The following is a 144,179-nucleotide window of genomic DNA, read 5'->3' as shown; positions in this document are numbered from 1 at the left end:
AAAAAGGTGAAACAAATCCACAGGTATTTCCTGCCCCTACACCAATGCCGCTATGCTCCTTACGGGCACACTCCCTTTTGGACTTCAAGGACAGTTTGCATGAACGGAGGGTCAAACCCGCTCTGTTGCAAACTCCAGCTGTTCACATGCACTGCTGTTGCTCCCACCCTCAGATTGTGGCACTGCCCAATATCCCTGGCTCACACGTGGAACCTGCCGTTCCCCACAACACCTCCACACATACTCCAAAGCCAGACAGCGAGAAAGTGCACGGAACTCTCTCCCCAGCTTGGGCTCCAGCAGATCCAGCTCTATATACACACAGCCTCTCCCAGCAGCATGGAGACAGCCCTGCTCTCACATTGGAGGGCAGCAACTGGGAAATTCCCAACCCTATCAGACTAATCTCTCTTAATAGCATAAATTTTGGGAAAAATGGAAAAAATATGCCTAAACTCACCTGTGACTCCACCTTCTGGTACACCCGCTGGGTGGGTGGCAAGGGGGTGGCTAGCAGGTTTCTGTGAGCACCATGGTGCTGAAAACTAGAGCCCTGCTTTTTCCTAGGAAAGGCTGGAAGAGGTTGTTCAGCCTGACATAGGTTGCCCTCTGCATACAAGAAACTATCATCTCATCACCTAGACAGCAAGTATAGCCTGCCCTGCCCCAGAGGCCTTTGCACAGCAAAGAAGCCAAATTCACCGGAGAACAAGTAGTTCTGCTGTAGTCACAGTGCTTATCTACTGCTATGCAGGCAGTATGGCTTCCCAAACAAAGCTGAAGAAACCCAGTTCACTGAAGCAGATCTGCTGCAGCTATCTGACCAAAAGGAGGAGCATGAGAAATAGATGCAAGGCAGCTATACAGCCCTAAAACTTTGCAATGGACTCTGGAAACTCCATTGCTGGGTGACAGCCGCCCCGGCTCTTCTGTCAAACTACTTTGTCTCGCTGTATCTTAAATGGGTTTGATCTACATTACTCAAAGAACCTCATTGTTTGAGTATTGCCCAGCCCACTGGTGTTTATTTGATGGCCTTCCCAAGGCATTTCCTGAAAGACACAAGAAAAATGAAGGCCAAGTTCAAACTGACATAAAAAATGTCACCAGCCTGCTTTATACCCACCGAGTTCCCCTAAGCCTGCTTATACCTGCTCTTGGAAAGGTAAAAGGGTACAAGTGGCTGCAACCTAATTATAAACCAGCCAGAAGGAGTTGCTTACAATTAGGTTAGGGCCATTCCAAGTGAATTGGCTTACAGCAAAACTAGAACATGTTGAGCTAAAACTGAAACATTGGGCTTCACACTTGAAGACACCAGTGGGTGTCACATGTTCTAGGTGGCCTTCAACACAGGGACAAAGAGTTCAAGAAACAGTTGCAGAGCAGCAATGTTCTCAGTTGCAGCAGACAGGTGTAAGACCTAAGGCCTTCCCCATCTGCAGAGGAGTTTTAAGAGACCATAAAGGCAGGTTAAGTAAGGATGGACACACCTTGCAATGGTGCAAGGCACTGAGATGGGCTGAAAGTCAAGCGGTACAATTGCAAATATGTTCAAATACAGTTTTCTCCAGGAAGTCCAGGAGAGAGAGATGCCATGTGGCATCTCTCCTGTGGAGGTCTTACTCATTCAACTCTCCTGGAAATGCACAAGTGAATTAACACTGATCTTCCCTGGCAGGGGGAAAACACTGGTACCAGGGACAATGGTATTCCCTAGAAAGCTTAGCTGTCCCAGCCTTTATTCCCTTAGCATGACTGGCCCTGGTCATCAATCAAATTGATGGGGTTCCCAAGACCAGAATTCTTCTTCCTCCTCAAGTAGTGATTTTGCTTATGATTTCCAATAGAAGAAAAATCCAGCTACTGGATATGACAGAAAATATTCTACCAGCTACAGCGTGTTTACCACACGCACAGAAAAATGAACAGAAGAAGAACGCATTTCCTCTGTTTGTCTCTCAGGTGCTGAATCACATTAACCTCATGCCAGCAAAAGTGCTAGGTGGATTTGAGAAGCATCAGCCAACACTGACTGCAATGACAATATATAGAAAATGTCAATAATAGTCAAAGAAATGCTCTTGGCAGTACAAAACTGGTTAATCAACCATACAGTAGATTTTAAACAACTTCCCATGTGTACTTGCAGCTGAATTACAGTATTTGGATCACTCTTGGGGTTTCCTAAACATCATGATTTAATACGCAGTACAGTCTCTGCACTTGTAATTGGAATAGAGGCATTGCTGAGCAATAATCTGCGCATTGGACTTCTACTGCTTTAACAAAGTGATCTGCCACACAACTTTGCTTACCAGTGTCAGCACAGCCACAGAACAAAGTAATTATGAAAAGCAGGTAATGTAAGCGTTACTAGTTGTTATTACTCCACATGCACTGTTCCATGCTGAATTGCCACCCATGCCAATCCTCAGAGTTTTAGATTCAATGCTTCAATACTTTGTGCCTGCATTGCAGCACAAAGAACTAAGTCACAAGATAAAGCTCTGTCCTGAGATTCCCATCACACATTCCCCTCATTTATATTTCTTTATAAGAGCCGTTCCTCATGGAAAAGAGGGACAAAAAGTTACTGGATCACATCTCACCACAGAGATATCCTCTCCCTTATCCAAGCACCTGTAATTCCCTAATATTTATGGTGATACAATGTTCTTGTGACAATTGCAGCAAAATTGCATCTGGCAAAATCGTGTGAGGACATGAGTGAAAATATCTGAAGTCTCTTTTAAGAGCACTTAGAGCTTGGAATCCCTGGGTCGGTAGCATGTGATTGCCCCACACTGCAGAAAGCACTCCAGGAACTGGGGTTTGTGAACCACCAAAACACATTGCAAGTTCAAGGATGTGCATTGTATTTGAATGGTGAAGTCTTAGTTGAGGACTGACAGGACTCTTTAGGTCAGATAGGCTGCCTAAAACTTTGATTGTTCATGCCAAATTCTGCAGATCTTGTGCACACCAGCAATCCTGTTGAAGCCCATTAAACTACTACCTATTTCGTATTTACGATGGAAGACCACAGGATCAGAATCTACCTCAGTGGTATGTTTTCATTAGACCGCATTTTCTGTTCAGGTAGAACAAGTGCAAATAGCTGCAGGAGTTAGTTAGTTAAATCATTTTACAGAGGAACACGGCAGACCTCTGCTTTCCTCTTTTCTTGGAGGTAAAAGAGTGCTAGATTTTGTTACACAGGCTCAGGCCAGTGGTTTCTCAAGCTCACCATCCTGGCCTCATCAATGTCTGAAATCTCAAAAGGCAGAAAACCCCAACCAACCTCATAATACATCTAGCTAGTTGAAGAGTGATGCATACCATGCTCTTCTCTGCTTGGACTTGCCAGTAGCTGCTCTACCTGCAAAGATATTCTGTGACCTATATTTTATGAAGCAAGAGATAGAGCAAGCATGTCTATAAATGTCATAGACACTCATAAAACTATTCATCTCTTCTTAAAAATCTATCTGCACCAACTGACTCAATACTTTCAAGCAGCACTGAATGCGATATGCTGACTAAATGCTGCATCTGGAAGTATTTATTTTTGTTGGTTCTAAATTTGTTTCCTGAAATAGATACCACAGATCTGGTCTTCAGCCAATATCAAGAGATATAGCTAAATTGAAGTCAACGAAGCTGAGCCATTACATTGCCAGCCAGAAATACGGCCCTTCCTAAGAGCATTCTTTGCTGCCACTACACAGTATTTTGTGCAATTGCCTCAAAGGTCAGCTTGTTAACAGGCTTCTACAGCAAAATTTGGGAGGCCAATCGACCATAGAAATGATTATGCTCAAAGTGCAATCAATCAGGGTCATAGCTGAGGCAACTCTTCCCTACGCACACACAAGTGCTTAGGATGTAACCAGAGCTATTAATTTAACACATTGGTAAATTGATTTTTAAATGTCACAGCATAGCTCCAAGATGTATTTATTCCTTGTAGTGAGCATTCTTTTGTTGGCAATTTAAAACTGTTAAAGTATAGACCCAATCTTATTTTAAATTTTCTTTTATAGAGATAATAATATATTTGCCCTCGTATTCAGACCTTTCACTAGTTTTATACAGCTGTGTCTCTACCGGCTTCAGTATTGATACTGTCTTTTGTGTTCATGTCAGGAAAACTAAAATAAGGCTGTTTCTCTCTAAATTAGATTGCAGCTGCTGCTACATCATTGGCTTATTACGACACTTTGATTTATATCTAACTAGCAAACTAACAAATAAGTCAAGTTACTAACTAGAGCCGCTTTGTTAAGCGCTTGTTTCGCATTGTCTAGATGGGATCAGGTACCAATGTAGGCGTATAAGCCAAGCCTGACATATCCCTTTCAAAGGCATACGTGATTAATGGGGCATTTCATTGCTGCAAGTGAACTCAGGCTTGTTCCACCCCTGAATACAAGTATTGAGAAGAAGTGCCATGACTTACAGAGATACTCTTTTCTCAGTTATCTTCCTTAGGCATAATTTTCCCCGCTATTCTGCGCAAGGTGGCTTTGCTAATGTACACTCATCAGATGTATGTGTGGAAATAGAGCTATACGGTCACTGTTTCATGCAGTCATTAACTTATTTAACCAAGCATGCACACGCACATGGGAGAAACTCACCACTTTTTCACTGGCATCTGTGGGGAATGCAGGTCTTCCCCAACTTTTTGCTGGATGGATTACTCAACGTGGAGGATGGGTTGAGAGCTGCTCAAGCCCAAAAGCCAGCAGAGGTAACAGGTACATTCACTGGGACACCTTGGCACACAGAGATCGAACACAGGGCGCCACCAGCTCAGGGAAAATCATCCGCAGATGCAGCAGGAAGGTGGCTTTGTTTTACAGAGGATACATAAACGTGAGGAAATCCCTCTTGTGCCAGGAGAGAGGGAGCGTCACAGGACAGTCTTTTCACTGGGTCATTTTTCTGCACCTTGGATTTTCACATTTTGGAAAAAAGCCTTTTCTTGCCCTGCCTGCAGAAAACTCACAGCACAAAGCTGTGGATTTGGGTTTTTTTGTAATTAGCCAGGGCTCTCAGCATGGCCCTGCAGCCCTGGAGGGTGCCCAGCCCCAGGGCATCCATGAGGTGGCACCAAGATGGCCGCCAGGGCAGTTACCACACAGCATCCTCAGCCCTCAGGGTCAGCCATCTTGGGTGCAACAGCCCAGGCGGGGCACGGGGAAGGCCAGCGCCTCCATCGCTGGTTGTACGGTGCGGGACCCTCCAGGGAAGGTGTCCATGAGGCAGGGGCTTCTCAAGGAAGACTCAATACCGCAAAAGAGCTCATTAGGTGCATTTCCACCACCCGCACGGGGAGCAGCCCGAGCTGGGCATCAAGCACAGCCATGTCACAAGCTAGCAGTGCGGTGGGGCAGCCGAGGAGCAGCACGGTCCCTTCAGCGGCCTTCGTGCTGCCTTTGCCCGTCCATCTGCCTGGAGGTGGACGCAGAAAGGGATTTGTGGTGGTGTCACAAAAACACAGACTGTGACCTACAAAGAACGGGAGGCGCCTCAGACTTCAGGGGGGATTTAGCAACTAAGCCCGGTGGGTATTTACGCTGCGAGGGCGCTGCCGTGCTCACCTCCCTGCACGGGGCTGCCTGGGGCGCTGAGGGACAGCTCTCCCCTGGCATGTGCACCAAAGGAGGGGACTGGAGATAGTTTCTCGAGTGCCACAAAGCAACAGCAGCTCCTCCTCCCAGGAGAAAATAGCTCTGTCCTTTCCTTCCTTATCTCCTTTCCAAGCAAACGGATGGGTTAGATTTGCCTGATCTTACCCACCTGCTTCCCATTGAGAGAAATGGATGAAAACAGCACATCCGTATATTCTGCTGCTACATCCATACACCTCTGGCAGCTTAAATTTTTACCTCCCCTGACCTTAACTTTTTTCTTTTTCCTTCTTTTTGTTCACTGAAGATCTTTTGGCTCCCCATCCAAAGAGCAGAGAAGACAAGGAAGGTAAAGGCAGAAGGAGTGGCGCACTTGAAGATGGGTCACACGTTCGATTTTTCTTGCTGCTAAGACTCCCAACAGAAGAAAAGATACCTGGCAAGAGACCATGGCACAACGCTGAGAAATGTCACCATGTAATTGTAGTCATAGTCCAGAGTCCTGAAGGAGATATAGTGAAAAGGGAACACATGCCAGCTTCTGTAGGAGGATTGATAACTATTTGTACTTCCAAGGCATTACGAGGAGACAGTAAATTTCATTATTATATTAGCATCTTCTGTATATGTAGGACTGCCTAATAAACAAAATGCTAAATATAATTGTTGTGGTTTCACCTGGCAGGCAGCTCAACACCACACAGCTGTTCGCTCACTCCCCCCAGTGGGATGGGGGAGAGAATCAGAAAAAAGGTAAAACTCGTGGGTTGAGATAAAGACAGTTTAATAGGACAGAAAAGGAAGGGAAAATAATAATAATAATGATAAAAGAATACACAAAACAAGTGATGCACAATGCAATTGCTCACCACCTGCTGACTGATGCCCAGCCAGTCCCCGAGCAGCGGGCCACCACCCCCTGGCCAACTGCCCCCTGTTTTATTGTTCAGCATGACATCATATGGTATGGAATATCCCTTTGGCCAGTTCGGGTCAGCTGTCTTGGCTGTGTCTCTTCCAAGCTTCTTGTGCACCCCCAGCCTACTCACTGGCAGGGCAGTATGAGAAGCTGAAAAGTCCTTGACTTACTGTAAGCACTGCTCAGCGACAACTAAAACATCAGTGTGTTATCAACATTATTCTCATCCTAAATCCAAAACACAGCACTGTACCAGCTACTAGGAAGAAAATTAACTTTATCCCAGCCGAAACCAGGACAATAATGGTAAATGCTAAATAGTAATAATGGTAATAATGATAAATACTAAATGCTAACTATACTTTCCTGCCTTGTTGGAGCTGGACTACTTTTCCACCAAACAACCACGAAACAGCTTTGATAGAAGCTGCAGTGAAAAGCTGGAGTGGGGAGAGAGCGCTTCCTTGTACTCTTGGAGGATGCCTCCTGCCTTCACTTTCAGGGCTGAGATATCTCTGTCCATCACGGAAACCACAGGAAAGGCTCTGAAGAGACAGAGGACAAACCTCAGCTGGTGCAAGATTGTAAAGCAACACCAGGCACAGCCCAGAGGACAGGGAAGGGCTGACGGTTTGCTCCCTCCTCAGCGACCTGCAGTCCCAGCCCACGTGCAGAGCCAGCTTTGGGTGTCTGGGTTATGTTAGTGGAGTTCTGGGTGGAAAGGTGTGTAGTTTGAGCTGTTCTTCATTTTCTTTCTCAGCAGAGCCTGTTGCTGTACGTGGGAGGGAAAGCCCTGCTCATGTTCAGAGCAGCCTGTCTCAGATGTGGCTGGAACCTGTGGACGCAGTTGGACCAGCCTTTGCAGTGTTTTTCAGGTGGCTTTGAGTTTACAGGGCAAAGAATTGTGGCTGCTGTAGAGCCAGAGATCTGCCTCACTAGCGCAGGGGGTGCCCAGGGCCACGTTTGGGCCCTGCTGCCGTTTAATCCTCTCTCTTTGTTTTGGCCTGCAGGCCCTGCTAATGTAGCATGGTCATCTCCTTCCCTGTTGCTTTGAACGTTGCTCAAGGAGGTGAACTTTTCCCTGCCTCCCTGGAAGCAGATTTGGAGTGAAAATCTGTCTGCATTCCCTGATCCACCAGCTTCTTTGCTTTCTGGGATCTCCCTGAGCAACTTCCCAGACCTCTGGACGGCGTCCCTCCGTGTTAGGCAGGACCAGGCTTGTCCAGATTGAATGCTTCAATCTGTGCCATGGATGCGCTGGTCCCATGGGGAGCAAAGAGCAGAAAGTTACTGGGATCCCAGTGCTGTCCAGAGTTGTGCAGCCCTGTGACACAGGTATGCCACAGGCACAAGAGGGATCACCCATGACCTGGGACAGAAGGACAGAAGGACAAAAGATGACAGGCAGAAGGACAGGGACAGCACGTTTGGGGCTGGGCTGAGTCACAACCAGCAAGGGAGAAGTCAGTTGTGGTGCATTAACACATCGCACCAGCGGCAGGGACGAGAAAGCAGTGACCGAAAGACATCCGAGGGCTTCACAAGCTCCTCAGCAACTGCTGGCCCTGCTCTCTGGTGCCGTTGCCCACCCCAGCTTGCATCCACAAGAGAGATGCTCTTTCCTCCCTTCCCAGGTGTGCACCTCTCCCCACCCTTGGGCTGCTCTACCAGCTCCCACCACACAGAGAGTTTCCAAGAGGAGTGGGAGAGCTCGGCAGCCTCTCGGTGAAACCAGAGCTGCTGAGTCGGGAAGGGGTCCCACCTCTGGCCCCTCGCCGCCCCCCTGCACCCCGGCCCTGGCAGCGCTGCAGGGACACTCGGGGGCGGCGGGCTGCCGAGGCGCGGCGAGGTCGGCGGTGCCCGGGGGTCAGAGCAACCCTGCGGGGCAGGCGGGGCCCTCTTCAATCCCTCGGGGGCCGGGGCGGTGGGTGCCCGCCCGCCGGACCCGGTGTGGAGGGGCAGGAGGGGTGACCCACGGCTGCGGGCGGGCTCCTTGCACGGCCGCCGTGCAACAAGTGCCGGCGCCGGGGAGCGGGGAGCCGGGAGCCGCCGGCCGCGGGGTTGAGCTCGGCGGTGCCGGCGGTGACCGCTGCCCGGCCGGCTGAGCGGGAGGCAGGCGGAGGCGACTCCGGCTCCGGGCACTGGGAGACGCGGAGTTTTTCCAGGCCGGGGCAGGGCAGAGCGCTCCCCGCTCCTCCCGGGGGCGAAAATAACCCTCCCGCCCTGCTCCCCCTGCACACCCCGCCGTGCGCCTCCAGGAGCCAGCCCGCCCCTGCTCCCCCCCCCCCCGCCAGCCTCCGGCTCCCGCGGCAGGAGGGAGGTCCGGCTGCCCGGCGGGCAGGCTGGCACCCCGGCCCGGCCCGGGCCCGCCAGGCTCGGCTCGGCACGGCTCGGCTCGGCTCGCAGCCGCGGCCCGCTCCCCGCCTGCCCCCGCCGGCCGCCAGCACAGCCGCTGCCCGGGCCGGGGCAAGGGCAAGGGCAGGAGCGAACTGCAGGCGGGCCCCACCTCGCCACGGGAAAATGCAAAAGAAACGGGATCTTGAACCGTTCTTTCTGCTTTTCTTTTGTCTCCTCTTTTTTCTTTTTTTTTTCTTTTCTTTTTTTTGTCTTCTTTTTTTTTGGGGGGGGTCCCTTTTTATGACAGCGAGGGCACAAGGCGAGTGAGGAGGCGGAATCATCTCGGCAGCCACTGCATTTTGTGTGGAAGCCGCTCGGGGGTTCATTAATATCATTAGCATTTAACCCCCTCCCTGCCCCCTCCCCTTCCCAGCGCAGGGTGACGTCACGCGGCGGCAGGAGTTGGGGGGAAAGCAAGGGAAGCTCAGTGGGCAAGGGGCGTCCCTCTCCCCTCCCCGCCGCTGCCTGTCACAGCCTCTCTGCCGATATTATAGGGGCCGAAGCCTGGAGCTCAAAGCGCAAAGTCAGCCAGTGTAATGAACTTCTGGAAACCTTTCCCTTTTTATACCATTCAGTTTCTGAGAGGCAGAGACAGCCTCCTCTGACGCCTTTTCCCCCCTTCCATTATTTTTCCAGGCTCTGATCTCCCTGCTCGCTGCACCGAGGCGCTCGGCGCAGAGCCCCGCTCCCCATCCTACCTTCTCCTTCGTCTCATTGTTGTCCTGGCTGCTGTGGCTCTCGCTTGCCTTCCAGGAGCGCGGTGGCGAGCCCACTCGCACCCCCCTGCACCCTCCCGGAGTCCCGAGAGCATCTGCTGGCAGGGGGACAGCGAGCGGCCGCCGACTTTGGGTCATTTCGTTTCTTTTTTTTTTTTTTTTCTTTTTTCTTTTTTTTTTCTTTTTGCTCCTTTTATTTTTTTTTTTTTCCCTCCCCCTTGCCGCGTCCCCGCAGTGTATCCCCGTCCCTCGGGAGGACATCGCCGGGGAGCGGGGCAGCGGCGAGGATGTGCCGGCCCCCGCGGCGGAGCCAGCAGTGAGCGCCCGAGGGAGGCACCTGCCCCGCGGAGCCGCCGCGCCGGCGGGGGGGGGGGTGGGGGGGCCGCACCGCCTCGCCCCGGCGCCGACACTTCGCCCCGAGTTTAACGACTCCCGGGGGCTTCGAGCATGAGCAAGCCGGCGGGATCAACAAGTGGGTAATAACGCGGTGGAGGCTTCGAGCAGCCTTTCCGAGACCGGCTGCAGCCTGGCCTGGGAGGCGGGAGGTGGAGGGGAGGGAGAGGAAGGGGAGGGGGGGGGGGTTGTGGTTTGGGTTTGCATCTCCCCCCCCCGAATTAAAAAAGAAGTGTATATTTCCATCTGGAGTGGCAACGAATATACAGGCTCGGAGTTGCCCCGATGGAGTTTGGGCCCGGGGCTTACAAAAAGCCGCTTTCCAGCTGCCCGCCCCGACTTTCCGCGCCGCGAACCGGGGCAGGAGCCCGGGGGCAGCGAGCCCCGGGAAAGGCAGCTCCGCCGGCGGCGGGGAGGGGGCTCCTCCCGCCGGGGCGCGGGCGGTTGTCTGCGGGTCTCCGGTACTGGGGCGGAGGGAGGAAGGTTTGGGTTTAAAGGGCATTGCGGAGTTGAAACGTGCTGCTTTTCTCGCGGACTTTATGCAATCTCCTGCGACATAATAATTTCTTTTTAAGAGTTTGAAACTCCGGTCACTCAATTACACGGAATCGCGTAAGCAACTCTGTTGAAGGAGGATTTAAATGCAATACTTTGCACAACATTTCCAGTTACAACAAATAGTCCTGCAACGAGGAAAGCAGAAACAACTTAAAAGTCACATTTTCCTTAATCCTAAATCCATGCACCTCATAACTGGGGAATTTAAAGCATGACTAACCGCTCTTACTGAATGGCTCAATCCGTATAATCCCAATGGGACTTTCGGAGTTTGTAATATGGATGGAGTCAGTAACAAAGGGGGGAAAAAATACCCAATCCAATTTAATGTCTGACAAGTGATGGATCGGACAGTTATTTCCTCTGCGCTCCGGCGGGCTCCCGGGGTTGCGGAGCGGCGGAAAAAGGGAGGCAGAGCCGGGAGGGACCCGCCGCGGTACCTGCCACCGGCCGGCCCCCGGCAGCCCCGCGGCCTTCTCCTTGCCGCTGCCCTCCATTATTTTGACCCGGGTCCGCCCTTTGTCCGCGGGGGCCGGGAAGCCGCGGGGGGGTGGGGGTGGGTTGGGGGGGGGGGAAGGCCGCGGTGGCGGGGCCCGGGGGCAGGCCGGGGCCGCGGCGTGGAAGTCGCGCGTGGAGGAGGCGGGCGGCGCGGAGCCCCGCGGGGGCCCGGCGCTGCGGCCGAGCTGCCGCCGCTTCGGCGTGTGTTGGTTTGCCGCCTTCCCCCGTGGGGCTGAGCGCGGCATTTTCCCTCGCCAGCCCCCCGAGGGGAAAAAAAAATAGTGGCGGGGCCGCGGTCGAGGTAATAACCGGCGGAGGGGAAGGGGGCAGCGGCAAAAAAAAGCTGCGCTGCCCAAACTGCCCGGTAAGTGCGAGGGGAGCCAAAGCGGGATCGGGCCCGTGGGCAGCCGCGCCGGGACGTTGTCGGGGCTCCTGGCAGATTTCTGAGTGTCGGGGAAGGGGCAGGAAGGGTCGAGGAGCTTCGTCCCCAAAGGACGGCAGAGCTTCTGCCGGAGACATTTTGCGGAGGAGAAAACCCGCAAGGCTGGACCGCTCCTCCGGCCGCACGGCGCTGGGCGACCCCCGGGCTCCGCCGCCGCTTTCGCTGCTGACTCCGGCCCCCCCAGACCCCTGGGGACCGCCCGAAAGGGACCCCCAGGCCCGACCCGGCTAGGCCCCGCGGAGATGGGGACACGCGGGGACTGCTCCGGGCCGGGCCCGAGCCCAGCCGGCCTCGGCAGCGCATGTGAAAGCCTGACCCGCTGTCCCGGGGCCTGCGCGCCCGTCCCAGGGGTCCCGGGGGGCTCCCGGCCAACGGGGCTCCGGCCTGGCTTTTCTGCCCGCCGGTGGGCGTCTAGCGATGTCAGCTGCGATGTCTGCCTGGGTGGTAACAAGACCCCATCCCGCCGTCCCCCGAGCCCAGACTAACTTCTTTCAACAGCCTCTGATGGTAATTACAGTAATCGGGGCTGCCATATATCCTTTAAGCAATTATGACACACAAAAAAAGCCCCCAAGGACCCCCTGTCGTGGGATGTTCAAAACGGTTTCCCAGCTGAAGAGAAATCCCATTTTCTTAGCGCTAAACTTCTGAGACGAAGCGGTACCTCGGGGAACCGGAGCGCTTTTAAACAGAGTTAATCAGTTATCTCATGACCCCGTGTCAAGCTTACATTTTTCTCTTCCCACCCCTCGCCCTGCCTCTTCCCCGTCTACTTATTTCATATTTTGCCCTGCACGAAAGTTTTCTCACAGCAGCCTCCGCGGGGCGGGGATGGCGGGGTTGGGGGGATGCAGACCGCGGCCGGGATTGCGGGCGGGCGGGCGGCGGGACGGGGCGGCCCCGCAGCCTCCCGGGGCGGGGGGCTCCAGCCGCTCCCTCCACCGTGTTCCCCCTCCCCGTCCTCCGCCTCGTCGGGGGCCGCGGAGCTGATGGGACCGGCCGCGCCGCTCCGACGGCTGGAAACGTTGTTATTTGGGTTTGGCGAGGTGCTCCAGGTTGCTCGGGTTTTATAGATGGAGTATGTGGACGGGTAAAGAATATGCGGAACATATGTTTACATGCATGGTGTGGATATGTACCGATATAATGCATATGATTTTTTTAAAGCGGTTCCCAAACTTAAAATCCGTTTGGGGAAAACTGTTTTGTAAAACTAGCCCAAGTTTCTTCCCTCTCCGCCGCCCGCTTTTAGCGCCGACGAAGCCGAGCCGGCTGCCCCGCGTCGCAGGCCGGCCGGGGAAGCGGGGACCCCCGCGGCTGCCCGGTGTCCCGGGCGGCGGTCCCACGGCGGGCCCGGGTGCACGGCCGCGGCTGGGGCCCGCTGCCGAGGGAAGGGGGAGCGGGGCGGGGGTCCCCGGCGCCGGGAGCGGCGGCGGGCCGGGGTGCGCGGGGGCAGCGCGGCGGTGCCGGGCTCTGCACCGGGATGCACCACCGCTGCACGTACCGCTTCAGTGTCTCTCCCCCCACCCCCAGCCTGCCCCTCCTCCTCCTCCTCCTTTGTGTGCGTGCGTGTGGACCCTCTCCCTCCCCGTGGATGCTGAGGGCTGGAGAGGGAAGTCGAGCGCTTTCCCCCGTTGGCATTGTGCGATATCCGAATTCCCATGCTACACTTTTTGACGGGTCACTGGTGCCCCAATAGGCAGGTGGCAAGGAGGGCTTGTAATTACACACTCCCAGAAACCGTGCCTTGGCCTCAGCCCTCCTCACGGGCGCCTACCTGCAGCTCCAAAGCCGCGGCTTGCTCGCAGGCAGTGGGGCGGGGGGGCTTCCTTTAGCTGCGCTCCTTATTAATTGCGCAAAAGTTTTCTATTCTTTAACCTCTCTCCCTCCCTCCCACCTTCCCTCCCTCCGCCAACCCCTCCCTCTCGCAGTCCCTAACCTAATCCCCGTCCCTCTCGCCGTGTTGTGTATAGCAGCTGTCGGGTTTCATTTAGGGGAGAAGCTGGCAGCTTGTGCTCATTGGAGGCAGTCAAACGAGTTTCAATGGGCAAAATCATTAAGTTAACACTTTATCTAATGTCCCTATTGTCTGCCAGCAGGCATTGTCTTAGAGCCTTAGCGTAGACATGTCTGAAAGTATCTCGGACTCCTAAATTCTCTAGGGAGCGAGAGGAGCCCCTGCGGCCTGTTTCCATTCCCTCCCCCCGCCCCCCCAGCAGCGCTCCGCTCCGCTCTGCTCCGCTCCGCTCCGCTCCGCACCGCACCGCACGCTGCCGCCTTCCCCCTTCCAGCCCTCGCCCGCACCCACCCGCAGCCGGGGCTTTCCCTGAACTGCTTCCAAAGATAGTGGCCCCGAGCGCTCTCCGTCGGAGTTTGGAGACCAAGGTTTGGTGAGAGGGACTGAATCTCCAGCTTAAGTTCTGGTAGGAGGGAAGAAGGCTGTTTGAGGCAGAGGGAAGAAAAGAAAAAGAAAAAGAAGAAAAAGAAAGAAGAAAAAGAACGAAGAAGAAAAAGAAAGAAGAAGAAGAAGAAGAAGAAGAAGAAGAAGAAGAAAAAGAAGAAGAAGAAGAAGAAAAAGAAGAAGAAGAAGAAGAAAAAGAAAAAGAAAAAGAAAAAGAAAAAGAAAAAGAAAAAGAAAAAGAAAAAGAAAAAGAAGAATAAAAAGAAGAAGAACAAGAAAAAGAAAAAGAAGAAGAAAAAGAAAAAGAAAAAGAAAAAGAAAAAGGAAAAGGAAAAGGAAAAGGAAAAGAAAAGGAAAAAGAAAAAGAAAAAAGGAAAAAGAGAAAGAAAAGGAAAAAGAAAAAGAAAAAAGAGAAAGAAAAGGAAAAAGAAAAAGAGAAAGAAAAAGAAAAAGAAAAAGGGGGGGGGGGGAAGGAAAAAGAGAAACGAAAGGAAAAAGATAAAGAAAAAGAAAAAAGAGAAAACAGAAGAGAGAAGCCGGAGAAAAGGCAGAAGCCGAGCGGGGTTTTGGCGGGTTTCTTGAACCGGACTGCAATGATCTCTGTACGAGTTTTTACATCACCCTCCGAGCATTTGCAGTTCTAGTCAAAGTCGGTGCGAAAGCAGCGCCCGGCGGAGCGGGGGCTGCGGGCGAGGCGGAGCGGAGCGGAGGGGGGCTGCCCGCCCGCCCGCCCGCCCGCCCCGCGCCCCAGCCCGCCCGCAGCCCGCAGCGGCCTCCGCGCACAAAGGCGAGGCGGAAAGTTTTGCTGCAGGTTTTGGGGTGAAGAAAACGGCACGCCTCGTCTGCGGCAGGAGCCAGCCCCCTTTCGCTGGGGTTGCTACGGGGGAGAGAAGGTTACTTGGCTTCCCGGTCATTTTATTTTGTTTTGATTTATTCTGTGCCTCGGTCTCCTGACTGCTCTCCTGCCCAGGGAAAGTGCCGTCCTCTGTTTGCCGAGCGCCAGAAAGCGAGGGAAACGCCCCCCCGCCCAAAGTCGTCGTGGTGTCTTTCCCCCCCCCCCCCCCCCCCCCCCCCCCCGCATCCCCACTTCTAGCAGGCAAGTCTGCTGCTCCCGCTGCTGTAATCTTCCCTTCCAAAATGGGTCTTGGCGATTATAGAAGATCCAAATAAACGTAGCGGGGCATGAATAATGCTCATTGTAGAAAACTGACACTTGCTCAAGGAAAAGAAAGTTGGCTATAAAATCACTTCATTATTTGCTTGTACTGCCGCTCTGGGGCTAATCCCTCCGGAGGTCAGATTGCTGAGCGCTCGCTCTCTCCCTCTCTCCCTTCTCTGCTTTCAGGTCGCATTTTAGACATCCCTTGCAAAGTGTGTGGGGACCGCAGCTCCGGGAAACACTATGGGGTTTACGCCTGCGATGGGTGCTCGGGATTTTTCAAGAGGAGCATCAGGAGGAATAGGACCTATGTTTGCAAATCGGGAAATCAGGTACCAGCCGCAGCGCAGGCCCCTCACCGCCTCCACCTCTTACCCTGCATCTCCCCAGGGCCCCGTATCGCCCCTCCCGCCAACAGAAACACCCGCAGCAGTAAGACCCAGCCGCCACGCAGCCTCACCCTCCCTTCCCAGGGGGTCCCGGGCCGAGGCCGGGCGCTGGGTGCCCCAGCCCGCCTCCCCCCGGCACGTCCCCCCACCCCGGGCCGTGCGGCCGCAGCCCACCGGGGAGGACGAGGGGGATGCGCAAGGAGGGAGCGGGGGTGACGGCGGGAGGAGGCGTGCAGCCAGCTCACCGGCTAATTACCCGAGGAAAGAGAGGGGCAGCCCCTCGGTAAGCCACAATCCACAGCCGGTCGATGGACAACCGACACGATTTCCACCCCGGCGGGTCGCGCCCGCTTCTTCCCCTTCCCGCTCCGGCCGCGCTCATTTCCACTCCCGGACCGTCCCCGCGGGGATGCGGGGCTGGGGACGCGGGTGGGGGGTGGGGTGGGGTGGGGGGGTTGGGGGGGGGGGGGGCACAGGGGACCGGGGCGCCCCGAGGGGGCGGCGCTGCCGTCGCTGTCTCGGGTGCTGAAGGCGGCCCGGCCCGGCCCGCCGCGGGGCCGAGCACCCCGGCACGGCACGGCCCGGCCCGGCCCGGCCCGGCCCGGCCCGCTCCGCAGGGGCCCGGCCCGGCCCGGCCCCCCCGGCGCACCCAGGGGAGGCCCCCTCCGTGCCTCCCGCCGCCGCGGGGAGGGCGCCGGGGGCCGGCGGGGTGAGCGCACTGCTCCCCCCGGCCCGACGGCTGGCTGTGTTGCAGGGAGGCTGCCCGGTGGACAAGACGCACAGGAACCAGTGCCGGGCCTGCCGGCTGAAGAAGTGCTTGGAGGTCAACATGAACAAAGACGGTACCTGCTTCCCCCTCTCCCGGGGCCGGGGCGGCGGGGCCGCATGAGGGAGCCGGGCCTTGCTCTGAACCGGGGAGCGGTGTGTCACTGCGGGGTCTTCCCCCCCGGGCCCCTAATGACCCCCCATCCCGCAGCAGCCTCACTCATTTCTCCCTAGACACCCCCCGGGCCAGGGGCGTGGGGCCATCCCCAAAAAATTGCAGGGAGGAGGGAAGCCCAGCTGAGCACCGCGGGGTACCCGGTGCGGGACCCCGCGGTGACCCCCTCGCCTCTCCTTGGTGCCCCGCAGCGGTGCAGCACGAGCGGGGCCCCCGGACGTCGACGATACGGAAGCAGGTGGCCCTCTACTTCCGCGGGCACAAGGAGGAGAGCGGCGGCGCCCCGCACTTCCCCGCCGCCGCCCTGCCGGCGCCCGCCTTCTTCACCGCCGTCTCCCAGCTGGAGCCCCACGGCCTGGAGCTGGCCGCCGTCGCCGGCACCCCCGAGAGGCAGGCTCTGGTGGGCCTGGCGCAGCCTACCCCAAAGGTCAGCCACTGCCCCAGCCCCCGGCGGGCCTGCACACCTCGCGGCTGGGGTACCCGCAACCCACCAGCTCCTCCCTGCCTCTGGGGTAGATGTGGCAAAGAGCAAGGCCTGAGGCCTTGCGGGTTGTGGTGGGGACTCTTTTGTTATGCCCCTAAACGCTCTGAAGATACGAGGCGCAAGGGGTAAGAGGCCCTCTGCAGAAGGGATATGCAGAAGGACTGACTGATAACCTGCTCTGTACAAACCCTGTCTCTCCTACATCCTTACACCCTCAGGGTTGCAGAGGTACTCCTCCTGCCTGGAGCCCATCCACAAGTCAATTTTAAACCTTGTTTCATGAGGATGAGCTGCAATCGCTGAGTTTTCTACAGCAGAATGCCCATCTCCATAGTGGTGTAGTCCAGAAAGTACTATTTGTACTGACCAAAGCCTGCAGCTTGTCCACACAGACACAAACGTGTTTAAGCTGGCTCTGCGCTTCTTGGCTGTGACATTTCCTAAGCAGCCCAGTAGAAGCACTGCTGTGGCCTCAGCTGCACAGGAATTAGCCATAAGGTGATGTTTTTCATTAACCCATTTGCAATGGCATTTTGCATATTTACAGCACCTGGAAAATCAAAGAAGAGACAACTTAAATAGTTCTCCATTTCCAGAGTTGGTGGCTTGTGAGAATGCATCATGAACATGATCACAACATATAGTTTTATATTATATTTTCGAAAATACTGAATCAGAAATTATTTAGCAAAAAAACATAGCACATGCTTGAAAATGTAACTCCATTCCAATCCTACACACCCTTTAGGTAGTTATGTTTAGCTCTACACATCTGCTTACAGCCTGTTGCAGTCAGGGAGCTAGACGAAGGTTAAGGCTAAACGAGTACTTACTGCTTTGCTGAGCAAGGCTGGAGTGCTGTTGTGGTTTAACCCCAGCTGGCAACTAAGCACCACACAGATGCTCGCTCACTCCCCCCCCAGTGGGATGGGGGAGAGAATCAGAAGAGTAAAAGTGAGAAAACTCGTGGATTGAGATAAAGACAGTTTAATAGGCAAAGCAAAATCCCCGCACGCAAGCAAAGCAAAACAAGGAATTCCTTCACTGCTTCCCATGGGCGGGCAGGTTTCAGCCATCTCCAGGAAAGCAGGGCTCCATTACGCGTAAAGGTTACTTGGAAAGACAAACGCCATCACTCCGAACGTCCCCCCCTTCCTTCTTCTTCTTCTCCCAGCTTTCTATGCTGAGCATGACATCATATGGTATGGAATATCCCTTTGGTCAGTTGGGGTCAGCTGTCCCGGCTGTGTCCCCTCCCAACTTGTTGTGCACCCCCAGCCTACTCGCTGGTGGGGTGGGGTGAGAAGCAGCAAAGGCCTTGACTCTGTGTAAGCACTGCTCAGCAGTAACTAAAACATCCCTGTGTTATCAACACTGTTTCCAGCACAGATCCAAAACATAGCCTCATACAAGCTACTATGAAGAAAATTAACTCTATCCCAGCCAAAACCAGCACAAGTGCTAAATCAGCTTCTGAAGCACAAGTTACAAACCACAAATTCTTAATCAAATTTGTATTCTTCTAACTCTGCTACCAGAGGTGTGCTATTGTGTAACAGGGCAAAGAATGACACCGCATTTTGGTCATTTTTTTCCCCTGATGTGATAATTTCATTCTCCCTTCAACCTCCTCCGGAGAACTGTTTCTGTAGTACAACAGTTCATCCATGCGGATGAGCAGCAGAGAGCAGCTCGGAGTGAGCCCACTGAAAGCAATGCCCTCTGCTTGCAGAATAAGAGAGTGCACGCTCGTATTGGGCATGAGCATGATGCACCGAATGGCAGCTGTAGGGGAGAGGAAGACGAGGCTGCCTTGATGACATTGTATGAAGTTGCTTTATTTTCTTTTTGACATTAGTACCCACATGAAGTCAACGGTACCCCTATGTATCTCTATGAAGTGGCCACCGAATCCGTTTGTGAGTCAGCAGCCAGACTTCTGTTCATGAGCATCAAGTGGGCCAAAAGTGTCCCAGCCTTCTCCACCTTGTCCTTACAAGACCAGGTAAGGCACCTGCAGTGGGAGTGGGGTCCTGAACCTTCAGCCCTAGACCTTTAAATTCGTAATGGACTTCAGCAGTTCTGAAGATCAGGGCAGAGTTTTGGTCTGTCCCTGAAAACCAGGCAGTGATTTAGAAACTGCTTTCCTCCAACTTTTATTTCATGAAGCAAGTAAAAATCAAGCCAGAAAAAAAATCTAATATAATGCGAATATTATGGGAGGATAAGTTCTAGAGGAAAAGTCACCAGGCGGCAGACCAAGCTCAGCGTGCCAAACTGCTTCTCTACTTGTGGGACAACTTTCCCCTCCATAAAATGGGGAACAGCATCTTACTTTGCTATTTTGGGATGAGAAGTGCTTAGTTAAGCATATGGCCTCAGGATATGACTGAGGTGATTTCTGAAGACCGTTCCTCCTCCTCTCCTCTCCTCTCCTCTCCTCTCCTCTCCTCTCCTCTCCTCTCCTCTCCTCTCCTCTCCTCTCCTCTCCTCTCCTCTCCTCTCCTCTCCTCTCCTCTCCTCTCCTCTCCTCTCCTCTCCTCTCCTCTCCTCTCCTCTCCTCTCCTCTCACACAGCCAACATTTTTTCCTTATTCATGTTGGCTTCAGTGAACTTACAATTACACCAATATGGTGGAAGCAGAATTTGGCCAGCCCCCAGTATTTTTCACCATTAATTAAAATCTTCCCTAATTTGTCTTGTTTTCCTCTATGACAATTTGCCTTTGCCTCAAGTAAATCATATGTGAACCATACGAGCTGAAGCAATTTCTTAATGACTTGATTCTTGATGAGGACTCAGTGTGCTTTGTATAATGCACTAATTTAAAAAAAAAGTAATCAGATAATTATAAAATGGAAGGGGGGGAATCTATGCAAAGCTCCAATCATAAAAGACATCTAATACTTTCATATGATTGAGCTGATTTCCCAAAACGGTAACTAGAAACGTTGTGCTTTAGATGTTACACAGCAGCCATCAGAGCAACTAGTTCCTTTCCATGGATGCATGTTGCAAATGTTGCAGCTGATACGCAAATAGTATTCTGAACTGAAAGAAAAGAGCTCCTTAGGAAACCAGTAGTGTTTTCTACCTAAAGGTAAATCATGATGGTCACAATGTCATATAAAGCTAAGATACATTGAAATGTTCATTTTCTAGCACCAGAACGATGTTTTGAAGTCCTTCTCATGAAATTAGACAAAGGGGGACGCTGCTCAGCTCTGGCTGCAGTACTGCTACATGGTGAGCACGAGGGGAGCAATGAGATAGGGTCTGGGAGGTTACACACGCCATTAGGAAGACAGCAGTCCCAGTGTGGCATGCTGCTCTCTAATGTTGTCTTCTGCTGCCGCTACTCCTGTGGAGCACCAGGTCTGTCATACCAAGCAACCAAAGAAACAGGCCCGAATATCAGGGACAAGCAGCAAGTATGCCGCTTCAACAGCAGCCTCAGTGCACAGGAAGAGGCTGGGTCCACCTCCGGAGCAGTGATGTCCACAGGAGGCTCCTTAGGCGAAGGCTTTATTTGACATAATATGGATGCATTTCCCATAAGGTCATCTCTGTTAGTGTGTGGAGGAGCGGGCAGCAGGATTTGGGAGCAAGGCAAGTCTCCATTGCACATGACCAACCATGCCTCAAACAGCAAGGCCTGCTTATCTACCATAGATACCAGAGTTCCTGTCATCTTTAAATAACCCCCTGCCTCTTTCACTTTCATATCAAGGACTAATGTTAGTGAATTACATATTAAAATCCCAGCCTTTCCTTAACATCACCTTGACTTGCTGTATCTCATTGCAAGCCAGCTTCCTCAAAACTCAGAACTGCTCAGCTCTAAAGCTTTGACCTGGGCCTCTTTCTGCATGATTCCCCTGTCATATTCAGGAGAGCTGGAGAAGAAATAACTCTGATTTTCATCACCTTATTTCATGAATAATCAGACATTTGATTTTTATAATAGTGCCATCGCATTGTTTAATTTGACAATGGCCCAGCTGTAAATGTCTGCATCTCTCTTTTTGTATCCCTGACATCTGCCCGAGGAGAGTCTAAAACCTTTTCCTAGATTTTGCTTTTGTTTGTGCTCTTCCGAAAAGGCAAGCGCATTGTGGTTGCAGGACTCTGGGACAGTTTCAACTCGAAGGCAAGGAAATAAGCAGAAACCAATTTGCTGACAAAACACAAGTCCAAGGATTGCTGTGTCACTCCGCTCGGTAAAACAGAGGCTGTGTCCCTTCCCCAGCTCCATACAGCTAATCCCATCATGGACTGGAAGCCACACAACAAAAATGTCATGCTTCAAGTTCTGCTGGCCTGCACACCTGCCCAGCTTGTCCATAAGACAGGTTGGCCCCATGCAGGTCACCAACAAAAGGTCATACTTACAGGATGGGGTTGATTAAGAAGCAAAAACCAGTCCTTCAGAAAGCCTAGTATTTCTTGTTTCTTTGAAGAAGGAGGGCTGAGTATGACTTCAGCATGAATTATTTTAATTGGTGGTTTTACAGACTTATGCATAGGCATGAAGAAAGCTTCAGCTATTGGAATAGTCTCTTATTTCTAAAGTCTTGTGACTTTAAAGACTTAGTGGGAAAGAACATATGAAATCGATATCTTCCAGGAACCACCATTCATTACCATTGTATCTGCATGAATGAATGACAAAAAAAGTTTTACAAAAGCAAATGAAAGGCTGGCGAATCATTTCCTATGTCATACAGAAACCTGCACATCCATCAGGCAGGATTATCCAGAGGAGGGGCTGGGTTCGCAGGCTGCAGCAGTTAGGAGACTTACGAGCAGGTTCAGCTGTTCTCAGAACAGAGCTGAGATGGGCACCACACTCTAGACACTGCCCCCCCCCCCCCATTTCATACAATAATCTGGGTAGCTTCCAGTACTGTAAAATCCAATGTAATTATTTCAAACAATAATTGTATGCAAACAGAGACAGAAATACTTTCCTGCCACAATTTCCTTAGTCAGGGTATGTAGAAGTTCTGCAAAGCACATAGCACAAAAAAGCACCAAATGGGCATAAACCTGCAGTGACAAGCTGAGAACAGAGACTCTGAGAGCTCTTCCTCCCATTCTGATCGCAACAGGGTGGTTGCAAACTCATAATACCGTTAAAAGTTAGCACACAGATAAAGGATTCACTTTTAGTGCATGCTTTCTGTATCATCTATTACTTTCACATATCTGATTCCAAGGAAATTGTCATTCATTTGGTACAACATACTTTGCTCTTCCTTACAGACTCTTTATAGACTTAAAATACCCTCCTTCCTATTTTCCTAAGAAGCTAAGCTGCTGATACTTGCAGGGACTATAGCAATATTAATGCTTGTGGTTTGGGTTTTTTTGCTGCATGAGTTTTGGGCAATCTGTTTTCACTGCGTGGAGCCACCAGGTGATACCTCCTGAGTCCACTACAGTTCTCACCCCTCCAAATCTCTCCCACCCTATTGAGAGACGTGAGGTCCCAGCAACATGTACGCATCACAGCATGTCCTTTAGGCCATGAACTTCAGCTGAACTGGAGGCCCTCCAAACCCCTCTTAAGAGTTGGTCTGGGCCAACAATCCATAGAAGCCCTCAAGACTAAACATGTCTGTTCTGGCTTTGCCAGTCTGCATTACCAGGAGTCTTGTCTCCTCTTGAGATGCACCACTGCCTCTCCACAGAAATCAAAGGCATTGCCTCCAAACAGAGAAAAAAACATCCTCCATACAACCAGGCAATGTACAAAAATTGCAGAGAACTAGCAATGCTGTCAGCATAGGTGCTTGGATACTCAGTTCTTAGGGCCTGGAATTTCTGAGTGATTTTAAGCAAAAAGCAGGAAAACAGGTGACACTGAGAAACCGTATGTGTGTCCAGATGCTGTGCCTGAAAGAGCTAAAGACTTGCTTAGTAAGGAAGGGGTTAAAGATACATATGTACTCTAAAGCAGTGCTCCCTACAGAGTGATGTAATCTCAGGACGTTGTCCAGGCTTTTCTTCACAAATCCGGCCTTCTTGAGGGAAAGGAGGGTAATCCCCAGAGAGCAATGGGAGAGCACTCGTCCAACTTGTCCTAGGACAGCTATATGTGCCAAGGGAGAGGAGGAGAGAGCCCACGCTGTGCTGAGAAACACAGGAGGCGAGTGTTCATGTTGTGAGCAAGCTCTCTGGGGCAGGAGTTCTCACCCTCCTTTCTCTTTCTCCTCCCTTTTCGTCTGCAACATGGTGCACAGTGAGCCAACCCTCAGTGTTTTTCTACAATGCATAGACTTATTTCTAGACACCTTCTCAAAAAGCTAAGAGAAGAGCTAATGAATGCTGTGGGGAAAATACCATGACAGGCATTTAAAGCAGTTTTTAAAATAACAGAAATTTACATATTTAAATTGTTTATAAATCTATAAATTATACACTATGTTATATTGTACATCTATTGTATGACAGCTGATGCTTTTGGAAGATGCTTGGAGAGAACTGTTTGTTCTAGGAATAGCACAATGGGCCATTCCAGTTGATGCTAACACTCTACTGGCTGTATCTGGTAAGAATTGCACAATTTAATGACTTTGTTACAAAAATTACCATAAAAATACATTACTGAAAAAAGAACAACATGTAAAGAATAACAAATTCCTACTGAACAATAGAGCATACCTGTCATTTATAAATCTATATTTAAATGCAAATAATGTTGTTTTGTTGTATTCATGACTGCTTGCATTGTCATTTAAATGCAAATTACTGTGTTTGTTATCATCCAAGAGAAGATTTTATATTAACTTTCATACAATATAGTCAGTTTACATGGAACCAGATAGACAAGTGTAACAATAGAGTGGATATTGATACAGAGGATTTTGTCAGAAATCAATATAAAATAAAGCAAATGCCTTTAATATTATTTATTTCATCTGTTTCTGTTTTAGGCATGAATGGTGACAATACAGATTCTCAGAAGTTGAATAAAATTATTTCAGAAATACAGGCTTTACAGGAGGTTGTGGCCAGATTTAGACAACTTCGGCTAGATGCTACCGAATTTGCCTGTCTCAAATGCATTGTCACTTTTAAAGCTGGTAAGCAGAAAGAATCTCTTGCTTGTCTGGTCTGGTAACTATGAGGTCACTACTTTAAAGCAAAAATGATGTTTTAAACGACACATAGCTTTATATCATCCAAGAGGTTTCCCAGTATCGAATTCCAATAGCCAGTGTTGCATTTTGAAAGGCTGACAGTGGAGTGCTGGGGAACTAATGGGAACATTTAATTTCCATTGATAGCACTAGCTGAACTGTTTTGACCCACCCAAGAGTCAAGCTGAACTAGTAACTGATCTGCTTTCCAGTGCCTACACACAGTGGTTCTGAACTGAGGAGTTTCCGAAACGCTGCCGCCATAGCAGCCCTTCAAGATGAAGCCCAGCTCACTCTGAACAGCTACATTCATACCAGGTGAGCGGTGTCTTCTCTCAATACTTCTTGCAGGTGTAAGGGTAAAATCCCGCCCTCACTGTAGTGAAGGTGACATTTCCACTGACTGAAATGGGGACCGGGCTGTTACAGCAAGTATATATTGGCTGTCAGCCTGCTGGGGTTTGGCATTTCCTGATGAAATAGAATCATAGAAAAGGTTGGAAAAGACCCTTAAAATCATGGGGTCCAACCCTTAACCTAACACTGCCAAGTCCACCACTAAACCATGTCCCTAAGTGCAACATCTACACATCTTTTAAATACCTTCAGGGATGGTGACTCAACCACTTCCCTGGGCAGCCTGTTCCAATCCTTGACAACCATTTCAGTGAAGAAATTTTTCTTAATATCCAATCTAAACTTCCCCTGGTGCAACTTGAGGCCATTTCCTCTTGTCCTATCACTTGCTACTTGGGAGAAGAGACCGACATCCACCTCACTACAACTTCCTTTCAAGTAGTTGTAGAAAGCGATAAGGTCTCCCCTCAGCCTCCTTTTCTCCAGACTAAACAACCCCAGTTCCCTCAGCTGTTCCTCACAGGACTTGTGCTCTAGACCCTTCACCAGCTTCGCTGCTCTTCTTTGGATGTGCTCCAGCACCTCAATTTATTCAAATAGAAAAGCGCTAGAAGGAGAGATCTTCCCCTGTGAAGTGATACCTGCTGTGGAACACTTTGCAGTTCAGAAGGCTACATTTTCCTCTACACTTTATTCAATTAAATACTGCTATTAGTGATGCTCAAAACATCACATCTCACAGCAGTATGAGCGCTTTTCGCCCAAGATCTCCAGTCCCCATATCATTTCCCCCATTTTGCAGACACAGAAATTGGACATAAGGAAGTTAAATGGCTTTTCCAAGATGATATCCTGAGTCTTTTCTCAGGTTGAAATGAAAAACCCAGAACTTGTGAATCCCATTTTGGTGCTGCAGCAGAGTGATGAGAATCATTGTTTGGGAAGAAAGTATTGCCCCTTGTCTCATTCAGGATAAGTCCCATGGGATACAGCAATCTTAAAACCTGCCGTAAAAGCTGTAGCTGTCATCCCACAAAGCGTACAAGGGTGAGCCCAGGAATGCACAAAATGGGCTATGCAAAGTACAACCCCATGCTCTAGAACAGCTGGCTGTGAACAGATCAGTCGCCTCCTCCTATGGACCACTTCAGAGTGGTGGGACAGGGGAGAAGCCTGAAGAGTGCACCTAACATCTTTTGCAACAGCTGCTCTGGTTGGTTCAGGACTTCTGGGGAGAGCTGCGACCGGTCTTGTAAAGTCCATGTCTAAGTCCTTCAGCTGCAGCGGAGGTCCATGAAACTAACACAGTGGTAAATGCAGCAGCCGAAGAGAAACTTTTATACCATTTTTTCATTCTGAAACTTTGATCTGCTCTCATAATAGCTCTGTCTAGCAGAAGTCCACTCAGTGTCAGAGACTAGACGGCAGCAGTCTCCGAAGCACTTCTATTTAGTCTAAAGGGACTGGCCTGCCCTGGGGATGGGAGTTAAAATGTGAATACCATCCGGTTATGGCTAGTTCAGAGCAAAAAGAATAACCGCTGCATAGCAACCTCTTGCTGTTCTTATGGAAGGCCTTTCCTGTGAAGATTGCTCCCTGGAGACTCTGAGTGAGACAGGGCCTGTTGGAGAGAGAAGCCAGGGAGGAATGGTTTTACATAGCCACAGTTTCCATTCCAGGCACGGTGACTTTTCCATTGCATTTCTGCGTTGCTGGAAATATTTAGCTACTGGGCTAAACAGTATCTGTTGTAAACGATATCCTTTTACAAGGAAAAAAGTGCAGTCCACTGACAGGACTGTCACATTGACTCCAGTGGGATAGGGCTTTCAGCTTGCATTTCATCCTCAGGCTTGAATTTACCTTCCTGCCAGTGTTACAGCAGTATCAGCCCTTTGATCTCAGTGGAGTCGCTCTCAACAGGACACAAGGGAGGGCACCCTGGAGAAGCAGAGTGTTTCTCCAAATGACCTACTCCTTCTTTTAGGGAGACCACTGGAAGCAGAGGTTTGAGAATCACTGGTGTAAAGTCAGCGTAAGCACGGCTTAAATACATATCCTATGTTGTGTTGGCTTCAAAAGCTGGGAGAAAGGATGGAAAATATCCTATTATACGATTACCTGGGGATAAAATGCAGTTTCTTTAACAAAAAATTTTTTTTCCAAATGTCAATTGATATTCAATGTATATGGCAACCAAAAGGCGGCAAAATTATTACCATGACAATCCAGCTAGGTTTAAATTGCACTTTAAATGACAGGGTATTTATTATAGGTCAAGCTCTTCCCTGAACTGCATCAAGAACATAGTTGTTGTATGAGGGACAAGTCAGAGCAGATCCTGTCTCTGTATTGCTACTGCTCTGAGGGAATAAACAAATGAGTTAATCAAAACTCAGAGACATTGGTCTATATTCTGCTAACCTCCCTTAAGAGTGTTTTCCTTGGGGTCAACCTTCTTGCTCACATGAGTACAAAACACAGGGTTTTAGCACAGGTAGCACTTATCTGTACAATTTGTTGAATATTGATCTTTTCTATAAAGTAAAAGACTTTCTTTGAAAAAATACTTAGAAACTTCAGTAACATTTTTTCTCTCTCTGTCTCCCAGGTATCCCACACAACCCTGTCGTTTTGGAAAACTTTTATTGCTTTTACCAGCTTTACGTTCGATTAGTCCATCTACAATAGAAGAAGTGTTTTTCAAAAAGACCATTGGGAATGTACCAATTACAAGACTGCTTTCAGATATGTACAAATCCAGTGACATATAAATTACCTTAAAATAAACAATCAGGATGAACAGTTTGAGAAGAACTTTTATCTATGGAGAATAAGCCTCAACTAACAAAATCTACAGGAAGCATAAGCCTGGGAATGTTTAGCCTTTAAACCCATTGACAAAAAATACCCCAGTAGATATGATTCTGCTGCTCTGAACAGAGTGATTTAGATCGTGGAGAGAATGCTTTGTTCTACAGAAAAAGTGAAAGTGGTTGGAATTTGGCTGCTATTCCTGTTACTACAGGATGGAGGCAATTCAGATGCCAGTCATAGTTAACAAAGACTCTGCTATTCTCTCATTTAACTGGCAGATCTGAGACAAAATGTGAAAGAAGGTACTTTAGTTTGTTCAGTATTTGGAACCGGGTGACCAAACTTGGCTTCTGTTGTAACATGAGATGTGGTGGCCTTCAGAACTGTTTTAAAAGTAGCTTATGTTGGGAAAATGTTTTTAACATCATAGGCAACATTTAAGACCAGGTTACCAAAACATTGCTTCTGCTATAATACATCATGAAGTGGCCTTCAGAACTGATTAAAAAGTAGCTTATGACAGCAGCTCCATTCTTCCTGCAAAATGAACTGGTGATCTTTGATGCGGATGTCACCACAATTTGTTCAGTTAACATCTCAAAGACAGAAGAGCTTTATACACTTCCTCCCCAACCTTTCCTCCTTCTTCTTACACACACTCACACAGACACACATTCACACACACACCTGAAAAGATACAAGTCAAGAAAGGAAGACTAAAACAGCAAAACCAAATACAATGGAGATGACCGCTTCAGTGACCTGCTGGCTGTCCCGTTGGCACAGTGCTGAAACCAAAGGCAACGGTGGCCAAACTCTTTGTCAATGAGATGTGCAGAGAAGTGAAATGACTATAAAAAAAAAACAATGGAAGGAATTTTATTTCAAAGAAATAAAGGTTGTTGACTGATACAATGCTAACAATTTCCAAAAGTCTCCGATGCCTTTTTAGAAAACTCCAGGTTCTAATTTTGAAGCCTTGTTCGCATACACCCTTTCACACACAAAAACGTTATAAGCTGCTTATTTGATGTATGAAAAATGTAGAAAAAACATTTAAAGATAGCTGCTGTACTTTTCAAAATTTGATTTGTTATTAGGAACTAGCACTGAGAAAAATCAGCACTTGGACTATCATAGAATGAGTAAAACTTTTCCTGTACAAAGTGGATTAACTGATTTGTGAAGTTAAAAAGTTGTACTCATTGTATTTACAAAGAATAAAAATATATTGAATTTAAATTACTTTCCACTGTTCTTTTAACACTTATCCTTCTATTTCTGGATTAGTTTCTTCCACTGTACCCTACTTATCGGGGAACAGAAATATTCTCTGCTAAAATGGATTGCCTTGGATGCTGTGGAGTCTCCATCATCAGAAGTTTTAAAAAACAGGTTAGACACACATTAAAGGAATAGTTTAAGTGATCCTGCCTTGGGGCAAAGGGACTTTGAGGTCCTGCATAGAGCTGTTTTCTGTAATTCAAATATACATTTGCTGCAAGGTCTCCTTCTCAAGGAGCTGACACAGAGCTTTTCCTAGGACACAATACTAAACGGATCATAGGTCTAATCTAGTATAAGTCTTCTGTTTCATGTTATTACAATTATTAATATCAGTGAATTGTGCAGCTAACAAAGGGTGATGAGTACAAAAACACTGCTTCAATTAAAAATATTCTGAGGTTTTATTAAGGTATCCAATCGTGTAATCACACCAAAGAAAGACATAAGCAACTCCCAATGCACAGAACAAGTTGGCAATAGGAGAAGGGAAATAAAACATACTGTTCATATGGCAATGAGTGACCAAAGAGCCATGCACACTAAAATGACAGGTGGAAATGTACAGTGTATATCAATGGCTCATTGGTTTTCAGTGTCAAGGAATACAGATCACAAGTGAAATCCTAGCTCCATTGACTCCAAGCACAAAAATCTGATGTGTTTCAGAGGTCAAAGTTTTCACCCCAACTCTCTTCCATTTGCACAGTCTGCTAGGTCTCACATTCTATCCTTTCCAAGACAGCCAGATGATAAAGTATACAAGACCAGTCTTTTGATGAGTCGGGTGAGACAAAGCATGGACTACAGGACTTCAAAACATCTTTTATACAAACCAGCATGGAGCACTTGAGAATGTGTTTACCACAGGGCATAGCACATTCTTAGAAAGAAACCAACAAACACTTTATGAAGCATTCTTCCTGCACCTGTAATAACCTTCAACCATTTTCTGCTCTCTACACTAAAAAGAACTGGACAGGGCAGAAAAATCCATTGTGGTTCTCCACTCTGTAACAATTCAGTTTATGAGCTAAAGAAGTTGAACCCAGTGCTGTGCAGAATCCCTTGACAGAACACTCATTTCAATACGATTCATGCTGTTGTCCCGGAGCAGCAATGAACATGAAGTGCATTCACGCTGCAAGGCAACCGCACTCTGCAGCGTGCTGCAGTCCCAGTCTCTAGATCACCCAGGCTAGAGGATGCAACAGAGTGTACTGGCTTTCTCCCAGTTGCAAAGCAGGCAGGGCAATGAGTGCACACCCGTATCTCATCCTCTTACCTGCAGGACCTAGCCCAGCTGCAGAGCAGACTCACAAACTGGGAACAATGCCCAGATCCCTGTGGTTTAGACACAGCTAATCTCAGACCATGTCTTCCTCCCAGTACTGCCGATTGCACAGAAGCAGAACCAATTATATGACACTAAAATCAGGGTCTCTAGTTAGCCTTAAAGGACTGAAGGCCAGCTAAAATCCCAGAGTCCGGTGCAGATGTCTTGTCAGCCTCAGAGGTTAACACTCCAAAGTCCTGACTTCGGAAACAGGGATACTTTGACATCAAGCATGCAGCTTTTCCCTCTTCAGCTGAATTCTTTTTTTTTTCCACAGCAGACAATACCAATTGTGTCATCATCTTTTAGGGATAAGATGGGGCATTTACTTGGATTTCTGAAAGAAGCTTCTCTCAGAAAAGAACTCTTGAGAAAATAAAAGGAACACCTTACTATGTATCTAAACCTAAATAGTAAAACTTCATATATATTTAGTCCTTCTTTCCCCATTTCCAAGAGTAACTCAACTTTTAAGTGTGATTCAATGAGCACAGGAAATTTTAGAATTGATTTTACATTATCAAAAACTTCTTGAAAAGCTAGACAGCTCTGGGCTGCAAGTGAGCCCTGTCAGTTTTGGTCCCTGGTTTCATAAATAGGACTGTTGGAGAGATTCAGCACAGTCTTTGTTAAGTATGAGGGGGAAAGCACAATTATTTGAGCATCTAACTATTCAGTGTAGCTAGTCACTAGTACTACATATAATCCAGTCAGCCACCGCTGTTTTGTCAGTTCAATCTTTTACATCCAGATTTCCATAAATGAGGTTAACAGTCTTAGTTAAAGGAAACTAATAACTTTGCCAGTAAGTTTGTAGGATGTTCTTGACAGCAGCAAGAAGTATTATAAAAAGGAAAAAGCAGCAGAACCAAGTCTAAGCCAACATGTACTGTTACCAAGTAGCACAAAACACTGGATCAGATTGCTACTAGAATGTTCTTGAATCTGTTTTCGAGAGCATCTGGATAGATAACTCCCATGTCACATTTGGAAGCACTAAGGAAGCTTCTCCAATCATAGAAGCATCTAGTGAGAAAGAAGACTTCAGCAGTGTTGCTTGTTCAGGCATCAACAACTTGCATTTCACCAGTGGTCATACAAGCACAATGCTACAGCTTCCCCTTCCTTTAACGTATGACTTCATGTCCCTAATTGCATTTGTAGAGCAGAGCTACTTTAATCTAGGACTGAAGTTATAATATATTATAGGTTATATCAACATTCCTTTCTCTGAAGGATGGTATAATTTTCACTTACTAGCTGAAGCTAGAGTGATGCTTCTCACACCAAGTAGAAAGGTACTCTTTTCCCAAACTTATTGAAGCCACAGATCTGTTGACTGCCTACCATGAATGGGGTTCCAGCTTTGGCTCCACAACACAGGAACAGCCTTCAATACCTTTATATGTTCTTTAACACTTGAGCAGTGAGTGCCAGCATCTAAGGGTATTTAGTGCTGGCTGTTAGTAACACAAGACTACATTGCAGAAGAGCATCACAGCAAGGCTGAAACATCAGTTCACTTAGTATAGTCTAGTCCCTGCTTCTCAGAAAGCATTAGACACCTCACACTCAAGGTCAAGAGTGACAAAACATTTGAAGTGCATTTTCACTTTTATTTCAAAACTTTAGACAAGTTACTTTAGTATATAAATTTGATTTTTTTTCTTCTTACAGAATATAAAGATAATTCCCTCATTACTTCAGTATAAAGTGTTTTACAAGCTTGAAGACATTGCATAAGTGTTTCTCACACAGGGTATCAGAAATAAAGCAGTCTTTCTACAGAAGTTCAGACAGATGACTACCTCAGAAATAGCATAGCAGTTTAGTCAAATACAAGTGAACACGTGACACTACAACTGTGCAAGTTCAAGTAAGGCCAAGTCAGTAAACATTGTTAAGTCATTGCAAATAAGAGTGGAAAGGTTTGTGAGACATTGCAAGGGGTGGATGGTCTCATAGTATAATACTCTTAAATCAAGGATTTGGAGGGATTTAGCTAGAAGACAAGTGAGTTCTTTAATGCTATAAAGCATATGCAAAGACCAAGCAGTGTACTGATGTTAGTGGAGACTTTGTGCCTGTTTATCCTCAGCATGCTAAGACAAACTACAACCTCTTAAAACCAAGCATAAGAACCACTACTTTTGAGAAGATGGTTTCAGAACTCAAGTATGTCTTATTTTGGATGGTGTGTAGTTTTTGTCTATTACTTCATCTTGTAAGAACATGTGAAGACAGCGCTCGTTCTGTGCCAGTGGGTGGCCTGCAACCCTGGAGAGGAAAAAACAAGCATTAGTGCTAACAAATCAAGTCTACTTGCAGCTAGCCAGCAGAGCAAGTTTTTATACCAATAACCTATGGTTCTGCACTTAGGCATAGATCCCACTTCCAGTTCACTCTTGGTGACTAGAATGATGTCTGGCAGCAAGATTTGTCAGTCCCCCAGATGAAGTTAGTCCACAGGAACCCTGAGCTACCTCTGATCATTTGGAAGCATGTTATGTCATCATTTGTCACCTGCAATTGAGGGGACTATCAAAGTGCCCATCCTAGCATTAAGAAATCTAGAGTTAAGCAAGCCAAGCAGATTTTTACAGGTCTTGATGCCTTTGACAGAGGACACCTTTCTAAAGGCTGCTTAACCCCTCAGTTCTCAGTCTAATTCAATAACTCTGCCTGGGCTAACTGCTAAAGACTTACTCCACCGGGGGGTGTGAAGGTCTGCGGAAGGCTCTGACACTGCTTAGAGCAGTGGCTTACCATGGTCACTATTCCTAGCATGTACAAGCAGCACTGATGCACAGCCAGAGGGTACTGGCCATTCTGTTAATTGCAGATGTCTTTAGATATGAAACATAGGAGAGACAGAGCTTGTCTGCTCTAGGAGAGACCAGCATCTCTACTGTAATTTAGTTTTGTTCCACATACAGACTGAGCCACCATGCTTTTAACAGTAAAGGAGCTGAAATTGAATTAGAAGACACTCCCAAGCTTGGAAGAAAACCACAAGCTATTGCATTTAAACCCTTAAAATACCATGCAGCCTTCTGCGCAGTTAAAAATCCAAGAGAATCAGAATCCTTGGAAGTTGATCACTTAGATATGAAAACCTAAAGCAGTTTGGTTTCAAAAAGTTACATCCATCAAGACAGGCTTCTTCCTTTAAGAGAGAAAGTCCCCCATCCTCCCTAGGACAGCTTGTGTCAGCCTTATGGCCTCCATATCTGTCAGAACATTTCTACTTTAAATGGAAGTTATCTAGTTGAACATGTGTAATAGACAGTCAACTCCAGTGGCTCAGCACCAGTACTTCCAAGCACTTTTGTGCATCTTCTCCAAATGTAGCTATTAGTGCTTATTTTACCACAGGACAGATTCTCTTGTCGCTACTCACTTGTCATTGAGGGTGTCCTTCAATGAGGAAGCTGAGCTCTCCTATTCAGCATTGATAGGTTATTTCAAGTGCAGTCATAAAACCTATCAATTTTGCCAGGCTCTAGTAAATGGGCAGCAGTCTGAAACACTAGTTCACAAGGAAGACAGTCTGGAATAACTAGTTTGAGTTTCTTACCCCCATCAGACTGAAGTTGCTGACCTTGAACATCAAGAGAAAGATATATAGGAGAAGATGACAAGTTAGCAGCATATTCCTTCTCCCTTTCAAGAAGGCTTGCAAACTGGTGGCTGAATTGCAAGACTAGATCTGATCTCTCAGATTCAGCTCTTGGTTTCACATGAATACCTCACTCTGCATTGGCCTTTCCTCAGTATTCTTCACTAAAGTGACCCTTACACATAGCAGCTGCTACTTCAAGAATTTTCATGTATCCTAAAGTCAGGTTCAGGCAGACAAGAGTGTTGCAACATAGCCAGCCCTGTGAAAGTCATTCTAGGTAGTATTGATGGTGGTGCCAGCAAGCTGGCCCAAGAGAGCTGACTCAAGTAAGCTGCACTGCTGTGATTTAGTCCCTCTAGATTTTACACCTAGAAGGACAAAGCTTCTCAACAACATCCATCTTAACACTCCTGGATATCAACAAGTGGCATTGGTGCACGTAGATCTTTTTTGGATACAGTGATATTGGTTATCTGAGGAACTCTTCGCTAGTTCTAGAAGCGAAGACCAGCTTTGAGAATGCAATAATGTGAATTATGCACATTACCTTCAGGTCTAAGTTCACTAGTACCCAGAGTACTTGGTAGAAGCCTTAAAGCTTCCACATGTTTCAAAACTTTAATTAGTAATATTTGCTTGATGAGTTGGTCATACCATTAGAATAAATTGATGAGGTTGAATAGCTAGGAGTTGTGCCTGAAGAGCCTTGTTCCAGCTGTACTCAAGTCTGCCACTACATCAATATCTACATTAACAGCCTGCTTTCATGTTTCAAAGGAGGAAAAATTGACCAAGAAGTTTTACACTTCCACAAGATCAACGTATTACTTGCCGTAGGACTGAACAAGTGATACCAGTAAACTGGCCACTCCGTTTCTGTCAGCTATACTAAGTTTTTCAGAAATTCCAGTTAAGAGGACTGTTTCACTATCAGCTGCCTCAGATCATAAACAGTCCTCTTCCCCCACTTATTGCTAAACTCAGCATACAAAACTTTCAGTAAGTGTACTTCTTCCGCATTTCATGTAGAGTCCCAAGCCTGCATGCATAAATGTTGTATGTCATGACTGCCTTGATTGTACAGCCTTAAAAAACCACATTCCATCTTACTATAAGCACATCTGCCTTCATGTAGTGTAAATGCAAAACTAGATGCCTTGGAAATTCATTCCACTTGTCTCTGAACAGAGGAAAGTGCAGTCTGAAGCATTTTACCTGCTCAGAACCATTAGCAATACCTCTAAATTGAGTTAACAAGCAACCATGTGAAGAAAAACTTAAGATTTCATACAGTCACACTTACTTGCACAGGACAGAGTTTTAGTAAACTAGTCACTTGCAACTCGAAGCCACATGCCTGAACTGACTAACAGTAACTGACAAGCAGATTCTCCTAAGTTCTAGCTTAACTCACAGACATACTCTGTCCCTGTTAAACAGCACTACTATTGAACAAGATTAGAACACTAGTAGAACTGACAAGCTTGAACTTTTAAAGGGAGCAGTCCCAAATCCAGTTGGTCTGAACAGTCTTGGCTCTAGAGACCAGAAGAACTGGTTAACTGACAGTATTCCTTCCTACCCACTGTTTGGATCCACATTGTTAAAAAGATTAAAGTAGCTCTTCAGGTTAATATACAGACAGTGGTTAGTAGTGTCAGACAGTAGAAAAAGAATAAGACTTTGTTACTACAATTTCTGCTCATCCTTTGAAAGGCAGTGACAAAACCCAAAGCATCTATTTCAAACTATATATGTGCATACCTCAGGTAGTGTTTTTACATCTTCAGAAAGATTCTCATGATCATTAGAGAAAATATGCATCATTACACAAGCTGATAATACCTCACATCTGCAATCAAAGTAAACTGCTGTAAGCCCATTGTAAGCTCCATTGTTCACCCAGTGGAGGATACCTTTTCAGAAATGAAAAAGTAGAACTATTTTGAATGCTATAATTTTAGTAGTAATTTGCATAAATTAACAACACTAACACTCATTTCAGCTGTTCAGGTAAGCATTAAGATATCCAAACTAAACACTGGATGAGCAATGTTAGTATGTCCTACTGCAAGATTATGTGAAAATTATTATTCTGAACCTAGTGCAGCTACCATAGTTAAAGGATTAGCAGCTTGAATTCAATTTTCTGGAGCCGAGTTGTGGGTTTGTCTCCAGATAACTAGACCCAACACTTACTTGTTTATGAATTGTTCAAGAGCCTGCTTCCTTTCCTCTATAAAGGAATCATCAAATATGCCATCATCTCCTCGGAAGGGGAGCTGACGGAGAAGAGCTTTTCCTGGTAGAGGTGGTACCACAACCTGAAAGATTTAGGAAAGTGTCCTTAAGTGCAGCCTGTAAGCAAGTTTATACACCTCCTGTGCCACCTCTTCCTCCTAGGGGACCCAACTCATCAACCACATCCCTAGAGAAGTAATAAAACATGACCAGAGAACAACAGTATCTGCCCATAAAGGTAAGCTGAATTCAAGTAGTTTAACTCTGAATTAACTCAAAACCATTAAACAGCCTCTAACATTGTATAACTGAGGTTTGCTGAAAGGCTAACAGTGTTTTAGTTCTAGACATTTTCAAGCACAATATCTGCTCTATAAGATATATACGCTTTATAACATAAAGATAACATTTCAGCATCACTACTCTTTGTATGTCTATGAAGACTTGTATTTACCTTTCATTTTACCCACCTTGCTTTCTCTTTCTAGTTCATTCCTTAGCCATTCAAAGTCACTGTATCTTCTTCTGACTGTAGATTCTTTCAATTTGAAGATAGGTAGATTTGTCTGAAAACAAGAACATAAGCTATTGATTAGACAAATTAGAAGTTTTGATAAGCAGAAGCAAGAAACAAGCTGTTAAGTTACAAATTAGTTCCACTTAAGCAACAACAGTATTGAGAAGCACTGAAGATACAGAAATACAGATAAAGCTCTGTAAGCTACATGAATAAGCTGTGCTTCAAACTGCTTAACTGTGGCGCTCATGTATATGGCATCCAAATCACTGGTATTTTGCCACCATATCACCCAGCAGAACAGGAGATTTGCTGGCCACTTGAGATGTTCCTAAGGTTGCACAAGCATCTGCTATTCTTACTGTCTCAGGAGCTGGATTCCCAATGCCAATATATGTACAAGATTGGAGTGGGGGGAGGAAATGGTGAGGAAAAAGACTTCTTAATCCACACAGGCTCCTCTTATTGCATTCAAGGGAGTGTTTCAGGTATCAGCATAGGACATTAACCAAGCTTCCTATACTTTTCTGCTACCTGATACAATGTGGCCTCCAACATCTTTAAAAGCAAAAACCAGTAAGTCCTACAGTGAATCTATTCAGGACAGAAAGCTGAAGATTTGATAGTATAAGCTGCCAAGTTTGGATAGCTCCAAAGAAGCCAACAAGGCTGAGATGCAACACAACATTGAGTGCTGATGAGATCAGACTGTTTTGCTACAAAGTTAAACCAAGCAGAGCTTGATTAGACAGAACTTTCCTGAAGAAGGCTAGGAGTCAGCACCCAACTCACACCCTTGAAAGAGAGATCAAATAGGAGCCAGCCTATAATGCTGCACAAGACCATGTTAAATACACGAGCACCCTAATACGTGTCCTTACGCTAACTTGTGTGAGAGCCTATATTACTTCTGTTCATTCTTGGGGTGCAGTGTTATCCCATTGTTGTAATCCAACTTGCATGTTATTTGAAGAGTAGACATTGAGAGAGCACTCCCCTAACGACATCCCCAGAATAGAAAGCTCCAAGACCACAATCTGAAGCTTAAATGTCATTGAGATGGCAAATTGGCCAGAGCATTACAAAAATGTTTGTAGGAGTTGAAACCTACTAAAAGCAAGACCAAAAGTCTGTAATTGCCATGCATAACCAGCAGTAACAGGATAAAGCTTACTGTTGTCAGACTGTGTATTCACTAACTGTCTTAATACACCTTTAAAGAAGACTCTTGAGGAGTACCCTAGGAAGCTGATATTCACATGGGAGTACAGTTATCCCCAGTTTTCCTGTTGGCAGAAGCACAACAGTCATTCTCACCTAGTGCCTTTTATTTTTTGTTCTTTTATAAGTTGTAAGCCATCTCACTCAGCTTCTGATCGCAGTTTGAGTGGATATCCTTCTATGGTATCATTTGCAGGATGTTATACTTAACCCATCATTGAGTGATACTTTTGGCTGCCCAAAACAGGTTTAATTGCAGAGATACTTTCCTGCACTAGGCAGGCCTATGACTATGGGCCATTGTATTACTGCCAGCCAATAGCAAGTTTTTGGCTGTCACAGTTCAACAGTACTTGAGAAGTTAGTTGTGTACTTTCACATTATGCTATTTAGTCCATAATTTACAAATGACAAAGTACAGACCACTATTTTGTTATGAAATCTCTTATTGCTAAATGTTAAAAAGTATTCAAGCTCTGCTTCCCAGGTAAAACATTGTTGATTGTACTAGTGACTAATAATAAAATTGCACTTAAGACTCTTTATAAAGCCTGACTTATGACATAATAAACGCTCTTATCTTGAGGATAAGAATACTCTACTCAAGAGTGAATAAAGCTAGGTCCCCCAGAGTGCATGAAGGAGATTCCCAGAAGTTAAGTACTGGATTATTTTTCTCTGATTTCAGCTATTGGCTTTTTAACCAAGTTCAGCCTTCCACATTACAACATCAACTCTTTGTCAGTGTCTTGGGTAGAAAGTCCTTTACAATATTTAACATATAGGCTCTCACCTGCAGAAAATATTCCATTCTCCTCTCAAGTTACTTACAAGAAGGATTAGAACTGAATAAAAGTGGCTGAAAAACAATGAGTTCCCAGGTCTTCAGGAACTCTTTTCATGCTTCTGGGCATGAAGTCTATAAAGTTAATCTCTAAACAACATATCAGGCTTACAGGTACAATGTGGGGGTAGAAGTGCCAATTGAGCTCATTTTACCTTCTACATTCCCTTTTGAACTTTTGACATGCTAGCCCAGCTAGCAAGTTGGAGAAAAGGACAGTTAGAGTACTTGTTTTCCCTTAGAGTTGAAAAATCTTCTCCAATTTTGATCATAAGCACTGGAAATGTTCAAACTGAAGAGTATACTAGAAGGCTCCCATTAAATTAAGTGGCTTACAAGTCACAACTTGACAGCTACATGCTAAAGGAAAGTGCGTCCCCTGTCCTTTGGTCTGCATATGAATTAGAACTGTTGAGATCAACTTCTAAACCTCATGTTTCTTAAAACCCAGAAACTGCAGCAATTCTCCTTCCTCTAGAAATCAGTACTGATAGAGCAGCATTCTTCAGATATGCAGCTATTAGAAAGGATCTATTTAAAAAAAAGCAATTTGAGAGTCCTGTTTTATACTGCTTAACGTATTTACATCTTAAGTCCCTATTTTTAACTCAGGATATATTCACATAAGAAGTTACTGTATGTGCCCTTTTCATTAAGGATTATTACCCTGTTTGAGGAGATCACTTTTTCCTTCAGCAGGAAGGGTTTCTGCACATCCTACTGCCTCCATCTACCATGGATAGATGGTTTTCATTAAGCAAAGCAGACAGCTGCTGAAGCATGGGCTATTACTGGGCAAGAATTTGGTAGAAGGAGACAACCCTAAGGTGTCAACAGAAACTTTCTATTTCCACTGAAGTGTCACTTCAAGACCATACAGGATATCAAAAAAGTTATTCTCAGCTTCACAGTTTATGTTGAGAGTTATCCTTGTTTAGTCACTGAGGTGCCAGCAGCTATTCTGAACACTGTTAGTGCATTGTTTGCCTGCTAGAACAGAGATAAGAGTAAGGCACAAAACTTGAAGTCAGGCTAGTTCCATTTTTACAAACATTTCTCCCCATGCTCATTCAGCATTTAGTGTCGGCTTTCTGGCCTGCTGATCTGCAAAGTCTACTGTCATGAAACTCATGACCCAGTTTGGCACAGCCCCTGGAGCATAGCTCATTCCTCTGATAAAGTCAGCATAATTACTGCAGCAATTGTTTCTTCTACAGTATAATAATTAGTCTCATTTTCATCAAAAACATTTTCAACAACTTCCTAGTCCAAAATCTTGCCTCTTGGCAGTTTGAATGCAAGCCCTCAACCTGAAAGGATTATGCATTACCTAAGACATTAGACAACCAAAAGTCACTAGTCAGAATTGCAGATAAAGCATTATTCCAGAAGGACCAATAAACCAGCTCTGCAGAAGTCCCACATAGGCCAAAATCCTAAGCACAGAAAGATGCTAAGACAAGACAGATTCTGTCTAGCACCGTTTCTGTGTCAGACTACATGTAGACACTCATTAGGCTTTCTGACTACTGTCAAACTAACAGTCTGTATTCTGCTGGGTGATTTAATGGCCAAGCCAGTACACTGGAATAAACAGTGTCAGAACTGGTGCCAAGTTAAATTACATAGTTAAACAGCAGATGACAAACCCAGACCCTTAAGTCACTCCTGCATTCCTCCACTCAGATGCCAAATCAGTTTCTACAGTCATTTGGCTAGTGTTCAAACTGGTAATGGGAAAGAGTGGAAGTGGTTGCCTGCTAATAGATTTCAGGGCAAAACCTGTATTCACAGTAAGCATGTTTCTTCAGCTACATTTATGTTATTATAACATATTCAAACTACAAGTCCAACTCCAAGCTCCAGAAGTTTGCCAATTCACCTCAGAAGCAAATGACAGTCCTAAGACAGTAGCTTGGATAACCAGATAACAGTCTTCTAGCTGTTACTACAGTAAATCCCCAAGCTATGCCCAGTTAGAAGTCTGAAAACTGTTTATGTATACAAGTGAGGAGATTTTCACAGGCAGAACACAAGTAGTTTGAGTACTAGTCAATACTGTCCATTCACTACTGTCCGTTCACCTTCAGATACACAGCTCTCCAATGCAGCCATTCTGGTGTACAAGTTGCCTTAAATGCAGGAGGAAAACTAGAGTACTCTATTTTAAATACATTAATTTATAAGTTATTTTAAGTATTCTGTTATCTAGTCTAGATTAATTTATCCAATGAGTGGAAAAAGCCTTGCAAATAGCCAGACTTGCTCCTACAAATTTGTTTCCAGACAAACTGAATGCAAATAGCATTTGGCTTCCTTCAAAGAGCATGCTGACACTCCACAAGATTGACTCTGAATGTCACTGCAGCCCAGTCCACCCCCACAACTGCAGAAACTCCACAGCTGTACTTGTCTAGGATAGTTTGAGGTAAGTTTGATTCATTTCCTCATCTGCCAATGTAACACTCATCAGCAGCACTGCATTGCCTGTCTCCCACTCCTAACAGACTGAGAATAAAGCTGCACTGTTGCCATAGCACCTACTTTGATGTTGTCTTTAAGTAGGTTATGGTAGCCTTGATACAACTCTATTTCCATTAAAATAGAGTGAAAGAAAGCACTCAGCTCACTTTTGATAGAAGTTTGTGGCCTTGATTCCCAGAAGCTAAATTCAAGCTTCTTACTATCTCTTCATACAAGCTGTAATCTTTGTCAAGAGACTACACCCTTTGGCTACATTGACAGCCAGCCAATGGGAGCTCTGGGGTATAACAGTAAGTAGCATTCAAGGTGGATAAAAAAGTATATGGTTTTCTTAATGCAAGAGCCTGCTGTCCTTTAGTACAAGAAACTGGCTCCAGCAGTCCACTGTTATTGCAGAAACCTCACCAATGATTTGTTTCCTTCCTGACTTAAGTAGCTACCTCCCCATTTCCTACAATTATAAAAGCAAGAAAGAAAGCAAACATGCTCTAAACTTCAGCTGCTAGAAGTTTAGATTTTTGCTGTGTACTTTACGGAAGGAAAACCTCTTTCTCCACTGCAAAAGGTCAGATAAGAGGTTGTTATTTTTCTAAGTTTCAGTCCTTTTGATCAAAGCAGAGTTCTACCTTCCCTTTTACACACTTGGTGTCCAGGTCTACTGAAGATACATTACATGCAAAAAATCTAAAGTTAATAGAACACTGAAAAATCTGACCATGTATATACACCCAAGTTTTAAATGATGCTGACTTAAGCTATACCAAGAACCATAGAGCTTCCCACTCCACAGTACTGAGACATGGAGCTAGGATGTTTTCCATCTTAAAGCCTAAGGCAGTGAAATCCTAATAGCAACACAACGACAAAGACTATCAGTCTTTAGACAAAAGTTAACCTTTGCCAAGTCCAATGCCTTGAGCCCAGAGCTGCTCTATGAAAGTTAGCATAGGGGTGCCTGGGTTTTTGCCCAAGCAGCATCTATCATCACCTGATCAAGTTCACCAACATCATGAACACCTGAATTATGGTGTGCCATGGTCAGAAGTCTCAAAGCACTGTAAGTCTAGAAAAAACAGATTGTTTAGTGATTCTTTATTCAGGTTCCATGCTCAGAAGCCAAAGGTAAAGGAGCCCACTTTAAGAAGGACACATTCAGGCAAAGGCTTTTACAACACTCAGACAGAATTAGTTAACTCTAGATAATTATTTCAGGGTTAGCAAGCCAAAGCCTCCTTTGAAATACCAAATATTCCTTTTAAACAGAAGGGATCAGTACTTTTACACAATTACAATGTATAACTGCCATATGCTCTGGTTTGGCCTACTGTAATGTTACCATTCATTCCTGATTGAGAATGACTGAAGAGGGATCACATTAAGTTGATGCTTTAGCATCATTAGGTGACATCTACCAGCTACGGTCAAATGGGGCCGACAAAATTGCAGTGAATTGCTGCAATTGATAGTTTTTATCAGGAACAAAAGTTTTAATGTGCTTTGCGAGCTAGAGACAGTCCAGTATCCCTACACTTCACAAACACACAAGAAACAAGAGAGAAGTAACTAGTATAGAAGTAGGTATACTAAGTGGCAAAAAATTCTCTTCGTATTTCCAGGTTTTTTGGAGCAGCAACTTTCACATTCTTAAGTGGCCACCTAACAACTACAGAAGGGCTGGTAGCTCCTGTTCATTAATTTGTAGCATATCTTAACACTTCGGGGGTGCTGCAGCTTAGGCCCATAGAAATAGTCTCTGAAGCTTTATTTCCAGGTATAGAGGTGGCTTTAAGCCACTTAAGATATAGCTTCATTTTCTTCTGGATTTTAGAGTAAAGCTGCTATACACTAGCTTATAGTTATACTTTTGTCATGGTTTAACCCCAGCCAGCAACCAAGCACCACACAGCTGCTTCCCCCTCCCAGTGGGATGGGGAGGAGGAAAAAAAAAAAAAAAGGTAAAACTCGTGGGTTGGGACAAGAACAGTTCAATAACTAAATAAAATACACTACTAACTAAGAATAATAATAATATTATAATAATAGTAATGAAAAGGAATACAACAAAAAAAGAAATAACACCCAAGAAAAGACAAGTGATGCACAATGCAATTGCTCACCACCCACTGACTGATGCCCAAGCAGTGATCCACCCCTCCCAGCCAACTCCCCCCTGCTTATATACTGGGCATGATGTTCCATGGTATGGAATATCTCTTTGGCTAGTTCAGGTCAGCTGTCCTGGCTATGCTCCATCCCAGCTTCTTGCACACCTGCTTGCTGGCAGACCATGGGAAACTGAAAAGTCCTTGGCTTAAGATAAGCGCTACTTAGCAACAACTAAAACATCAGCATGGTATCAATGTTATTCTCACACTAAATCCAAAACACAGCACTGTACCAGCTACTAAGAAGAAAATTAACTCTATCCCAGCCAAAACCAGGACAACTTTCAAGACTGGCTTTGTGGCCAACACAAACTATACTGTCAGGCGCCCCAGAAGATCCTCCCATGACAGAAGTTTTAAGCTGGGTTCTCAAGAAATAGCCACAGAAGGAATATGTTCATGGACCTGTCTTCAGTTGGTAAAATATTTGTGTTTATACCTTGACCAGAAGGTTAGGCCTTCTCCATTCTTCTCATATCAAAAAAGTTACAGCAGCAACAGCAACTTCAGACCCTTCACTCAGATTATGTACTTGCTAAACAGCCTCCAGTAGTGCAACTGGCATTGCATTACCAAGTAAAAAAACTTCAAAGAAAATATGTCCCCTACAGTTAGAAGCTCATAAATCTACACTGCATTATTTATCTCCCCAGATGATAAACAGTAGAGACCTGACTGCTCTAAAGTTCAAGCTGACACTTTTTTGGCAAGCCATCTAGAAATAAAGATGTATCAAAATACTCTGGCATCACATGCCTACCTGGATCACAGCCATCTGTCCTACAAAGATTAGTCATTGTTCTGTTTGATTTGGTCTGTTCAGCACTGTACTAGAGTGTGCTCTTAATACATGACAATCAAGGCCCACGCTGTATGCGCAGAAATAAAAAGAGTCCAAGTCACCAGTTAAACTAATATACTAATAAGAAACACTATTCAGAGACTTGGTTATTTTATTTACACAGTAACAGACATCAACACCAAACTAGTTCAGTACCTTTGGAGTAGGCTCTTGAACCTAGTTTAATCAAAAACCTCTACAAAAAAATCAGCTGCTCAAAGCAAATACATGCAATAGACTTGTAAATCCACTCTCCTTGCTTCAGAAGTTTCCTTCATCCAAGCCATTCCACTTCCGTCTCCCTAGTCAGTGTCCTGGGAAGTTCTTCACCTTCCAGCTATCCTTTTCTGAATTATTGCTCAATGGAACAGTTAATGTTTGTAAAGGTGCAGTACCTGGACTGTAGAACAGAAAAATGAAGTCACCTGAAACAGTGCATTTTTATTCTTTGAAGAGGAGTCTAAAAATACCTAACTGGTAGCAGTGTCTAGAATAGGGTATTAAAAGAGTAATTAACTACAGTTAGAGCAGACTTGCAGTGTGATGCAAGATTTGCAGTAGTAGAGAAATAGAGAATTAGTGCTGATTATGCATCCCTAAACACATCCACACTGAGTCAGTGTTTAGTCATTACTCCACCACAAGCTTCACTGACTATGAAACTGAACAATGCTGAAGTCAACTATGCGTACCAGCAGATTTGATTCTTCTCATGGTGGGAGAAGAGTCTGCAACTTCAAACTCTGCCAAACACATGAAGGACAGGAAATTTGGTACCGTTCAAGGACAGAACATTTCAAAGACACATTCACCAGATCAAGAGTGCCGCTTTGCAAAACCATGGCATAGGACAAGTGCTTTCTGAGCAAGTTATACTTTCAGTTCATTTACCATCTTACTCTGACTTGATTTGGTCACAGAAGTCAGACTCAAATCAGTCAGTCACTCAAGTCAGACTACTATAAATATGCTGAAATGCAAATATTGTATCCAAGCTAGGTCTTGAAAAAACGGGTTAAGATGAGAACAGAGTTCCAGAAGCAGCTCAAGTTTAGCAGTACTTTGATATACTTCCCCAATCCTTTGAGACCAATACTATTCTTAACACTGCAGGCACTTCACAGCCTGTGTGTTCATTTCCCTCCCCACACTGGGCCTATGTAGGGCCCACACTGGGCCATACTGTACCTCTGCAGGTCTACAGAAGTCTTTCTGCAGAAGATACAGGAAAGGTGACTGCTGCCTTAAAGAGCATTGGCACCACCCAAGCGATGCATTTCACAACATCTGGAAGCACAGCAGCAAGGCGTTACCTTTCTACACCTCAAGACAAGCCACTGAGCTGTTGAACCTCGAGAAGCTAAGGTGTGCCTTAGTGCTGAGTTTGATCATACTGATTAGAGGCAACAGGCCATTCAACATTAAAAAACAGAATTAAGATGACAAAGGCTTTTTGTTTAACTTTGGTTTGACTAAAAAGAATTAACTACTTGGACTAGTAGCTCCTGTAACAGGTATTTTATTTTAGTTCTAACTGTCAGTTTGATTATTAATGACTTCTCTGCAAGTTCTCACTAACTATAAACAGATAAATTAACCTTTTAGTCTAGATGATGAACCCAACTAAAATGGGCAGCACAGAAGTCACTTTTACTTCTACAGAAACAATAACAGACAAAATAGTATTAACGAAGGGATATTTTCCTGAATATCCATGTGCTTTGTTGACAGTATTCTAACCAACATGCTTATCTCCTATGGCACTGCTTTTACAGTGGGTGTATGGCTCTGAAGTGTCACCAGTTGCTGGGATTGGAGTTAGCTTGTAAAACTTAAGTCTTGTCTCCTTAAAGGATTTAGCAACTGAAGCTGTTGCACACAATCTGTTTGAGCAAAGATGTTCCTCTTGATCCACTTACCAGGAAAAGTATTTGTCTCAACTACAGTAGAAGTCAAATGATACCTGGAACTGGATTGAGGACTGCAGACATGCTGTAGGATGACACTATGACAACTGTCATTTGTTCTACATTTGCTTCCCGGAATTCAGAGAGAGACTGGCTTACAGCCCATACATAGTAACAGGCATTCACATGCCCTTGTTGAAGAGTGTTGCCATGTACAAGCCCATCGTGAAAAGGTGTAACAAGTAGAAGGGAACTACCACCCCTCTGGTCGTGGCTCCTGAGTGAACAGCTAGTAAGACTCATGAGAAACAGCACATGGCTTGCAAGGGTATTTACACTGAGAACTTAACTGTTGGTTCACACTTTTCCTCAAGAGGTAAGGGCAGTTGTCCTGGTTTCGGCTGGGACAGAGTTAACTCTCTTCTTAGTAGCTGGGACAGTGCTGGGTTTTGGATTTAGTGTGAGAATGATGTTGATAACACTCTGATGGTTTAGTTGTTGCTAAGTAGCGCTTATCTTAAGCCAAGGACTTTTCAGTTTCCCATGCTCTGCCAGCAAGCAGGTGTGCAAGAAGCTGGGAGGGAGCATAGCCGGGGCAGCTGACCTGAACTAGCCAAAGAGATATTCCATGCCATGGAACATCATGCCCAGTATATAAACAGCGGGGTAGTTGGCCAGGGCGGGGGGGTGGATTGCGGCTCTGGCATCGGTCAGCAGGTGGTGAGCAATTCCATTGTGCATCACTTGTCTTTTCTTATTTCTTTTTTTTTGTTGTATTCTTTTTCATTACAATTATTATTATTATTCTTAGTTAGCAGTGTATTTTTATTTTTACTTTAGTTATTAAACTGTTCTTATCTCAACCCACGAGTTTCACTTTTTCCCCACCTCACTGGGGGAGGGGGAAGCAGCTGTGTGGTGCTTAGTTGCTGGCTGGGGTTAAACCATGACAGCAGTGAAGTAGTTTGTTGTATTACTTTAGCAGGCAGTCTAGCTGATGATGTTAATTTTAACCACTGCAGTCACCATACTGTGATCATCTAGATACCTTTAGATGACATGACTACCTTATCAAGTTTTATTTCACTAGAAAAAGCACTTGGAGCTTTATACCCTGCTGCATTGTTCTCCTTTTTAGATCACCCTAAGCCTTCATGCAAAGGATACCTTAGAATGGTACAAACTCACTGCCTAATGCTGCTGACAGAAAGCAAATTCTCAAGTACCCTGTCAAGAACATGACCCACTCATTTGCCATTTTAGCACTGCAAGATGGCATTTTCTATCATTTACCATTACTGAACAAGTCATTTGATTTTCTTTGCCAAGCTGCACTGTAGTGGCATACCACCACATTGTGTGCCTTATATTGGTTGCTACAGTGGAAAGCTTTCTGTCATCACCTTGTCCGGTTTGACAAGAACAGAATGTTATTTAATGCAAGTTCAGGCTCAGAAAGTCAATACTTTGGCCAACTGACCATCTGTGAAGTAAGCTGCCCCACCAGAAGTGCTGTATAGATTCTACCTGCAGCACTCTAAGAGAGTTTAACTGCTTGTGAAGGTACCATGCATTTACCACAATGCACAGCCGTCCTACTAGCCTGCACAGAGACACATGCTATGAAAAGCTTTCCTAAGTACTGAAATACAATTGACTTGCTTATCCAGTAGTATACTGCTGAGCAGTCTACCCAAAACTTTTGAGTTCCCCATTAGGCTTTCCAACTTCCACCAGAAGTTGATGAGTACAGCAACACAAGAACTAAAGCATGAGGTTGTTCCACTTGTTGCTTTCCAAGCAATAGATATGCTTCAGCTGCAATACCAGTAGAAAGCTTGCCAATAAAAGCTTTGGGGGAACTCTGCAGTATTTCACACAAGTACTTTTTGTAAGATGTTAGTTATCAGACATCAGTTCAAGAGTCTGCTAGCAAGCTCAGTCTTCCCCAAAAAGAGTTCAGCTTTGAGATTCAGACAAAGCAATAAAGATAGAACTACCCTTGGACCGAGTTTGTAAACACCATGACAATGGTACAAGTCTAATTGCTTCAACGCAAACTTGAATCTCAGTGCCCTCTCTGCCAATGTTTCTGGCTTAGCATGATCTCCAGCCATAACATGAGGCTGTCCAATAGCTTTTACGAGAACTTTGCAGCAGTTAAGCCATCCATTTCTGCATCACTTAACATTTTAATGTTGGTGTTAGTTGAAGACATAGCTTTCCAGATATAACACAGATATGACACTCCATCTTCTCAGGTTTGTTCTGCTGCCACTACTAGCACTGCTGAGGGAAACTGCAAATGTCAGCTGCTACTTTCTGTGACCACAAGCAGTTGTCAAACCACAGAGGCTATCTGGTGGCAATTGTCTGCTACACTCCAACAAGCAGCTTATAGTACAAGGCCTACCTTTTAGAAATACAATACTAAAGCAATTCAAGTTCGAACTCTTCTCCCATGCTGAAACTTGCATATTAGCAACATGGTCTGTGTTCTGCTGAGAAGCAGTTAATTGATACAAGTTTAGACAGTGAACGTAATTCTGCATGACTTGTATTACCTGCTCTGTAGCCTTCCAGCATACAGAGACAAAAAACTCAATTTTACAGTTCATGATAGCTATGAATGTATACAGCATGGATGCACCATGTGTACAGTAGTGCACAACTGGAAAGAGAATGATCATATATTATAAGAGATAGTCCTGTGTACAGGCATGCACAGATGCAAGTAAGGAGGATGGAGGAAGCAATGTTTATGTAGTAGTCAGACTGGGAGGAAGAACAGAGGAAGGTCACAGTACTATCACAGTGTATGTTTGTTCAAGTTACTTCTAGGTCTTCATTACAACAGGAATCCAGAATTTTCTACCCCAAACAGCACGTGGGCTAGGAGTAACCTGTCTCAAAACCTGTTTTTCTGCTTTACTTTCTGCTGAAGAACTTAAGTTGGGGATTTTAAAAAAAAAATTATTTTTTAATCCCAGCAAATTTGGTCTCATTCCCAAGGCCATATCATGGCTAAGTCCCTTTTGTATCATCTTCCCTGGATCCAGCAACTCCAAATGCTCATGGAAGGAAGAGTTATCAGGAACTTAATGCACAAATACTTCCCAGCAAGGCAGAGTTACATCTTTCTGCTAAGTGGACAGCTAGGGTCCTGGTAAGGGCAGTGCACTGCAACACAAGTCAGCAAGTTCTAGTTTGTCCTCACAGAACCCAGACACAGGCTACAATTGTTTGGATACATCCTGAAACATGATAATAGCTACTAGACAGGACAATTTAGGAACATCAGAGTTACAGAAGCATCCTCTGTAGTAGCTTTAGACCTCAGTTGATTTTCCCTTTTAAAGTAAAGTTACACTAAGCTGAGAACTCAGACCTTTAATACCAGAAACTCCACACAGGGTTTTAGTCTTGTCTGAAGAATTTTAGCAACCAAGGCAGCAGCCCTTAGCTGAAGCCTTCCCTGCCATGAAGGCATGTGCACTCCATGGTGACCAGTGAAAGAAGTACTCATATTGCAGAGAATGTGTGCAGGGGGTCAGTGAGGCTTCTTCCCCCTCTATTACTGCCTGTAATAGCTGACCAGGTTCAATCAGCTGTGACACAAAAAAGCTATTCAAGGTAGTAGACTCAACTACAAGCTACAAAAAAAGATAAAATTGTAAGAGGTCATCTTTCTCAGCCCAACTTATCCCTGTCAGCGTAGGCTAAAAGGGTGCCCTGCCTCAAGTCCCTACCAGCCACAGGCAAGGACCATGCCATAGAGATGGCATTTTTCTGTCCACTCCTTCAGACCCTGTTTATGAAACTAGAAAGACCAGGGAACATAGTAACGACTTCACATAGCTTTTTTCAAGCTCAAGACTACTAGCCTTTGGGGCAAATCAGTGAACTCCTTCCAGCTAGGAAGCTGTCTAGTGCTACTAAGAAAAAGTATTTGACAGCACATGGTGAGAAACAGCCCTATTTATTAGGCACTCAATTTATATTTCAGGTACAAAAGAAAACAGGAAGCCCCCCCATGTACACTCACCGTATCACTTCAGCTAGCTTTGATCTAGCACATGTGCCCACTAGACTTATTTACACATTCTCTATGGGTTTTTGAGGCTGCTGGAATCCTGAACTTGACCTCCTTCTCAGGACAGATCCACCCATATTACTACACCTCAGACAGCTGAGAGTTTGCCCTCCTCTATTTACTTAGAAACAGACAAGCAATTGCTCACAGTACAGCAACATTTCAGTCTAATGGCAGTTGTGCACAGCAGTGCCAAAAGAGCATTTGTCCTTTGGTTATCTTAACCAAGATATGTTGTCTTCACTACCACTAGACCGTCAGAGTTATCAGCTCCCATCGCTTGCAGAAGCTGGGGCCTGCTCTCACACCGAGGATGAAGTCCACTGCTGCTCAGCCGTCACCTCCCCAGCGGTACTCACTGCATTGGCTCTGAAATGGGCCCTGAAGGACACGGCGGCGGCAGCCCGCCACTGCCACCCCGGCCCCGGCGGCACCCCTCCCAGTTACATAAGAGCCGGCCGGAGCCCGCGGCGGAGCCCAACACCGACACACGGGCTCCGCATTCGCTTTCTCTCGCCTTATATTTGCTGCCGAGGCGCCGGGCCGGGCCCCGCCGCGGGAAGGGCAGACACGTATCCCGCGGAGCTGCCCGCTGGGCGCCTTCGGCCACCCGCCTGGGCCAGGGCGGGGGTGGCGGGGCCAGCCCCTCAGCGAGCAGGAGCGGGGCCGGCTCCAGCGGCCCCCGCCGCCAGGCCGGGCCGTGCCCTCACCTTGACGCGGATCTCGTAGGTGGTGAAGCGGCCGCGGCCCACCCCCACCGTCTGCGGGTTGCCCACGTCGATCTCCAGGAAGTTGCTGGGCGGCCCGTAGGCGTCGTTCAGGTTTTGCGGTTTGCTGATCAGCCGCCGGGTGTCCGCGATCGTCTCGGCCATGGCGGAGCGGGCACCTTCCCCCCCTGAGCGCGGCAGGACGCGAGCGAGCACCAAGCACCGCCGCCCCACGCCGCCCGCCCTCTTATCGCCCCGCGGCCAGCTGACTGCCCGGCAACGCGCACCCACGCCGCCGCCGCGAGCGGATGCGCCCACCGCCCGCGCGCAAGGCAGGCTGGGCTTTGTAGTCCTCAGGGGGCCGCCCCGCTCGCTAGGCCCGGCGCGGCCGCCCGCCTTCCGAACTACAGGTCCCGGCGTGCGCGGGAGGTGTGGCGGGGAGGCTGTGAGAGCTGGTTTCTGGGGCCCGCCCGCAAGACGGGCCGGGCGCAGGCTGCGGAGCTCGGTCCGGCTCTAGCCGGCGGCGCGGGGGCTTTGCGGGGGGCGGGAGGGAGCGGCTCGGGTCTTCTCGCTGATCCCCACCCTCCCCGCCTTGGGGCCCGCAGTGAGTCCCCTTCTCCTGTCCAGGGAAGGAGCTCCTGGGCGGGGTCGTGTTTTGGTGGGGGGAGGATTGTACGGTGCGCGCGGCCCCGGGAGGCCGCGCCGTGAGGAGACCCCGGGGCGGCTCGGCTGGGCCCGGCCCCCGGTGAGGCCGAGGCGGGGGCCTCTGTTAATGCGGTAGCACGGATCAGGAACGTAGACGGATTCAGTCAGCGCAGCAGCAACCTAACCGATTTTTTTTTTAAACCAAAGAAGGTTTTAACAACAGCTGGCAATAATAGTACATAACTGCTGGCTGCGACTTTTCACCTGCAGCCCTTAAAGAGTGTGGAAAGGAAGGATTGCTGTTCATTTTAGGTAGGGAATACCAGGTAGGTTAGGTTGGTGTATTAGCCAGAAACATACCCTAGGTCTCGGTGTAAGAGAATAATAAATGATTTTTGCAACGGCATTGTCAGTGGACATGAACAAAACTGTACGTATCAGGATCAGGGAAAAAGGCAATGCTGTAACCAAGATACGAAATGGTGAGAGCTAGGATGAAAGGACTGGATAGGAAATGCTGTATATGCAAGGTGTTAGGCAAAAGGAGTGAGCCAGGTATAAACGTAGGCTGGAGGAGATGCCTACCAAAAGCTCTGCGTTGAAAACAAAGTCTAGTTTATTGACCCAACCTGCAAGCAAGGTGGCAATGTTGTCTGTAGCAGCCTTAAAGCTTTTAAAAAATAGCAAGTTCTTGAATTTTCACAAGTAGATATGCATTTAATAGCAGTATAACCAACTGGCCCAGATTTTGTATTCTCATAGCTTACAAAAGTAAGAGTTTGTTCACATTTGTTTTATAAAGAATGGGAAAGGAAAATTGTGTTTCCAGAAGGGAGAAAAGAAAAAAAAAAAAGGTGGTTTAGGACATTGAAGAAAGAAAGAAAGAAAAAAGAATGAGAGGAAGGGAAAAGGGGGGCTGATGGTATTGTTCCCTCCCAAGACATGAGGTCTTTGATTCTTCTGTACCTGACTCAAGTACATAGTGTGCTACGATAAAAGAAATGTTGCCAAAAGAAGTGGAATGCTTGCCTTTTTGGTGTACCTAAGACATCAGTGAATAGAAATTACATTAACCCATGGCTAATATTTCTAAATGACTCTATTATCTTAGAGGTCTTCCAGAATTTTTTTATATCTGATAACAGTACCCCTCCAATGGTTAAAAGCATATATCATTTTCTTTCCTTGTGAAAGTGTTCTGGTGACACTACATTCTATGTCTATATGACATTCTATCCAGGTAGAATGAGACTGTAGGAAAGCTAGTTAATTATTTTTCTAAAAATCTGTGTCTAGGCAGTAGGCAAAATAGCACGCTGCCCACAAATCACATCTGAGATATTCAAAGTTAACATCTGGCAAGTTTGGTTAGCCGTTGTCTATGTTAAGAAAAAGATAATCAGAAAGCAGAGATGAACCCAAGGCACAAAAATAGCCCATCCACATAACCAGTATGCCATAGGTGGTTTACTTGGTAACTTCTCTGTGAGCTCCCTGCTCATCACTCCTCCGGTATTATTTCTCCCCCTTACTAGTGCACCTTCCTTACATCCTTTCTTTCTGCTAATAGCTGCCAACTATTCACTTTATAATTATAAACAGAAATTAAGCTGACAGAGTTTTACAAAGAGGGAGTGAAAGGGAGCCTTACCTGAATTATACTAGTTATTGAACTGGTCTTGCAGCAAGGCAAAAAAACCCTCATTAATTCTGCTGAGATTACATATGCATGCATCTGGATAAGCTTTTGTTTGTTACACAACCTGTGCTACCACATCTGACTGCAAATGTGAAAATATGGCAGAGCACTGATATTGTCTTAAGTATAATGTATTGTCTGCCTCCTGGCTAAGCCTGGTTCCATTGTCTATTCCAAAGAAACAAAAAAAGTGCCTAATACTGTACATTTGGGAAGTTGGTGAGCCTATGATGAATCAAGAATATAATTTGTTCTCATGCTGGGTAAATACTAAGAGTGAGGCTTAAGTTGTATGCTTTTCTCACGGCATAGCATCTTAGCGCCATTGTTCTATCTGCTTTTCCTAACAGATAACTGGTGGTGGAGAGCTGTATGGAGGCAAGCTACAGGGAGTGAATGTTCTAGTGCCTGTGTGTCAATAGCATTGGTAAGTAAGGAGGTTACAGTGATTTGGTGAGGTCTCCCATCTCTGTTTTTTTCATTGAGGTCAGATACAAATCCTCTGACCTGGGAGACAAAGGGGAAGATGCCCTGCTTCATGACTAGCCCCGCCTTACATCACGTGAAAGCACGCATGCCACGCTGGCTAATGAGGCAAACAGAAGGAATGAAGGTGAGGGAAAATCAGAGTCCTGTGAGCCTCCTTGTTTCCTTCCAACCCTCAGAAAATACATTTATTTTGAATTGCATTTTGGATGTTTCTTGCCATCCATGAGACTGGAGTTACGCTATCTGTAGTTGTTTCTGCTTGCTAGAAAGGTTCTTCTCTCAGGATGAAGGTGAGCATAAATTCAGAAAAGAAAGTTTTAATTCTATTTCTGACATGAACTTTGGGCCAAATTGCTGGAGGGAGAGAGGTCAGCTGTGTTTTTAGGTCCAAAGTTTAGATGCAAGAAATCAAGCGTTTAGAGTAACAACCAAGAGATTAGGTACTCATGGATTTGTTACTACACATTATTTATTCAACTATGACACAAAGATTTTCTGGCATAACTTCAAGTGGCAATATGAATACCAGAGTCTCATAGCACATACCCACAGAAGCAGGTGTTAACAGATTATTAATTCTTAAATTTGGTATTGTAATACCTCTCAAGTAGTTTTTTGTTTGTTTCTTTGTTTTTAAAAGAGAAAGTCACATTTAACTGGAAAGGAAACCAAATCTCTCCATTATCTGGTTAGGATTCTCCAGCTATCTGACAAGTGCTCAGGTTAACACATTTTAGTCATCACAGGCATATTTTGTCAAAACTTGTGGGGAATGCCGACCTAGGATATGGCAAAACCCACAAGGCATTGAACTAATTGTGCAATGCTTTATGTGGAAAAATTACTTCCTTATTCCTGCATTAGCTGCCAGTGCTTTGAAGCATGGTATTTGAATGTCTACATTGTATACTTATCCAGATAAAAATATTAAGCATATAAATATAATTTGTAATACCCACATATTTTATATATTTATATTCAGATTTAACTATTGTATTCAATTCCTCTTCCCCTTTTTTACACAATATTATCCCTTTCAACAAGGGATGATTCTCATACATACTTCTAGATTCCTTAATGTTTAAAATGTCATCCACCACCTCACAGCATTCATTTCTACTGTTAACTCCTTGTTCTGAGAGAAGCTAAGTAGTGTCCATGTAACTGGAAAACTGTTATATTCATAAAAATGAATTTCTAGCACATTGAGCTGTTTGAGCTGACTGAAATGCAAGCTGTAAACAGGTAGTGAAAGCGGCTGTAAGTCCGTAAGTTTGGGAACATTTCTGCAGCTTTATTAATCTGAGGCTTTATAAGCAACCTAGGCTATTAATAGCATACTTGATTGTCTTGAAATAGATGAGGTTAATATCAAGTTTACTCCAGAGTGTTTTGACATAATCCCAGGAAAATGGCTTTTGATGGAAACTGTGTTGATGAAAACTAGCCACAAAATCCATTTGCACAGAGTAGGCTGAATGGTCAGTCCTAGAGCAAAAGTACGTTTATGTTTGGGAGGCAAAGTTGTTTCCCATGGTGGGAATATCTTGGAGCCTTGCAGGCAGGTAAACCCTGCCCTCCTTCTGCAGAAACTCAGAGAGGGTCTGGCAGAGACCCAAAGACCCTTGGACACATACATCTCCATAGGGTTCAGCACATCAGGATTTCGAAAAGGAGTGCAGTTTATACCACCAGAGGCCAGAGGGGACCTCTAGTTGGGTTTTATTATACCCCTGATTTTTATTCCTGTTAAAGACCACCTATACTTTTGGCTAGCTGGCAGACTAATAATGCGGCTGGGTTGAACAAGTGTCAATTTAATTTCTACACAGTTGCAATGTCACATTTTTGGAGGTGAGGAAAGGACAGGTACAGGGAATGAATTATACAAACATACCACAGAATGGATCTGTATCTGTTACAGGACATTAACCATGCTAAGCTACAGAAGTATACTTGAAAGTCCTGTTCGTTTAGGTTAACACCAAAATGTGGTTTTGCCAAGTGCTTACAGCCAATGCAGATTCAGTTCCTCAGGTGTGCAATACAGTGTATGGTGGCATTTCAGAGTTTGCCAGTGTATACAAGGCTCGTAGCATTGCAGAGGGTTTATTCACTTAGGTAGAAGACGTCAGAATAGACCCAAATGGGAAGTTTTTCTATGCTGCCTTGGATAACAAGGTTAAGAAAAAAACAGTGACAATTTAAATAAATCAGATGTTTTTGCTGAAGATTATGCTGTCATTTTCTCCAATTATTCTTGACATTTCACCCATTCGTATTGTGATCTGAGTTAATAATGGAAGAAAAAACGGCTCTTGTTGCCTTGTTTATCCTTTGTTCTCAAGGAGATAAGCTGTTTATAAAGATAAGTTATTTGTTATTTAAATCACTTTTACTGAAGTTGTTTGTTTCCTTGTTTGAGTTTCTAAAAATATTGCAACAATTGTGATGCATCTTTGAGACGTCTATTTAATTCACTATGATTTGTACTGGAATTCATTCCTAAATGGGCACAGGTGTTGATAGCTGTAACATGCTAGAATGAGTCAAAACCAATAAATGCTCAGTAAAGGAAAGATGAAAGAAAATGCACTGAAAACAGCTCTTTTAAGATGTGATAAATTGGCACTTTAGTTCATACTTAATTAGTTATATAGCACTGAAGATGTGTCTGGAGTAACTACATATTTTAAAACAGCTGAACATGTTAGAACGTAACTTTAATCACTTAATATTTTCAAGATCAAAAACATTATTTTAAAAATTAGCAATGCTATTTAGGATATAATCAACTTTTGTTTGCAAGCAGTTCTATAGTGCTCTGATGCAACATTTTGCTGTACTTGTTATAAAGAAAAAAGGTTGAATAATAGTCTGTGAAAATTACTTGTTCACTTTCTCATGTTGAACAGAAATTTAACTCTAGAATAAGATATAGGAATTATGATGTTGCAAACCCAAAAGTCAGTTAAAGCATTTCCTTTGCACTTTAACCATGAGCAGACATTTTGTTATCTATCTCTTGCACAATGCACTCTGTAGGCAACATCTTCTGAAGCCCCATCCTGACCTTTGGGTGCATTTCTGAGGGGAATGGAGGGCCAGCCAGCGAACAGGCGAGTAGTATGGTTGGCGATGCCCGAGTGCCATCGCCTTTCCCTTGGAGCATAGGCTTTTTGCATTGTGCCTTTCTGTCGAAAGGGCCTCGTCGTCACAGTGGAGGTGGTTGGGTAAGACGGTCAGGTACCTACCGAACGAGGCAGGCGGTCGGTGTTCTCCCGAGGAGCTCTCAGGAGCCCCACGTGGGTATCTGAACTGATACCGCCAAGGACAAGGCTTACTGTGTGCTGAGCACACACTGGCTGTACGGGACTGAATCAGCCTCTCGGTTTTGCATTATCTTCAGGGAAATCTGCTTTTATGTTAACATATCTTGCTGTTGCGGTTTAAATATATGTTCATGGGCATAAAAGTGGTTGTAGGGCTAGTGTGCAGATACGCTGTAACTCTGGGCAGGAATATGTGTCCTTAATATTTTATGGTCCATGCTTTTAAAGATAAACAAACAACACAAGCTAGAAACCATCGACAAATGCAAATTCAGTTGCCAGAACTCCTCGGTGACAGCCAAACTGGCCTGAAAGCTGCTGCATCGGATACAGCCACGGTGCAGCACGGTACACATCACAGGCGACAAGCAAGTTGTTTGGAAAATTTGAGTGTGTGGATACGGCAGTAAGGTACTATAAATGGCACCGGGGTGGCACTTGGTGGGTCTGTAAAGTACGATTTGTGCCGAGCGGCCGGAGCGGCTGCGCGGGGAGCGTGGCTCTGCCTCCTCTGCTCGCCGCCCGGCTTGCCAGGGGCTGCCCCACAGCCTGCGGCTCGGTTTGGGGGGGCAAAGGGAGGGAGAGGAGCTGGGGACCCCCGCTGGAACCGCCGCCCAGCACCGACCGAGGCCCGGCTCTGCCGAAGGACCGCGACCGTTGCCGCGGGGGGCGGCGGGACTCCATTTCCCAGCGCGCCCCGCGCCCCCGCCGCAGAGGTCGGGCCGGGAAGATGGCGGCGCCCGTGTCGCCCTTGGTTACTGCGCGCTGCCTGCTGCGGGCTTCGGCGCGGCGCGCCGCCCGCCTGCTACCGGCGCGGGCCGCCGCCCTGCGGAGAGGTCAGTACCGCCGCGGGAGGGGGCCCGCCGGCCCTGCGCCCTGCCCTGTCCGCAGCCGGTCGAAGGGCGGGCGAGCGACAGGCTGCTGGGGCACCGCGTAGGGAGGGCACCGTGGAGCGGCCGCGGGAGCCGGTGCATCCCTCCCCGCCGCGCCGCGGGTCTCCCCTCCGGCGGAGGGGGGGGGGCCGGGCCGAGGGGAGGGGGTTTGCCGGTGCCGGGCGGGCGGTGCAGGCGGCAGCCGCCGGGACGCGCACCGGCCCCGCCGCGCTGGCGTGCCCTCATGTTCCCCCGCCTGGGCAGGCTGGGGCGGCCTGTCTGCCGACCCAACCCCGGAGGGGCCCCGCGTCCCCGGGCGGCGCGGCCGGGGGTTGGCGCCGGGAGTCGGCCCCGGGCCCCTGGAGCGGCGGGGGATCCGGGAACGGGGCCCCGTGACTTCCCGAGTTAACGATGCGGCTTTCCCCTAGTATAATAGGGCTTCGGTGGGCTGCCTCGTTAAATGCGTTACGTTGCGACTGTATCGCGAGCTTGGCGGGCGGCGAGTGCGCTAGAGTCTGCCAAAGCTTTTACTGTGCTTTAGGATGGCTAAGGGACTTTCTTCCCTTAAGGATTCTCCGATGTATAACAACAGCTGAGCTCTATCTGGCAGCCTTACTTTAAAAGTCAGCGCAATACACAAATTTATGGGGAACTAGGTTTTGTTAACTTGTGGCTTAGATTAGAAGCAGAGGTCTTTTTTCTTTAGTGAGAGCTGTTCGTCCTCTGCCAGTCTGACAAAAGTGTGAGAATTCAGTTGACACCAGGTGGGTCCCAGAGGTCTGAAAGTCAGTCAGCAGATCTAGGAGGATTGATAAATGTTCGCATACACACGCTATATTGTGATTGTACTATATTTATACATCCTAAGGAAAATAGACAAGCACTACAGTTAGTGCTATAGTTGTATGTTTTATTTGATATTGGTTTAACACTTTAAATCTATGTAGATTGTTTTTTATAACCAATATATTACCATTTTTAAAAAGTTGTCAAAGCAAATCCAGTGGCTTTAGGCATAGTTCTTCAGCTTCCATGTTAAAAGGAAGGTAGTCCTTGCATATGTTATTTGAGGACATCTGCAGGGGTGGGCAGCCATCACTGAATCAATTTATAATCTTATTTTTATGATCACTGGCTTATAGTCTTTTATTTGTTTTTGTGATTTCCTTTCCACACTTTTGTACCTTTTCCTTAATTAAAAGACTTGACAAGTAGTATTTGTGTAAAGTTGCAGTTTCACTGATAGACTTTTCTGTCTTTGTCTACTTTCATCTGTAGGTCACACCGTTAAATGGGGAGTGCATGGAAATAGTACAAGTAATCTTATTTCAGAATAATGTCACAGGCATGTATGCTAAAAAGCAGAATTCTAGTTCCAACTCATATTTTTCTCTAGAAGCTTAAATACTGCTTCATATACTGCCCGAATGAATGGACTGCAAGAAGGCTAAATAGGGGTTCAGTGATTCGTCTAAGGTCATATAATGCGACAAAGATGGGAGGACAGTCCAAGTCCTTGTTCTTGTATCTTAACTGCAAATCGCCTCTTTTGATTTGAACTGCTCATTTCAGTGTGGGGGAGTTTCATTTGTTTTACATGATATTGGCCTAACATTTTCAATTTGTGCAATTAACTTAGCCTGCCTGCCCCCCCTCCCCAGTGTGGTTGCTTGGACTTTGCTTTTCTAAGCATTCTATTAAGCATTGGAAAGTAAATAATTTTTTCACATGGTCTCCTCTCCCATTCTTCTCATTAAGCATTGTAAAATATTTTGAAAGGAGCAATTGTTTGGTGTTATGATAGGACTATAAATGTATTTTCTGCTTTGTAACCAACACACGATCTCTTTCCTGGGAAGCTTACATGCCAGGTCTTTGTTCTTCTGCAGGTTTACGCATGTGCTTAACTTCAATGTATGTGCTGAACTCATCCAAATCCTTGTACACCATGGGGCAGTTTACCTGTTTGAGACTGATTTGCAAAACTTGCACGTATATTTAATAAAAGATGAGACAAGAGAACATTATTATTATCTGCAGGTACTAGCGTGCAAAAAAATTGTCTTTTCTGATCTTTTGGTACCTTCACTCCCATTCTTCTGCAGGAAAATAACCTTTGGAGCTACAAGACTGTACCGTTGCCCTTCCCCATCACTGTGGTATCATCTAAGAAGGAAAGATTTTGTAGCAGTTCTGTTATCAGCTTAATTATGAGTTTGGTGAGGTCTCTGATACCACCATCTGCCTGTTGATAAAACTGCTCTCTAACTTCAAAGTCCTCTTCTTCTGTCATGGCAGCTGTGTTTCATAGGCAATTTTAGCAGTTTTAGATTAAGGGTTTAGGGGTTTGAAACAGTTTGGTTTCATTGTGACCCAAACTAATATTCTGAACTTCAGCTTGGATTGCTGAAAACACGACAGTTTTTAAAAGTTGCTTTCCATTATTATTTTTTTTTTTCTCCCCCCACACAAATGCCAGTGTTTGTGAAAAGGTCTCAAGGCAGAATTCTGTCTGCAGAGCGGTAATGAAACAGATGTGATTCCTGTACGTTGCCTTAACACTGGTTTAGCAGAAGCTGTTCCAGCTTCTTGATTGTGACTGTCAGCAAAGGTGGCAGTTACATGATTTTTGGGGCCGTTAACTTTGGTGCAGTTGTAACCTCCATGAGTTTGGTTTAGATGCAGTTCTCGAACAACTATTAGTTGGAAATATTTAAGACAAACAACCATTACAGCAAAGTGTCATAGGAAATGGTTAATTCTCCATCTCTTATGTCTTCAGAATATATTTTCTTCAAAATATGCTGTAATCAAACACAATTCTTGAGCGTAGTTCAGGGGTAATTAGATAAATTTAACTTCCCTTATACTTAGAAAGGTCAATGTTGTCTTCCAGCCTTAATCTCCATGAATGAAAACTACTTCTGATCATTCCCATGAGGGGGTGGTTTGAAGCATACATACAGCACAAGGGTTAAAGGTGATTTTTTTTTTTTCCCCATCATCAGCCCCCTGAAGTGCTTGTTTCAACTTTGTTTCCAGAATTAATAATACACATTTTCAAGTGTACTGTATGTGAGTGACCCTCTAGTAAGGTGAATTTTGTAATCTGAAGCATGACTTACCTTTTGCAGTAAAAGGAGTTCAGTTCCATTTGTTTGATCTTTGCTTCTTTAGCTGGATATTATCTATCTGTCATGGTTTTTCATCCCATTAAAGGTCTGCAATTCTAATCATGTGTTTAAAAGATGTTTAGTTCGAGGGCAGTAAGAGATCTTGCAGACCAAATTTGAATTCATCTGTGGAAGTACAATACTTCTTCTCTTCCAGAAGTGAATAATCATCTTAAATTCACATGAAATCTTTTTTGCGTTACATGAAAACTCACGGATTAATAAATTCAAAGGTGTCAGTTTCTGCAGTCATGGAAAAATAGCAAAGATTAAATTAATGTCAGGGAAGCCCAGGTTCTTTTCCTAGGCCCTGAAATATGGGGGAGACAAGGCCCTGTTAGGATTTTTGTCATGGGAATTATCTTCTGGCAGATTTTAGACATTACAGTTCAAAACCTTACATAATGAAATCCAACTACTAGGAAAAAAATAAGGATTACCAGGGTGAGTGGTGTTTATCTCAGTTACCTTTCTGTGCTCTCAACCTCCTGGCTGCTGTCAAGATCAGTTTTTGATATGCCACATGACCTAGCTTCCATTTCAGATTGTATTCTTACATAAATAACTCTAGTGCCTGCCTCAGCTGTGACTGTTGCTTTCATAAGCGGCATCATTGAAACTTGCCTGCCTTTTTCCTGTGTCATCGCAGACATCGGTTCTAAGTGGCAGTAGGAAAACTTGATAACATACTGATTAGTTTTTCAATTTGCTGCTCTTTTCCAGAGCAGAAGGTCGCTGGAGTTAAGAACACTTTTTATATTTTTATGTAGGCACTTATCTTTGCAGTGATAAATTAATGCCTGTTTACTGAAGGTGTCTCAAGTTCCCCACTTTAAAGGAAATTTTTGTAATTTCAGATTGGCATTTTCATTAGGCATTTATACGTTAATAGCTTTGAGTTTTTCCCCTTGGTTTCTCCAAGGCAGGACTTTTTTGTGTGTATCGCAGTAGATCTTCACTGCAGCTTGGTCTGTGATCCTTGAATAGCCAAGCAGAAAGGCAAATGCAAGCAGCTAATTTTATGGCTTGAAATAAAGTGAGATACACTTAAATATGTATGTTTTAGGAACAGGAATTTAATAAAAAGTTGCAACCTGGTGGCAACTCTTAAAGAAGCAGGGAATGTCAGGCTAGATGTGGTAACATCCAACACTGTCCTGCACCCTGGAGGTAGGAAAGATAGGTTATGGATAAACGCATGTCTGTAGTTTTACACTGTTTTATGTAAAACTAGGTGAATAATGAATTGACGCTGCACTTTTCTATAGTCGTATCTAGAACACTACACAGAGCTAGAAGATGCTTTTTCTGTGTGTGACACTTAAAGATTTCAGAAGGGAGCTAATAAAAATTGTGTAACAGTTTATGTAATACAAAGATCAGATAATGAAACAGGAAGAGATAAATGAAAACCCATCTTTTGCAATATGGAGAAGGCTGTAGGACTATGATTAATGCGCTGAATCATAGGTGATTCCTACTCTAACAGTAGTTTCCTTGATGTAAAATTATGGAAGGTAATTGCCTGGGTATTCCTCTGCTATATATTACAATTTCTAAAGTTTCCTTTTCTTTATTCTCAGAGCCATCAAGCTCTACACGTTATGAAGGCACGGACAGTTTAGAGGTACAGATGACAGGACTGAGGTTGACTTTATGTGGGAATGGAATGGTTGAAAACAAGATGAAAAAACTTTGAGAGATAATCTGTGCCTTTTCCCCTTCCCTTTGGAGGTGGGTCAGGTATCACTGACCTGTTCCTGACAGATTTTTCTCAAACTTATTTTTAAAATTCACTCCCCATCAGTGAAAGTTTTACAACTTCTAGACTATTAATCGATTTCACTGCCTTAATTACAGTTATTAAGGTAACTGTATAAATACAGTTTGTTTCCTTTTCTTAGTACCCTGTGTGTATCTGGAGATAGCTATGTGCTTTTCTTTAGTCTTCTCTAAAGGTTTTACTCAAATTTTTGCAATAACTTTGAACTCCACTCTCTTTATGTGATCTCTTTAGCTAGGGATGAGCTAATTACTTCTAATTCATAGGAGTAAGTCAATTCCTTCAGGGCAGGAGAATTTGGTGTAATTATTGGCTGCAGATGTAAACAGTGACTGCCTTGCTTTGGAGAAACTAAGGTGTTACTTGCAATAAATAAACATAATTCGATCTAATTGTTCAGTTTTATCCTTCTTTTTTTATAACTATATTCATTTTATGTTTTTTATAACAATTTAAAACTTTTCTTGTGCCTATTACAACTTCTCTGTGGGTTGTGACCCATGGTTTAACAAATAGTCCTTTAAGTCATCTTCTGCTCTCCCATTTAGTTCATACCTCACATGAAATATGATGTGAAAATTGAAATGTGTGTTCCAGGGCAGACTATATCAGTATTGAATAGAATGGTTTTTTTTTTTTTATGTGTGCTTATATTGCCCCTCATATATATATGTATTGGAGTACTTGCAGCTTTTTATTTTATTTTATTTTTTTCTCCGATAGTATTATGATGGTGTCTCACTGTCAGTTTGTGATCCAGTGTAGTCCCTGGATCCTTTTCTGCAGAGCTGCTCTTTAGCTGGTCATTCGCCATCTTTTAAGTTCGGTTATTTATTTCCCCTAAGCACCATACTTTGTCCCTGTTGAATTGCATCCTATTTGTATTAGATTCTTTGTCCAGTTTATCAGAATTGCTTTGCCTTCCAGGGTGTGTGCAGCCCCTTCCTAGCTTGCCGTTACCTGTGTTCCCAGCCCATGTACTTTATTTTGTCATATGCAGGTCATGAATGGAAATTCTGGATTGCACCAAGCTGAGATTCTGAGCCCTCTCTGAAACTCTACTGCAAATATACACCTAGTTTAACTGTAGTAATTATTCATTACATATAGTTTTTCTAGCTGGTTTTGTACCTGCTCAAAAGTAATTTAATTTGCAACTTACTTTCATGCTTTATATATGAGAATGTTATGTGACCCAACGACAAAACTGTTGCTGCAATTAAGATATTTTTCCTGTACCCACTAAGCATGTTACCCGGTCAGAGAGGTAAACTTGTTGATCTCACACTGTTCCCGAGGAGCTGGTGTTGCCTTTTATTTGTTATGTTATCTTGTTAAGTGCTTTATTTAAAAAAAAAAAAAAACAACAAACCAAAACCCACCTGGTTGTACTTGTTTCAGTATTTTTGAGTGTTTTGAAGTTGTGTTGACTGGATTTCTGGATTTGCCTTTCTCTCCTTTTTAAAGACAAAAATTGTTTCATTTTCCTAGTGTTTTGGAACCTCACCTGCCTTGAATGAGGCCTCAAAGAAAGGTGTTAGAGGCCATTGTGTTGCTTAGGAAACTTACCTAAAGCATTTAGGGATGAATTTCCTTAGATCTCACAATGTTCAAAATATCTAACTATGTAGTGTATGATATGCTTTTTTACTACTCAAATCTGTTTCCTTTATTGTTGCTACAAATTGTGTTGCACATGATTATACTTAGCCTTTTAAATGACAATGCAAGCAAAGAAGATACTAAACACCTTTTTAGTATATTCCATTGTTAGATTTCTGATTTTACCAATTTAGCAAGCCTTCTTTGAATCTTTATGTTCTTTCCTAGCTATATCTCATTTTATGCCTGGCAATTCTGACTTTTTTTTTTTTTTTTTTAAATATAATTTAAACAGAATTCCTGCTTGGGCATAGCCTTGTCTCTTCTAGGCAGAAGATAATGCCAGCAGAGCAGGCTGTGGCATTGCAGGGTTTCACAGCTATTGCCTTGCTTACTGTGGTCTTTGACTCTTTAAACTTGCTTACAAAACTCCTGTTTTGGTCTCCTGTTATCTGGCTTTTAAATTCTTTCTGTCTAGTTTAGCCCACCTCTCTCCAAAGGATTAATCTATTCAGAGAAATGCAATTTGATGGAATTTTTAAATGATTTTACCCTAATTTGAAAAAAAAAAAAAAAAAGTCAAAACTTCCCTTACAACAGCTCATCCAAATCTTACCAACTCTCCAGCTGGGCTTTTTAGAGTGTGTGTTTGTTAATAATAAAAATAAGTGTTAAAACATACTAGTAAAGGCATTTACTGCTAAAGTTAGAAGTTGATTTAATGAAAAACAGCAGGGTAACATACTCTAGTGGTTGTATAGGTAAGTAATGTATGTATGTCTTTGCATAAACTGTTAAGAAAGTGTGTTGTTTATGAATATAAGAGGATGCTTTTCAAAACTTCTCTATTAATAATCTGCTTTTCATTTTACAGCGTACATAGCTCAGGCAGATGAGAAGACAGTCCCCGGTACTCCTACAGATGCTAATGCCAGAGCCTTGTTGGTTTGCAGTGGACCTTTAGAACATTATAACTTTCTGATTAAGCAAGAAGAGCTGAGGAATGATGATCAACAAAGAAGAGTTGTGCAGCACCTGCAGAAGTTGCATGAGAGCCTTAAAGGCTACAGCATCAGTTCAAAAAATCTTCTCTCAAAGGTGAGGTTTGTAATGATAAAAATATTTTTTTGCATTTATATTTGCTTATAAGAATGCTTAAAAATATATAAATTTCTATCATTAACATGAGTCTTATTTTTTCAGCTGGGTCTTTACAGATAGATCATTGTTTGTGTTTGGATCTCTGTTCTTTCTTTTTTGGTTTGTAAAATTCCAGTGGCACTCCAGAAGCAACCAAATTAAATATTATTGAAATAATTCTATAAGAAAATCTGATATGATTTTGTTTGTATCCACTGTCTGCCTTTCCAAAATGTCATTTGGCTGTAGGAGAGAGGGGCCTAGACCAGGTTTTAACTCTCAAGCGCTGGTATAACACACATGTGTTTGGGTTACACATACTGAACATTGAAGTTTTGTGTTCTAACAGGTCTTCCATGAATATAAGTGAAATGAGCTAGCAGAGTCTAAATAGTCCAAGCTAAATAATTTAGCTTTGCAAAACATTATAATACAGATCAGACATGACTTTTTTAAAAAAATGTCCATTCTTTCCAGTGTTGTTAGTCTCCAGCTGAGGTAACAAAAGAAGGCAGAGGTCTGATCTGTACCCCAGTTGTGTTTTTGGGGGCGTTACAGCTCCTTTTCAAAGTATTAAGAAAAATTCAGACATATCCCTGTTGCACAGTGCCTTAGCAACCATAGTGCCTTAGCATTAGTAATGCTAAGAGCCTGCTGTTGCAGCTCTGTAACTTTTCCCTGAAGCTGTTGAAGCAATGTTTTCCAGAGCCTCTGTGGCAGTGTTTTTCACATCTTGTTCTCATGCTGTTATTCTCAGATTGTTGCTCTTGTGGCCTTGCACCTGCAAATCTTGATAGCGTTGTTATGGCAGGTTGTTGTGGGAAGCAATTAGAACTGGTGTGAGAATTCCCCCTCAGCTTTCCTTGCCTCTTGTTTTGTAGATTTGAGTTTATGTCCCAGAAAACCAAACACAACACCCAGCAAAGTAGATAAGACATTTAATTACTTGGTAAATATTAGGCAATCATAGATGTGCACAGAAGCTGTACGACCAGTGAATATGCTTCATTTGCACCTGATTAACATACTCCAGTCAGCACAAATAGTCATAAACATGGTGAGGGGAAACAACAAGAATAGAGCGTTTGACTGAGTCCGATGATAATAGTATAGTGCTGGGAAAAAAGCATGGCAGAATACTCACTGCCATCATTATCTTCACTTACCCTGCCTGCACTGGAGAGACACCTCCCTACCCCTAAGAGGAGGATGTCTGGAAGCTTTCACTGCTCTTCCCAGCCAGCCACTGAGTGTTTTCCTTTTTCTTTCTCTCTTTCCCTTGCACTGCTTTTGTTCTTATTTTTCATCAGAAGTAACTTTCACATTTACAGTCAATGTATGCTGTCAGCTGCAGACCTTGCTACTAAATCTCCATCTCAGCCTTTCTCAGCATCTGTTATGCAACATGCCTCATCTCATGGGCATAAATCTAAATACCTAACTCTATTGAACTTGTTACCTAACCATATACTTCCCATTACAACCCCACATTCTCCTATTACCTGGCACAAATACTGTATTTTGTTTGCACAGCAAGCCTAAATGATGTAGCATGAAATCAGGGGAGCCAAAGGCTGCAGGGCATAAGTGCCTCTAAATGACATGCTGTCCTCTGCCCTTTAGGCACGAAATGACAAGTTACTACTGCAAGGGTCTTGCAACGTGTATTAGCTTCAAGGCATGAAAAAAGTAGAGAAGAGAACATTGGTATGAGAACAAGTATTATACCTGTAAATGGCCTGTGTTATACCTGTAAATGTGCCTGTTTCAAATAGGCAAGTATAGCAGGGTGCAGAGCATTGGGACACATGCTTGTCTATCAGACTGCCTCCAACATCCCTTGAATGCTTTAAACTCATATATGTAGCTGGAGATCGTGTATTTGCTAATGATATACTTGACTAGAAATGCCATAAATGTCTTTCTGCCTCCTGATGAAAGGAAGCAGACTAAACACCTAGGAAGGAGCTCTTTTCTTATTGAGATACGGTGAGAAGAAACCTGAATGGGAAATAATTCCATGGAGCAGAAGTCAGGCACTCTGGAAGGAAAAACACAAAAGTGGTGAAGTACAGGAAGCGAAGTGCTAAGGCAAGACTGCTTGTAGAGGGCCGTGAGTGTGTCTTTGGAAGTTCTGTTCTGGAAGCAGTTGACCCGATCATCCTTATGGGTCCCTTCCAACTTGAGATATTCTACGTCCCAGCTTTAAGCAGGGGGTTTGGCCACATGATCCCCTGAAATCCCTGCCAATCTAAATCATTCAATGATTCTAACTCTGATGTGGGAATTGGAGCCAAACAATGGTTTGGGGTGTATTTTTGCCTGCTCTGGCTGGTGGGTTAGCTCATCATGTTACTTACCTTTTTACTTTTGGGATTTCTTTAATTAGAATTATTAAAAACATAAAAACAGTGTAAAAATGATAGATATAGTCTGAAAACTGTATGTTTATGGTATTTTAAAACACGTATTTATGTTGTATGTGGGTGTGTGCCTGTGGATCCATGTCTTGATGCCTTTGTAGGCTAAATCTTGAGTCTAAACCAGCCTCCTGATTCAATTTGGGCAAGTACGAAATAAAAATTACAAATTTCCTCTTTCAAAAATGGTTATTGCTTATCTTTGGTATCCAAAGCAAAATGGCAGTGTGCCTGAACGAGAACTGTGTTTGCATAAGTGTGAGGAGATCAAGCTGGATTCAGCTTGCCAAACGACTTCTATAAGTGTGATCTAGCAGGCCAGAGTTTTGTATCTTGAAGGTGCTCGATGTGAAAAGTTGTTTTTTCATCTGTCTGGGCTTCTCCTTAAACTTTGGTGTTGGGCTCGTAATCTTTTAAATTGCCTATCTCAAAATTGTTTTTAGACACTGTACCTCGACTGTAAAAGAGGAAGTCACTCAAAAGGAAGCCGGTTATCTGGCTTGCTCCTGCATTATCTTTTGGATGTACTGCCAGACTTTTATTCATTTTCATTCTTGAGGAAAAAATGTTATGGTGAAAGCGTTGGTCTTACTGTCAAACCTGAGGATCAGTAAGCTAGAGCATTTTGATCTTTTTTGGTAAATTGTTTTGGACATTTGGATATTCTGTTCTAAAAGCGCTGCCTTTGAGAACAGTTTTGAGAGCTGACTTGTGTTAACTGGAGTGCCCTGAATCATTATAGTTGTTAGAGCAGGTGTCTTGTAGTGGCTTTGTAGATCAAGCATTATGTGGGTTTGTTATTTACTGTTTCTTTGATTGGGAAGCATGAATAGGGAAGAAAGTCTCTATTGCAGAGAACAAATACTAATCTTACTCTATTTAGGAAATTGTGATGCTACTTTGTCCCTGTATAACAGAGCTAATCGCAGTAAAGCCAAACTGACTGATGCTTTCTTAAAAGGAAAAAGTCAAATGCCATTTTTCAGGTTGAGAATGTGGTTTTCACTAGTTCCTTTAAAGCACTTCTCTCTTTCATTTAACATTGCTTCAATTCCATGCTTTAATTTTAAAGCAGCTTTTAAAAATTGTTGCATGGCTCGCTGATAACCTGGGAACTAATGCCACAGTCAGTGAAAAGCAGCTGTAGAACTACTTGCTATTGGGATAAGTGTTGTTGCAGTTTGAGGTTTTTCTTCTAGAGCTTGATATCTCTGTGGAAACCTTAAGAAGATTGATAACCAGGTTGAGCACTATAGTACGGTGCCATACATCAAGACCCCAGAAAAGGAGAAGAGCAGCAAGTTTTGTGTAAATCTGTTAAAAGCCTGATAGCTTGTGTAATTAAACCAAATCATGATTCAGGATGGAGAAGAAGTCGCAACAACCTTGTTTCTCTTCTGCTGTCTTTGCAGAAGTTATTCGCCGCTTCAGACAGAGCTCCTTTTGAGATAAAATGAAGGCAAATAAAGCATGGTTTAAATTCTAGTGCAGGACAGGTTTTGCTTCAGCAAAGTTGTAATCAACATCCTTAATGAAGGTGTTCCCCAGAATGAGAGTCACAGCTATGAATAGGTAGTTGGTAAAATCATAGCCATCAAGCACTGTACCAGCTATAGACAGTGGCATCATATGCTTGTCATATGTCTGCATCTGTTGAGGAGTTTTCTAAGTAAGCAAAATATATTTTTTTTCTGTGATGGACTTTCAGGGTAGGGATGCTGTTGCAGACTTGGTTCAGTTTTGAAGAGTAGAACTAAGACTTTTCATGCCAATAAGAGATGGTGAGTACTGCTCTCTGGAATTGTCCTGGGTTTAATAGGATTTGTGTAGGCTTATGAGTGGAAGTAGTTCACGTAACTAGTAGAAGGCGTCCCCAGGAAGTACTAATGATATAGGGTGCAGGTAAATTGTGTATTTGTGAATAGCTTGTTGGCATTCTCCTCCCATGAAGGCCTGGTACTTTGTAACTTTGAATACGCTAGGAAGTAAAAGATAAATCTTATGCTATAGATGTTCAGTTGTTTTTATGATAAAACGATTAGAACTGGTTTTGCTTAACGTTTTGTACTTAATGGGTTTTAATAGATGTAAATGAAACAAATTGGTGTATTTTAAATTACTTAAGGACTTTTTGGAAATAAGTCAAACACGCTAATCAGTTACACATAGTAGTTTGTAGATTGACTTCTTGCTTTTTCAGGAGGTTTCTAGCAACTTGACTAAGCTACTTTGAGCATGAAATCTCCTGCTTTGAAAGGAATCTACTGGCAGCTTTTTAGAAATAAAAAATAGTGATGCTTGGCATTTCAAGCATGCTCATTTTTCCTGGCTCTGTCATTGAAGAGAATGTGGTTGAGAGGTTGCAGTGAAGAAAAGGGGGGGGGGGGGGGGGGGAGAGAGAGAGAGAAGCCTGTCAGCCTCTTCTGTAGTCTGATATTCCTTATTTTTTTGCCTGATTCCTTCTGTAATAGAATTGCAGAAGCCTCTTCTAAAATAACAGTTATTCCAGAAATAGAAACTTCTTGCACTTCTGAACCATTACAAGAATGGTCTGCTTTGTTTTTAGTTTTGTTCTTCATTTGTCACTTTTTATCTAAATAGTTTTAATCACTAAAAATATGGTAAAAGTAGGATTAGGGAATAAATACTTATATCAGATACAATAGAAGCATTTCAATGTTTATCCAAGAGACTTGCATTACTTCACAGGCCAAAGCTTTCTGAAATCAGTAGTCTGGGGAGGGGACACGACACCAGCCATTTCCTTTATGATAATAAAACTGCATTTTTTAACGATGTAGGTTTTTTTGGGCATCAGCTTAGAATGAATTTGAGGGGGAAAAAACAATTAGTCTTGCTGCAAACCAAGTAGGCTTCTGTTTTTCAAAATTATTACTCAGATTTGAACAATGACTTTGATCTTCAACTTGGTGAAAGCGTGGCCTTGTATATTGAGATATTTTGAGATCCTCTGAATTGAAGTTCAAGGCTGTAAGAGTTCGCATAGACGTTTCAGATCTCTAGCTTTTCAAAATAATACCAATTGGGACATCTTAAGAGTTGTTGAGTTGCTGTACTAATGACTTGAAATAAGCTCAATTATAAGTGAGGTCATGTTTTGAAAAGAGGTATGAACAGTAGTAAGCACCATTCAAGACCTTGAAAAAGTCTTCAGCTACAACAGCAACCAAAAAGAAGGCCTGAAAGAGTGGGAGAAAGAGGCAGTTCTGTTAGTGTTTAAAAAAAAATAATCTGCTGTTTGGAGACTTGTCTCTTGAATTTTGCATATTTTAGTTAACCCCCTTAGTATTGACATGCATTTTCACTTAAAAGTTTTTCAAATCAGAGTGTAAATATTCCCAGGAAATGAGTTGCTTGCTTCTGGTGTCTGAGGTAGGGAGCATGGGAGAAGGTGGGAAGACGTTGCACATTATTGAAGATATTTAAGAAAGAATAGGAAGTCGTCACAATGAAGGAGATGTTTTGACCAATATAATTCCTTAGGTGAGGTAGGATATTGATTGATTAAAGTGAAGTTTAAACAAAAAAGAAAAATCTGATGCAATAGAATCAAAGTAAGCCATGCAGTTTTGAAGCAGAAATTGTAAAACATTTTGATAGTAGAGAATTCTGTAAATCTGGGGACACTAATGTGTGTGTCCTCTTGTGGAATTGTAAATATTTTAACATACGAATGATTTTTCAAAGAAAAGTCTGTAAGTCAGCTGATCTATGAAAGGAAAAGAGGCTCCTGCTGTAGTATGTCCTGATGATAATGAAACTCCGTGAAGCACTTAAGTTATGCTTTCTTAAGTTATTGCAAAGAATGTTATGGGAATTAAGAGACTTGGAGGACTCAAGGGATTTGACATACTTGTGGTGATGCCCTTGTTTGAAAGGACATGGTGAGCATTCAAAACATACGTCTAGGGATTTCAAAATTCTCCCCTTCAAACTCAAATTTTGTGCATCCGTTAATGTCTTCGGTTTTGTACATTTTAAATATTAGCTTTAACATCCTTAAATCTTATCATTGTTGCAAAAGCAAATTTATTGTCAACCAATTGTACATTATTATACTGAGACCCCAAATATACCTCAGGATAATATGGAAGTGAAGAGCGAGGAGAAGCTTATTCATTTAGTTTGTCTTCCTACATCTCCCACTTTTCTCACTTCCCTCCCTGAAATAAATAAGGCTGCCCTTATTTTAAGGTAACTGGAGGATCTTCTGCATTAGATCTCCCCTCTCCTTCTTCTTTTGGAGTGTGTGTTTCAATAGAACCAAGATCAGTCTTCTGCTTTCTTCGCCCCCACATACCACTGACTTTCTTGACTGCTTGCTGTGCTCTAAGTTGAACCAACAGCATTGATTGGATTTTATCAGAAATCCTAGTGGAAGTTGCTCTTTCTTATGCAACTTCCAGGCTTCAGAAGATGCATGAGAATAATTTTGAAAAATAATAATTTAAAAAAAAAAATCCATTTTATGATCATGCAGAATAGCTTGAGACCAGTAGGATGTCTGAGTTTCAGTATTAAAAGTCTTCTGATCGAGTTTACTTTTTAAAAATAAAATATATGTTAAAAAAATCCCAAGCCAAGAATATAAAAACAAATTCTTAGTGTTACGCAATACCCGACAGGATTGAGGAAGTGAGTATCCTAAAAGTGTCAATAGTGTAACTTCTGGCAGAAGTATACGTAAAATACTTCCTACAAACTTCTTTAATTACTCAAAGAGGATAAGTTTTTCTGGCATTTGATTTGCTTTTAGAGATGATCAGCTTCAGCAAATGTGTTTGGATCTGCCACAGTATCTGTCCATTTTTTTTTTTTAAGCTATTAAATACCACTCAAAAATTGCTGTCTTCCCACAAAAACTAATTCAATTTTTTAGGTCAACCAGAAGTTGATTTAGACTTTTTCTGTAACATGTTTTCTAGAAATGGTAAGTACTGGAGCGAGAATAAAATATGCTTAGAAAGACAAACTTCAGATGGTTAAATGTAATTAATAAACACTTTACAATGAAAAAAATGGTATAAAAATGTAGACATTACTACTTGTTCTGGTTATATAACCTTTACAAAGACAGGTGAAGCAGTACTCTAAACATTGATTTGTTTTTCTAGCTTTGTGTCATTCCTTGTGAAACTGCAAATCACATTAATACAGCCTTTGTATGTAATAAATTTAATGTGATAGTCTTTTATCTTGTTAAAATGACTGTTGTTAATCTCAAATTAAAAATAAAGAAATTCTTACGAATGTCTCATTCAGATTTTTTTCCATTTCTCCTTTCTTCACTGTGTAACTTTAAGCATCAGTAGTTTTAATGAGTGCAAGCTCTTGAGAAGTACACACTGAAAAATGTTCGTCAGTTAAATTGTCTTGCAGTGCTTTCAAAGCACTAGCAAATAGTTGCAGCCTTGTCTATTAATGGAACGGTTTCAGAACATCTGAAACCCTGTTCAGCCACAGATTGATGATAGAAATTTTTGATTATCCTATTAATATACCTCTAAATTAAATCTATAAGTGGGTCTTATATAAGAGCTATGCTTGCATATTTTCTGAATAAACTAGTACTATAGACCTGAGACATTATCTTTCTACCTTTTGGTCATATATTTTCTTTCATATTTAATTAGTATTTTGCTACTGACTCCCCCATTTCTTTAACATGGCACTGTATTTTGAAAACTGCTTTAGATTCAAGTTGTTTAGCAATTACCCAGCTCCAAATGAGACCACAGGGTTGCAATTTTAATTTTCCTCTGTTTTGGCTCAGCTCATAGAACTCTGAAAGTGGAGCACTTCAAAACAACCAAATAATCTTCTGCAGTGTTTTTGTGGATGACTATTCAGTTTCATGGATTTGATGAGAATTTTGTTAAGATTTCCATTTTTTTAGAAACTGTTTCTTTTTAGAATTATACTTGGAAGTGGCTATGCACAATACCGGGGGGGAGGACTGTTTCAAATTGAAAGTCTTGGTGTTATTGCAAGTTTTTTCCATAAAAATATGTATTTGAGTAAAATAGAATAAACCATCAGGTGTCATAACGTATGTCCTGAGCAATATTAAGAGATTAAAAATTCGTAAGCAGTGTTCATTCAAGATAAACGTAACTCACTTGAAAATGATTGATAAAAGGCATACTTTGAAAATAACCTTTTTTGTGTGTATATATATACACATATACACACACATATATGCACGTGTATATAGGTACATATTTTTACTGTGACTCCATTGATTTTAATCACGTTTAGACCAGAGATGATTCTGCATTTAAGATCGAAAGCGGAGAGAAAGGGGACCTACAATGCTCATTGGCTTGCAATACTGATTTTCTAAATCCTAATGGTTTATATCTTAAGCAGAGCTGCTGTAATAGGTATATAGTGCACACATCTATGAATACTACAATACTGCTTAATTTTATATCCTTTTTCCTAGGACTGTTTGTTCAAATGGCTTAACGAGGAAAAGGATTTGTTTTGATGATGATGGATTGGGAAACATTTAATAATTTTATATGTGTTCTGGTAAAAAGGCATGTGTGCTAGGACTGGGGATGGGGATATTTTCACAATGATCTAAAAAAAAAAAGAAAACCCCAAACCCTGCATGTGTGTTTGGGCTCTTTTATAGAATTCGCACAAATACAACATTAAGATTGCTTACAGATTCTGAGCTAATGATTTATTCAGGGTTACACTTTGCTAGCTAGTGCTACTTTGGTGGTTAAATGTAGCTACTTTCTTACTTTACCACAGCAATGTGCTTGCTTTTTTTTTACCCCATATTTGTATTTATTCTTTTTCTCTTGTTTTGCAGCTCTTTGCAAAAAACAAACCCCCAAAAGGTCTTTATGTCTATGGAGATGTTGGTAAGTTTCAGTTGCATCAGTTCCAATGGAATTTTCTCTAAATGCGTGCTTAGTCAAATTTTGAAGTGTCTGAAAGCTTTACGTTTATGTAGCATTATTGCTTTAATGAATTTTCCGGGATTAGTTTTCCACACTATGATGTTATTTAATACATTTACACTCTGAATTCTGGAAGGTGTTGGATTGCACTACATTACCATGTACAGTTTTTTTTCAATGTTACCCACTCACTAATATTTAAGAATGCAGTTTAGGAATTTGGGAAGTAAGTGAGGGGGCCGTGGATAGAATTTATATATTCTAATTGCAACAATGCAGCATGAAAACATACTCACTTTTCAAAAGGAAATACTAAGGATGTTTTCTGGATGCATATGGAGCCATTTGTGCAACCTTTGGGCCATCTCTGTATGGATCAAAATTTTAAAACAGAAAAATAAAAATGCAGTTGTTCCAAGTTTTTGAACAGAAAATATAGCTGTTTTTCACAAACAGTCTGGTCTTGTACTTATTCTGTGGAAGAGTATAGTTTCATTAGCTCAAAGCTAATGAACAATCGTTATTGTAATCAGTACATACTGTTCTTAAATTAACTACCTGTTGGGTGGTCTTTTTTTTGTTTTTTATTTGAAGGCACAGGAAAGACAATGGTGATGGACATCTTCTATTCTCACTTAGAAGTAGAAAGGAAAAAGAGAGTCCATTTTCATGGCTTCATGCTAGATGTACACCAGAGTAAGTGCAGACCCAGGTGTTTACAAAAATTTTATGAAATACGGTATCTATGAAAAAAGTCTGTCTCATTCTCATATTCATAGTAATCAGCATAACTTTATTTAAGTATTTAAGCAAAAAAAGCAAAAAATAGGAGAGAAGTTAAAGGATTTTAGCATTGTCTGTCATACCAGAGTAGATACTAATTGCGTATTATTTCTCAAGTATCTCTTCTCAAAGATTCCGTGTACCTGATTGTATAGAAAACTTGGGTGTATGTTTAGGATTAAATCCTTAACTAAATGTTCTCCAGTTACCAATCAGCTTACATGCAATCTGAAGAAGGCAATTGCTAAAACTGAAACAGTAAATGTTAAATTCAGTCTGCATTTTGAATAAGCAATAACTAAATCAGTTATAAACACCAAGGAGAATGAGAACTGTTCTCGTTGGCAAACTTAGTAATGCTGTCAGTAATTTAGAGGAAAAGATAATAGAAGAAAGTTCATCCTAAGCTTCAGAAAATTTTCTGACAGGGTGAAAAAGGCACTTTGTTTTGATGGAGATACTGTTTTAGATATTTCGAAATTTGCTTCTGTTTCTAAATTCTGTGACCTTAAAATACTGTGAAATTGTTAAATAATGCTGTAATTTACAACTGTTGTGACAGCTGCGTTTTTCTTGGGAAGCTTTCATCAGTGTAAACAACTTCTGCCACTTCTCATGCCCTCTTTTCTGTCATAGTTGGGTCACTGTTGAGATTTTCTGTTTCCATTTCTTGTTACTTGTGCTTAATCTTAACAAAGGTAGCTTCTTACTGCAGGATATTTGCTTTCCGAATGTTTGTTTATAGTCAGATGAAATATGGTCCATGAGACAGTAAAGTATGGATGTAATAATCTTACTTTGTGCCAGTATCATCATCTTCACATTTTAAAATATAATTGTGTTGCTATGAGTTCTTTTAACTAAATGCATTCTAAGTATACCTTCAGAGCATGCGATGCAGAGAGCTGTGCCATTGATTTGTAAACACCGTAAGGGTTTTTCATACTCAAGAGAGAAGATTAAGACAGAAAATGCCCAATTACAAAGTGAAACTGAAACTAAAATCATTAATTGGAGCAAGATAAAACTGTAATTTGTATCAATTTTTAAAACATAAAGTATAGATGCATAGCATTAAAGGGTTCTCTGATGTTTGTTTTACTATTTCTAAATAAGAAGATACGAATCGCAGAATCTGTGAGTTTTTAATAGTTGCATGGATGTGGTTGAAAACTGTTTTGCGCTCTTGAAATTGGACTAAATTTGAAGCTTTCTTATTTTTACTGGACTGGGTTACTTTTTATTTGGTAGCTAAATAATTTTGTTCTCCCTATCTTAGAAAAAGAAATAAGAAATATTTGTTCTTTTCTGTTTTATCAACTGAGGAATACATCGCCTTAAGCAGAGCTTGCCAAAAAGAAAGCCAGGATTTATGGCCAAATCATATGACCCAATTGCACCAGTAGCAGAGGAAATAAGCGAAGAGGCTGCTCTCTTATGTTTTGATGAATTTCAGGTAAGAAATCAGAGATTACTCCTTGGCTTCAAGGGAAACTTCATAAAATTACTTTTAATCTTAAAATACAACAATTGTTACTGCTAATATAGTATTTGAATTACTGGCCGGTAGTGAACTGTAGAAGTTGAAGAGTAGAAGTCATTTCACAGTTTTGAAAATGGTAGGGGTTTGTTTTTTTTTTTCCCCAGGAGATAAGATGCAAGTTAGCGGTGTAAGTCCCCTCATGGTGCTTTCATTTACCAGTCTAGTTACTGGTCATACAAGGGGATATTAGAGTTTGGTGAGAGACTCAGGAGTACTTTAGGGCAGGGACCATCATCCTATACTGAGTCTGTACAGTGCCCAGGAGAGTAGTCGCCTGATACTTGCTTGGCATGCCTGGTCTTTGCTGTAGTTCATATAATGCAACAAAATCCTCTCAGTGTGATTAACGATGTGGAAATAACATGTCAAATTCAACCTAAACTCTTTGCTAGAGTTGTTGGAGCCTTTGGCATGTCAGTGCCAGATTATATCGATGCAACTAACTTTTTAAGAAACTGTTACTGAATTAAATGTGAAAATTAAAGATAAACTCATAAAATGATCTTTGCCCAAGCTAACTTGGTTGATTCACTTGTTTTACACAGCTTGTGAATTTTGTTTTAAGAGCATGTCTCAAATTTAAGTGTAGAATTGCTTTATAAAAATTTTTAGGAGAGAGGCTAGAAGTATTTGGCAGCTCTAATCAGCTGAGATTTCTAAATCAGAGAGAAAATGCAGAGCAAGATAAGAACAGACCTATGTTAGTTCTCAAGTCACCAATAGTAAAATAATCATCTATTACGTGTAAATTGTCTGCATTATGCTCTTAAATTAATACGTTAGTGAAATGGATAGAGCAATTTATATCTCCTAGCTACTATTTTACAAGCCTTTGCACCCGCGAAAATAACCAGTTTACGATCAGCTCCCGTGAAGGGGATTTTTGTAGCTGTAAAATAGTAGGTGTTTTTGTTTTAAGTTACTCTTGCATTTTGCAGCAAGGGGGTAGTCCTTTGATCTGTGGTTTCAGAATGTGTGGAGTCATTGCAATCTCATTTGAAGATGTTTAATAAAAAGTTATATTTGAGATATATTCTGCAGTATTTCAGTATGTTAAAAGAACTCTATCCTGATCTGCTGCTAGAGATTGTTAGTTTATACCAATGACCAAGGATAAATTATAAATTATCAAATTATGCAAATGATAAGTACATGAACAAGTATGAGAAAGGCATGGTATTTATTTTGTTTAGTGTTTTGTCCTGTGTTAAACTTTGGTTTCTATTTAGTATGCTAATGAGTATAAGACAATAGAACATTTTAAAATTCTGTCTTTGAGGCACAAGATAAGAAAACAGTATTCTTTTAAAATCTTGCTTCCTGTGAAAATTTTGTAGAAGTGGTGGATTAATTATATGTTGGAAATTTTTCAATTATGAGCATCAAACATATTTTGGTAGAATACTTTCCCTAAAATGCGTTAACTTTCTCAGAACTGTTTCAAATCATTATGCAAAAGTTTATTGCCTCCATCTTAACTAAAAACCTTCAGATTGTGGTTTGGTTTTGTTTGCCTTTGCCTTTGACTGTTTGCAGTAAAATTTATAGCAACCAAGTTTAAGAGTAGAGATAAATTCTAACTGTAATTCTCATGGTTTTCTCTAAAAAATAAAAGAATCATCATAGTCTTGAACACTTTCTAAATACTTAAAGGCATACATGCAGTTGGACATATATGGAGTTCTGTTTGCCTATTCCAGTCAATGTATGCGATACCTGTTGATACCAGTCCAAGTAGGAGGCAGGTAGATGTCTAATGAACATGCCCTTCTTTCCTCTTATAAAAGATTTCTTAGTCTTTTCAAGTTTTTCATTCACAGACGAGATCATTATCTATGTCTCCTGTTTGTTTTAATGTCAGTCTTCTCCTGTCATCAAAAAAACCCCCAGTGCTGTACAAGTTTTAAAATGTCATTAACATCTAGTGGTTTGTTATGCGTTTTTTTCCTATTGCTTTTCAACACCCTTTTTCATATTTTCTGTTTGAGTGTGCTTGCACATGTGAAAAACATGTGACCTTATTAGTGGATTTCAAATGCTGCTGTTTGATTGTTTAAATTGTGCTTTATCTAGTGAACATGAATACTGGGCTTCCAAAAGTTGCAGTATAAAATCTAAATACAGAGAGAGTTGTATTTGCACTATGAAGAAATGGGAAGGTTGGGGGGGGCACGGAGGAGTGTTAACTGTCAAGACATCAAATGCTCGAATGGTAGAAGGAGGCATCTTTGCTGTACCATGTATTAGTGTAAATACCTGTTTTTCTGTATAAATGCCCAATCCTTTCATATCCTGGATTAACTGTGTTTCCAGACTTTCTGTCATGTTTCCACATTTTAAGGGGAGACACTGATATTTTTTTGTTTCCAAATTGATAGCCTGCTCCCCCTGCTGACTTGCTTGAGGTACATCAGTCACTTCAGTTGTAAAAATCACCTGTGTTTTTGTCGGTGGGTCATGGGAAAGTAATACAAGAATTATACTTTAAAGTGTGTATCTAAGACTTTGCATTCTTATGTGAATTTTAAACATCTACTTGTTCTAGGTATACTAGTGTTCTAAATTTCACAGATTTCTGAATAGCTGGGTTTCTGGACTGATTTTCTGTAGCATGGAACGTTACGCAGGCTTTGCCTACTGAAGAGGAGTCCCAGCTTTCTGAAATTTTGCAGAAGGCACTGATTTTGGGATAAGAAACCTTCTGCTTACATAGTCATAAAGTAGTGATGAGCACTGATGTCACTGTGGTGACACAATTAACATTGATAATAAGGAGCCATCTCTAATTCAGGATGTTTGCAGTTCATTTCCCCAGTGGAGCTAATGGCTAGATTTCACTGCAATCTGATTCACTCATGTTTAAAGAATTGCTAGATTAAAATGAAATTGGAAAGAGCTGGAGACTCAGAACATATACTGCTCTGACTTGCAGGCAAATCTACTGTCTGTTTTGACGGATGGAAAGTCAAGCTGGGTCTATACTACTTTGGCAAAATACTTGTGTGTGGAGGAAATATCAGAAAACTGTTGAGATTTACTTGAAACACTTCAGGTTGCTTTCAAATACCTGCTGGAAAAAAAGGAGAATAAGCTGAATTTATTTATCTTAAGATCAGACACACGGACGAGTGATACTGTAACAGGGATAGCAAAAAGTAACATTAATGCTCATATTTCAGAGGAAGCCAAATGCAGAACTTCAAAAGATAAAAGCATTGCTGAGGTTGCACATTCCTCTGACAGTGGGCTAAATCAAAACAGAAGTACTCTGAAGTGAATCTTGTTGCAAAGCCTAGAGAACTGTCGAACAAGTGGAGAGTTGACTAATTGATGTAGAAAAATATTTCAGTACTTTTAAAAGTAGTTTTGTGTGTTCCAAAATAGTCATATTAAGAAAATAATAATTACTATGTCTTAAATGTTTCTTTTGCAAATGCTGTGTGATAGCCAGGACCTTAGTGATGACACTAAGCTTCTGCGTTTGTCCATTCTAAGCAGGCGTTTCATCAGCATTTGCCTGAGCCACAGGCTCTCGGGTTATTAAAGCTTCGCTACTTCTTGCTGATGTTTGTCATACGGTTTACTGTAAATATTAAAACCTTTTTTTTTAAATCAGAAAGTCTTAAGCCATTCTAAAAATGTGTCCTCATGTTGAAGAAAAACCCTAGAATTAAGCTATTTGTAATTATAATTTTGATGTTTCAGGACACAGAGGTTGGCCAATAAAAAGAGACTAGTTATTGTTTAGTGATCAAATAACTATACACAGGTAATTAGAAGCTCTAATTTTGGTGTGTGACTATAACCTATGTTAGTTAGTATTGATAATGAAAACAGAATCCCTACTTCTTGGTAAGCTGAATGATCATACAGTGTTAGTCTTTATATACGATCAGTACCACTTGGACTTAAAGCAAACTACAATTTAGGGAGTTTTTACTAACCTGCATGCTATTAAAAGCCTCTAATAAAAATTAAGCTCTTATTTTTGTGCTAATACTAATTGCTGATAATACATGCTTATGTTTGTCATTCATTACATGGAACTGTACCAATCAGTGGCTGACTGAGTCTCAGGCACTTACACATGTAAATTAACTATTAGTCTAGTGTTTTTTCACTTTTTTCTTTTTTCCTCTTTTTTTTTTTAATGTGAGTCATAATGGAAAGCAGCACTAGGTCATAAAAATCTTTTCTCTTAAATGCTAATGAAATTTCTCCATTCTCTCCATTAGCAGGCTCTCCTTATTGGTAATTTGTAGCCTTTGCTTTTGTTCTCTGTTGCAGTGAATGCTGGATACAGTAAAAAACATGAGAAATGACAATGCTTTAGTTACTATCTTCTACCTGCTTTACCTTGTAGAAATTTTCTGTCTTTCCCAGGCTGTATTGGATAAAAAGAGCTCATATTTGCATCCCGGTTCTCAAAATGGCTCTTGCTTTTTGACAGAACTTTTGAGAGTTTTTTTTTTTTTTTTGTAATGGAGTTGAAAAGAGCATAATTCCGCATCAAATAACAGTTCTCATTACTAAGAGAATGTTATTAATTGTTTTATTTTATGTGAACATTGATATTCTTTCCCTCCCTGTTTTCTAAAGGTAGCATGCCTTATAGTATTTTTAAACAAAAAAGTTTGTAACAAAATGATTTATGTAATACATTTTTAAAACTTTGCTATTAGGTTTGCTTTGTGATACACGAAATTCAGTTACCCTTAAAATGCACATATGTACTGATACCTTGTGTGTCTTGTTATTTAGGAAAAGGGGAAGTTCCTAAATTTTAGTATTCAGAAGAAATAAATTATTGATAGGTGGGTGCATAAGCAGATATATTAGACATATAGTACAATAGTGAATTACTACATACTTTTTGGAATATTGGATCTAAGTGATCAGAGATGTGCAAATCTGAGGGGTGTGTTACTGATTGTGTAAAAGTTTGTTTTTGAAAAAGGAAAAAAAAAATCCATATTAATGCATTCCATAGAACTAATTAGAAGAAATCTTTGGAAGAAGGAAACTGATGTTTGCCTATGGTTCCTTATGAACGTTATTGCTTCCAAACTAGTGGTCAGAAATGTAACCTAAGTCTTTTACTGTCTGTAGTGTAGAATTAATTTTTTTTTTCTGCCCAGAAAGGTCATTTAGAAATGGGGGAATGATGCGGGGTAGGGTGATGGTAGAGTAGGGAAAAAAATTATACTGATTGAAGTCTTTCTATAGATGTATTACTCTCACAACATACACATCTAAACTGGTGAAAGCATAGCAATCTGTCAATCTGTTGTGTAATGAGTGCATATAACTCTCAGCATGCCACCACTTTTTTATTTCCTCAGAAATGGGGTCTGTTTTGGTAAGTCAAAATGCAACAAGTGTCTATATAATAATCAAAGGGAATGCAGGAGAAACAAGTGTAATGATAATAATGATGGTTTACTTATTAAGATTGCTGATCTCAGCTGGTGAACTCCTGTAAAATACAAGTTGTTCTTGTAACAATGGGCTTTTTTCAGGAAAATCTATTACATTATTTTTCATTTGTACAGAGTGTTTTCTGTTTCCTTTTATTTCTTGGTATTGTAAAGCAAGTTCGTTAAGCTAAACTTAGATATTTAAAGAAATTTTACTTTTTTTCCCCAGTATCACTTGTCCCACTCATTTTTATTTTTCATTCGTGTTTTGTGCCTGAAGGTTAGAAGAGGCTGACTGTGCTGGAAGTGACTGCGTGCCTTTTGATTATTCATGGACAGTAATAGAAGGCACTTAAAAAGAACAATGAAATTGCTTATTTTTGTGATGGGCCATCTGTTGAATTGTTTTTTGCAACAATCACACAATAGTATCTATGTCATATCATTCTATTTTCAACAGCAGCTGATTATGTATAGTTGGCTACTTGTCTTTATTTCTGAAGTCCAATGACCATTTATATTCACCTCTGCAAACCTTTGCCTCAAAGGTAATAGAAATGTAAAACAGCCGGTGTGTATTTCCTTTCTGTTTTCTGTTTTTTTCATGTTGTTTCTAATTAATTAGGCCTCTTAAATGTTTAGGTCTGTTTTCTCTGTCTCCCACCTGTAGTGTTATAATAGAAGTTAACATGGAATCATTTAGCAATTGGTAAAGAAATGGTGGAGTTCCACAATAAAGAGTGGGCAAGTTTTGAAAGACCGTGGTACATTCACTGCTTATTAATTATCCCTTTTATTTTTTCTCACCAAGCAATAATTAGAATCTTTCTCCATGGCTTTCACTAACAAGCATTTTTCCTAGCTACAAACCCACTTGCGGATCTATTGCGGCAGAAGCTGAAAGCAAGATAAAACAAATGTGTTGTCTTGTGCAGGTCACTGACATTGCTGATGCCATGATTCTGAAGCAGCTTTTTGAAAATCTGTTCCAAAATGGGGTTGTCGTTGTGGCAACATCTAACAGGCCACCAGAAGGTAAAAACAAACATGCTACTAGTATTATCCAAATACGATGAATCTCAGTATCTTACAAAACAATCGTATTAAAATCATACAGTATTTAATAGTAATAAACTTTCTAGTCTTCAAGAATTTGAGATATTCCAATTTGTCCCCTGTTTTTTCGTGTTCTTAAGGAAGAAAGGTTTTTCACTAAGTCTTACTCCTCCCTTCTCTCAAACTCAAGGTGTTCCTTCCCTCACGTCCCCCCAAATCCTTCTGTGTTTTCTGATCTTCTCTACTCTATCCAAACCAGTGGGAGGGTATCTGGGGACAGGAGAGTTGAGGAGGGGTGAAATATTGCCTCTGTTTTGGATGTATTCCAGGATAGGAAAAGATCATATTCTGCAGAAGAGGGGAAATGAGAGTGCATTCCTTCCTGGTTTCTAACTCAGAAGCTTGCAGACTTGATCCACTAGCTCAAAGGAGAACTCCTTATCAAGATGCCATTCTCACAGCCTGGTTTGAGGTCACTCATTGGGAATTACTTAGGTGGAGAGTTGTTTCCATTTCTAACAATATTTTTAGAGAGAGAGTGACTAGCTAGGTAGATCCTTCTACAAAGTCCCCAAATCTGTATGGGTTTTAACCAAGCAGTAATTGTAATTTTTTTGTAGAGGAGAAAAATGTTTGTTATAGTGTAGCATTAGCAGTTAGCATAATGCATGCTTTCTATGCAACTTTTATGACATTTCAGATTGATTAATTTCAAATGTTTGCAAAAAATACTGAAGAGTTACAGTATTAACTGTAACTACCAGTTAATTTTTCTACCCAAGTTAATTGAGTAAAAGAGAATCACTAAAGATTTACAATGCACTTTATCTTAAAAAAACAAAAAAAAAAAGAAGAAAACACTCAAATGTTTTTACTAGAGGGGGAAATAACTTCCTGTTGGTTTATTTTCCTTGTTTGAGCAAACAAGATGAAATCATAACTACTGTAGTTGGATTAGCTACAGATAAACTGGACGCTAGTGCCTTACTCAATTGGGAACCATCCTTGTGTTTTTTGAAGCACTACTCTTTAAAGTTCAGGAGAGATTTTTATTGTAACTTGAGGGTTGTATCCCACATCTTGAATTGAGATGTCAACTTGTGACCATTATCGTTGTATGGGGTTTTTTAATATGTATTAAGTCACTATGTTAACCTGAAAGACATCCACTTGTGCAAGCTACCCAACAGAGAATGTCAAGAATGGCGTCTGCAGAACTGAGCTATGTTGCAGTCCAGACATTGGTCAATGCCTGTCTCTTATTCCCTTCTCACTACTCCTGCGTGCTCACGGTATGTGTCTGAAATCCTCCCACAGGAAAGAGAGTTGGGTTAGCGTAGTATGCTGCATCAAGGTTTAAGACGGAATTGAGAGATTCGTTTCTTGTGGATACAAAGGGGAAAAGTGGCTTTTTCATTAGAGAGCAGATGTACCCACCTGCTGACCATTAGTGATATGCTTAACCATGTTAAACTTCTACCCCAGGGGAATATGAAGGGAAATACTCAGCTGCAGTGTTTGAGGAATCCTGGCTTCATTTGTCCACCAAAATTACTGTTTATTTTTCTCATCCTCACAAAACAGAGACATAATACAAAACTCACAGCCTTATTAACTAGGGGAACTAACAGAAGTATCTGTCTTATAGAACTGTTACATGTTCACTAATTTTTGCAAGTAAATATGCAATTTGTTGCTGTTTTAACAAGTGTATAGCTATTGTGATTTGCAGAGTTATGAATGAGAATGATACATGGCTTCATACAACTTTGTTAGTAATTTGAGTGTGGAATCACCTTCACTGATAATTTTCCTAAATGTTTCTGTGTACGTATCCAATTTGGTGAAAACCATTTTGTAAGTATCCTGTTGGTTTCTCATGCATACTCTATCTTCTGTCCACCATGAGGTGTTGGCAGAGCATAAAAGCTTTAGCCTAGTTGTAGCCTTCAGGCATTATGGGGAATATATATATATATAAAATATATAACCCGGCATGGTCTTTGCCAGGAATTTTGGTGACATGTCTGCCAGGTGTCTATATTCTCTTATTCCTCCTGCCAGTCATAGGTGCTGTACTGCCTTTTTATAAGGCTTCCTAATATTACTGAAAAAGAGCAGCCCATTGTACAGTTTAAGTGATAACATCTTCAATGAACAAGTCGTTCTGTTATGAACATGTTGGGCACTTGGATAGTTTCCAGCGAAGAACACTCTGCTTTATAAAATATAGAGATAAATAAGATATAAAATGCTGCTTTGCAGTTTGTTTTTATAATTTGTCTTCTCTTTGAGTGCAGATTTGCATTTTGTTACATAACATTCTAATTTTTTTTTAAAATTCAGTTGTATTTTTAGCATCTTTGGATAAGTTTATTAATTTAATTTTCTTTTTTTTTTTCTTTAGGGGTTACCCTTTTTTTTTTGCTTTGGAAAAGGGAGTGTACCTGGTAGAATTGCTAGAAGATAAAGTGTACCACAGTACACTGAATAAGAATACTAACTTTGTAAACTCAAATAGTGTATTTTAGTTTACGTTGGGTTCTTCCCCTCTGCCAAATACTTGGGACTTAGCAGATGCATAGTTTCGGCCTTGTAATCATACCAATGTATACCCAGCATTAAAAATCCTTTTTTATATCCTTACTTTAAAACAGATGCTGGTCTTATTTCTTCTGCTAAAATCAGTTATATGTTGTTAGAGATTTAAGTCATCTTTCATTCCCTGCCTTTTTCAGACTTTCTCAGGATTTTCCTTTCTTCCTTAAGAACGTATTGAATTTGCATACAGCAAAAGAAGAGAAATCAATTTCAGCTCTCCTTTTCTGCCTTTTGTTCCTCCTCTCTCTAGCAACACCGAGTTTTATTTGCCAGACTAAAAGACAAGCTGACATTGTTATTAAGACTAAGTAGCAAAACGGTACTGATTTCCTTTCTTTCAGATCTCTATAAAAATGGTCTTCAGAGAGCTAATTTTGTACCATTCATCGCTGTGCTGAAGGTAAGGAGAGTCACTTTTTAAATGCTTTTCAGTTTTGCCTGCTGTATTAATAAATTAGAGATTTGTACAGGATTGCTTTGATACTAGTTTCCAGATAAGATGTATATGCTTTAACTGTTTGGGGCAAAAATAATTGAAGGTAAGGCAAAAAGGAACTCTTTCTCTCTAGAATTAACATGTCTTGAAAGCTGGACATTTTTAGTATGACAAAAAGGTACTGTTTTGCCTAAGGTAGCAGAATTCATTTGTTTGGATAAGACTTTCTTACTGGTGTGTATATGCTATGTAACATAGTATTCCTTTAACAGTTATACTGTGTTGTACTTGTGGACATCTTACGTTTATTATGCTACAAAAACTTGGTGTTCCTTTGGTGTAAGGAAAGTAGTGTTCAGTATGTACCCCTCAATTACCTTGTTTCTGGGTCTTTCACGTGTGTAAGTGGTTTTCTGAATGGGTATTTGTGAGGCTTCATGTAATGTTCAACAAGCAGCAGTTCTGAAGCAAGCTTCCTATAGTCTGCATGTTGTGGTGTGGCAGGCCGTAAACTATAATTGCTTCATTTAGATTAGAAAATGGAGCATCCTTTCTCAATGTGAAGAACACAATCAGTGCTTATTTTGCTATTAAAAAGAACATATGCTGAACTCACCTTTTTAAGTTCTGGGCAAGTTGCAGGTATTTTTAATTCATGAGCTATTTACGTTACAAAGGTGTGGATAGAACTAAATTGATACTCTGGCTGTGGTGGTTTGAGAAATGCAGATTTAGGCCTCCCCAGTGTGTGTATAATCTGTATCATGGCATTGGTGTTAATGGATGGAGTAGCTTGTGCCTCAGCTGTTTATAATTCCATGTGTGACTTTAGGAAATGTAAAGATGGTATCGTCCAGGGTTTTGCGTGGAAATATAAAGGAAAAATATTACATTGGATGCTTGCAAAGGTTTGATTTACTGTCTTCTCTACCTTTACCTCACTCCAAGCCATGTGTGTCTGTGGTAGTGTCAGTCTCATCTAACCTGTTCCCTGGCGGTGGCTTTGACAACTCGGACTAACTCCTGTCTTAGTTTTCTCTTGGCTCAGAGCCTCCTGCAGGGCTTTTGTTTGGAGTTTAGTGGGGGTGAATGGGTGGGTTGGTTTTGTTTGTTTCAGAAATTAACTGTTATGATCATAAATCTTAAAATAAGGCTTTAGCACTAAAAGTACTTCAAGTTCAACACAGGATCTTCGAATTCCTTTAAATGTTCTTGGGAAGATGGGATGAATGGAAAGTAGTGACAGTACATTTCTGTGAAGGGATGCTTCACTTGAAATAGATTTCAGGCTGCTTCCATTCCTCATAAATGAAACGCATAGTTCCTAGATACCCTGGTAACTGTTAGACAAAAATCTCTCCCTGTCTTCAAATGATCAAAAGAAATGGCTTCTTTCCTGGATCTAGAATTACCCATGTTCATCCTTGATTTTGTTGGTTTTATTGTCTTCAGACTATATAATTCCAGTATCTGTATTTGAGTTCATATTTCTTACAAAGACAACTACAAACCAATTTCTGTGGAATAAGCAAAGAGGTGAAACAGCGCTCTAGGGAAGATATAGTTATCTTGCAAAGTTTGTCTGTATTGCCTTTCTAGGTGGTAGATTACTGGGGACAAGTGATTGCTGAATGCCTGCAGTGGGAGGTGCAATTGGTAAGTTCTACTTTTTAGGGTCACATAAAAGCTCCAGGTCCTACAGCTGGTGGCCACATAAAAGCTCCAGGTCTGTGTAGTTGGGCAGGCCAGTAAGACCATTGGCAGCTCTTCCCGCCCTGCGTGTGTCCCCTGCCCAATTCTGAACCTATCCTAGTATTCTGATCTTTTGAAACCTTAAATAGTTTGAGATCTAATTTTTCAGCGATTCTTTAATCCTCTAACTTAAAGTGGTAGTTTTCCTAAACAGGGAAAAACTTTCAATTGATCAGTTTGTTGTTGTGGATAAAATTCTTTGGGAGACAATATTATTTATGGAAGGGCTTAGTTTCTGCAACAGATAAGAGTGCTTCTTCAGTCCATGAAATTTTATAAAGATACAGCCTTACAGGGATAAGTATTAGGAAGGAAAATCTTTTAATTCTATAATTGCAATTAGATTCAGTGCCTTCTGATTGAGCTTTTAATCTTGCAGCATCTCTTACCGAGCATTTTAAAGTGCATGGAACTCCTAAGTGATTTTTTTTTTTTTTTTTTTTTTTACAAAGGCAGTTCTTGAAAAGAAAAACATTCATTGCTCACAGTTACTTTGTTCAAATGCTTAGAGCAGAAATACTCCAAAAATTGTTAATCTAAATGAATAAGAAATATAAAAATTCTCTAAACATTTTAAAACTGGTTTACAAATAAAGCTATGTATCTTTAACAACTTGATGTAAGATCTGAAGTGAGGGTCTTAAAAAAAAATAAAGAGAAAGCATGCTTTACTGGTTTGGCAGTACATTTAGCAACATTTTAATTCTTGCAGACATTTAATGAAGACATTTACATCAACCCTTAACGGTTCTGGAATCCTAATTCTAATTCAGTGACTAGTTCAATGCTTAATTCTTCAGACAAACAAGAAGGAAAGCTCCTCAAATAGTTTGTTGTGTATAATCTATAACTTAAATGAGCAGTTCTTGAGTTTCCAAAGGTTTCTTGGAACCATAGCATGAAGTTTTAAAAGTCAAGCCAAGTCAAAATACCAAATATGTAACTTCTGCATTTTGTCAGGTTTTCTTCATGCAGTAGACCTGCACTGCACTAAATTCTAACTGATAGTCAGGAGGTTTTAGGGCCTTTCATAGCCTGAGTATACCTTTAAAAGGTACAGTTTTAAAATAAAATGTTTGGCTTTGGCTACCTGTGTTTTGCTTTAACTAAAGAGAAAGAATCAACCAGAAACCCGTTGTCAGTAGGACATGAAATTACTGTAAGCTTTCTATAGTGAACTTTTTTTTTTCCTTCCGCTATTAGGGACCAAATAATTATTTATTTTAAAACTATTTGGTTAAAATGACTCTTAACAGTAAGCATTGTACACTCCTCTCAAATAGAAAGCAATGTATTTTTATACGCTGTATTGTTCATTGTCTGTCTTGAAATTGGTTAATGATTATTTATTGACATTGTTGCCTACTCTGGTTTTAATTAAAATATACCCTTTCTTACAAAGCAAGAAATGGAGGGATTTAAAAGTATTTTCACTTTTCAATAGCTTAGTTTGAATATGCAAAAAATACTTGTTTAAAACATTTAGAGCTGTCAATAAGGAAATTGTGGGAGTTAGTTTTGTACAAAGGCATTTGGTAGATATAAAATGTCTTTGATGGTGCACTCAGCTTTTGTCCAACCACCTGTGTGAGAAATGCAGGGATTTGTTGATTGGCGGACCTGCCTCTTCCCCCCCCCCAAAAAAGTCATCTCCTTGATGAAATTGATTTGTCAGTTTGTTCCAGTCTAATGGTGTGATAGCCCAGCAGCTTTCAGTATGTTGAATAGTTAAAACCTGCTTTTGAGGTCAGTGTCAGCCACTCTGACCCCTGTGAACTGTCACCTGAGTCAGAATTGCAGGGATTAGGCCTTTGATATTGTGATGGCTTCGCCTATCAATTGACTTTTTCATTACTGAAGATGTTGGGCCTTTTGTTTCCCTTCTTAGTATGTAACCAAGCAAACTCCTAAGTAGAAGGAGCATTTGTTCTTGTTCTCTCTCTCTGCAAGTAATAGAAGTACTCATCTTTTGTGAAGCGTACCTAATTAAACATAGAAAAAATAAAAAATAGAAAATATAGCATGACTGCAAGTATTCTTGTGCTGAACATCAGTATAATTTCTGGGTAATTTTAGTTTGACAAATTTGTAAGGCTGTCAACTAACAAAATGTTGTATATAGAAAGCAAGGTGTCAGAAGAAGTTACCAGCCCTTTCTGCATTCAGCCTTCTAAGTCTCTGTGTGTGTTAAATTTAAACACAAGGATTATTTGAATTCTGTAGTTCAGAGCACTTAACTGTTACGATATTTTATAATGTACCTATTGCTTTAGTGTGTTCTCTAGATATTAAGCTGTTCAGTTTGTTTACCTTCTATGTCTGTCTTACACACACACGCTTGCTCCTAGACAGCTTATTTAGATGCAGATCAAAACTTTATCTTAGGATAAAATAGTTGATACTGTAGCTCAGTGTCGGACTCCCTGCCTTCTCACTTCCTTTAATTGTTAGGATTTCCCAAGTTCTTGCTTGGTTTGTTTACTCCTTGATTAAAATGAGTAAATCAAAGCATATCATAGATATGGAATAGTTGATTCCTGCTGTATCAGGGTAAATTAGTCTAATTACACGTGGCAGTTTTATTTGCTTGTGATGTAATGTGAAATGAGGTCCTGCCTCCCCTCAAAAAGCCCAAGCCAATTAATAAAGCTTTTAAGCTCTTTGTCACAGGCCACCATGGAGGTCTGCAGAGAAGAACTTTAATCCAATAAACATTTCATTTAGATCATGAAAAGAAAGCATGAGGAGAAGCTCCTACAAGAGAGGGTGTTACCAGCGATTCTAGCCATGAAGAGATGTGAGGAATTTGTCAAATTAACCAAGAGGCCTTCATATTTAACACATAAATGTGTCAAAACTAATAATAGAATAATTTAATTTGAGTTGAACCTTATATTGTTAAAATTCTAAGAAGCCACAACTGTTTTCTTCAAAGACTTTACTGTTGAGTTGGATGGACAGGGCAAGGGGAGGTTGTGAGAAACCCAGATAGCAAATAACACTGGCCGAAGCTGGTGGAAAGAAAAAAAAAAAAGGAATAGATAATTAGGTGTAATTAGCGTGTATGAATTGTTGTCTCCCTGCCCTTGGCTTGAATAAATTTCAGAGAAAAAAAACCCTAGTGGTGAAAACGCTTTGATGTAAGAAGAGTCATTGTGGTTTGGCAGCATAAAGGCAGTGTTTTATACTTCTTACATAATGGTTGTGATACAGAAAGAGTGAATGGACCCTGCACCCCCAGCCTGCTTTACAGCAAGGACTTTTGGATTTCCTTGAAACAAAATGCATCAGAAGTTTTCAGTTGTTGGTAATGAGGTAGTGGACCTCATCAGAGCTAAGCGTAAGCCATCTTTAGCCTTTGTTTAGATCTTAATCGCATTTTTTTTTTATTCTGGGAAATCCAGTTTCGTAAATCAATACTACTTTTTTTTTCTTTTTTTTTTTTTTTCCTGCTTGCCAGCAGTTCTGGCAGGAGCAAAGGCTAATACTGGGAAAAGAAATACAAATCAAATGTTAAAAAGAAAAACAACAGCAAAAAAGAAATCTAGACAAATAACTTCATCCAGGGTATAATTCCAATGAAGTACGTGTATTAGGGGTGAATTTGACCCTTAGCTTACGAAACATCATGTTATAAATTCAGAGTGAACTCGGGGCATCTGGTTTTCACAGAACACCACAGCTTGTTTATTACAAGATTGAAAGTTATTATTGGTTCTTTAGCAAAACTGAATGTTATACAGTGGTTTGTGGGTTGGTTGTGGGGTGGTAGTGGGTTTTTTTTGTATTTATACTTATTCTGCAAGGAAGATTTTTTTCCTAAGTGATGTGAAATGGGGAGAGCTGTTCAGTGTAATTCTTATTGCATGGAAGTTTACTCTGCCATTCTTCGGCTCCCTGACTGGAAGAAGGAGAGGCTACTTGTCTCCTACCCAGCACAGCCGCATCTGTACCTCCTGAATTCTTTCACTTTTGTGTGAATATCTGAAATACTATTCACAGAACAGTACATTTTAAGAGTCTCTGTCTTTATTCATGCACCATTATTTTACAAGTTAATTGTCTATTTTTCCTCTTCTTAGGGGGTAGCTGATTTGTAGCTAGACATTAAAATAAGTTATTGAAAAGTTGTACAATAGATCGTATGTTCCTTGTGGTAGCAAGAATAGTGGGGTTTCTTAGTTGTTAAAGTTTTGAAGGCTGTAATGTAAACTTGTGCCACTTCCATTGAATGAATTTTACCTCTAAATTTATCTCTGCTAAACTCTTTGGTTTAAATGTTCTTGTCACAAGTGTGAGAAAAAGATTCATTTAAAAAATTATATTTGGCAGTATTTCACTTCCCAGATCTTTGTGCTCTAGGTCCATTTAAAAATAATTCACAAATAAAATGTTTGTCATCCAAAATTAACCCGAGCATGATTAGTTTCATCGATGTTGTACAGGATTCTTGCGTGACATTTTGAAAGTTTTCCTCAAAATTTGTTTGTGTGGGTTTTTTGCATTTTTTTTTTTTGTTTTGTTACAGTGTTTACAATTGGGACAAGCATGAAGTGTCTAAGGCTATTGTAGCAATTTCCCATATTTCATTAATGCAGAAGAATATAAGGGAAAAGAGTGTAAAAAAAAAAAAAAAAAAATTAGTTAACCCCTTAAAGCATTGCACTATTTTGTAGAACAAATAGCCTTTTGTACTTGAAGTTGATTTGATCTGTGAAAGGCAACACCTGAATATCATGCAAGACTAAGTAATTATGCCTGATTGTAAGGGTTTTTTTTCAGGTATAGGTCACAGGAAATTCAGTTAGGGTAGAGTATGTACAAAGCTAAGAAATATGCAGATTTTCTGTTGTAAGATTATGTAAAAATTATTTACAGTTAATACTTGCATAAAGGTTAGAAAGGTTGATGAAGTGATATTTAGTTTTGCTTTACTATTCACTGCGTGTCAGAATGTAATTATGACTGATTCATGAAACTGTCTTAGCAATGAACCATCTTTATTAAAATGCTGATCAAGACAAGAGCTGACAGTAATAAAGAATAGAACATTTTAGTCTTGTTGCTTTTGAATGATTGCTAATTACCCCAGAGGTCATGTATAGTGCTTATGAGGATTCATTGACATTTTCTTTAAAGTCTACTGTTTCAACAACATCTGAACAGAGAGACAAAAACTGTATGCACACCCAGCAACGCTTGGACCAAGTTTTTATCCACCACCAAATACCTAATGATTCCCTTTCTCCTTCTCCCTCCCCCTGAATACATCTTGTTCCCATGGATCTGTGTAGCAGAAAGTTAGGAGTGTTAAAAACTTGATGTACTTTTTTTTTTTTTTTTTTTTTTTTTTTTAAGCAAGGCCAATTTTAAGCATGAATAAAAGGAGCAGCCCTTTGAAGGTCCTGCACCTGTACCACGCTCACTCGTGATGAATGATCTGGTTGATCTCCTTTTAGAGCTGCACCAGAGAGGAAACACTGCAGTTAACTTCGTGCGCTTCTCTCAGCAGGCTGTGGACAGACCTGCCCAGCTTGTGAGTCCCCAGTTGGACCAGTTTCATATTCTGAAACGTGCTGGTGATTGTCGCCTGCTGATGACTTTGAGAGTACACCAAAGTTAAAACCTGTGGATATGCTTTGTAGGTCAGAAATATTTTTTTTCATGAGACACTGCATTTTTGCTTGAGAGGATTCTTGTTCTGCCACAGTTATGAATCATTTGGGAAAATGCCAATTGCAATGGTGTCCTTTGGATGGAGAAACCTTTTCTTGAAATTGCTTAAGACAGAATTTTAAGAAAGAAGAAATAATATTCTAGTTGATGATATAACACTACATGGAGTCAAATAATGAAAAATAAAATTGGTTCAGTCTAGTGAGCTCTGTTTACCTGAGGAACTCTTCCTCTGTTGCTGGCTGAGGGCTCTCATCACGTGTCTACATGTTGTATGATGCGAGAGAATTTTTCTCTCTTAGGCTGGATGTAAATGTATGAGAAGAATGATTGCCAATGAACAATGTCATTATTTTCTGATTTCCTGGGGGGAAGGAATATTATTGATCCTGTGTATTGTTAATGGAGACCAAATCAGCAGGACAAGTGTGGGGTATTTTTTAGTAGGGTGGGGTTTTTTTAGGATATAAGCTAATACAGAGAGTTAGATGCTGAGGATGCATTTGAAAAGGGAAGATGATACCTACATGGAAATTATGATTCCTTTTGCTCAGAAAGAGTGGTTAGAAGTTGTACTTCTCAGTTAGGCATGGCTTGGTTATTAATAGTAGGCGTTCTAATGTGCTTGTTAAGAACTACACCAGAGGCCAAGAGTATTAATGGTGCAGCTTTACATGCCTGGCGATACGACTATACTTTTCTTTGCTCGTATGGAAAGTGTATTTGATACTGCACATGCAGTGCTACCGCTGCATTTGCAGGTGTCTGGTTTTACCCGAGTGTGAAAGGCTGAGGAAACTCAGCAGGTGTGGGAATTAAGGTAATGATCATCCCAAGGTGAAGCACTCGCCCATCTCTGTTCCTCTACACCTTCTCTGGAGGTTCTCAGATAGGGTTTGTCTGATCCTGTGGGCTGACAGGATGATTCGTATGAATTTGTATGTTGTTTATTTTGTTTTCTTTTTTTAATGCCATTAAAATTTAGAGCAGAGAATGACAATTGGGTTGACTTATGGTGGTCTTCAGTAAGGTTAAGAAATATCTACTGACCTGCATTATCAAGGGTCATGAGCTGATCACAATATTTGAGCTCACAGGTGATATTTAGTACAGTGTTTAATGTGGACCACGAGGCCATCTATTAGCATTTCAGGGTTTTTTGTGACACATGGGAAACACACGTCTTCAGAACTTGCAGGTTATCCAGTTAACTTTGACTGCCTTTTGAAATTTTCTGAAACCTTTGTTCCTCTACTTAATGATCTATCATGTTGTGTACTTCAATTTCTTGAGCAGCTAAACGTTTTAATAGCTACCATTCTTGATTGCAGCAACAAAGGAATATTAGACATGCTTACAGGAAGAAAAATGTATTTATATTAGTCTATATTTAATAACTTTCTACAGTCGGTATACTGAAAGTCCAATTTTATCTATTCTATTTGAAGGTTGTTGTTTTAGGTGTTCTGTCTTGAGCCTTGAGGCTTTGTCTTTTTTCCTTCTGGAATAAAAAGTTTTTATGCCACTTCAGTGGAAATGAGTGCATGATCATGCTGTATTTTTAACTTACTAATTGCGTTTTCAATTCTGTAATTGTATTTGTTCTTTGTATACATAAATACATAAATGACTTCAAAATAAATTGTATGACTAATTAATTTTCTGCATTTGAATTGAATAGGGTAAGTCAGACTTGAAATATCTCAATAGAACAGAAAATCTGTTGGAAACTGTAGATGGTTCCACAAGAACAGACTAGACTAACTGTAGCTTCAATTTTAAGTATTTATTTCAAAAGAAAAGTAGAACTTTAGCCCAAGTAAATGAAATTTGAAAGTTTAAAACTCCATCTTAAAAAATGGAAACCAATAGTTACAGTCATGGCTTTGACAATTAAGTACTAACAATGTGAGCACTCCAGTTAGTTCTTTGGCTGTTGATTAGGATTCCATGGTGGTGATTAGTGAGTGTGAGGATGCAATCACATCTGTAGGGTTTAATCAGTCCAGTGCTGGAGAAGTTAGTCCAAAGATGGAGAGAGAAACTAGAACTTCTGTATGTTATCTTAGTAGGGTTTTTCCCCATGCTGCAAAAAGATGAAGGGTAAAAAGTAGAGAAGCCTACCTTCCATCCCCTCCCCAAACTTGCAGGGTTTGTAAGTGATAGCATTGGTTTTCTAGTTCCATGATGCAGGAGTATAATGTTGTTGACACCTGTGAAGGGGAGAGAAGATGCATAGTGGTACTCACATATGCACCCTGTCTGAGGTTCAGTATTTCATTCTTACAGTTGTGAGCAGTATTTGTTTTTCCATATCGTGCAACCATGTATCTGGTTTGCATTTTTGTAAATCTAGTATTTTAAGTGTTTAGCTTGCACGTATACAATATTTTGGTGTGCTTTATTTTCTTCTATTATGCATTCTGATTATATGCTGTCTTTTTAACATTTAAAGCATTTCTCTTAAAAAAATTATTTACAAATATGAACATTTTGCCCTCTGCAGTCCTGTGAAGCAGATAAGTGAATGTTTATGTGTGTAGAAACAAAGAACCGTGGTGGGTACCCTTGTCTACGAAGGAAATCCAAAAAGGAAAAACTTTTGGATCTCTGCTCAGCGCATAGCTTCTCTGTGACCTTTCTGACTCTGACTTTGAGTAAAGGTGACTATGTGCTGAATCCCCCTTTAGAACTGTCTCCACCGGTACATTCTTAACTTGGAGGAGAAATGCTGCTGTTACTGCCTGGCGATGCAAGCAATCCTCCCATTACTGCCCTTCAGTTCACTGGTACTGCTATCACACCCTTTCTCTTCTCTACTGTGTAGAGCTCAGTTTGTGTAAATAGCATTGCCCACACCAGTGCATGTTCGTATGCTGTTTTGTTAGCATTAATTTCTTCCACATTATCATTTAATGATTGGTTTCTTTATTCACACTTCTGTTTGATTTTTTTTGTTGCATTATTTTCCAGTAGCACCTATAGATCTGTACTCGACTGTCATATATTCACATAAGGAGAAGGTTGTTCCTACCCTACAAAGTTTATAATCTAACAACAGCAATCATGTTTTAACGGAATGTTTTCTGGGAGCATGTTGCTACACAGATGGTAATGTTTTGTTTTAATGGCAGGGGCCATCCATTTTATGTATATTTATACAGTGCCTAACAGAATAGGTGTGAGTCAGCTTTGAAGTATCTCAGTAAAAATAATTATGACGAACAGTGGTAGGTATTTATTCACATGAACATATAGAAGGGTTAGGAATTTCTTGTGGTTGTTTTATTTTTATTTAGAACATGGGCTCTAAATGGCTGGAGTGCCTTGCTGAAGAGAGCATCAGTCTGGAGAGGACAGAAAAAAAAAGAAAGAAACTGGCCCTGAGGTCCAAGTCAGTGGTTCTTGAAACAGTAATGGGTGAAAAATATGCTAGAGATTCAAAGTAAAATATAAACCAGAATTTGACTGAGAATGCTGGTTTGAAGAATAGGAGACAGAACTGTATTTGAAAGATAGGACAGAATTAAGCCAAAAAAAACCCCAAACCAAAACCAGAAATTAATTAGGAACATCCAAGGAGCAGGATAGTAAAATGCCAAATGTTTTCCAAAGGACTAAGTATCTCTGTTCCTGTTAACTGGCCCCTACTTCTATGCTTACATCGTGTGTTACAGAAAACTGCTGTATATCAGAATTCTCTTTTTCCATTTTGTTTATGTTTGGTGCAGTTGACTTTCAACTCCTAAAGAAGCAAAAAATCAGTAGGACTATAATAACTGTATCTTATATATCTCTGAATGGGATGCTGCTATTGCCTTTCTGGCTGAAAGGTCCTATAGCCCAGAATACCTAACAGATATTTTTGAAATAAACTGTGTAATGTTGTATCACATTAGAATCAATATTAGTACGTTATTGTAGACATACAAGACAAGGTTTATAGGAAAAAGAAATATCTTTCATTTAGACAACTGTTTGTAGCTTAAAAGGGCCCAAAAAAATAAATAAGCTTTTGAGCACTCAAGCTCTTCTTAACTAGTGTCACTAATGATAGCGATTTTTCCTGAATAGTGATAATATTAATTACTTTGAAGAAAGAGAAAAGGGAAGGAAGACAGAAGAAATGTATCTACTTCATAGCTGTATCGGTAGTACTTACATCTACAGTTCTTACCTCGAAACCTCGTTCCCTGTAAGGTTAAATCATGGAGTCATAAAAGACTGTCAGTGCATTTAAGGAGTGATAAGTTTGTAAGCAGAACATAAGTGGACTAAAATACTGTAGCACTAAGTGCTGATTTCTATTTCAGCAAGCTGCAGTGACCTGCATAATACAGCCCAATATCAGTCTGTATTTGAGTGCACAGAATGTCTGCTCTACTCAGCAGTCATTATCAGCTGAGCCACAAGCACCGCTGTAAATATCAGCACAATAAATTTACACTAGCTACAGTGTTCAGGTGCACTTTTTTTTTTCAGCCCTACCATAACCATGCCACACTGTTAAATATATGTACTTCTGCATTCACTCTTCACTCTATATGCAACACAACACCCTGAGAGAAGGGTAGAGTTTGTAAACCCATCTTGAAGGCCAAAGAGAGGACGCTGAATTCATGCAGAATTTCCTATCTGTTGTTTCCAGGAAAAAACCCAAAATGATGAACAGCGTTACTAAATATCCGAGTATCTAAAGTTAATCTAAATAATCTCATAGTCCGCGTAGCTGTAGTTGTAATGTGGTTTGTGGTTTTTTCCCTACTAACATGAAGAAAATAGTACTTGAGCTAATCTGCTACTTTGGAAAAATAAAACATTAGGCGGAAAGATGCTGAGCATCAGTGCCTGGCAAAGAAAAGCTAAGTACACCAGCTTTGCTGTGAAATTTCAGGAATCTTCCTTCTAGCCTTGACTGCCAGACTGATGCTGAAGAAAAGCTTAAACATCCTCCCTCCCTTGTGCATATTATTACATGCCTCTGGAACTTTTTTCTTCTGCTCTGTTATTTTCTTTCTTTGTAAGCTTTCCCAAAAAGAAAGGGAATAGATTATAATAATATTGTAGCACCAATGCTATTGTGTTTGCAGTAGCCTTAGCCCAAGATAATGATTTGATTAGCATGGCTTTTTCACTTACCGGAATTAAAAATACATGGATTTTCCTGGGATTCTGTGCTTTCGGGATGATTTTTTTTTCACCTTCTTTCTTCAGCTGTATATCTTTGCAGAGAAATTGGACATTTAAAATAGGTATAGAGCCTTCAGTAATAGCCAAGGGCAAAAAATTAGTATGAGTCATCACAGTCACTCCTGCAGATATTTGTAATCTATAAGTCCTATGCAACGCATTTGTTCAAAAGGGCCATTGTTCCTTAAATCACTGATGATAGTCCTTCTAAAATTTAAGTTGTTTTTTTCCTGCAATGTAGTTGCCATAAATGAGATTTGACATTTCCAATTTTGTTATTTGAATGGCCTCAAGGAGGCTTTGAAAAATTTGACACACACAATATGAAACGCTTAACGGCAGTATTAAAGATAAACTAATAGTTCATAGTGCAGTGAAGAAGCAGAGTAATTTAGTGGATTCTAGCAATCCAAAGAATTTTAATGGTGTTGAATTACCTATTAAAAAAAGTTTTATTGCTTTAATTAAATTGTTGATAGAAGTATATTTTCTAAAATAGTAAAACTTTTCCTTCCTTTCTTTTATAGCTTCTTTTGCTTCTAGCTATATAACACCCAGAAGTTGTATATGTTGGCAGTAGTAATAACAGATAAGCAGAGCTGTTCCCTTTGCCAGAGGGTGTAAAATCTTGATCCCACTGAGGTTAGTGAGAATTTTGCTCTCAGCGTCAGGCCTTGAATCAAAAAAAACACCCTTTAGTACAGCTGGTTTTGAGTTTTCTAACAGAAGCAATTATTGTGACTACTCAGGGACATTTGTATCACATTGGAATCTTACAGGTTGCTTAAAGGGAAAGAAAAAAAAAAGGAAGATCCTTTTCTGAGTCAATTTAGATATTACAAAAATGAAACAAAATCTTTTTGATATAGAGCTTTGTTTATTCCCCTTTATGCTTTGGTCCATTTTGCAGCAAGACTTGGCATAGTTCATATATTTGATGTTTGACTTATAAAACTTTTAATCTTCTTAGTAGAAGAAAAAGATAAAATTATTTTTAGCTTATAAAGTAGAAGTAGTTTCAGTTGTCTCTTGCTAGAATTTGATTGTGGTCTGTTAAACTTTTATTGCTCCTAATTTTCTGTTTCTAAGTGTATATTCTTTAATGTGAAAATAATTATTTTTACACACTCCCCCAACAAAGCACTACCCAGAGAGAATGGATAATATCCACCCTCATTTCATTCTGCATGCTTCCAATCTATATTAATTTTTTAGTTGATGGACTTTTGAAAATGGTTACTTTTTTGTTTTGAATATGTGAATGATTTCCAGCTTATTTCTTTGCTTCGATAGTTGTAAAGGAGACTTCAATTTTGTGATGTTGAATTTCAGTTTTGCAGATGATATTCATGCTGATGGTTTATCACAGCAGTACGTCTTCTCTCTAACACAGACAATAGTAAATACAGCTTTGGCTTGAGGAAAGCTATTCTTTTTTTTTGTCTCTGTAGAAATACTGCAGCACAGTCCAGCTTGATTCTGGAATAGACTACAGGAAACGAGTGCTTCCTGCTGCTGGAAAACTTTACTACCTGTAAGTTTATCTATGATATGGTATTTGCCTTCTTTTTCCTTCTTATTAGTCAATAATTTCCTAGTCAGTGGGAAATGAAAAATGTATAGTAGAATTAGCAGGGTGTGACTTTTCCTTTCTTTGCCTTCTGGTCCATTTTGTTCAGCAAACCGCCTTCCATTATGCCTTGATATTAACTTCATTAAACTACATTTTCAGTATCCACACTAGCATCATTTATAATGTGTGACTGAATAAAAACTAATTAGATTTTTTGGGGAGGTGTGGTGTTTGGAGAACTGAAGTGACAGATGGTTAGAAAGTAATGAATATCCTCTTGTAAGAGATTGCACAATTCTCTTATAATAGAAGAACATCCTTATTGTATTTAAGTAATTAAGTATTTATAGTAATCCAATGACAAGGATTCATTTAATGTTGGGTGTTTCCAGTGCTGTGGATTAAAAAAACCCAACACCCTCCTATTTTGACAGATTGTTTCTGTTTATCATGACAAAATTTCTTTAGCACTTTATTCTATATTTGCAAATAAATATATTTAAAAATACATTCACAGTTGTGCTTATGGTTGCTTATATCTGCCTAATAGAAACATCCTCTCTTTTTTTTAAATACTTTGAAACCTTTGCATTGCAGACATTTTTCTATATTGTATTTGCTCTTATAGTAGTATTTAATCGATGACAACCTGAACCAAGGCAGACAACAATAGCTTAAAATGAGATTTATAACCATTGTATCTTTCAACCCAATATATAATATTGATTTAAAAATCATGTTTCCATTAAGAAAGGTGCAGTATTTTCATCGATGTGACAGGTATTTGAAACAAAGTATGTCCGTATCACTTCATTGTAAGGTTAGAAGTTATAGTTGTTTGTCTGGAAGGAGGAGCAGTGCTTAGTAGAATTACACCAGGTAACTCTTTCTGCTTCTGGAAGGAAATGACAGAATTTTATATATGAAAAACAGGTCCAATGCAGGTTCTGTATCTTCAAACAAAGTGTGACTGTATGAACTCAAGAAAAGTAACTCTTGTTCTATATTCTTGCCTGGCTCCACTTTCGTTAAGTTTTGCGGTGTCTGCTCGGAAGTACTGTTTGAAGCTGCCACTGTTACCTCAGCATTGCTCAGCGTGGCTCTTGTTCCAATGTCTATGTAGCTGTCCCTGCTTGCGGCTCTGCTTATTGTGCCCGTTGCACTCTGTGACTTTCTGTTTGACAATTGTGGAGAGCATCTACCATATTTTCTCACTGTCCATACTCCGAAGAAAGGAAGAGCATGTATGTGGTTTCTAGCAGGTAACAGGCTAAACATGGTGCCTATGGCATCAGCTGTCAGAGGAGAAGAAATAAGAACAAGTCCCAGGAGTAGTACCCAGCCGAAGTATTTCATGGTGTTCTGCTGTAAAACTTGTCGTCAGGTGAATGGCAGAGATTGGTGATAAGTCTGTCTCATGTTCTCTCATTGGAAGGATGTTGGTTACCTCTAGAATTTGTGATGTAAATCATTAGGAACCAGTGGGGAAGAAAAATAATTAAAAAGGTCCCATAGGTGCCAATGGAAATAAGATACATATTTCATCGTCCTTTCTTTTTCTGAGGAAATCTCATTCATTCTTCTATTCAAACTTGTTCATTGGAGCTTACAACCCTGCAGAACTAGTGTAGTATGTGGGGATTTGTTTGTTTGTTTGTTTTAAAATTAGGTACAATACAGTATTTTGCTACAGATTTTTGAAATTTAGTTAGCAGTCTTGCCCCCAAAAGAAAATGTTCTTGTCCAACATGTTTAGATTCCCCTATTAATGGTTATAGTATCATCATCACATTTTTTTTTTTTTAAATCCTCTTGATGCTTCATAATTTCGGTAGTCTTTTCTTCATTTAAAATATGCAATTGAGGGTTGCTTAAAGCTGTTCCATACTCATCTGAAAGCAATCAGTGTAACACAATTACAAGATTCCTGTTCAAAACAACTTCCTTGATCTCAGTCTCAGGTGTCTATTTTCAAAACAAACTTTCTTGGCAATTCGGTGCAAATATCTACACAGGCATCATATTCGGCTGTTTCTTCTTGTAGCCTTTACATCAAACTTTTTGATGGTTACATGCATACGCATGTGCATACTGTCTGATACATATGCACTCTTTCCCCCCTTTTATGGCTTTTTTCTGGTTTTGTCTGTTCCTTTTCATTTATCATTTTGTCAGAGGAAAGCAGCACACAAATATCAATGTTGAGAGAAACTTCTTTTTTTGAAGTTACAATTTTATGTAATCTCCTATTCAGAAAAGGGTTTTTAAAGTGTTTTGAAATGGCACTTGCAGAAGTTTGTGGGTTTTTTTTCCAAATTCTTTGTATCTACAAAGTTTGCTATTGTTAAGCTTGAGTTAAAAAGTAGTTATTTCAGTTCTGCTGTTAACATTTTTGAGGTGCTTAAGGCCTAATGAACAGGAAAGTAATTGTGTAACGTGCTGATCATCACTTGTCATTTAGAGGAGGTCTAGAACTGTGTGAAGCAATACAACTTGAGTGCATCCATGATCTATAAAAGTAGACTTTTCACAACAAATGAGATTATACAAACTTCAGTGAAGCATTATATATCCTAGTTCTAGTTTATTGTCTACCGTAGCATTAATTTACTATTCTCAGCTTTCAAACTCAGCTAGAAATATTATCTATCTGTCTGTCTGTCTTTAAGAATGAAACACAGAAAGGTTGGCCCTCTAACCCATTCGGTGACAAAAAATATTCTCTGATCAGACTGATTTATAATTCTTGTGGCAACCAGAAGATGAATATAAACTTTACTTCAGCTCTCAGCACAGATATTTTGCATTTTCACTGTCTGTGGTTGATCTTTTCCCAAATAGTATTGGGGACAGAGGGGGTAAACAGATAAAATTACTAATGCAGAGATCATGCTGGTATTTTGAATTTCATAGTTTAATTTTGCAAATTGTTTGATCAATACAATCAGTTGACTTGATTCCCTCCCCCCTGCCCCCCAAAAGCTGCTCCAATATTTAATTTCACAAAGTCCCCTCTCAGAAATTTCAAAGGATACTTCTTTAGGTGCTTGACTGCCTTGCCTTGTCTATTTGCTCTTATTTTGCATGCAAGATAGAGCCAGAAGCCTTTTTTCTCATTGTGTACACATAGTGTTAATGGATCTGCTCTGCCTGTATTGCCTCATTACTGGAAACAGCTCAAAACACAGAAGTCTTTCAGTGTATGCAAATAAGGCAGAATCATTTACCTGAGAGTTAATATTCTCTACTTTTAAGTGTATTCTAAATCTAATGTTTGTATTTAGAGCATAACATCCTGTTCTCTTTTTTATGGGCAAAAAGCTAAGCAGGCTCAGGCAGCTGTTTGATGTTGGCTTCAAGTGTTATTAATTTCATATTCTATTATTCTTTTCACTGTAGCACAAGTGAAGCTGATGTGGAGGCTGTCATGGATAAGTTGTTTGATGAGCTGGCTCAGAAACAAAATGATTGTACGTAAGTTAATTTCTCTTGAAAGAGAATACATTTAGAACACAATGCCCAATCTCCACTGACCAATTAATAAGTTCCATTGCTGTATATGGGTTGATGCCACACTCAAGTGGCAGTCATTGTATCAGCATTTTGTCTGATTTATGTGTTGAATCATGTGCTATTATTCATCAAGCTATGCATTTCCTATCTGTAAGAGATGAATTTTATAGTAATTATCCAGAGAAGATTGAGTCTTTGTTCATGTTCCCATAGTAACTAGACCAAGGATTCTAAAAGTGCAAGGCAGAGAGCTGAGGCTGAATAAAGCGTGTGGAACCATTGCAGACTTCACGTTTGAAGAGCTGTGTGACAGAGTGAGTACCCAGTCAAATCTAGATCAGTTAACGCTCAGACTTTTCACAGTTTAAAAAAAAAAAAATCTGAAACACAAAAACTCCCTATTTTCCCAAGTCGTACTAAATTAAAAGGGCTTTTTTTAACTTGACAGAAAGATTTTGAATTTAACAGGAAAAAAAAAACCTCCTCTCCAAAAGAACAATAATAATTTTCTTTTAATGATACAGTAAATTCACTCTTAAGTATATCACAGATTGTCTTCAAAAATCCTAATACAGTGTGTACCTGGGCTAACATAATTGCTGGAATATTAGTAGTCATAACATATCAATATGTAAAAAGCATTCAAATACTGTTTTTAAAATCTGGGGTTTAAGTTGATACTCAAGCAAAGGAGTAATAATCCTGGCAGCACTAGAGTAAAGCTGTTATTGCATGCCTTAGTTGTGACTAGCTGTACAAGGGCTTCTCAAAATTTGGCAGATTTTGCTAAATACTGCCAAATTCTCTGCTAAACATGTGGGGTGTGACTCCTGAAAAGCTCTCTTTGTATATGACCTCCAGTGGGTTTGAAGACAGTCCCCCAGAAGTTGCAATGTAGTTCAGTGACCTCTCTGCTGACACCTGAAGTTACTGTTAAATGATCACAACTCTAAACTGGGCCAGTAGCACCTTTGATTCAGGATGCTGACCAGTCTTTTGGTTATAACATTATGTTTTCACTTCCTTGTAGCTACCAAGTTGATAACCAGTGAAATTTCTGTCCAAATAGTTATGTTTCAGGCTGTAGGTTTTAGGCTTTGTTGGTTTTTAGTTTCAGACAAAACCAGTTAGCCATTTCTGAGAATGGAGGTATGTCATGGGTAGAACAGCTTGCTTTTCACTAAAAGTTTTGAGACTTTTTCTTCATTGTGCCTCTTAATGTATCAGGAAACTATGCTGTCAGCAAACACTTGTAAATTTCTTTAGTCCAGTAAATGCCTTATGTACTTAAATGGGATGATAAATTGTTTCTAAGGAGAAGTGCTCTGGTAGCTCACACAGCAGCAGCCACTACTTTGGGTCTGAAGGTTCTGATCCTATTGAAGAATTATGTGGGGTTCAGACCATCTTGGCGTAATGGAGCTGAGGTGCTTGGTTTGTGCTCAGAACAAGTAAAGAGAATCCTTATGAAATGTTAAACGTCATTTAACAGTATTGTTCTTACGTTGCTCACCCAGGGCTTGGGAAGTCATGCTGTCTCAATTCAGATACCTTCTGCAGATGTGTTATGATAGTCTCTAATAGAATCATCACATGCTTAAAACTAAAACAACATGGCAGACAATAAATGTTTGTCTTTTAACAACTTCCTCGGTCATCGCTTGTTTTCTTTGCATGTGCCTCCATTTGTTTCTACCTTTGATTGTTATATACAACTATTTATTTTGCAATGATTTTTTTCTTTGGATCACTGATGTACCTTCATAAATATTACATTAGTGTATTGGTAAGGTGGTATCACTGTGCTCGCTTCATAGGTAGAGAAGTATAGTCATGAACTTCAGAATTTCTAATACGATTTTTTTTTCACGAATGTAAACTTTTATAGTGCTTCATAGCAATAGTAAAAAATTCGCATCGGTATAAGCTGCATTTAAGACCTTGCCTGCCCTGTTGCTCCGTTTGCCCGCCCTATTGCTGTTAAAATCTGCTAAAAGGCAAAAGAAAAATTCAGTTGTCAAACCATGAAACCATGTTCCTTTTTTTTTCATGAAATCTTTTAACTTTTCAATGGAAAAACTTAGACATGCAGTGTCTTTTTTTAACAGAATGGGAAGTCATTCCCACTGATGCCACAGAAGAAAGAGGTAGGATCCAAAAGAGTGCACTGGTGTTTGTAGCCAAAAAAACCCTCTAAGTCAGGAGACATTCAACATGACAGGAAGTATAAAGTCATTCATATATATTCAAGTAAGCTGGCTAATAGTGGAGCTATATGTGGAGGGATAAAGCAGAAATCTGTAGGAGACATAGCTACAAAGTATTTGGTACTGCTTGTGGTGCCAAATGGTGGATAAGTTGACAGGCATCATGAGTGCAACTGTTAAGAAAAAGGAAACTAGGAGGCTGAGAAAGATGTAATGAAAAGGAAGATCAACAAAAGAAAATACTGGAGGGGAATTTGTTGGATTTGGCTAGAGTGAATCTGCAGGTTTCTTTGTGCAGGACCTGGAGACGAAGTCCCGTGGAAAGGCAGATTGTGTGAAGGGACACGGGGCAGGGAATCTTCCTAGCTGGAGCCTGTAGCAACCAGGAAGGGGCTTAACTGACTGCCCAAGGAAAGCATTGTGGGTAGATAAATGCAATTTAAAGTTGGTGTCACAGGAGCCAATTAAACCTACAACAGAATTGAAAACAAGATTTGCAGTTGATTTTATATCAGTGATAAGACCTGGTGACAAGCATGATAAATGGGAAATTCTCATTAATGGGGAAAAATGAGATATAATTGATATTATTGAAACCTCATGGGACAATTCATAAAATAAGAATGTGGAATTGGTGCTTACAGCCTACTTAAGGACAGAGTGGCTAAAAGGCGTGGAGGACAGTATGTGACGTTAAAGACACTGGTACCTGCCTTAAAGTTAATTAATACAAGGATCTTGAATACATATCAATCAGTCTACTAATTAACAAACCCAAGAGGGTAGTACTCATAGAGGCCTGTTGCAAATGGAGAATGAGGTGCATTGCTTCTTGAGCACTTTGCTATAAAAAGCATATGAAGAAAAAATACCGCTGTATGGGAAGCTTATGCTGTAGATGAAATGCAGAAAATGGTGAAATGTAATTAGCCTGAAAATTGCAAATGATGATTTTCTAGCATAAAATGTACTACATCCAGTACAAGGTCATTTGGTTTGAGCAGCTCTATGGGAGCTTACAGTGATGAATGCATCTAGAAATTTGCGTTGCGTAGGGACAATCTTCTCCATAATTTTCTAACATTCAGTGTAACCAAAAGATACTTCCAAACAGTGAAATTACATATTTGAGTGTTCAGGAAGAGTAATTTTTAAAAGCAAAAGGGAAGTATGACCAAAACTAACTGGAAAGGAAAGTGTAAACAACAACAAAAAAGAACAAGAAGGACTTTTTGAGGAAGAAGATAGTAAAAGTATGTCCTGTGTCACTGTCGAGACAGAATCAAATAATATAGAATGAATGGCAACTAGTTATGAAGTGCAGGAACATTAAAGAGAAACTAAAGCTCCTGGGCAAATATCACGTCTGCTCAGCTATAAGACTTGTTAAGTAAAATGGGAGTTTTGATATGGTTTATATTATCTGAATGTTATTGGCTTATTCTTAGTTGGAGATGGATGAACTTTTAATAATGATGTGGAAAAAGGAAAAGGTTTTGCAAAAAATACTTGTTCTAGGTGAAGCAGAGTGAAATATTTGTTTCACTAAAGGATAACAAAATAACTTTCAGTCTGTTAATAGTTAGCATATGTTAAAAATAGCCTGCAAATACATTTGGAATCATTGGAGTCCTGGAAAACTAGGCTGAGATCTCTGACTAGCTTTTTATTTTTGATAAATGTTGGAGTGCAAGAGAAATTCCATGGCACTAGAAGAATGCTACTATGTGCCAATATTAAAAAATAAACAAGCAAAATCCACACAAGCATGATGACTGGTATAACTGCAGGCTGTCGGTCAGATTTTAGTCCAGAAAGGGTAATGGAGAAGCTGGTTCTGGATTCACACAGTGGATAACTAAAGAATGGAAATGAAATTAATTCCAGTCTCCCTGATTTTGTGGAAGAAGTTGAGTTTTGTAGATGCTGTTCTTACTAAGAAATTGGCATTATGCAGTGTCAAGAAAGTATTTGTTAAATGGATTGATAAGTTAGTTAACTAAGATATAAAAAGAATTATTACTGAAGGATTGTTGTTGAGTGTAGCATTTCTAATGAGCACATTTTTATACTAAAACCAGTATAATAGGTTTTTTTCCCCAGCAGTTCTGAATATAACATAAATGCTAATACAAATTTGCTGTAAATACAAAGTGTGCTGTGTGGGGGGGGGAGGAGCAATGAAAATGAGGATGCTGTGTGCAATTTATTTCTCAGCAGAACTGGGATTTTGGGGAGGACGGAGAGGGTTTGTTTTGTTTTGGCTTTTTTAAGTCTAAGCAAACACAAAATTTTACGTCTAGAAATGGGGAACACAATTCACACCCACAGGAGGAGGAGACTGTCCTAGGCCTAATGACTTGGAAATAGGTTTAGGCATCATAATGGACAAGCAGCTCAAAAGGAGCTTCTGGTCCAGTGTTAGAGCATTTAGACCTAATTTCATCTGGGATGAGTAGAGTGGAAATAAATAGGAGGGTAGAAAGATTATTTTAATTTCAGAAACATCCCAGATTGATGGCAGAATGTTAGGTGTGGGTTTGACATCAGAATTTTAGAAAAGACATTGAAAAACATGAAGAGGCTGTTGAAAAAGCCACAGATCATTTGAGCTGGAGAATTTGTGCCCTCAGATGACAGACTGACAGTTCAATTTCTTCAGCTTATCAAAAAGAGGACTGGAAGATGATTTTATAATGTACAGCTGTTTTCACAGGAAAAAAAATACGGGTATTAATGGGCTCCTAAATCTAGCAGAACAAGGCATAATGAAAACCAGAGACTACAGAGAGATTCAGATTTAAAAAAAAAAAAAAAAAAAAAAAGCACCCTTTCACACATTTGAAACAGTGAAGGAAGTGGCAGAGCCTCCTTGTACTGTGTTTTGGGTCAAAACTGGGTGTCATTTTAGGAAGAGGTGTTTGTGTTTGAGCTAAGTACTAGTTCTTAGGCTTAGCTGTCTCTCAAATTCAGGAAATCAGAGCATCTCATGATCTCTTCTGGTCTTAAATTGTCTGAAACTAGGGACGTGAGAGACTCAGGGTCCCTGCTGCCTGCTGGCAACTGTCTCACTGCACCTGCAGTGAACAAGTTCAGCAGCTGGCAGGGGAACGCGCCCAGCCCATCTCGAGGGGATAACCTGCACTCAGGCCCCTCATGCTTTCGGGAGTAGACAATACTTAGTCTACTGTCAGTCTCTGCAGCGAGTTCAGACCGTGTTTTTCCAAGGCTTGTAACTTCCTTGGATTTGAGTGGGGTTTCACAGGACGTGTTTAAGACATTTCCCTGATACCAAGCAACCTTTCTTCCAAATTTGACATTCCTGGTCCACAGCATGGAAGCACTACAACTTCTCACTGAGCCACTGCTAAAGGAAATTCTAACTTGAGGAGCAAGGTCTATAATAGCCTTACTCTTAGAAATATAGTAATTGACTGAAACTTTTACAAGTAAATATTCATTCACACACACAGATGCATGTTCATATGAAGTAAGTTTGAGGCATCCATTCAGAATGGGAAAGTTTCAAGATGAAAACTAGTTTCATAATGGAAGACGGAGATCAACTCTGTTTAGACTTTTGCTTACGTGTTTCCCATCTAGTAAATACAAGATAGCAAGATTTTCTGTGTGTGTGTGTGTAAAAAGTTTACATTGTCAACATCTTCTGACAAAACAACTCAAAATATCATCTAATTTGATTTAGTTAATGCAATTAACTTTGGTTAAACTTATTTCCTCTGTTACATTTGGTTCATAATTCCAAAAACTTTATTTAATTTAAGGTAGAGGGATAAGTGAGTGTAATGAAGGGAATCAGTTGTTTTGGGAAGCTATTTTAGATTACACTGAATTGTTGCAATATTATCTTGGAGTTGCAATATTATTTTTGGGAGTTTTCTGAAACTGGCATATACCACTGCTCACATGGTTCTCAATAATCATTGCGGCATGACTGGATAACATTGTACTCAAAACTTGGTGAATTGATTCCCTCGGCTATCCATAACCCTTAATGGTTCCAGAAAGAAGCATTTAAGTTTTGCAAGAGTCAATGTGTGAAAAGATAGATGCTTTTGTTATGTTGGAGAAATAGCTTATCACCCAAATGACTGCTTGCACATCGTTGCAACAATTTGTCTTCTAGTCTGGTCTTGGGTAACTGTTACAGTGCAGTCCAGAGGGATAAATGTCCAGACCTAAACCCCTACATTCGTTGGTGTAGGATTAAGAAGATGTGTTTGAAATTGCTCAGACGATTACTTAGACAGTAACTTTTGTAATACAATATTTCATCATATGAACAGTCTGTAGAACTTTTTCAAATTCAGTGATGTTTCTTTGAAATAAAATAAAAATTCTCTTTTAAAGGGAAATATTGAAACATTTTCCACTTTGGTATCACATGATTTCATGAAATGTCAGCCAATACATAATAGATTAAAATAGCAAATCAGCAATTGGTAACTTTATACCATTTGAAACATCTAGCTTTAAGTAGAATTTTCAAAATAGCTGCTTTTGTAATTAATACCTGAAGACCTTGGGAGATAGAGTTGGTGCCTTTCTAGTATTATAGTCTTTTGTTTCTTCTTTCATGTGTTGGCATCAAATTTTTTCATGTCAAGAATATAAGGAGTTATTTCTGTGTAAAATAATGCATCAGATATTGGTAATTACTGGTTGTCCATTAATGTTTATAAAAATAAAATACAGAGAATATATTGTGTGCGATGCTGATGTGACATGCAGTTGACTGGGTAGAAAGCATCTTGTTACATTATTGTGTGCATCAATTTTTAAATCATAGTTTCCCAGTTGAGGAAAATCCCAAGTTTTAGCTAATTTAGTTAATATCAAAATCATACACTTAGCTTTTTTGCTTTACTGGCTATGTGAACATGTGGAAAACTAAAAAATGCTGGCTGAGAGGATATTGATCTATTTTAGTTGCTTTAGAGCAAAATGAGAAGCAGTTTTTCAGATCTGACACATGAGGGTTTATGTGGCAGTATGGCACATGGTAGCTTTTGTCGTGGCTTGAAAGCAGTCACCTACTCACTAGAATGGGGTCCTGTAAACGTGCTTCTCCAGTGTAATCATCCAGGAGAACTATGCTTGGCTTTTATCAAAATGTTTGTTATCATACCATCTTTTCTAAGGCCCCATAAAATGAACAAATGTAGCCAGAGAAGGCTGGGAGAGGCACCAAGCAGAATACTGACATAGAGTTCCTGATTTTAATGCTAATGTTAACTTCCCCCATTCTTTGTGGCCTTTAATTAATTTCTTCCTGTGAGTTTCTCCTTCTATACAATGAGGGATACACTTACCAATGGAGTTAGATTGTTGCAAAACATAATTAGTTAATTTTTTCATTGAGTTCGTGTGCGAATGAAAGATCACCGCAATAGTGGATTCTAAGGAGCTGGTTCTTGACAAGCAAATACAGTTTATAATTGTCCTTGACAAACTCTAGAAGGCTTTTTGGATGGTCACATCTGATAACTTGAACTCAACAATGTGTTTATAAAAAAACCTTTTTTTTTCCTTATACCTTTTCTCAGCAGGTGTACGTATATCGAAAGTTCAGATGAAAATACTTTTAAAAATAAAATGTACATATTAACTTGATTTTAAAATCTCAATATCATAAACTAGCAGTCATGCAAATGTAAGTTTTACTACCCCATCAGAGTAGTTTCATTTCTCTGTGTTTACACATAAAGGTCAGTGTTCATTATGCCTTAGAAAAATCATCCTCTGCCAGTCCTCTTTCTTCACTTCCCTTTTAAAATTTTGTTTAAAAACTGATAATTGTGACAGTTTAGCTTGAGTATTGAGTTGGTATAAATAATTTAGAGAACAGTGTACCTTATATGTAATCTTCCAGGGTCCTAAGGGAGTAAGGAGATACAGTCTTCCCCACAGTATTATCTTTTAAAGTCGTCTTCTCACTTGTGCATAGCAACTACTGCCCTCTGCTGGGAATGCTGACTTTGTAGTGTACTCAAACACATTTTAGCCTTTTCTTTACAAAGGTTGAGTAACTTTGTTTCATGGATCCTATAGTCTTTTCATTAGGTAGTTAAATATGTCCTTTCATCCAACTGCCAGGTACCAATGAACATAATGTCTTAACACAATAGGAAAGTATGTCTATAAAACTGGTTTTGTGGATGGGTAAACTAAAGAACAAACAGTCATGCTAAATGCAAAAGGTTTAATACATTAATGCATGGAAGTTCATGAACAACAAGTCACTCGTACCTGGGAAAGTATATCAGCAAAGTATTGCCATATGCTGTGTTGGGTTTGCGTGGCAAGGTTTTGGTAGCGGGGGGGGGCTACAGGGGTGGCTTCTGTGAGAAGCTGCTAGAAGCTTCCCCTATGTCCGATAAAGTTAATGCCAGCGGGTTCCAAGATGGACCCGCCGCTGGCCAAGGCCGAGCCCATCAGCAACAGTGGTAGCACCTCTGTGATAACATATTTAAGAAAGGGAAGAGAAGTTACAGGGGAGTAGCAGTTGCAGCCAGAGAGAGGGAGGAGTGAGAAGACGTGAGAGGAACAACTCTGCAGACACCAAGGTCAGGGAAGAAGGAGGGGGAGGAGGTGCTCCAGGCGCCAGAGCGGAGATTCCCCTGCAGCCTGTGGAGGTCCACGGTGGAGCAGATATCCACCCGCAGCCCATGGAGGACCCCACGCTGGAGCAGGTGGATGCCTGAAGGAGGCTGTGACCTTGTGGGAAGCCTGCGCTGGAGCAGGCTCCTGGCAGGACCTGTGGACCCATGGAGAGAGAGGAGTCCACGCTGGCACAGGTTTGCTGGCAGGACTTGTGACCCCGTGGGGGACCCACGCTGGAGCAGTCTGTTCCTGAAGGACTGCACCCCGTGGAAGGGACCCATGCTGGAGCAGTTCGTGAAGAACTGTAGCCTGTGGGAAGGACTCACGTTGGAGAAGCTTGTGGAGGACCCTCTCCTGTGGGAGGGACCCCACGCTGGAGCAGGGAAAGAGTGTGAGGAGTCCTCCCCCTGAGGAGGAAGGAGCGGTAGAAACAACGTGTGATGAACTGACTGCAACCCCCATTCCCCGTCCCCCTGTGCCGCTGGGGGGGAGGAGGTAGAGAAAATCAGGAGTAAAGTTAAGCCTGGGAAGAAGGGAGGGATGGGGGGAAGGTGTTTTTAAGATTTGGTTTTATTTCTCATTATCCTGCTCTAATTTGACTAGTAATAAGTTAAACTAATTTTTCCCCAAGTCGAGTCTCTTTTGCCCGTGACGGTAATTGCTGAGTGATCTCTCCCTGTCCTTATCTCGACCCATGAGCCTTTTGTTATATTCTCTCTCCCCTGTCCAGCTGAGGAGGGGAGTGATAGAGTGGCTTTGGTGGGCACCTGGCATCCAGCCAGGGTCAAACCACCACATATGCATATCCTATTCCTATATTCACCCTAGACAACTGCTTCTGGCTATTGTTAGAGGATATGGGGCTAGATGAATCTATGAGGTTTATTATTTTTAAAGTAATTTAAATAAGGTCATGTTTTCAGTTTGAGCTGGAAAACAGAGCAAGGGAATTTGGGTTACTAACCATTAGCAAACATACTACAGCATAACAAAGCTAAGAAAATAAATTTAATGTCTATGTTGTAAAAGGTTATCTTATTATGATTTTTTTTTCTAGAAGTTGCTTAGCGTTTCTGTAATTGGCAAAATACAGTATTTGTGTAGATTAACACAACGAAGAAGTGGCAAACCATTTCTGTTAGGTTGTTGTTCCATTGCAATAGGCACACTGTACAGACCAGGAGGAAGATGTGGTTTCTAACTTGAATAGCTTGCACTTCAAAATGAAAAATGTAACTAAGCTTTTAAAAAAAAAATCATCACCATTTTCAAAGACAGCAAGTGATTTAGGAAGGCAAGTGTCTGTCTTTAAGTCAATTGAGTATCTCCCGTACATGATGACACAACTCAGCTGCATTTGCAGTTTAATGATTCTGAGTCATTTTGAGGGAATTACATTTAGCAGTTTTTAATGAAGGTATCGACTGTATAATTTGGTGTCATCTTTAGGATTGTAGGATTGTTGGGTGCAGTTGCAGATAAACATACTATGGAGTTGTTCAGAAGTGAGCACTATTTTCAGTAACTTTTTAGAATATAGTTTTCCTTAGTTTGATTTTGATCTTAGTTTTTTTTCCCAGCAGATTAGCTTTTGCAGCTTAAGCTCTGGACTGAGACTCTGTCTTTCAGTAGCTACATTTGCTGTAAGAATTTAATCAGTTTCTACACCTAAAAAAAAAGTTGCCTTACCTAACTCACAAGTATGTTTTATAAAATACACTGAAGAAACTTATTTCAGGTGGGAATATTGTAATGTAGTAATATTGTTAGTCAAACTGCCTTTCTGTTTTATACTTTATTTTATGTGTATCAGGACTTCATTTAGAAAGCACTCCCTTCAGTGAAAGCTGCATAAACCTTGAGGTTTTAGATCCTATACTTTATAGACCAGGGAATACACACAGACAAGATTTCTGAAGCTGATTGTAGTTTTAAGGGTTTGCCTTTTTAATTCAATTTTTTGTTTCTTAAATGTCTGAATGTACTATTTTTTTTTTAAAGCTTTGTTGACCATGGTTTTGAAATCTTAACAGTAAGTGCCAATATTTAAATAAGCCTATAAGTAGAATGACCTGTAAACCTAATTCTCATGGTTTCTAGGTTCTTCTGAAAAATTAAAAAAATCACAAGATCACTTGAATTGTGATCTAGTAGCTTATTTAAGAGGAATTAGATGTAATTTTGATGTAAATACACTTCTTTCTTATAGCCTTTTGTGTTTTACCTGCTTATACCTGTTGAAATTGTTTGTAGGCTTGTTTGCTTACTGTACAAAGAAACAGGAATTTTTTTTTTTTTTGTCTTCACTGTTTTTGGAGACCTTTTCATTGACAAATGCTATACTTTGGAGTTGGAACTGGAAATTTGGCAGTGAGGGCTTTGGGAGCAGAAACATGCCTTTTGCTGTTCTGCCAGTCTGTAGCCAGCTTTGACCAGCTGATAGGTCTTTGAGACATCTCACTTCTTGTAGGTTCGGTATGGATGTCTGTTGCTATTTAGTAGATAAGCTCTTCTAAGGCAGGAGTGTTGTGCTGAATGATGAATGAACATAGGAGCACGCTCTAGTGAGACCGACATTTCAACTCAATTGGGATAAAATGGGGAAATGGGCAAATATCAATGACTAAAGCAGTATTCATCTGTGTGCAAGAAAATGAACTCAAGCAGAGCAGGTGCAGAAAAGGTGTACTTGGGAGAGTCTAGGCTAGAATGGCATGCGTGTTCTCTTCACAGGAGGGAAAAAAAAAAAAAAAAGAAATGTGAGAACCTCATCCGCATCAGTCACCCCAAATAAAGACCAAGAACGGAAAAGCACTATTTCAGTTAGTAGATAGCGCTGTCATACATGAATATAAAATTGTTTATGAACACACAAAAAAAAGCTGGCAGTTACAAGCATCTTCTTAATTAGCAGAAGAGCAAAGATCTGAAACAACTTTCCACTATGAGAAATGTGACTAAAAACTTCTGCTGTAAGATCAAGCAAAATCAGTTCTTACCAGGATTCTGTGATGAGATAACCTGAGATAGCAGGGGCTGTCCTTGATCCAGAAAATGTCTTCTACCCCAGGGCTTATAGATCTCAGATTCCTGCTCTACTGATCATCCACGTGGGTGTCAAAGCTGGAAAACAGCTTACACAAAGGATGTGCAGTCGGTATAAGATAAGGTGCTATCAACACCAAAATGCAGTTAAGAAATTCCAGAATGACTGTTGCTTGTGTTATCTGAGTTTGTCCCTCCTTCTGCATAGGCACTACAGTAATAATCATTGCTATGTGATACTGTAATTACATGATCACATACAGCTGAATGCTGCCTTGCATAATTGGCTTCTGTCATAGTCTGCACCAGAGTTAGTGCGTGATACTATTCTTATTTAAAAAAAAAACAACAAAAAAACCCCAGAAAAACCCAACCAAAACCCTACCTTTTCACTGTTGGCAGTTGTAATCTTAATTTTCTGGACATTCTTCTTGAGGCACTGAGTCCTAGACTGCTGTAGTCACGGCTCTAACTGAAGTCAGTGGGCGTTGTACTTTGAATTGGTAGTGTTCCATGAAACCTGAAAAATCAACTTTCAGAGGTCCTTAACCTGGCATCAAGAGCTCACATATGCTTTTAACTTTAATTTCTCTGTCCTCTGTTTGTAAAATGGAGATAGTATCACTTTCTTGATTCACAGCCATAGTTGTGGAGGTAAATTCATTACTGCAGGTGAAGTACCTAGCTGTTGTGGTAACAAAAGCCAAAGAAGAAATGCATAATTCTTCTTCCACACAAGCATTTGAAAAGTCCGTGAAAAATGAGAACTTGTGACACGCCAGAAGTGAGGACAAAACATGTGTTGATAAGTGTGCATTATATGAGAAGCACTGTTCTGCATACTGGTAGGTCAAGGGTCCTGGGAGAGGGGGAAGCATCAGTGAATGTAAGTCAAGACTGTAGCATATATCCAAGAGATAAAGATTAAGAGTGCACAGGCAACTGCTCTCTAACATCTGTGTCTGACTTTTCAGCTTTAATAATGTTTTTTAAAATGTAGCTTTCATCTGTGTGATTACTGCTGGAAACATCAGTGGTCTGTTTATTTTTGGTGTCTTCCCTCTTAGTAACTAAAATATACATTAAAGAATACTTTAAAAGAAAGAATAATGAATCAATTGGTGAATATTTTAACAAACAAGTTGTATAGCCTCATGTCAAGTAGTGTTCAAACAAGTTAAAATAATGATTTTAAAGTTGCAGGCCAACTCATAGTGCTTAGTTAGGAAGCTCCAAAACAAAACTGCACGTTATTTTAATCTTTCCTCAGTATGCCCTCTGATGTGATCTTTAATTACACAGACTTGCCTTTTTTTTTTTTTTTTTTTTTTTGCTACCAGAAACCTTTGGTAAAACTTGATAAGAAATTGCCTTCTTAAATAAATTCTCAGTTTATTAATAATGCTTCAAATGAACTTCTCATCTTTGCCTGTAACTTACAGAGCTTTCCAATAGATTTGCGCTGCTATCAGCGTCTAAATTTTTTAACCAAGTTAGCCGTGCCCTCACTGTCTTATGTTTTTATTTAAACTTCAGCATGCAGCTGCATCACAGATCATGCCTTAGGTTTTTCTGTTCCTTTCTTGAATTACGATCTTGAAATATTACCTCAGTGCTCTATTTTATCAGCGCTACTAGTGATAGAGTGTGGCTCCTTTGGAAACAACAGGAAGAGCTCTATAATTTTTTGTTATTGCTTAATGTCTAAGTTGTAAATATTATCTAGTCCTAAACTGTATTTTGGTTTTAGGAAGTTTTGGAGTGTTGGAGTGTCTGCACTAAATTGTAGTTATTGTCAATCGCAACTCTTCAGGATGTTATTGGAACTGGCCCTGGAATATCTTCCAACATCAACAAAAATAAATTTTCTCTTGATATGAAATGTCTTTTTCTAACATATGTAAAGCATTCTGTATTCTTCAGACAATCTCTAAAAGATGAGCTACTTTGTCACTGATGAGTCAACAAAGAAGAAGGATGCTTTATACTTTAATTAAATGGAATATATAATAGAAACAGGAGACGACTAACTCTTAAAACAGGCCACAGAGAGCTCCAAATAATAAACATCCTACTTGAACTGAGATGATGATACCTGAAAATGCATTAAGTAGACAAAGAAACAAAAACAAATGAAGGTGAGAACTCAGTCAAGCAGGCTGAAGTGGAATAAACACTTTGTCAGGAGGGTAGCCCATGTTAGTGCTAATGTGTTTTGCATTAGTATGATGCCTATAAAATACTGACTCCTGGCATCAGAGTTAATGACAAAAATGTACAACAGTTTTACCTTATATACACATGCAGAAACAATAATACCATAAGAAAGATTCTTATCTGTTAATTAAAAAAAAAAAATAGTATTGCAGCATGTGAAAGAACTGGTAACAAATGGTAAGTGACAATTGTTACATAAATGTGTTATGGTTCTGAAGTTTAGTTTTGATTGGTAATTGGTGAAACAAAAAAGATCAGACAGTACCAGAAACACCAAATCAAGTTGTTATTTTTAGAATGTTGTTCAGAGGACCAGATTAATCAGGCTGAACTTTTAATAAGAGGATTGCATATATATGTATCAATATTAGGAGGATTTGTAGCTTCATTAGCAACTTCAGAGGCAGTAATACCTTCACGTGTGCTGCTGACTAAAATGAAATACTTTCTGTGACTGCTTGAGGTTCATAAAATAAATTTCAGCCCCGGAGGGTTATATAGAGGACAGCGCTAAGTGTCTAAAATCATTTCCCACTAGTCTTATTATCTAGTCTGAGCCTGTATTGTTGGCAGTCAGGACTCAGCCAATACTTGCTGCAAGATGAGGAAAAAGTAGGCAATACTGTAAAGGTGAGGGGAGGGCTATTGGCTGCTGAAACAGCAGAAATCTGCTCCTCATTGGAGCTTCTGTATAGGGACTGTACAGCCAGAATCTCTAGCAGTGGTGTAATCTGGCCTTGAACCCATTTTCCCTGGCGCTCTTTCCTGTGTGGCACAGAGTTGGTACGTGGGTGCTTGTGCCAGCCTTATGCCAGCTTTGCAAGGGCAGCAGGCCAGTGAGAATGTGACTTGAGAAGCTGTCGGGGTGCCCCTGCATCACCGTCTCCTGCATTTGGAGCATTTTGAGTGTAGCGGGTGAGTTAGAAAAGCTTTGAAGCAATTGCAGGCAGCATGGAAATTGGGCCAATACCAAGGTTAGAGGAATGCAAAAAGGGTTTTAAACTGTCCCCAGAGCGTTTGCAAATTTGCTGGTGGTTCCTTCTTTTTACAGTAAGTAGAGTAACGCAGAAGAAAATTAAAGGACTTGTCCAAGATGAGAGTAAGTCATGTTGAGAACGAGAGTAAAAGCTTTGTCTTCATCTCCGGGGTTATGTCTTTCTAAACTCTAAAAGGAGAGAGTTTGAGAACTCCTCTATGTAAAGAAGTACAGCTGATGCCAGCTGAGCCATATATAACAACAGACTGGCTGACTCGGAGTTTCAGTTGCGTCTCACCAGACTTGAGTCCTGGCAGGGAGGTACAAACTTACTCTGTTAAAATACTTATGGCTGATAGGCTCAGATCTTTCTGATCATAAGATTTTGGAGTCTCCAAAGACACGTTTCTGCCAACATTTACAGAATATTATCACTTAGTGCTGGCGTAGGTGTTTCAGAAATTCTTGTTAAACAGCTCAAAATGATCTGCCTTTTATGTCCTTAATTGGAGGAATTTTTGACTTGCCTGCTTTTTGCACTGCTGAAGTAGACTGAATTCTTGTTTGGCTGTGATAAAAATGCATATTGTAACCCTCTATGAACTGTGGTTTTATGTCTGTATAAAAAGCAAAAGAAGTATTCCATCTTCCTTTCTTCCTGTTTGAAATGCATTAGCCTTATTTTTGTCCTCCACCTGTTTCCTCCCTCCGACTCCCCAGGTTTTTCATTTTCATGTTTGGATATCCACCAAGGTGCCCACCAGGTTCTTAGATCAGCGGTTGGGCGCTTCAGTTTGCGGATTTTGCAAAAGTTTGAAGCTTTTAATTTTTATTTATTTATTTATTTTAGGAATCAGCTTTTAATATTTGATACTTTGCATTTGAAATGAGGAGGGTGTATTCATATGGTTTGGGTGAGAAAGTATCACATTGGGGCAAGACAGAATAATTCCTCAGGGTTTTGGGCTTCGGCAGAAGAGTGCTTGGGCTCTTCATGTGATAAAAGAATGAACCTGAATAGCAGTGATGTCTGTAATTTCTTACCTAAAGACAGACATGAGAAATTACTTCCTTTCTCACGTGCAATTAGATCACTGCTGTTGGCCCTCTCAGGTACTCAGCACACAGGCGTACTTGATCTCCTCTGTACTTAACAATACTTCGGTCCTAAGCATGGAATAAAAATTACCGTTACCTAAAGCATTTGCTTACCACCAATCTTAAAATCTCCAGCAGCATCCTAGTTGTGTTGTTTTTAGTGCTTCCATTGTTTTCTTTTGCACTTGATACAGTTGTTGTCCAGCTAGCTATCACTTGTATCTGATGGTGAGATATGTGGTGGGCTAGCTCTGTAATGTTTCCATCCAGCAGTCCTTCACTTTCTTGAACCTTTTCGTGCTTTATTTCATCAAAACATTTTGAGTTCAGCTGCTCTTTATCCAGATGAGATTTTTTTCAGAGGTGATGCATGAAGCTGTTGCTGGTGGCCCTTGTGATGATTAGTTTCTTGGTTTCTGGTTAAGAAGTCCGTAGTAGTGGCTGGGGGACTGAAATGGAGGGAGAAAATAAACAGTATATATAACTTTGAGGAGAGGATATAGTATATACTGCTCTTAAACACTGCTAAAGACACTTGAAAGTTTTTGTAATAATTCTTTTCCATAGATGTCACAGGGAAGCTGCATGGTTGTGAATGGGAAAGCAGGGTGATTCATGAGACTGCAAATGGGACTCTAAGCCAGTTGGCTTAGAGTCAGAGGCTTTAATACCTGCCTGGGGGGTTAGCTGGTGAGAAGCTCTAGCTTATTCCCATTAATTTTCAGAAGAATTTTTGGAATGGCATCAGGGCTTCACTCTCCTGTGCTTGCACATAGACTGTTTCTACAGGTTTTTCATTCTTGCATCTAAGTAAAACCCAAAGTCCTGGTCATGGACAGCCATTAATAATTGCTCAGAATAACTTCTTGCAGAAGGGTTCTAGTTAAGCAGTTATGCTTGGCCTACAGCAAATTTGTCTAGCAATTTCAGTTAGAGAAAATATTTTTTTATTTACTCTTTTTAAGATATTAGCAGTATTGCAGTGCTTTATAACCATATTATACTGTTGGTACAGCACATTTCATTAGCTGGGAAGGGAGTTGTGACATTATCATGTAAAATGCTGCTGATCTTGCTCTATGGAGTAGTTGCATCCAAGATACTGAAGTACTCACAGAAGTAAAACTGATGGGACGAGTTTCAGGAGTAGGAAGTTTTTCTCCTAGATACGATGACTTAATAGCTCAAGATAAAGTACTGCCTGCGGTACTGATAGGGTAGATCTTGCAGAAAAAATTATCTTCCATGTAATGAAAAAGTAATTTTAAATGAATGTATTTGAATGTGTACTTGAATGAGCTACTACTATTTGTGCATATCTTCTGTTGATGAGTTTAGATACACAAATAGAAACTAATAAGTTCTTATTAAAGATTTTTATTTCATCATTACAGGTGAAACCATGAACAAAGGAACTGCTACAAAATTGTATTTTTGTCTGTTTCCTGTTGCTTTCAGTACTTAGAACATAAATTTTTTATTCAGTCTGGGTTAGTCTTGGGTGAACTAAATGCAGGTCTGCTTATGATTTAGTAACTAGCCTATGCATTTGTGTTTAAAAATCTTGCTGCTCAAAAGCATCCTAATAGCTGTTCAGATTATTTATGCTTTAGGTTGACTTCGTAGCTTAACCATGTTTTTTCTTTTCTTCTATGGATTATGGTTTATAGTGATTATTTTGTTTGAGGTTGTCAGAGAGATCATAACATTGTCAGGATGCTGAAGAGCCACATTTTTAATGATTGAACACTGTTCAGGTAAAGCCGACAGTATGAATGAGCACCCATATATACCTATGTCAGTAAGGGCAAACAAGCATTCCTGAAGCAAGATATGAAGAAACAAAAATAAGAATATGATCAGGACTTTACACCCTCTCTTCTGTAACTGTAGTATTTCAAGATACAGTGTTTATGTATCATTCTATCATGGGTTTCCATTTCTTATGGTTTGTTTTGTTTCAGCCTCTTGGGGCCAGTGACTATTTGGAGATATCAAAGCATTTTGACACGGTCTTTGTTCGTGACATACCGCTTCTTACAATGGCAAAAAGGACACAAGCTCGTCGTTTCATTACTGTTATTGATACCTTTTATGAGCACAAGGTGAGAACCAAGCCTTTCCTATATGTATAGGTATAATATTGGGAGCCCTAAACCCTGACTGTTATAATTGGTTTGAAGTAAGGCTTTCTGTAGTAATGATTTGGAAAACATAAGGAGAATGAACTAGCACTGCAAAGAAACATCATTCCAGCTTCACAAAAAAGGCCCCTTTGCAATAAAGGCAAATAAGCAGGTATTTTTTTGGTTTCTGTGAGTATTAAGCATGACCATAAATATAAGCCTGAGCTCATTTGCCTTTCTTGAATAAGGATGTTATTTCTTTCCTAAGCCAGGAAAACCATGTCGTGGTTTAACCCCAGCTGGCAACTAAGCACCATGCAGCCACTCGCTCACTCCCCGCCCCCCAGTGCGATGGGGGGGAGAATCGGGGAAAAAAAAAGTAAACCTCATGGGCTGGGATAAAGACAGTTTAATAGGACAGAAAAGGAAGGGAAAATAATAATAGTAATAATAATGGAAGAAGAATATACAAAACAAGTGATGCACAATACAATTGCTCACCGCCCGCTGACCGATACCCAGCCAATCCCCTGAGCTGCAGTCCACACCTCCCAGCCAGCTCCCCCAGTTTATATACTGGGCACGATGTCCTATGGTATGGAATATCCCTTTGGCTAGTTTAGGTCAGCTGTCCTGGCCACGCTCCCTCCCAGCTTCTTGTGCACCTGCTCGCTTGCAGAACGTGGGAAACTGAAACATCCTTGACTTAGTATAAACACTGCTTAGCCACAACTAAAACATGGGTGTGTTATCAACATTGTTCTCATACTAAGTCCAAAACACAGCACTGTACCAGCTACTAGGAAGAAAATTAACTCTATCCCAGCTGAAGCCAGGACACCACAGAAGCCATGTCATCATTTTAATAATGAAAGGTTGTGCTGCCAACTGTGCTGGAGTAAATTTAAATTTTCAAAATTTTAATCTGTATGGGCAGTTGGTCAGGAATCAGTGCCTTCCTGAACAGGGTACAGAGGAGTTAATAGCATAGTTACATTATTAAGTTTAAAGGAAACAGTCACTGTAGGGTTTACATTAGGTTGCAGAACTGCTAATGGAATAGTAATGATAAATGCAGCACTTCATGTGGATTTACAGAGGTTTCAGTCATGGAAGCAAAATCAGAACTACTAAAACAAAGAGAAGTTCATGTTTAAGATGATTTCAATACAAGATATGAAACCGTATCTTATGTGTGATTATATATGCACACACTTAAATATTTATGCAATCAGGAAATATCGATTGAGATTTTTTTTTTTCCAAGAATGTCCTGGCAAGATGATCAGAAAGGCCCCGATTCAGCAAGGTATTGAACTGACTAAGTGTTGTATGAGTAGTCTCATTCAAGTCAGCCAGATTCTTTGTGCTTTATGATTTGGAAATGGACAGTTTCTAAAAGGATATGCTAATATTTATAAACTAATAATAGTGTGTTAGAAATAGGGGTGGAGGGGTGGTCTGCTCTATCTATGTGCTGTCATTAAGAATTGCAAGCAAACAGCTGCTTTCTGTTGCTTCCTCTGTAGGAAAAACACAAGTGTTAAACTCCTGTTACAAGTAGTTTTTTGGAAAAAATACCTGAGAGAGCATATTTGTGGAGACCTGTCCACAATGCAGACGTTTTGCCTGCATGCTCTCAACAAGTGTCTCCTTCTGTAATAATATTTCAGTCTGTCTTCCTTGCAGCGCCCCCAGAGATGCTGTATCTCACTGCACATTGTATCTCCTCCTAGCAGACATGAAAACAGCATCATTATTGTTATTAGCAAATAATGTGCACTTCAGTAGCGTAGGTGAAAGCAAGAGGGGCTCCACTCAGCCTTCTGGGAAATTTGGAATTTAAACATTCTTTAGATGGAAATATGTGTGCAGTGCACTTACCTACTGAGAGGAATCTAACTACGGGGGGAAAGAAAGCATTGGTTACTAATACTTTATAGCTGTTGTTTTAGAAAGTAAACTTGATTGTGAACTCATTGCCTGTATAGCAGATATTCTGAGTATTTAATAGCACAGTTATGCTGTTCTCTGAGTAAAAACTACATGAGTTGTTACTGAGAAAAAGATCCTGTAAGGTTAATATTCCAAATGACTAAGTCTGGTAAATCTGTAACAGCAGTACTAATAAGAGAAAGGGAAAATACCTGGGAAAAAACCCAAGGTCGTAATTTGAAGTTTGCCTTTCTTTTATCCCTTTTCTGTAAAGCCCAAGTGATGATATTGTTGCCTGTTTTCCTTCTCTCAGGTGCGTATTATTTGTTCTGCAGTGACTCCTCTCCAAAGCTTGTTCCTGGTAGAACATGACAATGGTGAGCTAGAGGATAACAGAGTGTTGATGGATGATTTGGACTTGAGCCAGGTACATGATATTAACATCGTCTCCCTTTTGTAACAAAATTGGTTTTGGTCTCAATTACAGCAGCATTTTAGGAAGAGGAATCAAGTAAACATTTAACTAGTCATTTGCTGCTTTTTCTGCAGCGTATCTGTCACTCTCATAATTGCTGTTACGTTATTTATTCATAGTCAAAGAAAATGTAACAATATATAGAACCATTTTGCATAAGTTTTGGGGTAATTTTGATTGTTAATCATTATATCTGTTCAATCATGTATGAAAATACTGATTTAATTTTAGGTCCTACATTTAAAATACAGAAATAAAAGATGGTCTGTTCTACCTCTTCCTAGGCTATATAGGACTGCCTCACAAATCCTCACAAACAGTACTATTTTGCATGTTGCTTATTTTGTTTTTCCTTTTCCCTATAACCTAGTTGTCGTTAATGAGTTTTTAAATTGTCTAAATCAGTATACAATTAGTCAACAGAAAAGTGAAAATAGATGGTTAACGTGTCATCATGTTGTTTTAAACGCAAATTATTGTTTTGCTATATTCTATTTTCACCTAGCTGAAATACGTGTTTAATTTTTGGACGTTAATTTTTTTTTTTTGGTGCCATACTGCTGTCTTGTGTTGTCAAAGCCTGTAAAGCACTCAGCCTTAGGAGTCAGATAGGATGCACTTCAGTACAGCTATGTCTCTCACAGTTCTGTGGTACTGTTTTTGTGTATTAATGTAGGACTCCGCCAAAGGACTCTCCATGTTTACAGGAGAAGAGGAAATCTTTGCCTTTCAGCGTACTGTCTCACGACTTACAGAAATGCAAACTGAACAGTACTGGAAAGATGGGGACAGAAGCAAAAAAAAGTTAAAAGTTGAGTAAAATCACCAAGAAGTAAAACTACAGAATTGGAAAGCTTTTTAGCACAACTGAAATAATAATTGCACTTTATCGTCTGGACCATGTTTTCTTTCATCAGTTGTTTTCTGTGCTTAAGACATGAGGACTCAGTTATTTTTCTGTACCACTAGTGTGTGGACATGTGAAATTTTGCCTTAATTTTCTTTTCTGTAAAATATAATTTTGACATTCAGGAAATTTAATGGGATTAGAATTTTTCTGGAGAATTGGTCTAGAGACAAAGTTAATGGGCCGTGCAGAGTTCACAGCAGATTTATGATGTCATGTGAAGAGGGCACTTCGTGGTTCATGCACTGCTTCTGTCAAGTACAATGCAGTTTGCACAAAAGAAAAGTCAAATGCTTTCTTTATGAAACTCCTGATATTGTATAGGTCCCTGCTAGAATCCTGAACTCCTCTGTAGTGTATTCTGGGGGTTTTTTTTTCCTATTTTCTGTGTGTAGCCATCTGCTGACTTTCATGCTCTAAGAGTTTCTTGTAATCAGACTGTTGCTCAGTCTGGTTCATTGAAAATTAACGATTTGAACCAAGAGAGAACCCTGAGGAGGAGCTTGAAGGTACTTGAAACCGCACAGGGTTAAGATCTAAGTAATCGTGGATGGGAAAAGAAACTATGATAAGACAGGGTCTACTGTAACATGTAAGTGCAAGTTAATACTCTTCCTAAATTTTGCGGTTCTTGCAAGCCTGGATATGCTGCCTCTACACCAGTGACGTATCTCTACCCTGAATTTTCTCAGGCATCATCTATACCAAACCTTCCATTGCTGCTAGCGCACCTGCCCGGATCTGGGGAGAGTAGTACACAGTACTACTGAGGCAATTCATCATGTTACAATAGGAATGTGTTTTATGGAAAAGATGAGATATTAACTGATACCTCAGAACACATCACCCATCCTCATGTTTGTAGTTGGAACTTTCTTTTAGTTCAAAGTGCAATTGTGTCATTCTTGGTTTTAATCTAACTGACACAAAATACGGTATTGTGCGTATTGGCTTATAGCGTATTTTTATAAAAAGACATTTTAAGAGCATATTTAGAAACACTGAATAGGGAAAAACATTGTGCAGATGGACTGAAAAGATTGCCCTAACTTCTTAGGGAGGAGATGTCCCCAAATTTGAGGGGTTTTCTTGGATTTTGCAATATGGCCTTTTTCTTGTACTATCTGTTATCAAAAATATTCTTCTCTGCCTTTGTTAAGCCTGATTAAATTGTTTCAATCGTAGCCCCCGTCACAATTACAGAAAGCTTTTAAAAGGGACTTTTGTGGGGCAGGGAGGACTGGAGAGGTCCTGTGCACTGGCATGTGTTATGGCAATACGGATGTTTTGGAGCCATGTGCTCAAGTCTGGTTTTCTGTTCTGATCACTTCGGTTTGTCCTGGAAGTTACTTATACTGGCTATACCTGTTTTTCAAAGAATTTTTAAAGCCTATATTTATAGTTTACAACTTATGCAACTGTGTTGTTATTCCCACAAGGGTGACTCCCACAAGGGAGATTTTTAATACATATTTATGAAAACCCCAGTCAGAATACATTGCTTATACTTGGATATCCAAATAATTGATGTATATTTTCAGAGATTTGTATTAGATTTCTCAACAGAGGGACTATTGAGATTCATGCATGTGTGTCTGTACATACACACACATATGTATACTTAATTTATACATATATATATAAATATAGATAAAACTAATATATATAATTTAAATGTGTGTGGTTCTATATTTATACATGGCAGTCTATATTCATCAGCCTGGGCCTGTGCTGATAACTCTCCTGAAGCTTCAGCCTTGACTTTTTTTCTAGTAGCATTCAAATGCCTCCTGCCTTGTCTGAACCAGAATGTATTGTGGGAAAATGGGAGGTGGTGGTAGATACCCTAACGCACCTTGCATCTGGATATTTATTTGCATTCTTTTAAAAACTGTTTATATATTTAGCCTGTATGTCCTCCTCTGTCATGTGGTACAGGGGAAATGCATAATCTTGCAGAACACAGGTGAGACGTTTGGGACGTGTGAGAGAGGAGGTCCTGGCAGGTTCTGCATTCCCATGGAGACTGTCTCGGGCCAGGGAAGTGAAGTGTTTCTCCACAGTCTGTGGGGGTGATGACTGACCTCCTTTAACCAGGGGATCCCTGGAGCCCCCTGGGCAGATCTGTTTGTGTTCAAACTGGTGCAGCTTTGCCTATTGGTATTTGAGGCTTTTCTGCAATCTGAGCACCCGTCCCAAACTCAGATACCCCAGGTTTTTGGAAGCTCCTAAATGCAGTGGGACTGATGTATCGTTGAAAGCCTCCAGGGATGTAGGTAAGCTCTGTCAAACCACAGGAGGGAAGTTCCCAAAAGCTTCCAGAGCCAGCACTGCTTCCAGGGCATGTTGCTAAATAAAACCATAGTGCAGTCTTTCCTTGGCCAGCAAGGAAGCCGTCTGTTGGGAGTCATTGGTAGGCGCCAACAGTAATCAAGGAGAAGAAATGGGGAATATTCCGGAAGTGTTTTGGGGCTGAAAACAAGAAAAGCTGCTTAAATCACTGTGCAGTATTTGTGGTTGCACTGCAGAGTGTGGATTGCCACTTTTAGGTCAGGACCACAAGGAGAGATTGATGGGACCAATTTGTCAGCCAGCCCAGATGCTTGGGGCAGAGATCCCCGCAGTAACCACAGAAGCATATTTATGTCCATCTACTTCCCTGAAGAAAGTGAGGCCCTATATGCTTATTTTACAATGCTGCTATGATGCTGTAGCATGCATAAAGTCTCCTTCCAATAGTGAATGGGGGCGGGGGGGGGGAGCGTCTTCTGAGGTCAGACAACTTCCAGGCAACTGGCGCTGGCCAGAATCTGTCACTGGGGCATGATGGATGACACTGGATATGACCTGCCCCAGGGCGCTGGGTCACCTATGCTCCCAGCAGTCCTGTCCCCTGCTGCCTGGCCTGCTCCTCACAGCAGCAGTCCGTGACTTTTTATTCCCACATTAAGATGTTGTATTTCCCAAAATGTAAACAGTGAGATGCCTGTGAATAAATTATGCACGCTCCTTAATGGCTTTAAAATTGCTGGATTTATGCTGGATGCTTCTATCCCAAGTTCAAGTATTGGCTTTTTAGGTTTTTCTTAACTTGCAAATTCACATCATCTCAGATCTGCAACAAGTTTTTATTTCCCTTTTAGTCATTCAGCAAACATTATTGCCAAGTTATTTTTAAAGGTCTTTTCGAGTAACCTTATTGATATGGTATGATATTTTGCTGACGCAGGAAGTAAAATCCTTGTGTTTATGCACCATGTGAAACTTTTCATGTTGGTTTATGAAAGCCACATCCTGGCTGAGGATCTCTCAGCTAACGTGTTTCAAATACTTGATTGACGAAGGAACGTTCCCAATGCCCGAAAATTTAAATTACAGCTTCTGTGAGCATAGTTGCTCTATCCATGTAGACATGTTATCTTCAAAGGTATATTTTCATTTCGCATTCTTGTGCAGTAGCTCTTTTTTTTTTTTAAATAAATAATGCAATTCTGTCTTTCAAAGTTACTGGTTTTCAGTATTTACCTTTGCACAGATCGAGGGAACAATTGCATTATTTTGGGTATAACGAGACAGCCTTCCAAAGGTCTTCGGAGGGACTGAAGATGCACTTCTTGCTGTTGTCGCTTTTTGATCTAAAAAGGAAAACCATTAATGGCTTTGAGTAAAGGTGATCATAATGACACTATAGCTGGATAGATGTCACCTGTTTTGCAGCAATTTAAAGATGAAAAAAAAAACCCAAACCCTGACCAGGTTTCAAACAGTGCTCAGCATGGTCACCAGCCATCTAACGAGGAGGAAGAACCGTCTCTCCATCAAGACCTGGCTAAGAGGATCAAGATCCAGGAGTTTTCTTTCTGCAGTTACCTGGATCTGAATACTCCTGGTGCCTCAGTTTCCCTGTTGATAAAATGGGAATGATGTTACTTTCTTATTTGCTAACACTGGAGTGCTGCCAGGCTTCACTCATTAATATTCTAAGATGCTTGCTGAGGCTCTGGGATGAAAATACTTCAGTAAAGTATGTAAATAGTGCAAAAAATAATTTAGCTACTCAAAGTGGATTATTTTCCTTGTTTGGGTTACAGAATTAATGCCATCAACTAAACACCACGTGCCTCTTTGTACTGATGTTTTTTTTTTAATAATGCATCTATTTTAAAGAAAAAAAAATCTGAGGTTTGTGATTAAAACCCTAACCAATTCACATAGTTTTTCTCCTACCTGTAATGACAAATTTCCTGTATGATTCATAACAACCTTAGCTCCTGTACTTGTGAACTACAGTGGCTTTGTAAATTCTGTTGGGATTTTCCTTGTATACTAAGATTTTTTTTTTAAAATATGTCCTTTTGAGTCTAATATATAACAAACTGAACACTTAAATCCTTCTGTTATTTGAGAATTTATGTTGTAATAAAAATTAATAAATCCAGATTTTACAAACATTTCACTTATTATTCACGCTATTTTTAAGGTATGTGTTCTTAATAGACAGGCCTTGTGTTAATTACTTAGTGAGATTTTTTTCTTTATTTTTTTTTTATCTCCGTCTCCAGGGGGCAACCCCAGACTGGCAGCACTGGCCGTTTCTGGGCACGTGGTTGCCTGGATGAGCCGTAGCACCGCAGGCCATTGCCCTACACGTGGCTCAGCTTTTGGTAGATGTATGCAGGGCTTGGCAGAAAGGTCGTCCTCCAGAGGCAGTTTAAACTTGTCCTCCTCGGTTACTGCTGCCGGCAGCCCTAATTTTTGGTTTTGGAACCTTTTTTCCACCTCTCTGACTTTTCTCCAGCAAGTTGAGGGTGAGGCGCTCCAGCTGAGTGCAAACCACAATTAAAGTGCTCTTTTTCTCTGTTAATTTGGGATTCTTACTGTTCAAGATCTGCTTTTGCTGTCAGCCAATTAGTTCTGCGGTTAGTTGTTACAGGTTTTACGCAGCTTGGAAAAGTCCTCCTGGGAAGCAGTTAGTTAACATTTAGGCAGGCAGAGAAGTCGCTGCACTGATGGGCTGGGAGGGTCTGAGGGTCACTGCAGCACCCCAGTGCAGGTGCCCTCATGCAGCACCTATTAGTGGTGTGAATGGGAGAGCAAGGCTGCAGCATGATGCTTCTCCATGGATGCTAGTGGCAGGTAGTCAGACAGTTCTTGCTGACAGATGGCCAACAGTGTTTTACAGTTCGGGCTTCAGAAACCAGCAGTGTAAAATTTTTTAGGAGGGGTTAAATTTGGGGGCTGTTTCTATACCTTCTACTGGAAACATTCAATCTCCCCACTTCTTGAAGAGCGGGATCGTCATATTGAATATCAAGCGGTGACCAACTTGCTCCAGTATCTTGCTTGCAGCACTGCAGTATCCAATGTTGGAGAAGAACATCCAGAAAATTTCTTAATATCCTGTTACAGATTCACACAGGTTTGTGAAGCAGGAGGCTGTATCCTTGCCAATGGTTGCATGCCTTGTTACTCATGTAAACTTTGGATCCTTCTGCAGACCAATTTAAGATCCTTTTTTTTTTTTCACCCTTCAAACATCCTATAGCAGTGAGCCGTCAGGGTCTAATTAGAAATTTTGCCCCCAAAAAGGTCCCTTTGCATGCTTCACTGCTTCTTCTGAAATACTTCAAGAACAGATGCAGCCAATCTGCCCTTGCAGGTTTTTTTTGTCCAATGGATGTTTCTCTCGTATCCCCCTGATCCGTTTCCTCTCAGCGATGAGCAATCCCCAACGTGTCCATCTCTTGTCAGAGAAGAGTGCTGCTCGTCTTGGGATACTTAATCTTTTTCTGTTGTTCTGTCACCTCATTTCTGACATAGGAGCACAGGTTTGCGTGTCTCAGCTTCCCCGAGACCCCTGGGCTTGGGGTTTCCTGCTGCTTGGCTTCGGGCCTCGAGAGCTTTGGCACATATGAAGTATGGGGTGTGGGGTCTGGGGGTGCATCTCTGCCCCTGCAGAATGGGAGACGTTTCTGACCCTTGGGTTGGGGCAGTGCCTGCGTTTGCCTTTCTGTCCGCCGAGGAGGAGGACTTGCAGCAGCAGTCCCTTGCGCGAGAGTAGAGGGAGGATGGAGCAGATGGAGGATGCAGGCCACTTGCTCCCTCTCCAGCCTTCTGCATTCTCCATGTATTTGTAAAACAACTTTTGTTTTAAATTGAATTGAATTCTAAGAGTGCCATTGAAATACAGAAATGCTTCTCACTGACCTATTACTCTGCATTCATGTTGGTAAAATTTTGGATGAGTTTCTATAGTCCTCCCGCCAGTTCTTTGTCAGGGTGAAGGGTTTAGTTGGCTCTGTTAATCCACTCTCTAGCTGAAATTGTTCATTTAAATCGTTATAAAAATCCACTCTTTTCCAATGCGAATCCTATATTCCCAGATTCAAGTACTGCTGCCAGTGCAAAGACTTCAAATTCTTTGAGTGCAATCACACTGTGTCAGTCCAAAGCCAAATTGCAAACACTTATCCACAATTCCCCTTACTCAGCTTTAAGCTAATTTTTCCAGCAGGCAACAATAGCCATAAAAGTATAGAGAAAGATTGTTAGAAGAGCTTAGGAAATGGTTGATCGATTCCTTCACAAGCTGGGGTATAATTCTACCGCATCCTCTTCTTGCAAGAAGCAAAACCTTTCGTTCTGTTACTTAATGCATTTTTAGCACATGGTTCTTCAGTGTCACAGTAATTAAGAGCGATCACAGCCACTGAAAGATGAAGCACAGAACAAAGGATCAAGTGATTGTTTAAGCTGAAGTTAACTGAACCAGGAAAAGTAAGCTCACTGACATGAAGAAAAAAGCTTTCTTTGTATCCTCCGGTCTTTTACAATTAGCAAAGCCAAACACACTTGTGTAACTTTTTCTACTTACAGTGATGGATAATGTTCAGGTCACAACATGACGTGTTGAGCGGCGAGGTTTTTTCCTGCAGGCTTGTTAAGAGCGTTGCTCACATCAGGTCTTTCCTGTAGCTGAGGTATGATGTGCCAAACAACGCTCCCCTGTTAGTCGAGGTTCAAACATGCTGCAAACAGCTAACAAAGTTAGTTGGGGTGGGGGGGAAGCGAAGTTTGTTGAAAACATGGGCAGAGGACCAGTCTCCTCCAGTTGCAGTTGATATCTCCTGAAAAGTAACATTTCAGAGGCCAACGGAGAGAGGAGCAATTACTGTCCAGCAAAATTACAATCTGAATGGGCTGCCATTTTCAGTGCTTCGCTAGGACGGCCGTGATTGCTATAGAAACTTCTGAGAGTGAGACAGAGAGGTTTTCCAGCACTGGAAATTGCGAATGGAGAAGGTTAGACTGGGTGCAAAGCCCATTCAGTCAGGCAGCTGCCAGTTGAGCCTCTTTGCCAAGTAGATTGTAGGAAATGCTGATTAAAACGTCCACTGAACACACCAGGCAAATTAAATTTCAGTCACAGCCGCCTGGCCAGTTTCGGTGGGAAGATGGCTCCGGCGTGTGGTGCACCTGGGCTCGCTCTCCCCCCTGCAGCCTCTCCCACGGGCGCTTGCCCCCTGCTCACAGGTACGGCAGTGATGCTGCAGCAGTAATGCTGCGGCCGTGGCAGTCTAAGGACACAGGTGAGGTGAGGTTTGTGGGGAAAGGTGGTAGCGGCCGGTCTAATAAAGGATGTCTGTGGGGAAAAAAAAAAGCCAGACATCGTTCCAGGTGGGGGAGCAGTGTCCCTCCCCACCCAAGCTTTGCGGTCTCTCCCAGGGCACAAGCTCAGCAGATGAGGGCTGCTGCCACGTTCACCTCCCTCTGACTGGGCTGGCATCCCCATTTTGTCCCCCACACCCCCCTCCCTGTTTTGATATATAAACAGGACTGCTCTCTTTGAATGCACTGCCTGCCAGCCCCTTCCCCTCCAAACAGCCTGTGATGGACAGCTGAAACTGTCCCTTCGGGGCAGAACGGCTGGCGGTACAGCCAAAAGCCTGCCGCAAACCAGGAGACAGGGCTAAGCCTGTGGGAGGTCTTGGTGCTTGGGGCTTCCCCCTCATCACCTCTCCAGCAGCTTAGAGAAGCCCCTGAAATACCCCCCCCAGCCCATCAGTCCCCGGCTTTGGTTGCACACCCAGGTGCATCTGCAACTCCAGTAATGTCTCTCCTTAAGAGGCTGCTCTTACCTCCTTTCCATACCCCGACTCCCCAGTCCTTTCATCTGTACTGGGGGAGGGTTTAATATCTTTTTGTGTTCATCACTGGCCTTGGAAAAACAGCTTGTCACCGTTCCTGCAGCAGGCTGGCAGCAGTTATTCCAGTACCTCACTCCCCACCGATCCCCTGAAGGACCATCAGTATTATTAGGCTTTATCACTGTCATTGTTTCATTTCCTCCTCTCGCCTGTCTCTCCTCAGCCTCCTTTGATTTAACTCCAGGCAGTCAGCCAGAAATCTCAGGCAGGTAAGCTCAGACACATGTAATGCTGTGACACAGTAACACGGCCATTTCCCTTCTCCACAAGTTGCGTGCAGCCGGTGTGCCAGCTCGGGCAGCAAAGCCTTCAGCGCTGCACCCCGTTACAACAGCTCCGCTTAGGACAGTTGCTTTTCCAGTCATGCTTGACTTTTTGAGACAAAACAATAAAACCACTTTGTGAATCAATGGGGTTTCCTACCTACCTATATTGCCGTTTCCAAATATACCGGTTGTTCATGGGCTGCACTTGCAAAAAAATGTTTGCATTTAAGTAAAAAAATTATACGGCCTGTATTAATAACAGCAATGAGATTTGTCTTGCAGCTTAAGGGTGAATGATGTAACAAGTCACGGCTTATCAAATCCATGAAATGTTTGCTGTATGGAATATTTTTTTTTAGAAAAAAAAATTATGCACTTTTGGTAGTAAATATAATTGGTATTTTGGTCTGATTACGATTCTGTTCATTTACAATTTCTCAATACACAGTTCTTTAAAAGTCAGCCTGACTTCATCCTCTGCTCTCAGAGCACCTGAAGACAGTGCTGAAGCATCAAGACATCTGCTCAAGCCAATGTCTGTCATCATTGTCTACTTAGGCTTTTTATATGCACTGGTTATTTGTTTTACTAACACCAAGCTATTCCAGTAGTGTGTCTGTATATGTGTGTGTGTGTGTGTGTATATATATATATATGTGCTCAAGGACCTATGAATGGGTTTTGCAGTCCTTGTGGCCTGTAACTGCTCCCATAGCCATGAGTTAAGGCTTGGTTAATGGATGCCAATCTGTCAATTCTTGACCAATTTAGGAAATTAGTTATTGACATAATGGAGAAATTATGTGAGTGTATCACAGCAACCCATACTTGAGGACACCTCTGTCTGCTAAGGTTGACCCTAATAATTAACAGCCTTACCCAGTGTCCCAGAGGTGCTTTATAAGGCACAAGGCTGAAGGTTAAATAGCTTCTGTGCATCAGATGTGCTCATTACACCAGTATGTCTATAATGGCTTTCCTGAAGCCACAGCAGCTTGTTAATTGATTGTTCTCATTTTACGGTCTTTCCAGGGGTCTCCTGTACCATTACAAAGCTGTGCCCTTGTCCTTGCCAGATTGCCTTTTCCTGTTCAGCCTGAGAACTAGTGTCTCGTTGCCGAATGGGGACCCGCCTGCCATCCCTTTGCTTGCCCTTGGTCGGCTGTACAGTGCTGCTCGGGCACCCTCCGTTCCTCTTCCCCCTGCCCCACTCCTCCACCTCAGCTCCTCCTTCTGTGAAACTCAAAGGCTCGATAGCCAGCTGCCTCCTGTATAATTGTCCGCCACCGCGGTTTAGCATCCAGGCAGCCCTGCGGTTCTTCTCTGTTTCGTCCAGGGTTTATTTAACTTAAACTTTTCCAAAATTAGAAGGCAATGATGAATCAAAGGTAAGTGTCATTGGTGTGGAAGAGGAACAAGGTTTGCAAGGAGAGCACGACCAACTGGTAAACTACCTGCTTCTCTGATCAACTGCTACAGCTGGAAAGAAAACAGAAAAACTTTCTGGGCTGAGAACACCTTTGCCAGCTCATTTGGAGCTGAAGCCATTGAGCTGTTAATGCCACACACTCCTGCCTATGTCCCGAGTGAGAAATGAGCTGCAAAAGCCTCAGCCCTTGGGTTGAAATCCTCCAATGTACTTGGGTACCTGGCTAGAGTGGAAGGTAGGTCCCTAGAAAGGAGGAGCTGGGCTTTAGCACCTCCTGTCTTTTAAACAGGAAGATGTTTGCATTTTTGTCTTGCGTATAACAGGGTAAGCAGAGGCTAAAAGCAGGGGGAAGTGGGTTTCAGCATAGCTTCCCATTTCTTGGCCTAAAATAGACACAAGCTCCCATCTTCCCATTGCCTTCACTCCACAGCTCTCCCACAGTCATGCAAGGGAGAGCATGTTGTGCTATGGCTCTTGGGGAGATTTCACCGTTTCACTTGGGCTGAGATGCTCCTGATAAAGGGAGAGGCTAGACACGCTGTCAGGATTTGTGGCTCCCTCTCCCCTAACTTTGGTGCATTTACCATTAGTGGCGACAGACAAGTTCAATGCTGTATTTTGAGTGACTTGAGGCACCGCTGCTCTGTAATCTAGGCAAAATGGAGAACCCGGGCTAAGGCAGGATAAGCAGTAAATTAGCATGAAATGCTGACTCTGAGAAGAGAAAGCTAGTCCCTAATCCTGTTTTGTAGGAATACCTTTGTACTTGGGTGCATCATACGCCATCATCTAGCTCCACCATGCGTTGGGATCTCTTCTCTTGCTACAGGGGAGAGCAATTTTTTTTCTTCACCCTTTTCCACACCAACGTGCAAGCACTAGCAATGCTCTCTCTTCAGCGGCGTGTTTCAATAGTACCAAGCAGGCAATTTCACATAAATTACACTCATTCTTTGTGCGGTTCGTTAGCACTTTCAATTGAAATGCATTCCCTGTTCTCCTTCGCTTGTCTTCTCCAGAGCATGCATACGCTGGCCTCTCCGATGGTAAAAAATTAGCAAGCTGGGGCTATAAAATTCTAGATTGGCAAAGATCTATTGGGATACCTGTCCTTAGGATAACGGAAGGAGACATCTGGACAGCCCAGGACCCCGCCAAGGCTTGCACCTCCAGGGGCTCTGAAAACACATCCACTTGCTCTGTAGTCAGTCATTTCCCCCCCATGACAAAATGGACTGCGTGACCCAGGACGGTGCCTGAGGCTTTCTCCTACCCTTATGTTTAAAATATCATCTTTCACGTTTTAAAACTGCTTTGGAAAACTTACGGGGGCCAAAAAAAACCCAAAACAAAACAAAACACCGCTGCACGAGCATATCGCGTTACGCTCCGAGCTGTGAGGACTGAACGGGAGGCGGCCTGCAAGGAAGGCGAAGCCCACAAGATGGCAGGACGGCATCACGGCACGCGGGGCCTCGGCCGCGCGCTCTGCCGCGGGCCAGGTAACGGACGCCGCTGCGCAAGGCGTTAGCTGCTGCTGCGGCACGGGCGGTTCTAAAAAGAAGTGGATAAAACGTGCCCGGACTTTCACCTTGCCGTCAGACCGAGAACAAACTAAAATAAATAGACCGTACTAGCTTGGGCAGAGATTCCTTTCAGAAAGTGCTGAGAGAAAAAAAAAAAAAAAAGGAGATTCCAAATATCCACGCTCCTGGCATGGAATAAAACGTTAGGTGCCTCCACAGTGCCCTTTGGCAGCAGCTCTGGGGCACGTTGCACGGCTGGCTGGAGGCAGAAGCCACACGTGTGGTCGCACCAGGCGCTTTGGGGACACCCTGTATCCCGTGTCAGGCAGCGGTCAGGCAGGGCGGTCACAAAAAAGCGGGGCAGAGGGGTCGCACGGGGCTGCGAGGAGGCTGTTGTACAGGGCAGTGTGGGGCCCATGGGCAGGGGAGCCTCGTGCAGGACTGGGATGACTTGACCCTCACCGTGACACAGATTTATGGTTTTAATACGCAACCAGTCAATTATTACTCGGTTTTGGTTTTGGGAAGCAAGGGCTTTCTTGGAAGTGGGGCTGCCTTATATTCAGGTAGATGTGGTATTTCACATCACTTGATCCTATCCCAGCCTTCCCCCCCACGGCCAGATTCTGCCTTGCAATGGCTCAAGCAAAATCCTCCCAGCCGCACCACCACGCAGAATCCCTCGGTGCGGGGTATGAGGCATGCGTGCTGCTCAGCGAAGCAACAGGCAGGCCCCCGAAAGTGTTTGGAAAGTCCAGGGCTTCTGCATGGCTACCTTGCGACTTCTCAGGCAGGCATATCCCTGCCTGGATCACTGTCTCCAGCCTACCCTTTTAAGCACATGTTGGTACCATGTTGGCTCGGTGATGGGAGGCTGTCTCCACCCTGGGGTGCAGAAGCTCTTGGGGAGGGTCATTGCTGCCCCTGCATGTGGGGACTTTTTGGCAAGTGGAGCTGGTGAGTAGTGCCATCCATGCCTGGGATTTTATTTAATTCTGGGATGCTCATGCGCACAGAAGTGGTCTTATGAGAAAGGGAGAATTACCTAACTTCATGTGCAGCTGTGAATTCCCCAACTTCAAGGGCAGCTGTGATGGCAAGTCGCTCTCTGTATGTCAGTGGAGAAATCTCCTTAGTGCAGTCTTCTTCACCTGCTGGGATCCTGACATTGTTCTCAAAAAATCATGACACCTGGAACAGATTTGAAGTTGATACAGCCTCATTTCTTCCCCAGTGGTACAAGCCACTGCCCTTCCAGCTGGGAGGAGCCTGGCTTTTGAATAAGCCTGAAAGCCCAATGCTCTGAGATCCAGAGCACTCGTAGGATTTGGCTTACAGTGGACTCCTCAAAGAAAACCCCATGACTATGCCTTCATAAAAAGAGATGGCCCTTGCTTGGGCTTGCTGTGGTTAAGAGCTTCAGGAAGCTTCCCAGTCCCATTCTGCCACCCCTTCATCACTACAGTCTCTCCACTCCTCCTCCTCCCACGTGATTCAGCTTGCATCAATCCTCTCCATTGCCAGTATCCCGAGGAGAACATACAGGCTGTATCCTCCCCAAAAACATGAGCAAAGAAGTAAAGAATGTACTAGAGGAGATAGATCAACCTCTGTTTAACATTTCATGGGTTGTTTGGGTTGTTTTTTTTTTAATTATTTTGTTGGGGTTTTTTTTGAATGGAGGCAGCTCTTGTCTGCTTGGGCTTCCCTGTGTGACTTCCCCTTCCAGGCTCATATCCTCTGCTGGCTGGTGCAAGCAGCTCCTTGTGCAGTCAGGTTCTGTTCTTTTGAGGCACCAGACTCTCCCCATATAGAGTGCAAGCACCCCACATGGCATTCAGTGAGCCAAGCATTTGAATGCTCAGTGTTGTCACATAATTAAGTACCTTTTAGGCTGTATCTCTTAATCCTCAAGCGCTAAAAAATGCTAAATTCAAGTGGAAAATATAGACAAACTTGTTATGCATTGGTCCCTCTGTGGCTTGCCTAGAGGCACAAATGATGTTGAGACTCTTTCACGTTAAACTATTGTACAAACACATTGAAAGGAGGCACGTAAGAAGAGACTTTTACTGGAAAACTTCACTCCTATAGAAAACCTGCTGGAACAGAAGTCTGGTGATATGTAGAAAAATTACCCCAGTGCTTCAAGAAACAAGAAAGATGATCAGTCCAGCTAGAGTGAAGAAGAGACAAGGAAAAAAAAAAAATCAGCTCCAATCAAGCATGCCAGGGCATAACCCTCTCTGCAGATCTCTTCTCATAAGGGTCCAAGCCCATGAAAGAACTTGCAATCAGTGGATGCCAAAGTCTACTGAAGGAGCAAGCAGGCCATTAATGTAACAAGTCAATGAACTTTGATGGAGCTGACTTTTCTGGAAAATTAGCTGGATTGCCAGGGTAACCAAATCACAAAAGGACGCAGGACACAATCAACACACAGAAGGATACAGACATTTGCTGAAAAGTTCTATGGGCACGACAAAATTAAATGAAACTGGATGTCCTAGAAAACAGTTTTCACTTTCATCATGTCTCTTGGCTGGATTCCACGGCATCGCAGAAGTGTTTCTACAAGAACTGATTACTTCTCACATTCTGGGTCCTGGAGAGCTTCCCATTCTGCTCAGAATAGGTAGGTCTTTCTGAGTACGGGCTTAGAGGCAATATCTAAGCCAGCTGGACAAAGCCACCATCCTTCAATTACACATTACTATGCATATGACTGAATCCTGCGATCAACAAGCTGGAAGGAAAGAGATTAAAAGGACTAGCCGCTTATTTTACCCACATTTAGCAGCAGGATATGCATATAAAAGCAGATAAACTAGGGGGGCAACAGTAAGCTAATCTGAGCCAGAAAGCAAAGGCAGATCTTTTTCTGACACTGAGAATAACCTTCATCTGGCTAATGACTAAGCAAATGGATCCAAGCTATAGAGTGAGGTCAAAAGCAACATCTCCCCAGAGTTTTGAAGAAGTTGTAGACTCATGGGTTCAGTTCAGCGTAAAACATGGGTCCTTCAGTTCCGAAACTGAATGTTCCCCAAAGGCTGAGAATAGTCTGAAGCAGCTCCTGCCTGGGTCTGTTTTCAGCTGCAGTCTTTGCAAATAAGAGCAGCCACCGCAGAACTTCACCTGGTGCTCCGACTAAGCCATTTCCATCTGTCCAGCCACAGCCTTACTCTTCTTACATTCTCTGTACCTTCCTGCGCTGGAGCTCTTTGCTCATGCAGATACTTCCACTGCTTTTCAGAGGCATGCGGGCCTCTGGAAAACTGCTTGGAAAACTGCTTGCATTTCCTCAAAAAACAAAACAAAACAAAACAAAACAAAACAAACAAAACAACAAACCCCCTAACATTTCTTATTCTTAAAAAGTTTTTTTCCCCCACATAAAAATAAGTTCAGGACTCTCACTTACTATTTGGAGATCTCAGTTCAAACCCCTGCTCTGCCTCTAACTTCCCATGTTCCAGAGAGTCCATGCACCAGGTTAATGGCTTGTGGGTATTGATGACAACTGGATGACAACTGGACGACAACTCCACCCCTTCATTTGCCTTGTTTCAGCCCTGACTTTGTACAAAATTAACCTCTGGAGCAAGGAGAAGCCACACACTTGACTTAGGGTTTGAGAGAATAAAATTCTTGCATCATCCCAAGCAGATGGGGAGGAAGTGGGAAAGCACTGGGACCCCGGAAAAGGCAACAGGGAATGACAAAACCTCGATTTCCACCACCAACTGGTTCTCCAGGAGAGAAGTCTTGTTTTTAAAATGAGATTAGAGCATTTTTCTAGATACAGATTGCAGTATTTTGCAAAGATACCTTAGTGCGTTCCTGTCAATAGCTACAGCATCTACAAATTTATACTTCTGGATGAAAGGCACTTTATCAAAAAGTTCCTGACAAGCTCTTATCTACACAGCACATCACTGACATACCCATCCCATGTGAAACCTGTGCAAGAAAGACAGGGTTCATTTTGTCAAATTATGAGGAGCAAATGGTGCCAGACTGAGTAAGAAGCAGCCTCCAAGATCTGCTGCACCACAGATCATGAATGCAGCACAGTGCACTGAGCCCAGTGGTAAAGGCAATTCAAGGAAATGGATGCTAGGGAAACTAGGAGGCATGGAGAACAGAACAGGTGAGTCCAAAGCTCAAGAAAATGAAATAACAACAAACAAAAAGGAAACTACTTATCTGAGCTATCACATGAGCCGCTGAGCATCACGAATTTTTACTCATGCTCTCCTAAAATGAGAGACACTGACGCCAATCTGTACAGAGGGCTTGTGGACTGGAGAAAGATTGGTCTTGCGATGGGTGTTGAGAATACATTAGTAAAGCCCTGAGCAGGTGAGAGATACAGCCCTTGCAGAAACAGAGGGCACATTAGTGTGCCAGTGACAGGGCTGTCATTTTGATTCTTCCCTTCCGCTTTCTGCTAAGTGCTGTTTTTCTCAGTCTCTCAGAGGTTAAGGACAGATGGGAACCATTAGATCTTCGCGGCTCCTTTGGGAACTGTTAGTCAGACCTCTCGCATATCACAGCCCTTCAAACCTCACCTGCTTACCTTGCCTGAGACTTGACTACAGTGTCATTCACGCTTTTAACTGCGGTTAGAGCACATCCATCAGAAACATGCTCATCTTGGCTCGGACACATCTGGAAAATGCGCCAACCGCCCTGACAGCTTGTTACAGTGATTAATCACCTTCATTCCAATAAATTTGTGCCCAGTTTTTCATATGAATTTATCTGGTTTCAGCTTGCTGCTACACATTCCCATAATTCACTAGATTAAAGAGCCTTTCAGTACCTGATATTTTTCTCCCAAGGAAGTTCCTTTGCCATCATAATCAATTCCCTGCTCAGTCTTTTTTGATAAGCTAGAGAGAGCGACTGCTTCGCGTCTCCCATTGCAAAGCATTTTCTTCAGGCCCTGAATCATCTTGTGTGGCTCTAACGTTCCACCACCCATTTTTCAACATCAATTTAAAACACGCAAGCCATCCCATTGCCGATCTCACAAATATAGTACATGCTCATATCCAGTTGCTTGTCCCTTAGGACTCTTAAAAAAAAATATATTTGAAGTCTTAGGCAGATGCAAGCCGGCTTCCTTCTGGCTGGCATTTGGAACAACCGAAAACCAGCCATCAGTTACCTTCACTGGTGCTGCCATCTCAGCAGGTAAAGAGAAAGCATGACAAGGCTGTCTCCCTGCTTGTTCACCATGAAGTGATTCAACATCGGAAAGCAAGGCTGCTCCTGTGCAGGGTACCGCTCTGAGCACAGACTGCCCCAGGCACACCCAGACCACATCCATAGGGATAAACTAGCCAACGGGCACAGACCAGCCATGTCCAGGCTGTTAAACCCTCTTACCCATCGAAGTGGTGTGGCTGCAGCCGGACTTTTTATGTCCATGCCTGGGAATTTTTGGGGAAAGTGCTAGCAGCCTGGGCCAACACTGTGCCAGAGACCATTTTGCAGTCTCGCCGTGGACCCAGCTGAGCTCCAGTACCTGGGAGTGCTCCCCACCGCCGCCCCCTTTACCAAGAGAGATAAATGCCATCTTAACACAGAACCAGCCTCCAAGGACGGAGAAGGATGAAGCGACTCCCTCACTTTCTCCCTCCGAACCCTCTTTCCTGACAGGTCAGCAGGGCTTCAGATCAGAGAGGCGGTAACAGGCTGGGGCATCCTTTTCCTGCCCAGTGGCAGTCTAAGGGCTTGCACTGACACTGGAGAGGCAAGATTTCCATCGCAGCAGAGCCTTCAGCAGGCACAGCAGGCCTCTCAGCACAGCCTCGTGCGTCTCAGCAAGAGAAAGGACACAGGAAGAAAAGGCAAAAAATAAGGAAGAAAAGGCAGTAAAGGCGCTTTTGCATAAGTTCAGAGAGGAGGGCTTGCATCTAGAGGTCTTGCATCACTGTGCAGCTGGGACCAAACCCAGGCTGGCAGCCCCACCCAGGCTAATGCTTTAGACCTGGGCGTCCCTGAGCTGCCCATCCTACATCAAACATCCACCCAGCACTGGCATCCCAAACCTTTCTCATGGCAGGCCTGTCCTGCTGTTGCTTGTCAGAGTCGAAACAGCAGTCACCCAGGTATCCAACGCCAACAAAGCTGGTGGCACTTCACACCCGTTATAGGTAGATGAGGCATCCAGGCTGAGCCTAAATACCACTTTTAAACCACAGTTCCAGGGTTCTCAGATCAGGAGGTTGAGGGAATAGTGATTTGGGGAAAAGAAAATCTCCCCCCAAACTCAAGAGAAGGGAACAAAAATATCTGATGGCTAATATTTTATTAGATTTTGATTAGAACAATAGGAATTTTCTCTTTTTCCACAGAATTTTCCCCTTTCTTATATTCCGTCAGCGGCAGAAAATGCTGAATCACAAACCTGGAGCGTTAAAAAAAAAAAAAAAGTATTTCATATGCAGAAGAAACATATCTTACATCATTTCATGCTTCCTGCTCTGCTCTCTGGTGCCACGTTCCTCATTTTCAGGCTGTTCTAAAGGTCAGCTTCACAGAACAAATCCTGACCTCAGACATGGGAAATATGCTGCCTCATCACTCCAGAATCTTTTCTCACATGATTAGTCCCAACATTCCTGCAAGTAGAACAGTCCCCATCACCACTGCCGCAGACAAAAAAAAAAAAAAGGGCAAGATTTTTTTTCTTTCCATTCCCCAAGTTAATATTCACTACCATCACAGCCTCATTTCATAGGCTGGGGGCTACTTCAGCAGTGTAATGCTATTGCCATCTATGGGCAAGTAATAGTCTTACCAGTCATACGTACAAGTTAAAGCCAGAATACATACCTGAACTGACAACTACTCTCAGGAAAGCTTTAAAGGACTTCAAAGAGAATTTTATTTAAGATTTACCAATGGCTAAGATATAGGATCTGGATAAAAGTCAATTGAAGAGAGCAATTACTTCTCATGGTATTTGTTTTAATGCT

The 144,179-nt window shown here is 41.6% G+C and overlaps 3 protein-coding genes across 8 annotated transcripts; 2 read left to right on the top strand and 1 right to left on the bottom strand.

Moving 5' to 3' along the window:
- The first annotated feature begins 10,118 nt into the window (after nucleotides 1-10,118).
- Nucleotides 10,119-28,469, top strand: NR2E1 (nuclear receptor subfamily 2 group E member 1). The gene is made up of 9 exons (XM_050893492.1): nucleotides 10,119-10,143; nucleotides 15,309-15,454; nucleotides 16,266-16,353; nucleotides 16,643-16,878; nucleotides 18,794-18,940; nucleotides 23,392-23,488; nucleotides 23,874-24,023; nucleotides 24,293-24,398; nucleotides 27,049-28,469. Exons 1-9 carry the CDS (start codon nucleotides 10,119-10,121, stop codon nucleotides 27,209-27,211), a joined length of 1,158 nt encoding a protein of 385 aa, XP_050749449.1. The 3' UTR covers nucleotides 27,212-28,469.
- Nucleotides 28,470-31,452: 2,983 nt separating this feature from the next.
- Nucleotides 31,453-50,731, bottom strand: SNX3 (sorting nexin 3). 5 transcript variants are annotated; one of them, XM_050893494.1, is made up of 4 exons: nucleotides 50,526-50,731; nucleotides 36,208-36,303; nucleotides 35,696-35,820; nucleotides 31,453-32,151 (listed from the first exon to the last, which is right to left on the bottom strand). In XM_050893494.1, the coding sequence occupies exons 1-4, from the start codon at nucleotides 50,679-50,681 to the stop codon at nucleotides 32,046-32,048; spliced, it is 483 nt and encodes a 160-aa protein (XP_050749451.1). In that variant the 5' UTR covers nucleotides 50,682-50,731; the 3' UTR covers nucleotides 31,453-32,045. The 5 variants fall into 5 exon arrangements, with proteins under 5 accessions (XP_050749451.1, XP_050749452.1, XP_050749450.1 ...); XM_050893495.1 differs by having other exon boundaries at nucleotides 50,586-50,731; XM_050893493.1 differs by having other exon boundaries at nucleotides 50,520-50,730.
- Nucleotides 50,732-57,411: 6,680 nt separating this feature from the next.
- AFG1L (AFG1 like ATPase) lies at nucleotides 57,412-128,487 on the top strand. 2 transcript variants are annotated; one of them, XM_050895022.1, is made up of 13 exons: nucleotides 57,412-57,517; nucleotides 64,986-65,209; nucleotides 74,519-74,570; nucleotides 75,204-75,305; nucleotides 76,718-76,848; nucleotides 83,288-83,387; nucleotides 86,351-86,409; nucleotides 100,515-100,597; nucleotides 104,036-104,106; nucleotides 104,363-104,463; nucleotides 122,281-122,421; nucleotides 124,691-124,804; nucleotides 125,529-128,487. In XM_050895022.1, the coding sequence occupies exons 1-13, from the start codon at nucleotides 57,412-57,414 to the stop codon at nucleotides 125,670-125,672; spliced, it is 1,428 nt and encodes a 475-aa protein (XP_050750979.1). In that variant the 3' UTR covers nucleotides 125,673-128,487. The 2 variants fall into 2 exon arrangements, with proteins under 2 accessions (XP_050750979.1, XP_050750980.1); XM_050895023.1 differs by lacking the exon at nucleotides 125,529-128,487 and having other exon boundaries at nucleotides 124,713-124,772.
- The last annotated feature ends 15,692 nt before the right edge of the window (nucleotides 128,488-144,179 follow it).

Source organism: Gymnogyps californianus, chromosome 3 (genome assembly GCF_018139145.2).
Source record: "Gymnogyps californianus isolate 813 chromosome 3, ASM1813914v2, whole genome shotgun sequence".
Lineage (NCBI taxonomy): Eukaryota > Metazoa > Chordata > Aves > Accipitriformes > Cathartidae > Gymnogyps > Gymnogyps californianus.
Note: the sequence above shows the minus strand (reverse complement) of the source record. Positions and strands in the feature narration are given on the sequence as shown.

Bases quoted from the DNA above. Each gene is read 5' to 3' on its own strand.
- AFG1L (XM_050895022.1), top strand. From the start codon at position 57,412: ATGGCGGCGCCCGTGTCGCCCTTGGTTACTGCGCGCTGCCTGCTGCGG. The intron at 86,410-100,514 runs GTAAGGAGAGTC...TTGTCTCTGTAG, and splicing joins CATTCATCGCTGTGCTGAAG to AAATACTGCAGCACAGTCCA. The intron at 104,107-104,362 runs GTACGTAAGTTA...ATGTTCCCATAG, and splicing joins GGCTCAGAAACAAAATGATT to TAACTAGACCAAGGATTCTA.
- NR2E1 (XM_050893492.1), top strand. From the start codon at position 10,119: ATGAGCAAGCCGGCGGGATCAACAA. The intron at 15,455-16,265 runs GTACCAGCCGCA...GCTGTGTTGCAG, and splicing joins TTTGCAAATCGGGAAATCAG to GGAGGCTGCCCGGTGGACAA. The intron at 18,941-23,391 runs GTAAGGCACCTG...ATTGTATGACAG, and splicing joins CCTTGTCCTTACAAGACCAG to CTGATGCTTTTGGAAGATGC.
- SNX3 (XM_050893493.1), bottom strand. From the start codon at position 50,681: ATGGCCGAGACGATCGCGGACACCCGGCGGCTGATCAGCAAACCGCAA. The intron at 36,304-50,519 runs GTGAGGGCACGG...TCTTGTTTTCAG, and splicing joins CCTACGAGATCCGCGTCAAG to ACAAATCTACCTATCTTCAA. The intron at 32,152-35,695 runs GTAAGTGTTGGG...TTTCCTCTCCAG, and splicing joins CTTGAACAATTCATAAACAA to GGTTGCAGGCCACCCACTGG.